Raw genomic sequence first — 121,896 nt, 5'->3', positions numbered from 1 at the left:
GGGTAGGAGAACGTAGATGAAATGCCACCAAAAATATAGTGGGCCCTGGATACGTTTTATAGGGCTGTGTAACAATTGTTTACAGGTTTAGATGAATTCTTCACACTGCACATATCGTCAATGAATGCACCACTTGGCAATGTTAGATGCAGGCCAGACTTTCATATTACACTGTTTGTAAACTTATGCTTAAAGTGAACCTTAACCAGACGGGAAAAAAAAAAGTTTCACTTACCTGGGACTTCTACTAGCCCCTTGTAGACGTCCTGTGCCTGCGCAGTCACTCCCTGAGGCTCCGGTCCCCCGCTGCAGCTGTTTAGTTTTCACCTAACTAGCCAGTTGATGGCCACGTCTTTGATTGTGCTTCCGTTGCAATGGCCGTGCTACGCATGCACAGTACGTGTACATACCTATGCATGCACAGTACGTGTACATACCTACACATGCAAAGTAGGTACTACTGTGCATGTGTAGGACGGCCACGGGAGCACGATCGAAGACAAAACGCACCCAGGGGCTGCGAAGGCGCAGTGGCCATCGACTGCCAGTCAGGGAAAAAGATATAAAGCCCCGGCCGGGGACCGGAGCATCGATGAGTGACTGCGCGGGCACAGGGAATCTACAGGGGTCAGGTAGAAGCCCCAGGTAAGTGAAACTCTGTTTGGTTTAGGTACTTCACTTTAAGTATGTTTGAGATTATTTAACACAAGGACCTGATCAGTAATACAATTCAGGAACCTCAACCCCAATATGTACAGTATAAGCGGTTACCCTGCATTCATACTCATGGTAAACAAGCTGTAGTCTGTGCTGGTCCCTGCTTAATAAACCGATGATCTGACTTGCTTTATCATGTAGACTTTGGTAAATATAAGCTTGTATTTTAGAACCAATGCAAAACTGGTAATGCAAGTACATGGTATTATTGATCAAAACATAAGATAAAATGATCAGTACCCAACAAATATCAGCAGCTGCACAATCTTTGTACACAATTTTATTATGTATGCTAAACACATTACCTAGTTCAGAAAAAAAAAAACAACAGTTCATTTTAAAACCCTGAAGAACATTGCTTCACTGCAACAGGACTCGATATCACAATCAAAAAATTGTTAAAATCTTAATTTATTTTTAACTTTTCTTCTGTTATAATATTTAGTTCAAACCACTTATTTAGCCCCCCCCCCCCAAGTGGATAAAATGTAAAGGGTCTGTAGAACGTCCATCTTGCCAGTGTCAGGATAGTGAGAATCCCGCTGTACAGGAAGTCCGCTCATCCCCATCACAGACTGCACAGGAAATGCTCTGTACGGCCACCGCAGGACGCCTGGCATTAATCCTCATCCTCATCTTCAATAATGAGACGCTTCTTTTTGGCCGGCCGAACATCTTCATGTTCTGAATCAGAAGCTGATCTTGTTGGCTGAATCCCGACCGTCTCCTCCTCTGAACCATAAACAATGCATGTGAAATGTAATCATCAATTGTCATACAGTGGAAATAAACACCACAGTGCGCTAAACCCACCTTGGCTGCCAGTTACTGGCTCCTCATCATCGCTGTCAAGCCGCCGGCTTCTCTTGGTGGCTATGCTTGGCCTGTAATAGAAAAGGAGTTACTTCAAGGCTCCAATTGGGCGATTCTATTCAGCTTAAAGGACAACTATCATGAAAAGGTGTACAATGGAAAATACATACAAAAAAAATGTAAATTTCTCTAAGAATAAAATGTCATCTAAAATTACTTTTTTCCTAGGTTACTGTTACTTACAGTAGCGAGTACAAATCAGACTGATCTTCCAGCTTTTGGACTATTCCATCTCCTCATGGGGTATTCTCAGTCATTTCTTTATTTACAAAAGTACTCACTTAACTCCAATTGCTTAGTTCAACTACCAAACACGTTTGCACAAGAGTAGGAAAGCTGGCTGACCTCTGTACAGATCCTTTCCAGGGAGTGCTTTTATAAAGAATGGGAATATTGAGAATCCTCCACGAGGACACAGACTGGTCTAAAACCTGTCAGCTTTTTACTACCTACTGTAAGTGACAGCAAAATAGAAAAAATAAATTGCTCTGGGAGAAATAAATATTTTATAGGTATTTATTTTAAATGTTAAATTTTCAATGTCTTTATTAAACTAACCCCAAAATGTAACAATGTAAATTATAAAGCAATCAAATACATTTTTGTAAGTTATGATTATCGCTGGAAGCAAATGTTTCAAATTCTGTGTGTAGCTTTGATGGCAGCAGCTTTTCATGTATCCATACAGGCTGTAGGGCTGGTTCACACTCGGGCGCTTTTGAGGAGCACTGTGACAAATGTATGCCTATTGGACCATTCTCTCCGCAACACTTGTGAATTGTATAAGTTGCAAACAAGCCTTTTGGCGGCGATAGTGATGCCATTCTATTTATCTTAAATGAGAATAAAGCACAATTGCCCAAAATGTACAGCACAAAATTAGAATCACTAGGTGATGTGATTGCGTTTTGCAATCCAAGTGTCCACCAGGCCTCAGAGCAGATCTAGAGCATGTTATCATTGCTAAGGTCGTGTAATTGGTCACTTCTATTTCCTGTGAAAGACACATGGATCGTAGGCACATGGGGGTTTATTCATTTAAAACTTTAAAATGTGCAAAAGTTTACAACTGCTTGTATAAGGTTTTATTAACTGACCTGATCAGTGTAATGCTGACAGAGTCAGCTAGTAACATACGTTATCTACAACGTATACATATTGGGTTCAATTCAGTAAGGGCTGTTTGGAAAAAAATAAGGTTGGTAGATTACCGCTTTTGGTATTTCACACATTGGCCTCGATTCATAAAGCATTCCCGCATTCGGAAATGCTGAAAACGGCTCACTTTACCGACCACACAGCAAAATCTGTATTCATAAAGGCTTTTTCCGCATGAAAAGCCGACATTCGCGAGCAGAGTGATAAATCACCGCCTTGCGCGGTGATTATCATAGCAAAAGTAACAAGTAGTCAATTCATAAAGATTAGAGGTAGCGGTATGCGGACGGGTATTACCGCTACCTCTGATGTGGCGAGAAGCGTGCGGAATACAGTGCAGTGAATGGGACAGACCTCCCAAGCAGCTGCAGAGAGAACACCGCACGGAGGGATTCCGCCTGCTTCTCCTGTTTCCGCATGTCTCCCGACAGCCTTACGCCTGCCTACAGCGGAATATCTCCGCACGCCTGTCACATCTAGCTACATTTTTATGAATTACCACCCTGAAGGCGGAAATACCGACAGCGGTGTTTCCCCGCTCGACTTTACCTTACCGACAGCACTTTTATGAATCGAGGCCATTGTGTGTAGCGCAAGTGATGCAGTTTGAGTAATGCCCTCTAATCGTTATGCACGCTGTCAGCGCACTGCAACGTTACTGAACATACCCCATACTACTGGAATGCAGAGAATCTGGAAAAATATAGTCCGGTAGCTCCACTCTTGCCTTCCGTGTGCCACATGGGCACACCTGACTAACCTGCCAAGCAGCTGACTCCAGGACATATCAGAAACTAAGTGCATGTATAATAGAAACTGCTGACATTACCATAGCAGACTAAATGGTGAGTAACCACTAGTTAAGGGATATCCACCTTGCAATGCACTGTGGTATGTTTTTGGAACAACTGGTCAGAAATATGCAATATTACAACCAACAGCTCAGCCATGGCAATGCCTTCTAAATACTGCTAAAAGGTATCTACATTTTACCAGGGTAAACAAATGAATACATTTCAAGGAGTACAGCATGCGTAGCTCTGAATATTTCCTGCATGCCTGACATCGAACAATGTGGTCAGCTGACTGCCTCAGGTGGTAAGTGGGTGCATCTGCAAAGAATCATCCTAAGCTTGCAAAACAAACGTCACAGTCAAAGACTGTCTTTAATTTGGATACTATCTAACCATGTAAATGAAAGACTAACTGCAAAAATACCTTTGGAAGCATTCTGTGCAAGAAACTTTATAGTATTGCGATGGCTGAAAAGCATAGTCTGAATCGCCTGCCATGTCTCATAAAATCCTAGCAGCATGCAGACTATAAATAGTTAAGTACTGGCTTAGGGAAGTTTAAAAAGGAACCCAAGGTGTGAGACCTATGGAAGCTGCCATATTTATTTCCCTTTTAAGAGACTCTGAAGTCTCATAAAATTCACGTTTTTATTTTAAAAATCTCTTTAACATTTACCCGGAGGCAGCGATCCAAGCTGATGAACTAAATCCCCCCCAAACTCCCAGGGCACATTGCAGGGAGCGCTACCGTGATAGGCGGAGCTTTTGGCTGCAGCTCTGCCTCTACACGCGTCCATCAGCGTGGATCGCCGCCTCTGCCCGCTCCTCTCTGTCTTCCTTCACTAAGAGGTGCGGGGGAGATAGAAGCGCATGGAGGCAGAGCTGCAGCTGAAAGCTCTAATTCCCGGGGCAGCAAAATCAACTACCAAGAAAGTCGTGGATTTTGCAGGGGGAATGTAGTTAGCGTGCAGCCACGGGGGATGCAACGTTTTAGTTAGGGCAGTTATGTTAAAGTGATTTTTAAAATAAAAATGTAAATTTCATGAGACTTCAGAGTCTCTAAACCATGCCAGTTGCCTGGCACTCTGCTGATCTTTCTGGTCAGTAGGGTCTAAATCACATACCTGAAACAAGCATGCAGCTAATCTTGTCAGATTTGTGAATAACATCTGATCTACATGCTTATTCAGGGTCTATAGCTTAAAGTATTAGAGGACAAGGATCAGCAGGACAGCCAGTGCATTATTTAAAAGGAAACAAACATGTCAGCTTCCATATCATTCTCACCTTGGGTCCCCAATATTTAAGTGCGGGGAGAAAAAATGATTTTAACTTACCTAGGGCTTCTTGCAGCCCCCTGGAGTCATCCTGTGCCCACAATGTCGTCCTGATTCCCTCCGGCCAGCAGCTGTGACCCCCGCAAAGCTGGCCTGTCTCTAGCTACTGCACATGCACAGCCCAAGCTGCGCGCACCCTGGTCGCGCTTTTGTGGCCAGAAGCGCTCTGCACATGCGCAGTAGTGATTTATGCTTTTTTTCCAGAATGAAATATTCCTTTAAGGCACTTTTCACACTTACCGAATTGTAGCGCGTTGCAGTACTCCATCGTCACAGCAGCCATTAGTCTCTTTGAGACTGGCCACACTACCTGTGGTGCAGCGCAACAGAAGTGCTTCCAACGGTGCAGAAGCGACCCAGACTCTGCAGTGCATTGCTGAGCGGTACTGCCCGACGCACAAATGCTTTTGAGTCAATGCACCAATTAGTAAAAATTCAGTTATGCACTTGCTGTCCAGCATGAAGCCCATCACTGAGCAGAGCTATGCAAATCACTTTATCGACGCACTCTGATACAGGGTGATCTAAACATGAAATGTGTTATGATTGCCCTTCGGCAGGCTCCAATGCCGCACGAAAAATTGCACCGAACCATGTGTGAAACCAGCCTAAAAGATTGCATGGCTATCCCCTCTTACACCACTTACACATGTTAATAACCCACTTTTGTAGCAATAATGACCAAGTACCTTTTTGCAGAATCCTAAATACTGAGTGCTCCTCTCAACAACTACTTTAGATGAGGCCACAAAGTGTCTTTATTTACCTTTCTTGGCCTATCACATGTTAGCTGTATAATGTGTCAGAATACTTTCTTATGGTCCCTAGGTAAACTAGCCAAAATTAGGCTTTCATCAGAACAGTGTGGTAAAATGATCACATTCTAGACTTCTGCTTCCCCTACCTGTTATCTTGTGTGTCTGTCTCAGAGGTTGTGCTGTGAGGAGTCTGCTCAGGTTCCTGAATGCCTGAAAAGTGAACAGGGGTAAATACAAAACACTTTGTATCTCAGGTGACTAAACAATATAATAAAAGCAATTGTAGCTTTGTTTTCCAAAACTACAGATACACATCTCTCATACATGAAGTCTTCAATCCTAGTATCAATTACTTCACTGGTTAACTTTAGCAGATGAAGCCTGTTAACGCTAAAGTCATGAAATTGTGTTAGTGAGGGTCATGCACGAAAGTCTTCACTGTTCATCTTCATTTCCACATTTTTAGAGAGTATGCTCCCAACAAGCGAGAAGAGATGTGGTCTAGACTATGTGCAATATATTGTTGGCCAGCAGCAGGAAAAGTCATATATAATACCTTTTTTTAATCCTCTGAGTACCTAGCACATAGGGATGTTTGATCACTGGGTGGGAAGCAGTATGGGGCCGTCCGTCCTTGGAAACACTCGGGGACACGAGTGCTCCCTTTACAGGGGGACAGCTTTGCTTTCAAGAGACTAAAAATTTTCAGCCTTATTTCTTGTATCCTGTAAGTTCCTATACCTGTTCTAATGTGGTCTGGATTACTGCAGCCTTTTCTAGTTGCACTGTCTCTGTAATATATCTAATCTTTTTTTTTTTTGTCAAGCCAGGGAGGAATGTGCTGCCTTTGCTGTGATAGGGAGAAGTTATGCACGCCCCCTCCAGGCTCTGTGTGCTTTGTTTACTACTCACAGACAGAGCTCTCTGAGGGAGAAGGAAGCTGCCTGTCTCATGCCGAGTACTGTGAGAATTCCAGACTGGAGTGCAGATAATTATGTAATAAAAACTTGTAGTATACTGTAACATGAGATATATACAAACATCACTTCCTGGTTAGCGGCCATGTTTTTTGTTTGTAAATACTGCCTAAAACTGGCGAGGATCGCGGCAGGGAGCTGCAGAAACAGTAAAGAGGGGCCCAGGAGAACATAATGAATAAAATGGTATGCTTTTAATTGTAAGAGTTTGAGAGTACAGATTCTCTTTAAGTCTGGAGATGTCCCATGCCAGAGACACGCTGACTGCAGCGACAAGGTGATATCTATCAGCTGATCCCGTAAAACGTAGGATCAGCAATCTAGATACCAACTAGCTATTCAAAGAAGAAGCATAGAGGCACTCTGTGCCCTTTACACCGCTTTATTCCTTCAGTAGGGCATCAAAATACAACAGTTCAAGCAAAGTTAGTGCCTTTGCACTTCTCCTGCGTAGCTGGCCGCAACGGATGTCAGTGACGGGACCAGGTTCCCAAAGCTGCAGGCAGCAGAGGGCGGCAGCGGCGTGGGATGGATCGGAGCAGATAGGGCTGGAGGAAGCCCCAAGTATGTATAAAATCTTTTTAATTTGTCAGTTCCGAGTCCCTTTAAGGGCACAGTGAGCAGCATGTGATCATGGCAAGCACCACCAGTACTGACCACTCTCCTGCCTACATCTGGTGCTTTTACCAACTTGTTTGCACTATACGCAATTACTTTTTGCAAGATTATTCCATTAGTTTTGTTTAAAGGGAAGTTTATTAAGTAATTTCCACTTACCTGGGGCTTCCTCCAGCCCGTGGCAGGCAGGAGGTGCCCTCGCCGCCCCTCCGCAGGCTCCCGGTGGTCTCCGGTGCCCGACCCGACCTGGCCAGGCCGGCGGCCAGGTCGGGCTCTTCTGCGCTCCATTTCCTGGCACTTCTGCGTCCCACGCCGGCGCGCTGACGTCAGCGGACGTCCGCCGGGGACGTCCAATGACGTCAGCGCGCCGGCGTGGGACGCAGAAGTGCCAGGAAATGGAGCGCAGAAGAGCCCGACCTGGCCGCTGGCCTGGTCGGGCACCGGAGACCACCGGGAGCCTGCGGAGCGGCGGCGAGGGCACCTCCTGCCTGCCACGGGCTGGAGGAAGCCCCCGGTAAGTGGAAATTTATTTTTATTTTTTTTAATCCCCTCCCTGAACCTTCCCTTTAAAGGGGGAACTGAAGTAAGAGGTATACAGAGGCTGCCATATTTATTTCCTTTTAATCAATACCAGTTGCCTGGCAGCCCTGCTGGTCTATTTCTCTGCAGTAGTATCTGAATAACACCAGAAACAAGCATGCAGCTAGTCTTGTCAGATCTGACTTTAAAGTCTGAAACACATGATCTGCTGCATGCTTGTTCAGGGGCTATGGCTAATAGTATTAGAGGCAGAGGATCAACAGGGCTGCCAGGCAACTGGTATTGCTTAAAAGGAAATAAACATGGCAGCCTCCATATACCTCTCTCTTCAGTTCCCCTTTAATGAACCAAAAGCTACAAATAATATAAAACAGTAAACAAAGCTATCAGCAGTGAAAACTGCCCAGTGTACTGATCATTTGAGAATCAAAAAACATCTGTTAATGTCAGTAAGTAACAAAAACCTTCATCCACTTCTGCTTGCTCTTCATCATCACTGTCCACTGGCCGCCTCTTCTTTTTAACTTTTATTCTACAGGAGAAAAGCAATTTTAACAAGGTATCACACATAACTAAGTAAATTATAGTGTACAGTCCTGGCCAAAAGTTTTGAGAATGGCACAAATACTGTTTTCTTTTTTACCAAGTTTGCTGCTTCAGTATTTTTAGATTTTTGTCAGTTGTTTCTGAGGTGTATTGAAGTATAATTACAAGCTTTGCATGCATTTCAAATGTTTCTATTGACATCAAGTTTATACAAAAAGTCAATCTTTGGAGTGATGACCCTTCTTAAGACCTCTCCAAATCGTCCTGGCATGCTGTCACTCAACTTCTGGCTCAAACCCTGACTAATGGCAACCCATTCTTTCATAATCAATGCTTTGAGTTTGTCAAAATTTGTGGGTTTTCGTTTGTCCACCCAGCTCTTGAGGATTGACTACAAGTTCTCATTAGGAGTAAGTTCTGGGGCGTTTTCTGGCCATGGACCCAAAATGTCAATATTTTGTTCTCTGAGCCATTTAGTTATCACTTCGGCCTTATGGCACAGCGTTCAATCATGATGCAAAATACATTGTTCTACACCGAACTGTTCTTGGATGGTTGGAAGAAGTTGCTGTTGGAAGATGTTTTGGTAGCATACTTTATTCATGCCTGTGTTTTTATGCAAAATTGTGAATGAGCCCACTCGCTTGGATGAGACACAGCCCCACACATGAATGGTCTCAAAATGCTTTACTGTTGGCATGAGACAGGACTGAGGGTAGCACACATCTTTTCTCCTCCGGCCAATAATTTTGCCAGATGCCCCAAATATTTGGAAAACGGGTTTGATCAGAGAAAATTACTTTACCCCAGTTCTTAGCAGTCCAATCTCTTTTTGCAGAATATCAGCCAGTCCTGATGTTTTTTCTCAGAGAGAAGTGGCTTCTTTGCTTCTAGACACCAGGCCATCCTCAAAGTCTTCGCCTCACTGTGCGTACAGATGCACTCACATCTGCCTGCTGTCATTCCTGAGCAAACTCTGTACTAGTGGCACCCCTATCCCACAGTTGAATAATCTTTAGGTCACGGTCCTGGTGCTTGCTAGACTTACCTGGGTGCCTTGATCCTCTATTCACAACGACAACCACTCTCCTTGAAGTTTTTAATGGTCCGAAAAATGGCTGATTTAGGTGAAATCTTAATACTGTAGCAGAAATATCTTTGCCTGTGAAGACCTTTTTATGCAATGCAATGATGACTGCAAGTGTTTCCTTACAGGCAACCATGGTTAACAATGGAAGAACAATGATTTCAAGCATCACCCTCCTTTTCAAACATCCAGTTTGCCATAGTATTTCAGTCAGCATAAGAGAATGATCTCAATCCTTGTACTCGTCAACACTCTTACCTGTGTTAATGAGAACATTACTGAAATGATCTCAGAAGGTCCTTTGGATTCGGTTCATTTTCATGGCAATAAAGGGACTTTGCAATTCATCTGATTACTCTTCATAAAATTCTGCATGGTGGCGTAGTGAAGAACACTCTCGCATTGCAGAGTTCCTGGTTTGAATCCCAGCCAGGGCACTATCTGCATGGAATTTGTTTGTTCTCTGCGTCTGTGTGGATTTCCTCCGGGCACTCCAGTTTGCGCTCACATCCTCAAAACATGCAGATAACTTAATTTGTTTCCCCATAAATTTGCCCTAGGCTACAATGGACATTTGACTATGACTGGGATTAGATTGTTAATCCCTAGGAAGCACAGTAAGTGACAAGATTATGTACTCTGCAAAACCCTGCGCAAGATGTCAGCAGTATATAAATACGAAATTATAATAATCCTGGAGTATATGCAAATTGCAATCATAAAGACTGAAGGAAAAAACTTTGTGGAAACCAGTACTTGTGCCATTCGCTAATATTTGTCCATGAAAGTATAGTCATCTTAAATGCCCAAATACCTTTTAGGTGCTTTTTCAGGATCCTCAGATGGACTGGGTGCCCTTTGCTCAGTTTCTGGTAGCAAGATGCAATACAACAGTTAGGATAGAAAGTTTAAAACAAAAAACAAAAATCAAATATTTCTTTGGCTTGCAATGGAAATTGGCTGTATTGTGTTACTACTGCTACAGAATTGTAGCAATAAGGGCTCTTTCATACAGGAGAGTGAAGGTGGGGAATTCACTGCCTGTCAACTGCTCCCTTGTATCGGCCGTTCGTTAGCCAGCACTCAGTACCAGTGTTAAAGGGCTGGTCCCCCACAGAATCACGTCTGCACACAAATGGCACTCTTGCGATTCCGACAAATATGTATTGTTGAACTTCCCATGTGAAAGAGACCCAAGGAAAGCTCACATTTCTAACGCTGCTTAAAGAGACTCAGAGCCGAGTAAAATAATAGATTTATACATACCTGGGGCTTTCTCCAGCTCCATCCGCATGGCTCGTTCCCACGCTGCCATCCTCCGCCTTCTCCATCACCAATACCGGGTCTTGTTGCTTTGGCGATTCGGGGCCAGTTGATGCAAGCGCAGCACACTCCTTCTGTACTGTGCAGGCGCATGCGTAAGGCAGGGGCTGGCGAGACGGAGAGAGTCCCTGCGCATGTGTTAAACTGGCCGAAGTTATGAGACCCGGTACAGGAGATAGAGAAGGCAGAGGATGGTGGCGTGGGAGCGATCCATGCGGATGGGGCTGGAGGAAGCCCCAGGTATGTATAAATCTATTATATTTACTTGGCTCTGAGTCTTTTAAGTGGGTCCCTATATTCTTCTCTTTGACTACACAGGCTGAATGCCTTTTGGAGCTGTGCAACTTGAAAGCCCAACACCACACAAAACTTTCATTTCAATTGTGGATATAGTGAAAAAGATTTAATCATTTCTGCAATCAGCTTATCTAAACAGGAAGTGGATGGAAGTTCTTATTGTCTTTTTTTGAATAGCACAGCAGGGAGGAGGAAGAAGTAGACTCCCCATCATGGAGCGAGGAGATTTCTCCCTAACTAAGACACATACGTGTGCATTCTTCCCCGTTTGTTAAACTTTACATGTAAATACCCTTGATTATAACCCAAAAAAGACATGCAAGCAGGGTGACTACAGGTGCCATTTTAATCTAGTTACCATTCTGTGCAGTGCCTGTGTTTTTCTTTTTTCGGGCAAGTAAGAGGGCACGCAGGGCTTCAGCTCTCTGCTCTAGGCCTGAAGCCTGGTCACTGTCATCTGCTGGAGCATCGATGGTCTCCTCATGTGGTGCGGGAACCAGAGAACCGGCTGCCTTGCGAAGCTTTTCAGGACTCAACTTCTCTGGAATGCGCCAAAATGATTCCTGGAAGAAGTTTATTGGACAGTAAATTATTTCATGTTGAATGCAGTGCAACAGCTTCATAATATACTGCTTACATCACCAGATTTTGGATTTAGTTTCAACTTAAAGGAGCCAGACCCGCATGGTCATGAAGGAGGTACACATCAGGTTAACACATTCATCCATAAAACTGTTTTTTTTTTTTCTACCTACATAATCCATAAAACAGAAACTAGAACCATTACCTGCTCGTTGGCTGGTGGACGGATTCCAATTTTCTTTAACAGCTTTTGGAAAGTTTTGTTTTCCATAGCATCCTCATTGTCCTCAGTTAAGGGTACTATAGGAATTGACTGAGAGGACCCTAGAAGAAAGTGGCACATTGTTAATTTCAAAGTTGCTTGATAAAATACTCCTCAGGAACAGCTGGTAAAATATACATGCAAAACAGACATCCAGGGAGCTGTCAGATCTGTCCAGGGAAGCAAAATAAATCAAAGTTTATAAATGCATTATTGGTTATGGTTCAAGCTGAACTTTGATCAAGACAGATAAAAACAAGAAACACCAAGAGCCCCAATAGTGTAATATGTACTGGTAAATGGTTACTAGATAGAGTAAATATTAATACTCACAAACCAGGGTTACCATTAGGCAACCACTGTAAAGGCAGGTGGGGAGATTTTTCTGACCCCACTCAGGAATAAGAAGTCGCTCTCTGTAGATGAGAAAAAGGGGGTTCAACCCTCCACCCAGAGTGGACTCAATATTATGCAGGAGAACAGAGGCGCCAAAAGGATAAAAGGAAGCTAAATGAGCTTAAAAACCAAATTCTTGGTAAATAGAGGAGGCAGTGGTGGACTTACCTCTTCCAAGTAGACACACAACGACTGTAGTAAAGACAGTCAATATATTTTATTTATGAACTCCAAATATGCAACGCGTTTCTCAGGTTTGATCCCGCTTCATCAGGCAATAACAACGGAGCAATAGCATATGTGGTCAGTAGAAGAGCCAGGCACCTGTGAACAGGTGCCTGGCTCTTCTACTGACCACATATGCTATTGCTCCGTTGTTATTGCCTGATGAAGCGGGATCAAACCTGAGAAACGCGTTGCATATTTGGAGTTCATAAATAAAATATATTGACTGTCTTTACTACAGTCGTTGTGTGTCTACTTGGAGGAGGTAAGTCCACCACTGCCTCCTCTATTTACCAAGAATTTGGTTTTTAAGCTCATTTAGCTTCCTTTTATCCTTTTGGCGCCTCTGTTCTCCTGCATAATTTTGATCAAGTCAGGGATGCCCCACCTTTCTGGAAAGACAAGGACAATAAAAGTGTATCTGTACAATAGCACCCACCATGTATCCACATTCTGCAACCAATTTTTATCCCAAGTAGAATGCAGAGCCTAAATGCATAAGCGTGGCTGGCATCCCCTAAACTCAGGGCACCCTGCTTCCCTTGACCACTTTGCCAATAATTGAGGCCTGTAAAAATACCCACATTGGACAGGAATTGGGAAACATAGGAATAGTCGTTTAAATATTGTGAAGAGGCATCAGCATTGGAGCAACTGTGCAATGACTAGGCATGTTGGTCTTAAGTCACTATAGTACAGTCGTATATGCACTGGTAACAGCTATTCATGTTATATTTTTCCATGCAAGGCACATTAAATACATATGAAATGTCAGGGCAAACGCAGATTTCTTTTATCAGAGTGTTACAGCCACCAGGCGGAGCAAATCACTTGTTAGCGAGTGCAGCGGCAGATGCCGCGTGGTCTCACTACTGCTTGTCATGATGCTGACAGACTTGTTTTGCCATGAAGAAGGGACCTGCACATCCCGAAACATTGGCTGACTGTCGGTTACTATATTGTCTATAAATGTTTCACGCATTGCTGAATCAAACCACTTTATTTAGCCACTCACCATCCTCCTCTCTATCATCGGCTGTCCTGTTTAAACAGTTCTGAAGCCACACCAATGGACCAGACAAATCTAAAGAGTAGAAGACAAATGTTATAACGAGATAAGTAAAGAACAAAAAAGTGTCACATCATGCTAAGTCACAAGATATAATGCTTTATGATGAAGTGAACTCCTGGATATAGTGCTATGTGCTCTACGTTTGCACGAGTTTCCAACCACATTCCAAAATTATAATAGCAGGTTAGGTAGAGATCACACTTGCATGGAATTTAAATGTATGTGTTTTTAGACACACCATGCACACTTTTTCAAAGCAGCACAAAGGATTAATAGCAAAAAAAAAAAGCACAGACTCCAGAAAACCCCCCAGAAAGCTATAACTTTTTAATGACGTGGCCCCTTGTCTTTTACTAGTTTACCTGCAAAACCTCCTAAACCATTGTAGGGGGGGATTTGAACGTGACTATGGTGGAGACATTTTATTGTGAGCTCTTTTGAGAGACATTAAAGAGACTCCGTAACAAAAATTTCATCCGGTTTTCTTCCATCCTACAAGTTCCAAAATCTATTCTAATGTGCTCTGGCTTACTGCAGCACGTTCTACTATCACAGTCTCTGTAATAAATCAACTTATCTCTCTCTTGTCAGACTTGTCAGCCTGTGTCTGGAAGGCTGCCAAGTTCTTCAGTGTTGTGGTTCTGTGATGCATCTCCCCCCTCCAGGCCCCTCTCTGCACACTGCCTGTTTAGATTAGTGCAGCTTCTCTCTGCTCTATTATCTTCTGCAAGCTGGATAAATCCTCCTCTGAGCTGGCTGGGCTTTCACATACTGAGGAATTACATACAGGCAGAGCTGTCTGCACTCTGCAGGAAGAAACAGCCTGACACTTCAGTGCATGAGAACAGGGGGAAAGAAACACACAAATGATCTCTTGAGATTAAAAAGGAAGGCTGTATACAGCCTGCTTGTGTATGGATGTATTTTCTATGTGTGGACATACTGTACATCAATCTACTTCCTGTTTTGGTGGCCATTTTGTTTGTTTATAAACAAACTTTTTAAAACTGTTTTTAACCACTTTTAATGCGGCGGGGAGCAGCGAAATTGTGACAGAGGGTAATAGGAGATGTCCCCTAACGCACTGGTATGTTTACTTTTGTGCGATTTTAACAATACAGATTCTCTTTAAGTAACACATATTATTCAGTGTATTCTGTAATGTGCTGAAGAAAAATCAGCACTAAATGTATGCATAATAATGATGATCTATGCATCATACTGATAAAATGAATGCTGCCATAAAGGTTGCATCTATTTGACACAGTTCAATACCTGTGTAACCCTAATATTAAACACTCCTCTGCACATGTTGTGGTTAAAGCAAAGCTGAAGTGAAACTAAACTTATGAGATAATTTATTGTAGGTCTAGCACTAATGATAAATAGAACACCGATAACAAAACGGAGTATCATATTTTTTATTTTCAGTTTAATGACTCAATTTTTACAGTCTTCTGCCAAATCTACCTAGTTGACCTGTATAACAAACAGACGTAATGACTGAACTTCCCAGCACTAAAACTTTATCATCTGCCTTTTTCCCTGACCGAGAATAGCCTTTTGCCTTCTATTTACAATTCACAAAACCAGACTAATTTTACCAGCTGCTTGACAAACTAATTTGCACAGATAAGGGACAATATATTATTAGGGCTAGTACTACTGTATATGTACTCAATATAGAAGGCTTCAGATTCACTTACCTTCCTTGTGTAAACTCTGTACAATACTTTGTATTTTCTGATCTACAAAGGTTTCACTTCTCTTGTTTGACATTCCTGTTACAGGGCGAGTTTTGCCAACCTTTGACTTCTCCTCCTCTACTTCACTTTCATCCTCATCCTCCTCTTCTTCCTCATCAGCATCAATGTCTCTTGAATCCACTCCTAGATCACGAAGGAACTCTTCCTCAGACTAAACGCAAGAAAAAGCTTAACTATAACCTATAAGCCTACAGTCTATGAGCAACAAGAACAATGTGCTACAATGCCTAAAGGAATGATTGCTGTCAAAGATGATATCTCTGATAATGTTTTACCCTCCTGCATAAGGGATAGTGTATAGATCCAAGCCTACAACGCTCTTCTCCATTTCCTAGTCATATCCCTTTCTATTCACACCTTAGCAAGTGAAAATATACATTGTTGTCACTTTGGTCATTATTTGCTTTAGTGGAATTTGATCCTCACCAGAACACTTTTGGCCACAAGTTCTAAACTCCTCTAGCTCTAACAATCAGCACTTTGCACGGAAATTGGTGCCTCATGCAGTGATCTTCATACATCTTTATGCAAATAGACTTAAAGGGAAGGTTCACGGTACTAAAAAAAACAAACTGCACTCACCTGGGGCTTCTTCCAGCTCCTGGCAGTCGATCGGTGCCCTCGTAGCAGCTCCTCTCCCTCCCGGCGTCCAGCGGTGAAGAAGCCGACCTCGCCAGGTCAGCTTCCGTGCAATCCACGGCGGGGGGTCACGTGGTGTAGAGACGTCATCGGGTTTCTACTGCGCAGGCGCAGAACTACTGCGCCTGCACAGTAGAGACCCGATGACGTCACGTACATCACGTGACCCGCACCGTGGAACGCACATGACGCCATCCTGGAAGCAGACCTGGCGAGGTCGGCTTCTTCACCGCTGGACGCCCGGAGGGAGAGGATCTGCGCCGAGGGCACCGATCGACTGCCAGGAGCTGGAAGAAGCCCCAGGTGAGTGCAGTTTTTTTTTTTTTTAGTTTTTTTTAGATGCGCGGATCTTCCCTTTAATCACAAGATAAAAGCCCTACAGGTCTAAAACCAAATCTTAATAAATACGATTAAAATAGTTACTACAGCTATTCAAATATGCCCTATATTTCCAATGCCTTTGTAACAATGTGGAGCAGGTCAATATACTAGCACTTTAAAGAGAACCTGTAACAAAAAAAGTCCCCTGGGGGGTACTCACCTCGGTAGGGGGAAGCCTCATGGTCCCAATGAGCCTTCCCCCTCCGCTGTAGCTAGTCCAGCGCTGGCTCCCCTTAAGTGTCCTGGATCCTCCCTCGACAAGACTGAGGGAGTGCTGATTTATTTACCTTTCGGCTTTTATTTACCAGTTGCGGCTTTCCACACGGAGATGGGCGAAAATAGCCGATCTCCATCGGGTCCGCTCTACTGCGCAGGAGACTTGCGCCTGTGCAGTAGAGCGGCCCAACAGCGATCAGCTATTTCCGCCTATCTCCGAGGCGGAGAGCCAATACTGCGCCTGCGCTGGAGCCCGGAAGATAAATATTTACATCCCACCGTTCCGGGAGGATTTTCCCTGCCACCATGGGACCGAGAAGGACGGGGGAAGCCTCAATAGGATCCGGAGGCTTCCCCCACCTGAGGCGAGTATCCCCCAGGGGCGGTTTTTCTCATTACAGGTCTTCTTGAAGGTGTACCTAAGATGAGTTAAAGGAAGAATTGTATATATACCTGGGTCTTCCTCCAGCCCCCTTCAGGCTGATTGGACCGTCGACATCCTCCTCCACCACCTGGATGCCTCGCTATTGGTCCCGGCAATTCTGTCAGTCGGTGCAGGTGCAGACTATGCGCACACGTTCCCCCGTCGCCGATTTCCAGTGACAGGAACACGAGGGGGGATGGCCGGGCATGCACACTACGCCTCGACTGGATGAGACCGATCAGCATAAAGGGGGCCGGAGGAAGTTCCAGGTACATCTCAGGTTCAAGCACTGTTAAAACCGCACAAGAGATTTAGGCGCAGTGGGTGCCTCCATAGATCTTAATAGGAACTACGGCTATTGCTGCGCTCACTGAGTAACTTGGGGGCCATCAAAGAAAAAACAGAGCTCAAATTACTTTTAAAATGCAGTCATTTGGTCGCCATCAATAGCTGGAAGCCGAATTACATCATTCCCCGCTATCCATGGCGGCCTGGAGGGGAAATAGTAATTAACGCTGCTGAGACTTGTGCAGAAGCAGGGTGAGCCGTATATCAGCTGTATCCTGCGCCCACATCTCCCGGCAGCACATTCATAGGTATGCCTCAGGTTTCCTCTAAGCACTTTATTGTTCCCTATTTGAGCAATTCGCTTAAATGCTGGGTACACACAATGCAGTTGCAGTTCCAGTCCAATTGACGGGATCGCACAGATTATTTCCAACATGTCTGATCGGCTCCCAACCAATAACAGGATTGTTTTTTTTAATCGAAAAATCGATCTGATGGGAAAATGGCATTGTGTGTACCAGGGCTGTGGAGTCAGTACAAAAATGTTCGACTCCTCGGTTTATGAAACCACGACTCCAACTCCGGGTAACCAAAATTGCTCAGACTCTGACGCCTTAGTCTAATACTTAACAGGGCTGTGGATTTTGTACAAAAATCATCCGACTCCGCCTCCCACTCCTCAGTTTATGAAATCAACGACTCCAACTCCAAATTGCCCCGACTCCGATTCAAACTCCGACTCCACAGCCCTGGTGTGTACCCAGCATTATTCCTCTGGCTCACAGAGGCATACTGTGGAGTGTTTACACTGTCCTGCTCCACAGACATACAAAAATTCTTATGAGTAAATATAGCAGATCTGTTAATAGCCCTAGTTGCCATTTTAATGGTATTTATTTAAAGTGAAGTTTTAGAGCTTTAAGGCTTTTATGCAGTGATCTCTATACATTGGTACAAAGTCAAAAGTTAGTACCTGGTGCAGGGGTACAGAACAGAAAGGGTGAAGGTGGCCATATACTTTCAGATCACAAAAACAATATCTACCCAATATCAATAGTTTGCTTGTGTAATAGTTTACCCATGTAATGTTCACCACTCAGTATTACTGCAGATTCAGATTTAGTTATACCACCATTGCCAATTGCATGTTGCTGCCACCCACGATACCCCTATGCTTCTGCCGCGTACGTTAAAAAGGGGCGCTGGGAAAAAAGGGCGCCGGGTTTTTAACGATAAGCATGGATAACGTTCAAAAATGTATTGTACTGTATTTCGCTTAAAATTAATGTTTTTTAAAGTTATAAATCATTAAATAATGTGCATGAAATCGGCAATTGTAAAAACGTTAATGTTTCGTTTAAATACTGAAACGTATAATAACGTTAAAAAATTTTTTTTTACTAAGTAACCCTCCCTGTACCTACCCCTAACCCCTAGACCCCCCTGTTGATGCCTAAACCTAAGACCCCCCCTGTTGGTGCCTAAGTAACCCTCCCTGTACCTACCCCTAACCCCTAGACCCCCCTGTTAGTGCCTAAACCTAAGACCCCCCTGTTGGTGCCTAAACCTAAGACCCCCCTGTTGGTGCCTAAACCTAAGACCCCCCTGTTGGTGCCTAAACCTAAGACCCCCCTGTTGGTGCCTAAACCTAAGACCCCCCTGTTGGTGCCTAAACCTAAGACCCCCCTGTTGGTGCCTAAACCTAAGACCCCCCTGTTGGTGCCTAAACCTAAGACCCCCCTGTTGGTGCCTAAACCTAAGACCCCCCTGTTGGTGCCTAAACCTAAGACCCCCCTGTTGGTTTTTTCGTTTAAAAATAATGTAAAAAAAAATGTACTGTTTTTCGTTTAAAAATAATGTTTGAAAAAAAATATTGTACTGTTTTTCGTTTAAAAATAATATTTAAAAATGTATAAATCATTAAATAATGTGTAATCATGAGAAGCAGTAATAAAACATTAAGTCTCCGGGCGCCGCTTTTAAAACGTTATTTTTCACCGGCGCCCTTTTTTCCTATCGGGCGCCCATTAAACGATATTTATTATAGGAGTGAATGGCGGCGCCCGATTTGTCCACTAGCCTCAGGCGCCCGAATTTACTGTTTCCGCTTCTGCCTGCTTGATCACAATATTTTTTTCCCAAGTGAAGTCCAATTGATGATATGAAGGAACAATGATTGGACATCCCTTCATTCCAGATATATTTTCAAGTTATTTGATTTTTAAAATCTAATGTCAAGGTTATCATAAAAATATCAACTAGTATAAGGATACATTTTATCTGTAACAGAATGCATTTTAAAATAAAGCCTTAAAAAAAGTTCTCATAAACGTCCCAAGCAAAAAGTAGAGCAAAACTCCAGTTTAATTAGTATATCACCCCCACACATGGTTAAAAAGGTTGGGAAGGTATTTAGACATTTATGAATTTATGTTAATTTTTTTTATAACAAACGGCATTGATATTTGAGAACTGTTTGCAAACCATGAGAATAAGGATGAGCCCCACAAGGCCAGACATACTATGCCAGCAGATTTGGCCTTCTTCCTCTTCTTATAGAGTTCTTTGCGCTCAGACACTAGGCCCATGCTTATAAGCTTTTCTATAATTCTAGCTTTGGAGCGTTTTGCCGTTATGTTCTTCATGATATTGCCCAGGATATCTGCAAATACAAAATATTAAGTGGAAATGTCAGTCTTAAAAAAAAAAAAAAAAAAAAATCTATCTACTAACTGCACATACATTTTAGGCACATATAAATAAAAAAAAAAACCAAAATCAGACTTCTTCAATCCACAATAATTGCTTAAAATAGGAAAACTGGAATGTGGAACACCAGAAAGCATCACACACTTTTAATAATACCTTTTTAAGAAAAATAAAAATATACCAGTATTTATTATTTAAGTATTTATATAGCGCTGACATATTAAGCATCGCTAAAGAGTATAAACTCAGCCAAGATAAAAAGATTAGTAACCCAATACATAAAGAAAAGAGTTTGCAGAACTTGACCTGTACCAAAGAGCCAGCAAATCACCACCTCAACACATTACAGTAAAACAATTTACTCAAGACTCCTGTCCAGCAATTTTAGTTTAAACCACTACAATCTGCTAAACTGATCTAGCATTTTTTTTAATGTAGCAGCTTTATGGAGCATGTCAGGTTTTGTTTTCTTTAGATATCTGCAGATTGAGGTCATGACCTTGACTCAGTGCAAGTTAAAGGGATACTGGAGGGGGGGTCGGGGGAAAATGAGCTGAACTTACCCGGGGCTTCTAATGGTCCCCCGCAGACATCCTGTGCCCGCGCAGCCGCTCACCGACGCTCCGGCCCCGCCTCCAGTTCACTTCTGGAATTTCTGACTTTAAAGTCAGAAAACCACTGCGCCTGCGTTGCCGTGTCCTCGATCCCGCTGATGTCATCAAGAGCGCACAGCGCAGACCCAGTATGGTCTGTGTCTGCGCTGTACACTCCTGGTGACATCAGCGGGAGCGAGGACACGGCAACGCAGGCGCAGTGGTTTTCTGACTTTAAAGTCAGAAATTCCAGAAGTGAACCGGAGGCGGGGCCGGAGCATTGGGGAGTGGCTGCGCCAACACAGGATGTCTGCGGGGGACCATTAGAAGCCCCGGGTAAGTTCAGCTCATTTTCCCCCGACCCCCCTACAGTATCCCTTTAAAAGTCACCAGTGCGAGTTTAATACAGTGCATGCACACTACAAGCGGTAGTGCTGCATAGTATACAAATGTTCGGATTATTAGTGTGCGATCTTAAATTACGGGTGCTCCTTACTAAATTACAGCTGCTCCTTTCACTTGCAACAAGATACGAAGTATCGTGGTCGGGATTCTTCACAGCTCACAGCAGACTACAGAACCAGCTGTATCTTAGTAAGGAGCGCGCATAATTTAGGATCACACGCTATGCAGCACTACCACGCATAGTGTGCGCTGTGTTTAACTCGCAATGGTGACTTAACTTGCGCAGCTAAATGAATCAAGCCGCACGTGACAAATTGTGTGTGCTACATTGTCCATACACTGACAATTCCATTAAAGTGGACCTGAACTCTTGTATAGGACAGACGGAAAACAGAGAAATGCACTCGGTCAAAGTGTACTTCCTGTTTTGCCACAAGAACAACAAAATCGCTAAATGTAAATGATGCAAAATTGCTAGCCATAAATAAAAATTCAATAGGCAAATGCTGGGAATCGCTACTGCAAATCACTACAAAAAGCGTTCAGAGTTTGCTTAGCGATTTTAGGTGTGAACTAGCCTTGACTCCAAACGGGTTTTATTTTGTACATATTTGGTAACTATAATATTTACATAACCTTTATTAGTGATTTATGCACATGTTAAAGAGTCTAAAGCCTCCTAAAATGCCCCTTTTTTCAGCCATTCTTATTAAGCATTAATCGATTAGCTGAAACGCTGCTATTCCGTGGCAAAACGAGGCTTTTTTTCACCCCCAAATACCGGGGCAAATATCCACGACTTTCAAAGTCGTGGATTTTGCTGCCTGGGGAGGCAGAGCTTTGAGCTGCAGCTCTGTCTCCATTCGTGTCAATCTCCTGCGGCTCTCCGCCTCCTCCTGCCCCTCTCAGTGAAAAAAAGACTGAGAGGAGCGGGAGGAGGCGGAGATCTGCAGGAGATTGATGAGGATGGAGGCAGAGCTGCAGCTCAAAGCTCTGCCTCCAACAGGAAGGAGCCCCGCAATTTGCACCGGGCATTTTGGGGCGATTAAAGCCTTGTCTTGCCCCGGGATAGCGGCGTTTCAGGTAATCTAATAATGCTTAAGAGGACTGGCTGAAAAAAAAAAAAAAAAACTTTGGGGGGGGGGGGGGGGTCTTATTTGTAGAGCTATGCATGCTTACATTTATATGGCCTCTCTTTCATGTGCAGCTGCAGTGAATTCCCTGTGGTCAGCTGTTTCCTTTCACCAGCCAGCTAGCGCTTGGCACAGGTAGCCCCCTCCATCTATGCATTAGGTCTGTCGTCCTCAGATGCGAGAACAGACTTTTTTTCAGACAATTTATTCCATGATATTAAAAGTAATGTTTTATATCTTTACTATGGAATTGTGAATTTTGCACCTACAAAAAAGCCTTTTGGATGAGTGAAGCCTTCTGTTCTCCCATATCCCAGTTTTTCTCATTTAAGCACATAAGACATTTTGTGTAAATAAATGGAGCTCAGACTCCTAACAAAGCATCAGGTTTTGGGATATACTGGACAATGAAACTCACTTGTTGCTTCTGGCATCGCTCAGGAACCTCTGCACTTGAGTTTCTAGATATGCAAACTTACCATAGACAGCCTGACTTGGCTCTGCTCTTCCCTTTTGAATATTCAACTTATTTTATATTAGAGATCACACAACAGAAGGAGCAGATCAGAGACAAAAAGTTAAAAAAAATGCTAAGCACAGAGGAACATAAAGAGTAATTTAGTCCATTCGAATTCACCTTCAAACCAACAAATATTGAATTTACCATCAGTTTCTTGAAATTCTTCAAAAAGTCGCTGAAGCTCCATCTCCTGATCTTCTGTCCAGAGCACAATTCGCGTTCCTTTCCTGGAAAAATTCAGTAAGTCAAAAAATAGTCATTTTTACTTGTAACATGCTTTATGACATCAAACCTGTACAGTCATGAATTACTTCAAATGAATAAAAGCAAACCCGTGCAAAAGTAACAAGGCCCTAAAAAATAAACACCAGCAGAAAAAACACTGCATCTATATATCCTGCTAATCGTCAGATAAATCTATTCTTTATTGGTCACAGATAGAAGTGCCACATTTTCTTAAAGAGACTCAGAGCTTCTCCCCTTCTCACAGATAGAGTGGAATGCAAAAGTTGGGGTAACATTATTAATCGTTAGGATTTTCCTGTATAAATCATTGGTTGTTACGATAAAAAAATGTCAGTTAAATATATCATATGGTACATGGGTCCCCAACCTGGTCCTTGGGCAGATTTCTGGGGGGCCGCGGCTTCTCCCTCTCCCCCCGCGGCCGCCGCTCCTGTTACCTTATGAGCGGGCGGCCGCTTCCTTCCTTATATTCCTCCAGCCGCGGCTCTCCTCTTCGCAGCATGTCGTATTACAGCAGCGCTTCCTGCACGGCTGCTGTAAGGAGTCCAAGGGAGCCGGGACAGCGGTTCCCATAGTAACGGTGATGCGTATCGCCGCTACAGAAAGCCGCTACCCCACCTCCTTCCCTCCTTACAGCAGCCGCGCAGGAAGCGCTGCTGTAATACGACATGCTGCGAAGAGGAGAGCCGCGGCTGGAGGAATATAAGGAAGGAAGCGGACACCCGCTCATAAGGTAACGGGAGCGGCGGCCGCGGGGGGAGGACACCTCTGCTAGCTACACTGGGGCAGCTATACTGGGGTAACTACTGGTTACACTGGGCTAACTGTACTGGGCTAACTGTACTGGCTACACTGGGCTAACTGTACTAGGTATACTGGGCTAACTGTACTTGCTATACTGGGCTAACTATACTTGCTATACTGGGCTAACTATACTTGCTATACTGGGCTAACTATACTTGCTATACTGGGCTAATTGTACTTGCTATACTGGGCTAACTGTACTTGCTATACTGGGGTAACTATACTACCTAACTATACTGAGGCAACTATAGCCCTTATACAGGGGCAACTGTGTTAGCTACCTATACTGGGGGCAACTATACCTAGATACCTACTTACCTATATACTACACTCAAAATCAGGGAAAAGAGGAGGGGCTGCCGCCACCACTAACCCCGCCCCCCTCCCCCCGGGGGGCCCCAGAGAAAAGTTTGGTCGGGATAGTGGGCCCCGGGCTTAAAAAGGTTGGGGACCCCTGATATAGTAGACACACACAGTGATATTTGAGAAGTGAAATGAAGGTTATTGGATTTACAGAAAGTGTGCAATAATTGTTTAAACAAAATTAGGCAGGTGCATAAATTTGGGCACCACAAAAAAAGAAATGAAATCAATATTTAGTAGCTCCTCCTTTTGCAGAAATTAAAGCTTCTAAACGCTTCCTGTAGGTTCCAATGAGAGTCTGGATTATGGTTGAAGGTATTTTGGACCATTCCTCTTTACAAACATCTCTAGTTCATTCAGGTTTGATGGCTTCCGAGAATAGACAATTCTAACTCATACCTCAGATTTTTAATTATATTCAGGTCTGGGGACTGACCTCCGACCTACACTATGCTTCTAAATGTAGGTCAGGGGTCACTGAGCTTACCAAGCCAATTTGAGTTGCAATAATTAGTTCTAAAGGTTTTGGAATCAATAAAATGACAAAACCTTTAGAAATGTATGCACCTGCCTAATTTTATTCAAACAATTATTGCGCATTTTCCGTAAATGCAATAAACTTCATTTCACTTCTCAAGTATCACTGTGTGTGTCTCCTATAGGATATATTTAACTGACATTTTTTTATTGTAACAACCAACGATTTATACAGGAAAATCATGACAATTAACCACTTGAGGACTACAGTCTTTCTAACCCTTAAGGACCAGGCACTTTTTTTCCACTCAGACCACTGCAGCTTTCACGGTTTATTGCTCGCTCATACAACCTACCACCTAAATGAATTTTGGCTCCTTTTCTTGTCACTAATAAAGCTTTCTTTTGGTGCTATTTGATTGCTCCTGCGATTTTTACTTTTTATTATATTCATCAAAAAAGACATGAATTTTGGCAAAAAAATGATTTTTTTAACTTTCTGTGCTGACAATTTTCAAATAAAGTAAAATTTCTGTATACATGCAGCGCGAAAAATGTGGACAAACATGTTTTTGATAAAAAAAAACCCATTCAGTGTATATTTATTGGTTTGGGTAAAAGTTATAGCGTTTACAAACTATGGTGCAAAAAGTGAATTTTCCCATTTTCAAGCACCTCTGACTTTTCTGACCCCCTGTCATGTTTCATGAGGGGCTAGAATTCCAGGATAGTATAAATACCCCCCAAATGACCCCATTTTGGAAAGAAGACATCCCAAAGTATTCACTGAGAGGCATAGTGAGTTCATAGAAGATATTATTTTTTGTCACAAGTAAGCGGAAAATGACACTTTGTGACAAAAAAAAGAAAAAAAAAAAATCCATTTCTTCTAACTTGCGACAAAAAAAAATGAAATCTGCCACGGACTCACCATGCCCCTCTCTGAATACCTTGAAGTGTCTACTTTCCAAAATGGGGTCATTTGTGGGGTGTGTTTACTGTCCTCGCATTTTGGGGGGTGCTAATTTGTAAGCACCCCTGTAAAGCCTAAAAGTGCTCATTGGACTTTGGGCCCCTTAGCGCAGTTAGGCTGCAAAAAAGTGCCACACATGTGGTATTGCCGTACTCAAGAGAAGTAGTAGAATGTGTTTTGGGGTGTATTTTTACACATACCCATGCTGGGTGGGAGAAATCTCTCTGTAAATGACAATTTTTTCATTTTTTTTACACACAATTGTCCATTTACAGAGTTATTTCTCCCACCCAGCATGGGTATGTGTAAAAATACACCCCAAAACACATTGTACTACTTCTCCCGAGTACGGCGATACCACATGTGTGGCACTTTTTTGCACCCTAACTGCGCTAAAGGGCCCAAAGTCCAATGAGTACCTTTAGGATTTCACAAGTCATTTTGCGGAATTTGATTTCCAGACTACTCCTCACGGTTTAGGGCCCCTAAAATGCCAGGGCAGTATAGGAACCCCACAAATGACCCCATTTTAGAAAGAAGACACCCCAAGGTATTCCGTTAGGAGTATGGTGAGTTCATAGAAGATTTTATTTTTTGTCAAAAGTTAGCGGAAAATTGATTTTTATTGTTTTTTTCACAAAGTGTCATTTTCCACTAACTTGTGACAAAAAATAAAATCTTCTATGAACTCACCATACTCCTAACGGAATACCTTGAGGTGTCTTCTTTCTAAAATGGGGTCATTTGTGGGGTTCCTATACTGCCCTGGCATTTTAGGGGCCCTAAACCGTGAGGAGTAGTCTGGAAATCAAATTCCGCAAAATGACCTGTGAAATCCTAAAGGTACTCATTGGACTTTGGGCCCTTTAGCGCAGTTAGGGTGCAAAAAAGTGCCACACATGTGGTATCGCCGTACTCGGGAGAAGTAGTACAATGTGTTTTGGGGTGTATTTTTACACATACCCATGCTGGGTGGGAGAAATAACTCTGTAAATGGACAATTGTGTGTAAAAAAATCAAAAGATTGTCATTTACAGAGGTATTTCTCCCACCCAGCATGGGTATGTGTAAAAATACACCCCAAAACACATTGTACTACTTCTCCCGAGTATGGCAATACCACATGTGTGGCACTTTTTTGCACCCTAACTGCGCTAAAGGGCCCAAAGTCCAATGAGTACCTTTAGGATTTCACAGGTCATTTTGCGAAATTTGATTTCCAGACTACTCCTCACGGTTTAGGGCCCCTAAAATGCCAGTTCAGTATAGGAACCCCACAAATGACCCCATTTTAGAAAGAAGACACCCCAAGGTATTCCGTTTGGAGTATGGTGAGTTCATAGAAGATTTTATTTTTTGTCACAAGTTCGTGGAAAATGACACTTTGTGAAAAAAACAATAAAAATCAATTTTCCGCTAACTTTTGACAAAAAATAAAATCTTCTATGAACTCACCATACTCCTAACGGAATACCTTTGGGTGTCTTCTTTCTAGAATGGGGTCATTTGTGGGGTTACTATACTGCCCTGGCATTTTAGGGGCCCTAAACCGTGAGGAGTAGTCTTGAAACCAAATGTCGCAAAATGACCTGTGAAATCCTAAAGGTACTCATTGGACTTTGGGCCCCTTAGCGTACTTAGGGTGTAAAAAAGTGCCACACATGTGGTACCGCCGTACTCAGGAGAAGTAGTATAATGTGTTTTGGGGTGTATTTTTACACATACCCATGCTAAGTGGGAGAAATATCTCTGTAAATGACAATTGTTTGATTTGTTTTACACACAATTGACCATTTACATAGAAATTTCTCCCACCCAGCATGGGTATGTGTAAAAATACACCCAAAAACACATTATACTACTTTTCCTGAGTACGGCGGTACCACATGTGTGACACTTTTTTGCAGCCTAGGTGCGCTAAGGGGCCCAACGTCCTATTCACGGGTCATTTTGAGGCATTTGTTTTCTAGACTACTCCTCGCGGTTTAGGGCCCCTAAAATGCCAGGGCAGTATAGGAACCCCACAAGTGACCCCATTTTAGAAAGAAGACACCCCAAGGTATTCCGTTAGGTGTATGGCGAGTTCATAGAAGATTTTATTTTTTGTCACAAGTTAGCGGAAAATGACACTTTGTGAAAAAAAACCAATAAAAAATCAATTTCCACTAACTTTTGACAAAAAATAAAATCTTCTATGAACTCGTCATACACCTAACAGAATACCTTGGGGTGTCTTTTTTTCTAAAATGGGGTCACTTGTGGGGTTCCTATACCGCCCTGGCATTTTACGGGCCCAAAACCGTGAGTAGTCTGGAAACCAAATGTCTCAAAATGACTGTTCAGGGGTATAAGCATCTGCAAATTTTGATGACAGGTGGTCTATGAGGGGGCGAATTTTGTGGAACCGGTCATAAGCAGGGTGGCCTTTTAGATGACAGGTTGTATTGGGCCTGATCTGATGGATAGGAGTGCTAGGGGGGTGACAGGAGGTGATTGATGGGTGTCTCAGGGGGTGGTTAGAGGGGAAAATAGATGCAATCAATGCACTGGGGAGGTGATCGGAAGGGGGTCTGAGGGGGATCTGAGGGTTTGGCCGAGTGATCAGGAGCCCACACGGGGCAAATTAGGGCCTGATCTGATGGGTAGGTGTGCTAGGGGGTGACAGGAGGTGATTGATGGGTGTCTCAAGGTGTGATTAGAGGGGGGAATAGATGCAAGCAATGCACTGGCGAGGTGATCAGGGCTGGGGTCTGAGGGCATTCTGAGGGTGTGGGCGGGTGATTGAGTGCCCTAGGGGCAGATAGGGGTCTAATCTGATAGGTAGCAGTGACAGGGGGTGATTGATGGGTAATTAGAGGGTGTTTAGGGTAGAGAACAGATGTGAACACTGCACTTGGGAGGTGATCGGACGTCGGATCTGCGGGCGATCTATTGGTGTGGGTGGGTGTTCAGTTTGCCCGCAAGGGGCAGGTTAGGGTCTGATTGATGGGTGGCAGTGACAGGGGGTGATTGATGGGTGGCAGTGACAGGGGGTGATTGATGGGTGATTGACAGGTGATTGACAGGTGATCAGTGGGTTATTACAGGGAAGGACAGATGTAAATAATGCCCTGGCGAATTGATAAGGGGGGGTCTGAGGGCAATCTGAGCGTGTAGGCGGGTGATTGGGTGCCCGCAAGGGGCAGATTAGGGTCTGATCTGATGGGTAACAGTGACAGGTGGTGATAGGGGGTGATTGATGGGTGATTGATGGGTAATTAGTGAGTGTTTAGAGGAGAGAATAGATGGAAACACTGCGCTTGGGTGGTGATCTGATGTCGGATCTGCGGGCGATCTATTGGTGTGGGTGGGTGATCAGTTTGCCCGCAAGGGGCAGGTTAGGGGCTGATTGTTGGGTGGCAGTGACAGGGGGTGATTGATGGGTGATAGGTGATTGGCAGGTGATTGACAGGTGATCAGTGGGTTATTACATGGAAGGACAGATGTAATTAATGCACTGGTGAATTGATAAGGGGGGGGGGGTCTGAGGGCAATCTGAGCGTGTGGGCGGGTGATTGGGTGCCTGCAAGGGGCAGCTTAGGGTCTGATCTGATAGGTAACAGTGACAGGTGGTGATAGGGGGTGATTGATGGGTAATTAGTGGGTGTTTAGAGAAGATAACAGATGTAAACAATACATTTGGGAGGTAATCTGACGGCGGGTTTGCGGGCGATCTAATGGTGTGGGTGGGAGATCAGATTGCCCGCAAGGGGCAGGTTAGGGGCTGATTGATGGGTGGCAGTGACAGGGGGTGATTGATGGGTGATAGGTGATTGGCAGGTGATTGACAGGTGATCAGTGGGTTATTACAGGGAAGAACAGATGTAATTAATGCACTGGCGAATTGATAAGGGGGGGTCAGAGGGCAATCTGAGCGTGTTGGCGGGTGATTGGGTGCCCGCAAGGGGCAGATTAGGGTCTGATCTGATAGGTAAAAGTGACAGGTGGTGATAGGGGGTGATTGATGGGTGATTGATGGGTAATTAGTGGGTGTTTAGAGGAGAGAATAGATGTAAACAATGGATTTGGGAGGTGATCTGATGTCGGATCTGCGGGCGATCTATTGGTGTGGGTGGGTGATCAGTTTGCCCGCAAGGGGCAGGTTAGGGGCTGATTGTTGGGTGGCAGTGACAGGGGGTGATTGATGGGTGATAGGTGATTGGCAGGTGATTGACAGGTGATCAGTGGGTTATTACATGGAAGGACAGATGTAATTAATGCACTGGTGAATTGATAAGGGGGGGGGGGGGGTCTGAGGGCAATCTGAGCGTGTGGGCGGGTGATTGGGTGCCCGCAAGGGGCAGCTTAGGGTCTGATCTGATAGGTAACAGTGACAGGTGGTGATAGGGGGTGATTGATGGGTAATTAGTGGGTGTTTAGAGAAGATAACAGATGTAAACAATACATTTGGGAGGTAATCTGACGGCGGGTTTGCGGGCGATCTAATGGTGTGGGTGGGAGATCAGATTGCCCGCAAGGGGCAGGTTAGGGGCTGATTGATGGGTGGCAGTGACAGGGGGTGATTGATGGGTGATAGGTGATTGGCAGGTGATTGACAGGTGATCAGTGGGTTATTACAGGGAAGAACAGATGTAATTAATGCACTGGCGAATTGATAAGGGGGGGTCAGAGGGCAATCTGAGCGTGTTGGCGGGTGATTGGGTGCCCGCAAGGGGCAGATTAGGGTCTCATCTGATAGGTAAAAGTGACAGGTGGTGATAGGGGGTGATTGATGGGTGATTGATGGGTAATTAGTGGGTGTTTAGAGGAGAGAATAGATGTAAACAATGGATTTGGGAGGTGATCTGATGTCGGATCTGCGGGCGATCTATTGGTGTGGGTGGGTGATCAGATTGCCCGCAAGGGGCAGGTTAGGGGCTGATTGTTGGGTGGCAGTGACAGGGGGTGATTGATGGGTGATTGATGGGTGATTGACGGGTGATTGACAGGTTATCAGGGAAGATAGATGCATACAGTACACAGGGGGGGGGGGGTCTGGGGGGGGGTGATCAGGAGGGGGCAGGGGGGGATATAAAAAAAAAAATAGCGTTGACAGATAGTGACAGGGAGTGATTGATGGGTTATTAGGGGGGTGATTGGGTGCAAACAGGGGTCTGGGGGGTGGGCAGGGGGGGGTCTGAGGGGTGCTGTGGGCGATCAGTGGGCGGGGGGGGGGCAGATCAGTGTGTTTGGGTGCAGACTAGGGTGGCTGCAGCCTGCCCTGGTGGTCCCTCGGACACTGGGACCACCAGGGCAGGAGGCAGCCTGTATAATACACTTTGTATACATTACAAAGTGTATTATACACTTTGTATGCGGCGATCGCGGGGTTAACATCCCGCCAGCGCTTCCGTACGGCCGGCGGGATGTTACGGCGGGTGGGCGGAGCCAGTTGCCGGGGGAAGCGCGCGTCATCAATGACGCGATCGCTCCCCCGGCATGCCTAAAGGACGCGCTGCCTGAAGGCGTATTGCGGTCCTTTAGGCGTCCACTTTGCCGCCGCCCATGGGCTGTGGGCGGTCGGCAAGTGGTTAACATTGCCCAAACTTTCGCATCCCACTGTAATGGCAGTAGGAAAAGTGAGGATACGGCAAGGGTCAGGCCCACTCCTGGATGGAACATGGCTGAAGGTCATTTTGCTGCCCAAATTCTTCTGAGTAAACAAGATACTTTTCACTTTTTTTTACATTACACATTTCCTATATTTCCAACTAGTAGGCGTGGGGAATGCAGAATCCTGCAGAGTAGGATTTTTTAAGGGTACAAACAACCTAAAGGTATGGCGAAATAAATGCAACCTGAGGACACCTTTCAATCACAATAAAATGTGAAGTAGTAAAATGTGAAAAATACAACCACAAACCCCCCCCAGAAACTTACGGTTCTTTCTTAAACTCAGCTACACTGTGAGCAAGTCCCATCTGCACAAGATGGTTTATGATTTGTTTCCGAGTTCGCAATCCAGGTTTCAAATTTGCCAAGATACTATCCACAACATCAGCATCTGTAAAGCAACATTTTTTGTGTTTTTAATACAATTATGAAACATATGAAAGCTAAAGGATCCAAAATATTTTCAATATGGATTTATGGAATGAGTCACTAAATCAAATCACTGGTGCTTTCTGTGACTTGGGTTGAATTATTTTAACTTTATTTATCAAGGTTCATTTTATGTGCATGCACCCAAGGTCGGTTTAAAAACCGATGGGGCCCGGGGCAAAGGTAACCTGGGGCCCCCATCTCCCTCCACCCAAAAATGTCACCTAACCTGCTGCCCCTGACCTCCCCCTTAACATTACTGTGCTCCCAGGGTTGCACCTCTGGGCCCCCCCATGCTGCCGGAACCCCGACCCCCCCCCCCCCCCCCTAATCTTTCTGCACTATATCTGCGATCGGGACCCCAGCACGATACAAGCATTTGTATTTCACCTGGCTGTCCCGGCTGCTGGGTTGGAGCTGCTTGCCTGTCTTCCTCCCACTGCCTGTGTGATCCGGCACATGCTACACATGACATGATGCGTGGATCAAAAGACACAGGAAGTGGACTGGAGAATGGGCAAGCAGCTCCAACACAGCAGCGAGGTATGCCAGGTGAGATACAAATGCTGCTATTGTGCTCGGGCCCCTAAAGCAGATATAATACAGACTCAGCTCAGACCAATTTTTTTTTTTTTGGGGGGGGGGGGGGGGGGGAGGGGGGTCTGGCGGCGCAACCCCGTGCCACAGTAGTGTTAAGGGGGAGGATGGGGGACCCTAGCAGTGCTTGGGGCCCTGGGGCAATTGCATAATGGAAGCGCAGGCCCTGCATGCACTCAACAAAGTAGCAATGGTGAACATAACAAGAATTGTCAGGAACATAAAAGTGAAAACCTATATCATTTTAAATTTGAAGATGTTTAAAGAGAACCCGAGGTGGGTTTGAAGATTATTATCTGCATACAGCGTCTGGATCTGCCTATACAGCCCAGCATTTGTTGCTATCCCAAACCCCCCTAAGGTCCCCCTGCACTCTGCAATCCCTCATAAATCACAGCCACGCTGCTGACAAACAGCTTGTCAGAGCTGGCTGTGTTTATCTCTATAGTGTCAGTCTGCTGCTCTCCCCGCCTCCTGCAGAACTCCAGTCCCCGCCTGCATCCCTTCCCTCCCTGCTGATTGGAGGGAAGGGACGGGGGCAGGGACCGGAGCTATGCAGGAGGCGGGGGAGCAGCTGAGACTGACACTACAGATGTAAACAAAGCCTCACAGCACGGCTGTGATTTATGAGGGATTGCAGAGTGCAGAGGGACCTTAATGGGGTTTGGGATAGCAACAGAGGCTGAGCTGTATAGGCAGATCCAGCCTCTGTATGCAGATAACATTCTTTAAACACACCTCGGGTTCTCTTTAAAGGAATGTTTGGGGTGGGGTGTTTGAAAACAAGTTGAACTTACCTGGGGTTTCTAATGGTCCCCCGCAGACAGTGCAGTCAGTCTCCGATGCTCCGATCTCTGCCGCTGGTTCACTTCTGGAATTTGCGACTTTAAAAAAAAAAAATCGGAAAACCACTGCGCCATACACTCCCGGTGACGTCAGTGGCAGCAAGGAAGCGGCTCCACAGGCGCAGTGGGTTTGCGGCTTTAAAGTCACAAATTCCAGGAAGTAAACCGGCGGTGGGGCCCGGAGCATCGGTGACTGACTGCACGGGCAGTTGGCGGGGGACCATTAGAAGCCTCAGGTAAGTTCAACTCTTTTTCCCCCCACCCTCCCCCTTACAGCATTCCTTTAACATCCTAGGCATTATGTGGCATTTGTTTTGTTTACAGGGACCAAGATAAAGACCATGGAGCTTTACCTTCAACTTCTTTATACTGTAGGTACAAGGATCGAAGCTCCTCTTCTTCTTCTGGTGTCCATTTAATACGCTTTCGAGTGTTATCACTATGTGGAGTGAACAGTGACTGTTAGTGCATGATATTAGATGCAAAGTGTAGAACTCATACTGTCAGGCCTGCTTCATGCTGCATATTGGCGTCAATGGTGCGATGGCCACACCAGCAAAAACAGGCCTTTGGGGAATACCGAGATACTATGCAGTATTCCCAGTCTGGCAGTCGTTCAAGCAGGAAGTCATGCATGCTTGCGGTCACTTCCAGTTTCAGGTATACGGAAGCATATTGTAACAAATACGCTTCCGCGCATGTGCGCTGCCAACTTTAAAAAAAAAATACATGTGGCCATACACTTACATGACTTCCGGTCGGACGCATATCGGCGCCGTATTGAAGCACGTTAGATAGGGAACTTCTGGCACAGCTTACCACAACATGGGGAGTAGGAACTCCCCCATAGACTTTTATTGCCCAGGGACGTGGTGCAGCAAAATACTGCACCAGTGTAAAAGGACCCTCACCAGTGACTTACCTCTCCCCCTCACCAAGTTTCTGGTAACCCTCTGTCATTTCGCGGACCACAGAAGTATTTTTCCAAAAAAGGAGCTCCACAAAGGCCTTGTTATTTGTTGAGGCAAGTGCAAAGAACTTATTTAGAATATACTTGGCAAATGCTACCAGCTCCTAAAAATAATCAGAAAAGATCAAGCCATCAGAAACTAATCCTACATATAAACAATACCTGGAACAATATTAGTGAAGCAGAAGTAACATGGGGCCCCAGATAAAACAGCAGCTGAACACGGATCAGGGAGTGGAATCCAATGCTACACTTAGCTGTCCAGAGGTATGCTGTAGTAGAGGTTTTGTCTCCATCTCTGACTTTCAATGCAGGATCAACAGCATACATCCAGACATTCAGCTGCAACGTTTGATTCCACTGACTGATCAGTGCTCAGCCGCTGTTTTAAGCAGGGCCCCGTGATACAGCCACTGATTGGTTGAAGGATGAGACTGGAGAGGAGAGCTGAAGGAGTCAAACAAACCAGACACGGCACACAGAGGGAGAGTGGAGACGCAGCTCAAAGGTTGGAGAGTGAGGAACAGATGCTACGAAGATCATCCAAGATGAACACAGTGTGGCAACCAGTGTCATAATGCTGGGACGAGTAAGAGTGATAAAGACACCTATAGAGGTGTACTATGTTATCCATTGCTTATCCAAGGTCTGAAGTGGCAGACTGCAATACCAAGGCAGCCAACAACTGAGGTTGGAGCTCTCAGGTCACACCGAGATCTGCATTGCCAAAGCGGTCTACAGTACATTTTACGACCAGGAGGTCGATAGAGAAGGGGACACTATCTTGGTTCAGAGTTGTGAAACTGGAAGTCTGGTTAGCTGGGAAACATTATTGTATAATCTCTGACAATTGGCATACAAAAAGGCGGCGGTCAAACACCAGGAATCTGTGAGGGACAGAATGGAAGGCAGGACAGGTGCTGTTTTTACTCGGTGGCTGTCCCACTTCTTAGGACAATATGTAGTTTGTCAATGACAGAATCCTGCAAACTTAGCAACAGCTGCTGGGCAAACTAGCGCACATCTGGTGGCTGCTTAAAGCGAACCAGAAGAAAGAGGTGTATCAAAGCTGCAATATTTATTTCCTTTTAAAACATTCTGGCATCTAGAGTCTGAAACACACACACACACACAGACACACAGACACACACACACACAGACAGACACAGACAGACAGACACACACAGACACACACAGACACACACAGACACACACAGACACACACAGACACACACAGACACACACAGACACACACAGACACACACAGACACACACAGACACACACACTTTTAGTCATACACATCTGATCTGCATGACTGTTCAGAGTCTATGGCTAAAAGTATTAGAGGCAGAGGATCAGCAGGACAACCAAGCAATGTGTATTGGTAGGTGAACAGAGGCGCCAGAAGGATAAAAATACATAACATTTTTAAAAAATTGCTGGGAGGAAGTGGTGGACTCGCCTCCGTTAAAGCAGACACCAAGGACTGTAAATATATAGATATACACATTTATTGAAAATACCCCATCTGTGGCATCTTTGGGGTATTTTCAATAAATGTGTATATCTATATATTTACAGTCCTTGGTGTCTGCTTTAACGGAGGCGAGTCCACCACTTCCTCCCAGCAATTTTTTAAAAATGTTATGTACTTTTATCCTTCTGGCGCCTCTGTTCACCTACCAATATATTTGAGTCCACCCCAGGTGGAGGGGTGATCTACCCCCTTTCTTCGTATCTACAGAGAGCGATTTCTTAATCCTGAGTGAGGACAGGTCTAATCTCCTCACCTGCCTAATGAGTGGCTACCTAGGTGGTAACCCGTGTTTGTGAGTATTACTATCTCACTGTTTCATTTATCCAATCAATTTTGACATACTACACCATATTGGGCTCTCGATTTCTCTTCAACTTAAGCAATGTGTATTGTTTAAAATTAAATAAATATGTCAGCCTTCATATCCTTCTCACTTCAGGTTCCCTCTAAGAGAACTGCAATCGGTCTCAGAAAGGTAGCAATAGCAATTAAACTATCTATATGCAGCTTTGAAAATAGCTTGTAATGGGACTAATTTCCCAAGTGCCACGCATGTAGTAATAAAAATAGTAATTAAATAACAGCATGGATATTCCATCCTGAGAAACTGACGGAAAATACTGACAGCAAATGAACTGTGGATTTCCCAGGCATCTTAAAGAAAACCTGTAGCGACAAAAAGTTCCCCTGGTTGGGGGGGGTACTCCCCTCGTTAGGGGGGGAAGCCTTCGGATCCTATAGATGCTTCCCATCCTCCTGTGTCCCAAGGTGGTTCCACTGTGCCCCTCCGAACAGCGGGGATGTAAATATTTACCTTCCAGGTTCCAGCGCAGTATCGTCTCTCTGCTTGGCGGAAATAGCCGATCACTGTTGGGCGGCTCTACTGCGCGGGCGCAAGTCTCCAGTGCCTGCGTAGTAGAGCGGACCCGACGGAGATCAGCTATTTACGCCTATCTCCGTGCTGAGAGAACAGCGCCACCCGTTGGAGCCAGGGAAGGTAAATACATTTAGCTTCTCAGGCTTGTCGAGCCTGGATTACCGGAGACTTCGCTTGAGCCAGCGCTGGATTGCCTGCAGCTACAGCGGAGGGGAAAGCCTCATTGGGACCCTGAGGCTTCCCCCTACCGAGGTAAGTACCCCCCGGCGAACCTTTTTTTTTGTTACAGGTTCTCTTTACTGACTCAGATGCTCTAAGCCAGCGATGATCAACATTGTTACAGCCAGCATGTACCCCATACCACCATATTTTCAGATTGGAATAGCAGGAGTTTTCTCCAGTCATTGATGACATGTAAAGAATCCTTACCTTGTAGGCACTTGCTGCAGGGTCATTAAGGATGCAGTTGAAAACACAGAAAACCGAGAGTTGAAAAAGCAGCCCCTCCATTTTCAGCTCATAAGCAATACGGTGTAACATTTTCACCACACAGTGGTTAGTATGAGCTGTATTGTGCTGATAATTCTTCAGCAGCATTACATAGGTCTTCACCACACTGGAGTTGGCAAATCTGCATGCACAAAATATCAAAAATAAGCAGGATCGTGTCAATTACAAAATAATCAAACACTATTTACAGTTCTGATTATTCAAGGCAGCCAAATGGTAATAATAATTTACAATAATGATTACACTAAACATCCAAGTATCTATGGAACAACCAAACCTGTTGCAAATAACCAAATTAGTGCAGGTGAGTAATAAGGTGCTCCTGCTGTGTGCAGCCAATTACTTATGTAGGAAGAAGGGAAGTATTAGGCAAAAGAATAAAGTGTAATAGTACTGCGCCTAATTATATTGATTGTCAGCAGTAAGTTTGAAATATTGGGGGTTCCCCTCCCCCATAGAGAGTGGGTACAAAGCAAGAGAAGGATATTCAAAGTGCGCTAGTTGTTGTCCTATTACTGACTTATATTGTGACCACAAGAAGGACAATAAGATCGATAGTGAATAAATACTAATGACTTTTATTCAATGATCAATCAACATATATATTCTTCACAAGGCTGCACAAGTTAAAAATGGTCTATCTTACTGGAGTTGATCGCTGTAAATGCAAATGATATGCATACAATTGATATGCATACAAAACTTTTCGCTCAATGGTCAATCAACAGATATTCTACACCAGGCTGCACAAGAAAAAATTGGTCCATCTTACTGCAGTTTAAAATTACTGTAAATACAAATGATAGGTATACAAAGTATGATCAGTAAGAGGTGATTATAAGTCACACTCACATCCACAAGGTACAGTCATACTCACTACATTGAAAAAAATACAGTATTTTTCGGCATATAAGACGCACTTTTTCTTCCCCAAAACAGGGGGGAAAATTGGGTGCGTCTTATATGCCAAATGCACCAAAAAAATTTGCAGAGTGCGCAGGGAAACGCTTACCCATCTTGCCGCCATGCTCCTCTTCCCGTCGCTTCAGCCGCGTTACTCTTCACCTCCTCAGGCGCAGTTCTCAGATGCCACCTACGCCACCAGGTCCTCTGCTCCTGTGAAGGGTGGAAAAATAAAAGCATTAGTGGCATTGTCCCCCTCTCCTGCCGCAATCCGCTCTGCGCTGCCACTCACGAAAAGCCACTGCCCCGTCTGCCGCTATACGCCGGGTGTTCCATCCTCCTGTCCTCCTACTTCCTATTTGCATCACGTGCAGCCGCGTCATGCGTAGCCCCGGCCGCATTGCGCTTGGGCTACGTATGAAGCGACTGCACGTGATGTAAACAGGAAGTAGGAGGACAGGAGGATGGAACACCCGGCATATAGCGGCAGAGGAGGCGGCGGCTTTTCGTGAGTGGCAGCGCTGAGCGGATGGTGGCAGGAGAGGGGGACAATGCCACTAATGCTTTTCTTTTTCCACCCTTCACAGGAGTGGAGGTGGCATCCGAGAACTGCGCCTGAGGAGGTGAAAAGGATCGCGGCTGAAGCGAGGGGAAGAGGAGCGTGGTGGCAGTAACAGGTGTAGTATTGATGTGTCATTGTAGTGCAGCTTAGTGTTAATATAGTACAGTGTAGTGAAGTTGTGTGTTGTGCATTGTAGTGTAGTGAAGGGTATTGCAGTGGTGTGTTGTGTTAGTGCAGTGTACTGTAGCATAGTGTAGTGAAGTGTATTAATGTGTTATGGTAGTGTAGAGTATTGCTGTGTAGCTTAGTTGTTAGGGCAGCAGGGATTAGTGTAGTGTAGATAAAGTAGCTTAGAGGCAAGTTTTAGGGAGTAAAAGGTTCATAAGACACCCTCGCAGTGTAGACGCACCTAGGTTTAGTTTATTTTTTTCCCTTATCTTTGCCCTCTAAACCAAGGTGCGTCTTATATGCCGGAGCGTCTTATTTGCCGAAAAATACGGTAGGTGTCTTCAGAAAAAAAATGTATATATAAAAAAATAGGAGTAAAAATAAGTATTGTTGAGGGTTGATATCTCTTTGATTGTATCCAAATAACTCAGGGAGTCCTGAATCCTAGTGTGTAAAAGTTCATCCAGTATGTGCTGGTATGTTTATAGCTGCAATCCCTGGATCAATAACAGGATTGATGGCTGGGCTGAATAAACAGCAGCACTCTGTGTTCAAATGCTGTCAGTGTAAGGTTTATGGCTGCAGTCCCTGATCAAGTGTCAGGACAGATAGCTGGGTTGAATAGCAACCAGGGTTACTTACTTTAAGAAATTGATGGAACTATTCCCAGACTTTCTCACATTAGAAGATGAGAGAAAAACCTATATCTTACTGGGAGAAGAGGAATCCACAGTGACAATCGCTGCACACTATGTCACAGCATGCCACAGACTGAGAGGAGCATAACAGAACTGTAAACCTAAAAATGTCCTGACTGCTTAGCCATTGTCTCCCTACCCCACCCCTCTTCCATGTTTCCCTTTTCCCCTTGCTTTGGCAATACCTATATGAATCTTGGTCATGCAAATAAAGCTATCCTTGATTTGATTAGCTCAGTGTTCAGATGCTAATCATTGTCACTCCTGTGATTAGCAATAGGGCGAGACCGGCGAAAATAGCCGAATAGATGCAGCTGCAACAGGGGGACTCTGGGATCAGAGCAGACTTCTACTCACAGTTTGCTGGTATTGTAGTGAGGATACTGTCCCAGTGAATGGATTGTGTAAGATCTGCAGTAAAGCCGACGCTAAGTTGGACCCGGCGGGTGGTGCAGCTGGCAGGATGGATGTGACCAGAGCCTTCAGCCCAGCCATCAATCCTGTTCTTGATCCAGGGATTGCAGCTATACACATACCAGCACATGCTGGGCAAACTTTTACACACTATGTTTCAGGACTCCGAGTGATTTGGATACAATCAAAGAGACAGCAACCCTCAACAATACTATCCATTGAATGGTAAATGCATTTGATGCTATTTTTTTTCTGTAGACACCTATTTTTTCACTGCAGTGAGTGTGACTGCAGTGTGGATGTGAGTGTGACTTAATCACCTCTAAAGGATCCTACTTTGTATTCATATTGTTTGTATTTACAGTAATTTTAAACTGCAGTAAGATCGAGCAATTTTAACTTGTGCAGCCTGGTGTAGAACATATCTGTTGATTGATTATTGAAAAAAGTTTTGTATGCATATCAATTGTATGCATATCATTTGTATTTACAGCAATCATCAACTGCAGTAAGATAGATCATTTTAACTTGTGCAGCCTTGTGAAGAATAAACAGTACAGACCAAAAGTTTGGACACCTTCTCATTCAAAGAGTTTTCTTTATTTTCATGACTATGAACATTGTAGATTCAAACTGAAGGAATCCAAACTATGAATTAACACATGTGAAAGTATAGTACATAACCAAAAAGTGTGAAACAACTGAAAATATGTCATATTCTAGGTTCTTCAAAGTAGCCACCTTTTGCTTTGATTACTGCTTTGCACACTCTTGGAATTCTCTTGATGAGCTTCAAGAGGTAGTCACTCGAAATGGTTTTCCAACAGTCTTGAAGGAGTTCTCAGAGGTGCTTAGCACTTGTTGGCCCTTCACTCTGCGGTCCAGCTCACCCCAAACCATCTCGATTGGGTTCAGGTCTGGCGACTGTGGAGGCCAGGTCATCTGGCGCAGCACCCCATCACTCTCCTTCCTGGTCAAATAGCCCTTACACAGCCTGGTGGTGTGTTTGGGGTCATTGTCCTGTTGAAAAATAAATAATGGTCCAACTAAACGCAAACCGGATCGAATAGCGTGCCACAGCAAGATGCTGTGGTAGCCATGCTGGTTCAGTATGCCTTCAATTTTGAATAAATCCCCAACACTGTCACCAGCAAAGCACCCCCACACCATCACACCACCTCCTCCATGCTTCATGGTGGGAACCAGGCATGTAGAGACCATCAGTTCACCTTTTCTGCGTCGCACAAAGACATGGTGGTTGGAACCAAAAATCTCAAATTTGGACTCATCAGACCAAAGCACAGATTTCCACTGGTGTTATGTCCATTCCTTGTGTTATTTAGCCCAAACAAGTCTCTTCTGCTCGTTGCTTGTCCTTAGCAGTGGTTTCCTAGCAGATATTCTAACACGAAGGCCTGATTCACACAGTCTCCTCTTAACAGTTGTTCTAGAGATGTGTCTGCTGCTAGAACTCTGTGTGGCATTGACCTGGTCTCTAATCTGAGCTGCTGTTAACCTGTGATTTCTGAAGCTGGTGACTCGGATGAACTTATCCTCCGCAGCAGAGGTGACTCTTGGTCTTCCTTTCCTGGGGCGGTCCGCATGTGAGCCAGTTTCTTTGTAACGTTTGATGGTTTTTAAGACTGCACTTGGGGACACTTTCAAAGTTTTCCCAATTATTCGGACTGACTGACCTTCATTTCTTAAAGTAATGATGGCCACTCGTTTTTCTTTACTTAGCTGCTTTTTTCTTGCCATAATACAAATTTTAAAAGTCTATTCAGTAGGACTATCAGCTGTGTATCCACCTCACTTCTCCACAACGCAACTGATGGCCCCAACCCCATTTATAAGGCAATAAATCCCACTTATTAAACCTGACAGGGCACACAGGTGAAGTATAAACTATTTCAGGTGACTACCTCTCGCAGCTCATCAAGAGAATGCCAAGAGTGTGCAAAGTAGTAATCAAAGCAAAAGGTGGCTACTTTGAAGAACCTAGAATATGACATATTTTCAGTTGTTTCACACTTTTTGGTTATGTACTATACTTCCACATGTGTTAATTCATAGTTTGGATGCCTTCAGTGTGAATCTACAATGTTCATAGTCACGAAAAATAAGGAAAACTCTTTGAATGAGAAGGTGTGTCCAAACTTTTGGTCTGTACTGTATATGTTTATTGATCATTGAATAAAAGTATTGTATGCATATCATTTGCATTTACAGCAATTGTCAACTACAGTAAGATAGACCATTTTAACTTGTGCAGCCTTTGTGTAGAACATATGCTGATTGATCATTGAATAAAAGTCACTAGTATTCACTATTGATCTGATTGGCCTTCTTGTGGTCACAATATAATTCAGTAACAGGACAACAACTAGCACAGTTTGAACATCCTTCTCTTGGAAACATTAGGCAGTTTGTACTGCAAAAGGGAGAGCTTCCATGTTTGTTAAGAAATGCAATCTTAGGCTACATACACACTTGAGATAAAAGTCTTTGGAAAAGGCAAGCTCATAGACCAATTTTACCCCATTCCATGTAGTATGAGAGCCATACTCTACACAGTCTATTCTATTGAGCTAAACTCCCCATCAGATAAAAACCTTTGCAAGATGCTGCACACAAAGATGCTGTACACATTCAACAGGTCAGTATCTGCAAAAGATTCGTTCCTGCAAAATGCATTCATAGGCTATGATATCTGCAGATCCTCATACACACCTTGTTTAACAGACATTCATCTGCAGATCAGATCCACCAGGATGGATGTTCAGATCTGCAGATGATTGTCAGATATGCAGATGAATGTCTGTTAAACAAGGTGTGTATGAGGATCTGCAGATATCATAGACTATGAATGCATTTTGCAGGAACGGATCTTTTGTAGGAACAGATATTTTGCAGATACTGATCTGTTGAATGTGTACAGCATCTTTGTGTTCAGCATCTTGCAAAGATTTTTATCTGATGGGGAGTTCAGCTCAATAGAATAGACTGTGTAGAGTATGGCTCTCATACTACATGGAAAAATTGGTCTGTGATCTTCCCTTTTCCAAAGACTTATCTCAAGTGTGTATGTAGCCTAAAATGAACCATTGCCACCTATAGAGGGACTAACCAATCAGCTCTTAGAAGAACATTATTAATAGGATGAAAACATGGGAAATACATTCCTTTCTGCTTAACTCCATGGAATTCCAATGCTAGTTACATAACCGGGGTCTTGACATAAGGGCTGTGATTTATTTTCCCTCTACACTGAAGAAGGGTTAGAACCTTTTTGTTTTATTATCTTCACTGAGACTCTCTTATCTCATTTGTCAGTGAATAATAATAAGTCGGAAGCTGAAACGCGGGCTTCTGTGGTGGAGTGAGGGGACTCAGAGGAACAAGAACCCTCTAAGGGATTCAGACCTTTCCACCTCGTAGGTGAGGTTTTTTGTTTTGTTTTTTTGGGTGGTGGAGGAGGGGGGTTAAAGTTTTGGGTGGAGGAAGGGGGGGGGGGTCCTTTAAATACAGACTGAGGAGGAGTATCCAAAGGAAAAGTAGCCCCTATAAGATAAAGCATATTTTTATTTACCATTCAGCCCTCCCTATGAAGCAAAGCTTATGCCCCATATGTCTGCTATAAGCCTTATGGAACAACCGAGTATTTTTTTTTTACAAGCATCTTACCTTTTCATATAGTCCAAGAAGTTAAATTCTTTCTCAGATACTTGCACTGTAGTGAGCTCCTCTTCCACTTCTTCTTCCACCTCTTCCCCTTCCCCTTCTGCATCATCAACTTCCTCCTGAGTGGATCCTGAAAGAAATAAAATCACAGACATACATGTAAAATATATGTTACACCTAACTGACTGTAACTGGGACAGTTCATTGCATAAGCTGAGAACACAAAGCAAAATAAAACATCTATAGGAAGCTGTATCCATTAAGACCAAGCTATAGTGATTTCGGCAATAACTTGACCTGCACGTAATATTTGGAAAGCCGTTATCTGCCACTTACGGGGAAGATCAGCAAAGAAAATTTGCTTTAGCAGTTCCATCTCTTCCTCTGGTGATGATTCAGGAGATCCAAACACATCTCCTTCTGGCCAGACTTCCCTGCAGAAGAAGGGACACAAAGTGAGCACTGCTGAGGACACGAACACTCTCCGGACAGTAAGAAAGGAAATGTAGCGAAAGCTATAACAATTTGCAGCCATTTCACCAGGTTACGCACAAAAGCAAAGAAATTGAATGGTCTGAATAGCTGTCATGGTGGAGCTACGACAGTAATAAACTTAGAGACTCCGAAGCAAATTTTTCTTTGCTATATTTACCTTTAAATTAGCTTCAGAAGTCTCATCAGTGCCAAACCGCCTCATCCCCGCCGAAAAACGAGGGCTGCAGACCCCCCAAATCCCCGGGCAAACATCCACGACCAACTTGGTTGTGGATTGTGCTGCCCTGAGAGGCTGAGCAATGAGCTGTAGCTCTGCCTCTCCTGCTGTCAATCGCTGCCTCTCCCCGCCCCTCTCTGTGATCCGCCGCGATTGACAGAAGAGGCAGAGCTTCAGCAGAGAGCTCAGCCCCTTCCAGGAAGCACCGGCCTTAATCCCAGGAGTTATTAATAGAGCAGCTTTCTGTAAATTAGACACTCAGAAATATCCACACCAATTCATACATTACTCAGTACGCAGTCTTTTCATAGTTTCAGACCACAATAAAAAAAATAAAAATTTTAAGAACTACAAATTTGCCAACTCCACAGGACTTTCACAATGAATGAACTTTAGTTTGTAATTATCTCTGGACAGTAGAACCATAAAAAGCAGTATTTTGACTCCAGAACTAAAATTTGCAACCTATAGTAAGATTTTTTTTTGCCTTGTAGAACGGGTTTATCTCCAGCCTAAACACAGAAAGTTTACCTGGCAGAACGGAGGAGAACAAGACTTTCTGCAGCCTGGCCACCTAAAAGCCCATTCTGAATTCGCACCAAAGCTTCAGTCCTTTGCTCTTCAACAGGGATTTCAGAGGCAGCATCAAAAGGCACAACCTCTTCTGGCAGACCTTCTGAGCTCTGGATGACGTAAAAAAAAAAAAAAAAAAAAATAAGGACAAGCGACACAATCATGACTAAATTAGTCCTAGCAATAAACGGGTGTTACCGTAGTGCAACTCGTTAACTTCTCAGAAAGCGTCTTCCACATTTCCTCCAGCTCTTCTGGACTTTTAGCCTGCTCTCCACTCTTACTGGTGTTCTTCTTCTTTTTCTTCCTTTTAACCCGACGGTTCTTTTTATAAAACGCACACAAAAAAAAGGAACACAAAAGTTTACATACTTGTATCCAGCCCACAGAGGCAATACGTTTTATGTTTTTTCCCCCAGGAATGGATTTTTATTATTGAAAGAATTGCTTCAACAGTACAGCAATATACATTAATTTCATGTAGAAGACCAATACTTTCGCAGGAAACGAAAGCAAAACAAGAAAAAAAAAATGAAACAAAGATCCCAAATACAGAGAAGTGTTTGTAATTTACACAAGTTCCATCGAAGTGAGATTTCAAATGGATCAAAACACACGGTCCAATGTTCCAGAATGGATGAAGGTTGTAGTGAAGGTCCGCAATAGGCCTACCCACACACACACCTAGGCCCCGAGTCAACCGTTTAACAATATAGTTAACAATACCTATATATCACTCAAGATGGATGGCGGACCACATCACCCAAGGGTTCCAGACATCCGAAATCTTATCAGGTTTTACTGAAGAAATAATTTCTTTAAAGGCAGATTGCCTGTCTGGATTCATAATAAGTTGAAATGGGGCCCAAATCAATTATTTCATACTATTACTGATTGACAACACATGTTCTAAACAGGAATTCTGTCTAAAAAGCTTGTTCTTTTTATTACTGCTCAGAAAGCAAGAAAAATATATTCATGGAAAAAGTATAACACAATGACATTTTTTTTTGTCAAAAGACTAATGACTTGTACATGTTAGTGTAAAGTCAGCAAAGATGGCCCAACAAGGTACTCCTCCGTCACACACCATGACATTATCATTCCTTCCCTCTTTAAAGCAACAGAACAGGAAGCTAGTCCGAAAACTAGTGACTTATCTGTACAGCACTCAACCTCGAACTGTTACCCAAGGGATTGAGTGCCAATCCCTGACGGCAACAGTAATTGTGCATGTGTACACAACCCTTTAAAGAGACTCTGTAACAAAATTTTCAGCCTTATTTCTTCTATCCTATAAGTTCCTATACCTGTTCTAATGTGCTCTGTGTTACTGCAGCCTTTTCTAGTTGCACAGTGGCTGTGTTATCTCTGTTATGTGATCTAATCTTCTCTCTTCTGTCGGCTGAGGCTGGAATGTGTGGAATGTGCAGCACTGCTTGTCATTGGCAGAAGCTATACACACCCTCTCCAAGCTCTGTATGAGTCAGAGACTGAGCTACTCTCAAGCCTTTCACACTCTAGTTAGAAGCCATGTCTTTTATTTGTAAACACTGCCTAAAAATGGCAATTACAAGCCAGGATTGCAGCAGGGAGTGGCAGAAACAGCACAGAGGGGCCCAGGAGAACATAATAAATAGAATGGTAATGCTTTTTATTGTAATAATTTTAGAGTACAGATTCTCTTTAAGAACTTGTAATAAGATGAGCCTGTCTGATGTTCTGTAATTCCTTTTCTCAAACCATGCTTAAGAATTCATCGGCAATGCCACCAGATTGTGAAATCACATACTGTGGCATGACCAAAATCAGAGTTACCACATAAGTGAACAACAATACCGTACGTTTGAAAATGGTGGAAGACAAAGGAATGATACAAATTTTCATGGAGATCTTTTATTACGAGCATTTCAGACCAGGACTACTTTTATACACTGTGATTCTGTGGCTTTCTGTAACTATGGGAAATCTTACCTGGACCATTATTGTCCTCTTCCCTTTGCAAAACTTCTCCAACATCTTCAGAAATAAATGCGTCGTTTCCACCAAATCTTTTAAGAATGAACGTGGCTGTTTTGTTTCATCATACTTTCGGTACAGTGCAAGAAATAACTCTCGATACTCCATAATGTAAAAAATATTATCTAAAAAAAAAACCAATAACACAAAGATATTTACAAACACTTCAATGAGAACATAAGAAATAAGACATTTTAAAATGTTATATAGTAATTAGAACCACAGGCATAACTACAAACAATGGTTACCCTCAGAAAAATGACGATGAGACAGCTGACCAAAGTACACTTTAGCAATAGCATAGTCTCTCACTAATATAAGTAGTTCCAATCACAAAGTTTATTAAATAAGATGCACAATTGCCACTCACACAGATGCAGAGCGTACAGAAAAAATCTGTTTGTACAGCATGTCAACTAGGGATGTCCCTGCTTAGGAGAACTCATGGAGAAGCATGTGATCAGTTTGATCAGCTTGAAAAAACACAAAGCGAGCCTGATAGCCCAATATAGTGTAGTACCTTAGTAGCAGATGATAAAGTGTGTAATCAAGCAATGGTTATACTCACAAGTATAGGTTGCCACAAAAGGCAACCACTGGATAGGCAGGTGGGGAGAATTATAACCTGACCCCACTCAGGTATAAGAAGTCGCTCTCTGTAGATAGGAAAACGGGGATACCCCTCCACCAGGGGTGGACTAGTTGATTTGTAGAACAGTATAACAGAGGCGCCAACAAAAGTAAAAGCGATTAAAAACAGTTTAAAAGTGGGAGGTGCTTAGCCAAGATATTGATCCGACTGTGTACCCTCCAAACTATTGCCTGAGGAAGCGGGATAGTGACCTGTGAAATGCGTTGCAAATCTTGGAGCTTTTAAAAAAAGTTACTTTGTATGTGAGTAACGTCCCATTGTCCGTTTTTTTCTACGAGGGAGGCGAGTGCACCAACTTCCCCCGTTTAAACGGTTTTTAAATCGTTTTTACTCTTGCTGGCGCCTCTGTTATACTGTTTTACAAAAAGTTTTATCAGCTGATAGATGTGTAAGATTTTGATTTGCTGTGATGACTTCCTGTTTTACAACATGATCAGCAAATCAGAACCTTACAAGTCTATCAGCTGATCAAACTGATCACATGCCCATGAGTTCTAAGCATTGTCATCCCTAATGTCAACCATACACATAATTAGATATAACAATATCTGTGATGCAGGGATCATGTCACTAATGATGTCACTTCCTGCAGGAAAGTGATTCTAAATTATTCAGTTAGAATGTTTGGGAAAAACACAGATACTCAACACATTTTCCTTGCAGGCTCTTCATCCAACATGTTCCATAGCTTGACTTATGTACAAGTGACTGCCACACAAAAGGGAGGGAATTTGGACCCAGACAGCACCCTTAACTGCTTCTCGCATGCCACAGTAGCTGCTCTGGCTACACTTCTGGTTTCTAAAACGATACAGAAAATAAAGGACAACTTACTCTTAATGACTTTGCTGCTTTCTCGTACTGATTCATCCTTTGAATGGTCCATTTCATTAATAGTAGTAAGAAGTTCTTGATAGGCTTTCAGGGAAAGATGCATTCTGAATTGACAAAAAACATTTACTGTCAAACATCAAAATTTAAATAGGGAGACATCAATACAAGCTTTTTGCTATGGTATAAAAAGAACTTCAGCTCAGTGCTCTGCTATTGACACACCATAAAAAAGATTACACACAGTCCTGGGCAAAATTTGCGTGGCTCGGGCTGAATTCTGTAGACTGCGGGCCGCATTCCTGACATGCATGGCTGCACCTCTCTCTTTCCCTCCTCCCTCCCTGCAGAGTCGCGAGCTGCCAATTAGCGGAGGTTAACTCACCTACATAGCGCTTCCTGGATCGTGTCTCCACAGTAACAGGCAGTAGCATGACACGCATCAAACACGCCAGCGTACCACATGCTGGCAGCTAGCATGTAATACACTGGCGTGTCATGTGATGTCGCTATGTAGGCGAGTTAACCTCCGCTAATCGGCTGCTCGCGACTCTGCAGGGAGGGAGGGGGGAAAGAGGAATCCAGCCGCCTATCTGCAGGCAGGATGTACAGCGCACGCGGGCCGTAGTTTGCCCAGCGCTGCACTAGAACAAACAAAATTCCAAGAGAACCAGTCACAAGTATGCAATAATCTGAATCTCTGGTTAAGAAAGGGACTTAAAGTGTACCTGAGATATTGTTAATGTATGCATTTATATATTTAAAACAACAAGGGTAGTGGATTTATACTATATGTATTTATACTTACCTGGGGCTTCCTCCAGTTCCATGAGGTGTGTGGTTTCCTTGCCGTCCTCTCCATTGTCTTAACTTCACCCCGTAATATGGCCAGTCACGCACCTCTGCACATGCGTGCCCTGGCCGCACATACCCCCTGCTGTGCTCCCATGCCCAGGATCGTTCTGCACGTGCGCAGTAATACTGCATGACTGCAGACCGCTCTGGAAGCATGCATGGCCGAGCACGTGCAGAAGATCGCAGCTGGCCAGATTACCAGGGGAAACCGACAAGACGCCGGAGAGAACGGGGAGGGTATCCACGCAACTCATATGACTGGAGGAAGCCCCAGGTAAGTATAAATACACACATTAAAGAAATCAGAATCAGGTTTGCTTTAAAGAGGAACTTTAACCAAGGCTCAAACTTCATAGCTGGTTATGGTAATTTCTGTGCATCACTAACATTCCAGAGCTCTCGATATGCTATAAAACTAAAAAAAACAGATTACCTGCGAGCCCAGGAGGTAGCCTCTTTTTTGTCTGTCAGCATCATCTCATAATAGTTGGTGAGATTTTGCTCTATGAAGTGGAAAGTCCTTACACTAACTGTTTCGGACACCAGTTCTGGACGAAAACGGAAGATACGATTAAAGGCCATGAAGAAAGCCATAGACCACAAGTAATAGGTTTCGTCATGCTGCTGAGCCTTCTCGCGAATTAGGTGATCCTACAGGAAAGGAATCACAAGAAAATACAGTTAAGTTTGTGACTGAATGAAACAAAAACCAAGAAAAACAAAAACAAACACAGAACATTTATATCGCGCTTTTCTCCTGGCAGACTCAAAGCGCCAGAGCTGCAGCCACTAGGACGCGCTCTATAGGCAGTAGCAGTGTTAGGGAGACTTGCCCAAGGTCTCCTACTAAATAGGTGCTGGCTTACTGAACAGGGAGAGCCGAGATTCGAACCCTGGTCTCCTGTGTCAGAGGCAGAGCCCTTAACCAAACAAACTGTGATTTAGTGGCTGGTTCTGTAATTAAATTTTACAATGCTGATGTGTTTAGTTCACAAGAAAGGGGGCATGAAGTGCAGATCACAGTGAGGGAGAGAGGATAGTAATGAGTGCACACTAATGCTGGCCATACACTACTTGACCGCTGCGCAAATCGGACCGTGATTCTCCTGCAATCAACATTACGATCGACATCACGTGCAATGTCAGCCAAGGAACGGCCATCCCCGATCACTGATAGTAGCCCGGGGGTCAGTTGCGGGGCCATTTGTGGCGTTGATGTGCTCTGGCAATAAACAATTACTAATCCCAATCTGATGTTTGAATGCTAAATTGGGCTACATATTGTATAGTGTATGGCCAGCCCAAGAGAGGAGGGTGCAGAAGTAGGGAAATCTCACCTTCACAATGTACATTAGCCTGTTATAACAGTTCTCCAGGAAATCTATACAAAATTCTTTGAGGAAGAGGCGCACATTAAGGGCAGAGCGACGGCTGCTGTCTCTGTCCTTTGCTTGTAGCTTTCTCTTTGGAACTCTCTTGACCTCCTTTCCAAGATCATGAGTATAATTCTTAAACTGTTACAAAAAAGGGGATACAACGCATTTTACACTATTCAAACCACAACTGCAACTTCCACAACCAGTTCATTTTTATACTTTGGTCTAATCTATATAATATGCAATTTACCAGACTACAGCTTCAGATTTTCAAAACCGAGAGCTTAATTGGGACCCCAAAATATCCTGTGCCTCTACCTGCAAAAGTAGTGTAGGCACAAATACTAAGAGGTGTGTGACGGCCAATCAACTGATCAGGGCCCACTCACATCTCTTCACTTTAAACAAATCTAGATTTATTCAGAATGAATAAGTGTCTGGACGCACCTTTTATCCAACATTATTAATTCCACTATCTAAAATTGGAACTCCATGGATTGGTACTTGAGCAGAGCAATACACCCAGTCCCCAAACCTGATCTATTGGGTTGGCAATGACAATTTCTACAAAAGGTGGAATTGGGTGTAGAGCAGTCTCACCTATCACAAAGCCCCATTATAGTAGGAGGGGGCAAATACGCCACTGTTTGGGATGCTGGCAATCAGCAGACTTTGGAAGCATGTGTAAACTAGCCACATAAATATACACGATTCCTGACAAATACATTTTGATACAGTACAAATGCAAATATTCAACTGGCGTGTGTTAAGAGGCTGAAAAAAATTCCACAATCACAACCTGTTGTTGCCTCCAGTTAAAACACACATGAAGTGGTATGAAATAAAGTTAGATATTTACCTAAGGTAGTGGGAGGCCCCCTCTATACTTATTTGACTTATGCCAGCCGAAAAAGTTTCTTCCAGACTCGCTCCTGGCTGTTAACAAGCGCATCCCGACTGGGCATGCCCGAGTTAGACCTGCACAAGCCCAGTAGAACAAATCCGCTCCTGCACAGCTTTTTTTCCTCTTTTTGTGCATGACCTTATTTGTGCATTCAGAGGCTTCCCACTACCTAGGCAAATATGTACATTTTTTATTTCAAACTACTTCAAGTGTACTTTAAGCAGTGCAATGGCCTCCAGCAAAGAGCTATAACTTATAAACCAAATCATTTAGACAAGACATAGCTTAGCTTTATAGTCACTTACATTGTGAAGTCCCTTATGGTATATTATATCTTTATCTCCAATTGACTTCAACCCCTGAATGATATAAGAGCCGCCAAACCTGGAATGCCTAAGAAGACACATTAAACAAAACTCCAATCAGTAATGGTGTCAGAAATATTCTACCTTTACCATCAAATGGTCATTGTTTTTAGGAGAACTCACTCAAGTAGCAATACATTTTCTAATTAGAAACAATTTGCATTCTTCTGATTTCCAGTGCGTATTAAGTAGTTCTGGTCATTATTAGGAAAAGTATATAACGAGTTTATAACACATGTAACAGTTTGTGTCAAACATATTTAATCTTTATTATCAGGTTGTCATTAGGTAAACTGAAATAGTGTAAGCACTATAATTAGAGAAACATATATGCATATCTTATGGTATATGACTAATGTAACTGTTTGCATTATTATATCATGTGCAGTGTGTGTTTAATAATCCTATTATATCTGGTGTGCTGTGAATTATAATAACCGTATGAACTGCTTATGAACTATAGATACCCTCTCACCTAGTAAGCTAAACTGTTGGTGAACCTTCACCCAGTAAGCTCAAACTCTAGGTGAACTCTGTGAATTCAACTCTCACCTAGAAAGAATGAACTTTAAGTGACCCATTCAACTGTGCATAAACCCTGGAGTCGTAAATTTCAAGTTGGCCCCATCCAAGGCCAACTCCCCCTCACATGTCTGTCTCTTGTGACGACTCTGGAACTCACGTGAGTGAAACTTGGTATGGATACGATGTCCCCTATAAATATAGGTCAAGGCACTGTTCAGATAAGACATTGCCGAGATATGCTGTAAGAGAGGTGGTACGTATCTCTTTTTAATTTATGTACTCCTGATGGCTGAGAAATGTTGCTAGATATTTTTACTATTGCCTTTTTTATAATAACCCTGTTCTATGTGATCTTTGTATATTCTATGTTTATTATTACAAGAATACATTTATTTTAAGATAAAAAGTGATCTTGGTCTGAGACTCATTATTTCATTGGGGATATATGTGATACTAAAAATATATATTGTTGGTATGACTGGTTAAGAACCCATCTGACCGATCTGAGGAGAACTAACGCTTCACTGAGTTAGTATTCTCCATAGTTGGTTACCTATATTATATAGGATCTGGCAATTTTGGCGCCCACGTGATTTATATCCCCTGAAATACTAGAGTACAGTACAATAAAAAAAACTTCTTTCTGTATTAATAGAAAAAAATACAGTTTTTTGTGCACAAACTATAAAAAAGAATCATGGCTACTGCATCTGAGGATATTATAGATCTTACAGCACTAGTAGCAACTATGCCAAAAACAGCACCTACACTAAAAACAGGAGGGCTGCAAAGATTATACGAGGAACTTAGATCACACTATACTGAACTAGACCAAATCGAAGATATTGTTGGATTACAAGGGTTTTTACAAACAACTGTGAATAATGAAATAATATATATACCACTCCGCATAAAATACTCTGAGGAAGAAATCTTAGTTTTTCTTGCATTGCCAAAGCATAACAGGATAGATTTCATTTGTGAAGTGGATGCAGAAGTTCTTAAGGATATATTTGAAAGCAGTATATCAGACTTGCTGCCACCCACTGCTTTAATGGGACCTGTACTTCTGAAAAAGAAATATTCAGATATAGACATCTCATTGTTACAACATGTCCATATACCTATATATGATGAAATTGAGCATTCTACCATGAAAACAGTATATACTTTTATTCGTGGATTGCTGGAAATTAAGTTAACTGCAAATATGAGGATTAATCCTTCAACCCCACTTCTACATGTGCCTCCTGCTACGCAAGCCTTTACACACAGACCTGCTGATGTTTTACCAACGCCTTTGCGGCCAGTCAATCAACCACTCTTAAGACGCAGATTGACACCATCTATGCCAGCCTTGACCCCACAACAGTCTGTACAAAGCTCATGGAACACAGGAGGTGCAATGAGTGATTTGAAAACGAGACTGGATGTATGTCTTAAAATGATGGGGCCACTGCATAATAAAACTCCGAAGGAACTGGGACAAAAAATAGCTTTGCACTCAGGACAGCTTGATTTAATTTCAAGAGACTTGAATATTGTTGACTTTACAATGCTCACACAAATGTTGTTACCACCAGGACTTTTGGGTCCCAATGAGACTTTTTCAAGTTGGGCTGGAGTATCGGCTGCAATTCAAGAACGGGCAAGTGGACAAAGTGGAGTTGTTGACTTATCTACTAAAGCTAAAGAAGTACTAAAGACATCAGGAATCTTATCAGCTGTGGATATCATAGTGGCTAATACTGCAACACCATCACAAGTTCTGGACTTTTTATGTTCAATAATTGAGGACAGCGGGGTGAAAGGAGCTCTCACTATGAGATTGGGCTATGGATTTACTACAGAGGATGTGAAGTTGGCAATAACTAATGTCTGGAGATCATTCCGCATGCCGCTGGTGCCAGAACCTAAACCGGACAAGAACAAACAGATAAAGGAAAACTCCAGACTCAACTCAGAAACCACCACAATCACATCAACTGCAACAGAGAAGAAATCCACCTCGTCAGGCTCATCCCTTCTTCAATAATAGATGGCGTGATGATCGGCGAGGAAGTCCTTCTAATGATTTACAAAGCAACTGGAACAGACAACCGAGAAGGTACCAGACTGAAAGGTTTGATGCCCACCAACCGTCTGACCACTGGCAAAGGAACAATCTAGGACACAGCAAGCCTCAATTCTCAGGAGAGCGACCCCAACAGCAGCGAAATACAGAAAATATAAAGAATAAAAAGCCACAAGCTCCTGAAGACAAGAAGTCTAATAAAAGAATTCAGGAGAACACTACAACTGCTCCTTCCCACATCAAGAATGGACAAAAAGCACCACCTGGAGTTCCAGACAGCACCTGGGCTTGAGTGGAAAAAAGCACTTATTGACACAGGGACTGAAGTTACTATACTTACACGACACTTTTCATCATGGATACCGGATGGTACCTTTGTTTGGCTAACTACGATGCATGGTACTAATGAAAAGCACAAGCAAGGTAAAATAACTGTATTTTTTAAAGGCATAAAACTAGCAAGAACAATCACCGTTTTGTTACTTGAAAAAGATGAATCTGAAGAAGAATATGATCTTATCCTGAAACCTGAAGATGCTTGTCTTTTACCTACATTTCAAAATTCTAGAGACTTGTTCCTATCTAATTTTTCTGAGGACATGATGAAGAATCACAGTCGGGACATTACTGTCTTACTGGATAACTTGGATAGGCATGATGCATTACAGTTATATGCTGAACACAGTGGATTTGACTTGACATGTGAAGAGGTTCCACAACACATCAAAACAGAACCGATACCCCAAAAACAATATCCAATAAAAAAGGGACTTTATGCAGCTGTTAAACAAAATATTGAGCTACAGGTACTACAAGGTATACTTGACAAAAGACCAAGTTCCTATAATAGTCCTTTAACGCCAATATTGAAGCAGAATGGAAAACTGAGATTAGTTATTGATTACAGACATTTGAACCGCTGTACATATGGAATTAGTACACAGAACCTGCATGCAACAGCTACAATTGATACTCTGCCTAGGAAAAAATATAAAGCAGTCCTAGATTTAGCAAATGGCTTCTGGTGTATTCCCTTACATAGAGACTACCGTGAATATACTGCATTTTCTTTTGGAGGATCATCATATGTCTATAATCGTTTACCCCAAGGCCAGAAAAACTCACCAGCGCTCTTTGCGGGCAGATTAACTGAACTCCTGGCTGGGATTAAAGATACAGTTGTCTACATGGACGACATATACTCGACTGCTGATACTACACTTGAACTGTTGAATAATGTGACTTTGATTTGCAAAACTTTGGCTATCAATGGATATGTTATTAACCCTACCAAAAGCAGGATTGGGTACTGCAGTGTGGAATTTTTAGGATTTGAAATCTCCTCAGAAGGGAAAACATTGACTAAAAACTTTCAGCAGAAACTTGTGGACATTGCTAAACCTGAAACTGAAAGAGAGCTGCAATCACTGCTGGGATTATGTAATTTTGTTAGAAGAACTACACCTGTTTTTGCTTCCCTTATCCAACCTTTTTATGAACTTTTGAAAGGCGGATATACAAAAGAGAAGTGGACAGAGGATCACAATAGAAAATTAGCAGAGTTGAAACGAACATTGACAAGCCCAGAAGCTTTAGCATCAAGGAAAGATGATACTGATATGGAAATACACATAATGACAAATAATAATTTCTTCATGGGGAAAATAACTAACAGACATGAGACCCAACCAATCTTATGGTTCTCTAAAGAAATGACGCCTGCTGAGAAGAAATTTGCAAGAACAGAACAAGTACTAGCATGCATACAATATGCACTGGCTAAATATACAGATATAGCTGGAGGAAAAGACATTTTTATTTTTTCATCAATTCCAGAATTACAAGCAGCAACTAAAGCATCAGTAGGTGGCGCTAAAGCTCTACATGTGAGATGGGTGCAATGGGCGAATTCTCTGAATAATGAAAAAATACATTTTGTATACTCTACTCATGAAGACTATTCTGAGCTACCATTATGTGTCACAGAGGAGGTGAATGTGGACAGTTTTGATGTTATTTATTATACAGATGGTTCTGCAAGACACGCTTTAGGGACACAGTCAGCTTATAAAGCAGCAGGAGGATTTATAAAGGGAAGATTTTTACATGGACAATTTGTTGAGGACAGCAGAGAAATAAAATCCTTGGGTGACAATACTGCACAAAATGCTGAACTTAAAGCGATGGAAATGGCAGTGATGGATGCCACACATACCAAAGGGAAGATTCTAATATGCTCAGACTCATACTATGTGATAGAAAGTATACATAATAAGGACACATGGCTGAATAATAATTTCCTAACATGCAAAGGTGTTAAAGTGAAGAACATTGATATCTGGAGGACGATCTTCACTCATATGACAGACAACATGACATTCCTGCACGTGAAAGGACACAGTACAGAGGGCATACATTCACAGGGAAATACTTTGATTGATGAAGGTGTACAAAGCATTACTAGAAGAATGACACTACGATCATCCATGCAAGATTTTGAAAAAGTAATTAAAGGTGAACATGTTAAAGGCTACCCTAGAGACTTTGATTATGTTAAAGATAAAGATGCACTAAATCTCCTAGTGGGTACAGATGAAGGCATTAAGACATGTCCACCACCGGACCACAGAGATGAGATACTGCTGAAATGCCATACCTCTAATACTCCACATCTGAATGTACAAACAATGAACAAAATGTTGTTGTCTTACTGGTGGCCCGGAATAAAACAAGATGTTAATAGGACTGTCCGATCATGTTTAACATGCCAAAAAGTCACAACCCAATACAAGAAGAAAGGTTATGTCGGCAGACTTGAAATTGGAAAAAATAATTTGTCTCTACTGTATGCTGATCATATAGGGCCCTTAGAACCTATTAGAGGCTTTTCCTATGTTCTTACAGTTGTGGACTCTAAAAGTAGATATCTTTTTGCATTTCCACAAAAGAGATTAACAGGAGAAAAGACAAGTGAATTACTTTCACAGCTATGGTCCATAGTACCCTTTAAGAAACTTGTAACTGATAATGGTCCAGCATTCTCTAACAAAATGTTACGTGATTTATCCTCTAAACTAGGATTTACTCTTGAACATTCTGTTCCCAATGCACCAGAAACTAATGGTATGATTGAAAGATTCAATGCTGAACTCAAGAAGACTTTACAAAAAATGAAATTAGAAGAGAATTCTGATTGGTTAAGCCTTCTGCCAAGAGCAATACAATACATTAACACTAGACTAACTAGTACAAAAGATACTTCTAGTTTTGATAGTCTTTTTTTAGAGCAATATCTCAGCCATCAGGATGTACATAACCACCTCTCTTTTACTTTAGGTCTTGCTAAAAGTGACCTTTTACCTCCAGTCGGATCATCTGTACTTGTAAAAAATTTACACAAGACAGCACTTGAGCCAGCCTGGACCGGACCTTTTTCTGTGATTGAGCACATTGAAAACAAGGCTGTTATTGTGACAGACTCTTCTGGAAAAAGAAGAACTGTATTTTTTGAACATGTCAAGCCATTTGCCTCATAGCAAACTCCTGGATGTTATCTTTACTACAGATGTGAACACTTCTACCCAACTGAACAAGGACTTTCCAGGTGATAATTCAGAGATTTTTGCTTCAGCCTCTTTACGTACATGTACTATTGAGCTGCCAGAGACTAACATGCATAATACTGGTAAGAAATCATTCTTACGAAGAGTTCTCTGGTTAACCAACCCTCTTGACAAGTACTTTTTGAAGCTACTAATATACTGGCTGTGGCTATGGTTTGGACTGATTATAATTTTTGGAATACATGTCTTCTCGCCAATACATGGAGAATACAAAATAAGTACAGCTGACAATCCAAAATCACAAGGTATCTTACACAGGAAACTGCGCTCTACAAGAAATCTCGCTTTTGTGAAAAGTCCTGCTGTGATTTATGACAGAGTAGCTAAACCTCTGCACTCAACTCCGGAGGAGATAGTACAAAAAATGACGCTGCGATTCAACACAGAAGCACTTTTTCCTGCTTCCAGTGAAAATAAAATCAGCATTTTACCAAGTGTGTTGCAAATACTTGAGAACTTGAAACGTACAGCTATAGACAGGACTCAGACATCATGGAATAAAGAGGACTATTTCATGTCATGGTGTGATAAAGAATATGGGACACTTTACCTTTCCAAACAGGATAAACCATTTGATTTAGGAGAGGACTTGCCAATCCAAATTTGTGCAAAAAATTGGAGAGATGGTACCCCTGGATTATTTCCATGGCAACAACATAATGTGTGGCCCAAAATTACAGACTCTTTTGTGCCTTTGGTCCTTTTTGATTCCTGCCAACTAGATTTATCCTGCCCTATACTTCCACCTAATGGTTCTGCTGCTGTTCTACTACTTAATAAGACTCTGCACAAGACTAACTCTGCAGAACTACCATGGATTGAATTATACTGTAGATATCCATATCTTATGCAACACCTAAGTCCTATACTCCCTTATGCTATATGTGACAACTTTACCACTGAGGCTCTTCGATTTAATACAGTCAGAACCTCTATTAAATGGCCCAAGACTATGACTTGTCTGGAACCTTGTGATAATACAACTCAGCTCTGCAAAATGAATTTGATTGGTGCAACTGAAAGCCAATGGTTAAATCAACCCAATGCGTGTAGAAGAAGACAATGGTTCCCACAAGAAGGTGGCATATGCACAGGTACCTTATATAGAGACTATTCTAGTGCTACTGTACTTCCATTATCAACAGTTTGTAAACATAATTTTAATGGGACTTTTACAATCAAACAAGGTGAAAAGGTAAAGTCACTTATGAATAACCTCTTGCAACAGACTTTGTTACATTTAAAGATTGTTGATAATGATGTTCTACCTACTTTGCCTACTCCAATTCAGACTACAAGAAAACCAGTTCTTTTGAAACCACTGCTGGATATGGTTTCATCCGGGGGAAAAGGTCTTCCTTCGTCTGAATTAGCTGCCACATATATACAAGAACAAACATCCCTGCACCAAGCAATGATCTCTCTTTTTTCACTAGCAGATAAAAATGATATACAGCTAGCTGATGCAATCCTAACTAACAGGAAAGCGCTAGAAGTAACACTGAAAGAATTAATAACTGTCAGGCAAGACATAGAAGAGGAACTTCAAACTCTTATTTTATGGGATAAATTTCAATTAATGCTTAATGATGTTATTAATGGTAGAATACCTTGGCAATTAATTGAGCAAGATACATGGATTTCTGAACTGTCATCCAATACATTAAAACAAGCTTATATGAGACAACATTCTAAGACTTACATAAGGCAAGTGAAACTAGTAAAAACAATGGGAGATAGGTTCTCCGCTGGTCTTGCATATACATGTATAATTGATATGGACATTGTTATTCCAGTTCCGAATATATTTTATGAACATTGCTGGGAAATAATTACACCACCACTCTACAACCTCAAGGAAAGAGTTAAGTTCCAACTACAAGTTGATGCCAGCCACGTCTGTCTAAAGGACCTTGAGCCAGAATGGATTCTCACAGGAGAATGTACTTCTACAGACACACTGAGTTGTATGAAAGCTACATTAATTAGCCATTCGTGCCTCAAGGATGAAACTTGCGGAACACAAATCATTCCAACACACAACATTGCAGAAATGCAACATAGACTATACAATGGAACTTACTTAGTCTTAATTGGGGAGGCAGCCTGTGGATTAGAAGCAGGTGTCACATATCTAGTTAACAGTTCCTTTAATTCAGTTTGTGATAAAATTCACCTTTTGCCCATTTCTAGAGAAGAAGAAATAATGTTGGACTTGAGCCAATTTGTACCCCATGTCCTCCACAAAGATATAAAGCCGATCTATACTCTGCTAGCAAATTTACAGAGAAACCAGATTCTTCTGAGCAATCTAACAGAAGCAGCTGTGCTAGAGAGCATTAATTTAAGAAGACTAACCTCACTCACAGGAGCTCAGTTGGCCCAAGTAGAAAGGTTGATCCGTGAGACTACTGCCCTACCTGAAGTACTACAACCTTTAGCTAATGGACTTTTGACACTTGCTACAAGTATTGGTACTGCAGTTACAGACGGTGCTTCAGGAATAGGATCATTTCTGCGTGGGTTATTTTCAATTGGGACTCCAATATTGCTAATCATAATAATTATATGCGTGGTTATTCTCTTCAGAAAATAATGGCAACATACACCCTTAAGCCCTGCAATACTATGGAAGGCTGGGATGAATTTGTGCCTGATGCTTTCAACAACTGGATCTCTTGCAATGCAGGACTCGAACCAGTCTTAGAGAAAATGCAGTACTGGACACTCAAGATTGCAGTTGATTGGAAGGTGGATGCACTTCTAGGAAAACCTAATGAAGTTGCCTTATACCGTTTTGGAATTAAACACAATCACTGTGGAACCATGCTCTGGGATAATCCTTGCCTTCCTACTCCTACTGCAAGTTCATGTTATGCCCAAAGGAATGGAAATCCATATGAACAATACATCAAGGAACACTGGATGCAATGCAAACCATATGAGTGGTATGAGCCAATATTCCCAGCTGTTTCCGTACTTTCATTTGGAGAACCAAGACAGCCTGATCCTACAACTTATAACATGCTACAAGAACTTTCGTCCACACCTGGAGATAATACTGTGGAAATGATAGAACTGACCAATGACCAGGGAGACTACAGGATGAGACAGTTCAACCTGGTTACTATCCGTCAAGCAAGAAACATTTCCAATGCATCCCAAGAAGAAACCCAAGGGATTATACCTACTCCAACACTACCCATTACTGTTGCAAATAATGATCCTTGTTTCAACCTGAGTGACGGATTATCGTTTGAAGAAGAAGAGGAGGAGATCGATCGTCTTCTTATCTCACCTATCACTCCGATAAGTATTGACTTTTATGTCAACATGCTTAACAGTGTATGGTTTGAACAGTTCGAAGAGACTGAACAAAATGACCATACCAATGTATATACTACTGAGGAGTGATATATAAGATGACCCAATGACTCCCTGAAGGCGGGGTGTCAAACATATTTAATCTTTATTATCAGGTTGTCATTAGGTAAACTGAAATAGTGTAAGCACTATAATTAGAGAAACATATATGCATATCTTATGGTATATGACTAATGTAACTGTTTGCATTATTATATCATGTGCAGTGTGTGTTTAATAATCCTATTATATCTGGTGTGCTGTGAATTATAATAACCGTATGAACTGCTTATGAACTATAGATACCCTCTCACCTAGTAAGCTAAACTGTTGGTGAACCTTCACCCAGTAAGCTCAAACTCTAGGTGAACTCTGTGAATTCAACTCTCACCTAGAAAGAATGAACTTTAAGTGACCCATTCAACTGTGCATAAACCCTGGAGTCGTAAATTTCAAGTTGGCCCCATCCAAGGCCAACTCCCCCTCACATGTCTGTCTCTTGTGACGACTCTGGAACTCACGTGAGTGAAACTTGGTATGGATACGATGTCCCCTATAAATATAGGTCAAGGCACTGTTCAGATAAGACATTGCCGAGATATGCTGTAAGAGAGGTGGTACGTATCTCTTTTTAATTTATGTACTCCTGATGGCTGAGAAATGTTGCTAGATATTTTTACTATTGCCTTTTTTATAATAACCCTGTTCTATGTGATCTTTGTATATTCTATGTTTATTATTACAAGAATACATTTTTTTTAAGATAAAAAGTGATCTTGGTCTGAGACTCATTATTTCATTGGGGATATATGTGATACTAAAAATATATATTGTTGGTATGACTGGTTAAGAACCCATCTGACCGATCTGAGGAGAACTAACGCTTCACTGAGTTAGTATTCTCCATAGTTGGTTACCTATATTATATAGGATCTGGCATTTGCATTGTTGTAAGACTCAGGAATGCACTTGTTTTCTTGAACTCACGTAACTTGTAGTCTAGACCTGGTACATCTTGTATCCCGCATACTGTGTTTGCTACAAACCAAGGTAAAGTACATCTACAGCTGGGAAGCACGTGTCTTCCCAGTGTAGACGTCTGACACTCACGTGAATCTCATACAGCAAGAGAGAGAAGTATTTTATTCCCTGTTGATTTTGCTCGTTTGCCTTCTGACCAAGAAATGACCAGTCTATAACTATAATGGTAAGTTTATTGTAGCTGTGAAAGACAGAACAACAACAAAAGAACACTTTAAACCTCGTGCACTAAAGTCAGAGATTGATGCACATTGTTAGAAGTGAAATACATTTTTGAACCCCTATCAAAATTTCAGGCTCCCAGGTTTCTTCCCTGTATGCAGGTAACGAGCTGAGATTAGAAACACCCTCTGCAGAATCAGAATCATTTTATTTCGCCAAATACAGCATAGCTATATTCGGAATTATTTGTGGTACACATGGCATAGACATAGTACAAGAAGACAAGACGCACAGCAAAAACAATTTAGAACTACGTTAATTGCATTAATGGTATAGGTCTGACCCTTACTAGTAACAGTCCCGGGTCATCAGTTAGTGTTTTTCTACCTGCCGGGCAGGAGCAGTCCAATAAAATACTAATAGTAGTAGTAATAATAGTAGTAATAATAATAATAATGATGGCCCTCATACAGACCCTGGGCAGTTGAGAACAAGGGCGAGCAGCGGCGGGAGCTGACTGAGAGACCCTGCAAGGGAGTGCGTCTAATCCCAGCTTGATACAGAATCTGTTACAGGACAGCCGTCAACAGAATCAGATTTCAAACTAGCCACCATGGCAAAGACCAAAAAGTTGGCCAATGATGTCAGTGACAAGATTGTAGACCTGTAGGAGGCTGGACTGGGCTACAAGACTATTGCCAAGCAGCTTGGTGGGAAGGTGATAACAGATGTTGCAATAATTTGCAAATGGAAAAAACACAAAATAGCTGTCAATCTCCCTTGAGCTGGGGCTTCATGCAAGATTTCACATTGAGAAGCAACGATCCTGAGAATAGTGACAAAGTAGCCCAGAACCTTTTTTGCCGGACAAATAATAAGTCGGCTCTCACCTTGTGCCACGTTGAAACACTCTACTTTTTTTCTCTGCCATTTCTCTCTGCCGAAGGATGTCCAAATGTTTCACATCTGTATCTTTTTCTGCTGTGGAGCGAACCTGACCAGCAGCAGCCAAATTTTCCGCGCTCTGGCCAGCAAAAAGAAAAACAAAAAAACTGTTTTCATGTTTCAAGGAATTGTGGATGAATGTCGAAGACAAGTCAATACTTCTATGTTTAGCTTTACCTTACTCATGCCCTTGGCTATCATTATTTTGGCTGCCAGTAACTTCATGTAAGGCTAATCAGGAGTCAAGGTCTACTGATTTACCCAACAAAACAGTCAAATATCTCCCTAGCTCATTTAGCCAATCTTATAATTGGCGAGAGTGTGAGTGAAGTTGTCTTTTGGACCACTGAAAAAGTAATTCAAAGACTAATTTTACTGACTAAGGTGGTGAGGTGAGCAGAAACATCTGGTCTCCCAGAGAATACTGGGGAGAAGGCTAAGTGATATCATAGCCTAAGTTAAACCTCACTAACTGGGCAGTTACCTGCCAATATACCATAATATATAGATATAGGAAGTGTTTGTGATGCTGAAATCAGGAGAACTGACCTAAAATTGGGTCATAGGCCAGATAGACAATGTCTACTTGTGTTCTCTTAAAGAAAAACTCCAGTGAAAATTATGTAATAAAAAAGTGCTTTATTTTACAATGATTATGTATAAATGATTTAGTCAGTGTTTGCCCGTTGTAAAATCTTTCCTCTCCCTGATTTACATTCTGCCATTTATCACATGGTGACATTTTTACTGCTGGCAGGTGATGTCGTTGGAAGTACCTGCTGTTTGCTTTTTTTGGCAGATGGAAATAGCTGTAAACAGTTATTTCCCACAATGCAACGAGGTTCACAGACCGGAAACTGCCAGGAAAATGGTTCTCAGTCTCCTGTGGGAGGGGCTTCACCACAATATCAGCCATACAGAGCCCCCTGGTAATCCGTTTGTGAGAAAGAATAGATTTCTCATGTAAAAGGGGGTATCAGCTACTGATTGGGATGAAGTTCAATTCTTGGTCACTGTTTCTCTAAGTTTTCTAATTTCCACTCTGATAGATAATGCCAATTTATTTATAGGAGTGTGTATAACAGTTATGTTGTCTAATTCAGAGAGCAGCCGAGGCCCTTTGCTGGGACTCACCTGGTCTCGGAACATGAGCGACACAGTTTCCAGGACATGCATGCTCCACTGCTGCTCTGTTTCTGAGCTGGCTAAAAACTTCACAAGGTCATCCATCCCACTCATGTGGATTGCCCACAGCACTTTATCATGAACGCTGGCATCATCATCAACGCTCTACAAGAGAGAACATGGCTTATGTGGCGACTTAGGGACAACAAACCACAGAGATATACCAACATTGGCACATTTTCCTAAAAGCTGTAGTCCAAAACAATTCACAGTAATAGTTATTTGAGAAATGTGTTACCATGAAACAAGCTTGTTGGAAGACTATAGAAAAACACTTCCCACCAGTAACAAAATAAAAACAATGCACCTGCCCCATAGAGGCTGGGAAAGATAGCAAACCACATATGTACCCTGGAAACATATCAGTGTTCTGCTGCATGTCTGCATTTTAAGCAAAGGTAACTATGTTTTGAGAGCTACTCTAAATCAGCTTTGTATTTTAGAACAAAGGCATAAGACGCTTATTCGATGCTAGCCTTTTCTTTACCAAGTTTTAATAAAGGACTCCAGTCACAAGCAGGTATGTAAAAATAGTTTTGAATAACAAGTCTGTATTGCATCAGTGTAATAGAGAACCCACAAGCTGCCCCCCTTTCTTTTCATGCTGTTCCCAGTGCTCACACTCTTCATCACCAACATCACTAATATGCAGGCAATCGCATGCTCAATCATGCCAACCAGGGCTAGTACTAGCTACAATGGGGCCCTGGGTAAAAATTACATGGGCCCCCCAACCCATGAAGTGACCTGGCTCACGTACATGCTGCCAACTCACAGACAAGAGTTGGCCAGCAGGGATGAGAAAGAACAAACTGATGGAGGAGTGTGCCAGCTGGACAGGCGGGTTTGCTCTGCTGCCAATACTCTATAGGAACCATCAGCCAGCTCTGGGGCCTTGGGAAATTGCCTAGTTAACCCCATGTATGTGCCAGCCCTGATGTCATCACAAGCATTATCCAAGAGGGTTGGCCAGGATCTTGATGCTCTTACACAAGAGAACAAAACAGATTTAAGCATTTCCACGTCAGTGTAAAGACAAGGGGAGAAGCAAAGAAAATTAGATTAATGGCCAGAAATCGCCCATTTTCAATGAAAACATTTCCCCCTCAAGTTCCATTCTGGAATTGGACATATATCATAAACAATGGTGTTTCAATTTCACTTTAAAGTGGAATAAAAATCTGACATAACATTCAAGTAAAATGTGCTTTACTACTTTTTATTACCCATTCAGTTACATACTTACTTTTGTGCACAAGTAATATTGCCTGTTTACATATTACAAGGTCCCAAAGTACAGTTTTGTCTGTTCTGAAAGCTGCCATTGCATTGTATTCATAGATTGTAATATAAATACAGCAGCTATGTATGTGATACATTTCTCATCTCTGTCTGCTTGTCAGCTTTGTGTAGTTCAGTTTCAGATGTCGCTAGCGGTTACTAATTATCCCTGGTTTACATTCATCTGTTGATACAATATTATGTCATATCACAAGCTAAAAGTTCGGATCACATGCTTACACTGCAGAATGAAAAAATGAGTTTAAAGAGACACTGAAGCGAAAAAAAAAAAATTATGATATAATGAATTAGTTGTGTAGTGCGGATAATTACTAGAAGATTAGTAGCAAAGAGAATATTCTCATATTTTTATTTTCAGTTATATAGTGTTTTTTCTAACATTGCATCATTCCCTAATATGTGCAGTTTACACAACACTCAGTATTCTAAATGTTTTTACAGAGCAGTCTGTGAACTATTGACCTCTCCTCTGGCAGAGAAAAAGAAAATCCTTGCGTGACAGCTCAGATAACACCATTCAGAACTCAGAGCTCTCTGCTACTTTTCAAAGTCCTAGAGCTCAATGGCTTTTCTGCATAGATAACAACTGGAGTCTTAACTCTTCCTGTACTGGAAACTATATTAGACTTATGTCTCTGCTCCTAATGTTTTATTTCTGAGCTGTACTACACATACAAATAATCATTTTTTTCACTTCAGTGTCTAACTGTTTGAATGCTGTTCAGCTTATCTTTTTATTTTTTGCTGGTAGTTAGTTTAAGGCTGTAAATAATCTTTTAGAGCAAAGAAGAAATGCTGAGTTTCAGACCACTTTAATACCAATAAGTAAATTTTACTGTATAGAATGTATTGCTCATTGCATTGCTTCAAAATTCAATAGTACCAATCACACAGTTTATTTGATATATATTGCCATTGGAAGGGTGTGTGCTTTGAAATAACCCATACTGCCAGCTTTGAGCAATTAGTGTAAGGTTACAATGCTTTTACAAGTTTTCTGTAAGGAAATATGTATCTTAACCACTTCCGGATTCCGGGTGGTTTGGCTGATCTGTGCTGCGGGGGCTCTTCAGCCCGCAGCATAGATCAGAAATCATGCAGGGCGATCAGACTTCCCCCCCTTTTTCCCCCACTAGGGGGATGTCCTGCTGGGGGGTCTGATCGCCGCTGCGCTGCTGCGCCTAGCGGGGGGGGGGGGGGCTCCTCAAAGCCCCCCTCCGCAGCACTAGTCCTCCCTCTGCCTCCTTCCCTCCCTCTCCCGTCCCCTGTGTGCGGCGCAGGACGGAAAGCCGTCCTGCGCCGGATAGGATAGGCTTTAGCCTATCAGATGCCGGCGATCCCCGGCCAATCAGAGGCCGGGGAACGCCGATCTCCTCTACGGCGCTGCTGCACAGCAGCGCCGTATATATGTAAACACCGGGGAAGATCTTCCCCGCGTGTTTACATTTACCCTGCGAGCCGCGATCAGGGGCTCGCAGGGTGTTCACGTAGACACCCTCTGTGAACTGACATGGAACGGTTTCCATGCAATCCACTTCAGGATTCAGGGGCGTAGTTAAGCGTACGCAGAATCCTGAAGTGGTTAATGGTAGTATATGTAACAGAATCCTTGATCACGTTTCCCATTTGGGATTTTCTCCTGCCTTTCTCTCATGTCCATCATCTTTGAGGTTTCATTGTCCTTTCTTACATGATTCTCGCCAATTTCCCCACATTTAAATCTGGATAATTTTTCAGTGTATTGTAATCAATAAGCTGCATCTGAATTCCTGTGAGGTCTGCATGGCACAGCTATAGAGATTCAGATGTGCTCTTTCATCACAGCCAAGTGCCAGCATTGCGTCTTGCAGAAGCATGCCGACAGAGTGGAAACAGGGCCTAGGTCTAGGCTTCTATGTGACGGTTCTGACTTAAAGAGAACCCGAGGTGGGGTTCTTACAACGCAATCCCCATACAGAGGCTGGGTCTGCCTATAGAGCCCAACCTCTATTGCTATTTAGCTTCCCCAAACCCCCCCCCTGCGCGCTGAGACCCCATTAATCACAGCCGCGCTGTGCGGGCTAGGTTTACCTCACTAATGTCAGTCTCCACTCTGCCCCGCCTCCTGAATCGCTCCGGTGCCCGCCCGCGTCCCTTCCCTTCAATCAGCGGGGAGGGAAGGGACGTGGGTGGGGGAGAGCGGAGACTGCCAGAGAGATAAACACAGCCCGCTGCGACACGCTGCGCGGCTGTGTTTTATGGGGTCTCACAGCGCGCAGGGGGGCTTTGGAGGAAGCTAAATAGCAACAGAGGCTGGGCTCTATAGGCAGACCCAGCCTCTGTATGGGGATTGAGTTGTAAGAACCCCGCCTCGGGTTGACTCTGTAACAAAATTGTGAGCCTTATTTCTTCTATCCTATAAGTTCCTATACTTGTTCTAATGTGGTCTGGATTACTGCAGCCTTTTCTAGTTGAACTGTCTCTGTAATATATCTAATAATTTCTTTGTCGAACCATGGAGGAATGGGCAGCCTCTGTTGTAATGAATAATACAAGTTATTCACGCCCTTTCCAGGCTCCGTGTTTATTACTCAGACAGCATCTCTGTGTATATGTATGTATATATATATATATATATATATATATATATATATATATATATATATATATATATATATATATATATATATATATATATATATATATATATATATATATATATATATATATACATACATACATACACATATACACACACACATACGTGTGTGTGTGTGTGTGTGTGTGTGTGTGTGTGTGTAGTTATTTGGGTTGAAAAAAGACATCCGTCCATTTAGTTCAGCCAGAGTTCAATTTGTGATGTTTACATCTGGTACCTATCATTGCTGAACTAGTTAGCCTTAATTTTATCACCTGAGTTAGGCAACAAATATCTAAAGCTCGCCATACAAACATCAGTTTTGATCACCAAAATGGGCCCCACCAACCTCCTTTGTGCTGCAGGGTACGGAGCCTCTACTGAGGTCTACTCTGGATTTGAAGGAAAGGTTTCTGGATAATGCATGTGGTTGTTGAGAGTTAGCAACAGCACTGTCCTGCAGATTCGTATGAGGTGTGTATTGGGAGAAGTATGGGCTTTGCACGCTATTCCTTTAAGTCCAGTATTGAGTTCAGCAGATGCAGGGTTAATTGGCTCACCTGTATCAATTGCAGGTCCATCTAATCTGACTGAGCTGGAGCTGTTTTGCAGAGAATAGGCAAGAATTTCAGTCTCTAGATGTGCAAAGCTGGTAGAGACATACCCTAAAAGACTGGCAGCTGTAATTGCAGCAAAAGGTGGTTCTACAAAGTATTGACTCAGAGGGCTGAATAATTACGCACACCCCACTTTGCAGTTTTTTGTTTTTTAAATGTTTGGAATCATGTATGATTTTTGTTCCACTTCTCACATGCACACCACTTTGTATTGGTCTTTCACGTGCAATTCCAATTAAATTGATTCATGTTTGTGGCAGTAATATGACAAAATGAGAAAAACTTCAAGGGGGCCAAATACTTTTGCAAACCACTGTACATACATGCATCACTTCCTGGTTAGCGGCCATGTTTGATTGTAAACACTGCCTAAAACTGGAGATTACAAGCCAGGATCGCGTCGGGGAGCAGCAGAAACGGCAAAGAGGGATCCAGGAGATCACAGTGACTCGATTGGTATGTTTTTTTATTGTACAAATAGGACAGTACAGATTCTCTTTAACCTGCTTGTAATATACCTTGGGTACTTATGCAAACATTGTCTAAAACCGCTGGATGCTTGGAATACCTTTTCCTCTTCTGGGTCAGCGGGCACATGGAGAATGTTTCTCACTAACAAAAGAATCCTTTCAATTAACAAGTTATGCTCTTCTTCACGCTGCTCCCAGTCCTAGAAAATGAAATTAAGGAAATAAATAATGGAACATTTAAAACCTAGATTGTATGTGTGTGTCTGTCCGCCTTGCTTGTGACTTCAGCACTATTCATGGTAGCTTGATAAAGTGCTTTCTTATCACTTCAGTGTTAATTTCTGAAGAAGTGGAACTTCATCCTTTAATAAAATCCCTATACAGTATACTGGAAGTGACAGTATCTCCTAATGAGCTGGTCATTTCTGCACAAGGTTTTCTGCCATGGTAAGCTGACATCTCTGTATTCAGCCTGAATTTGTGTTCATTTTGTAAGAGGAAGGTGTATGATAAGCAACATCACTACCATTCCTGCCTTGTAACTTTAGGGTCCTGGATTTAAACTGCATAAAGTGCACTAAAACAGAAGACTGATGTAAAGGATTCCACTACTACAACTAGACTGTCACTTTTCCGTGGAGTGAGTACCCCCCGAAATCCCCTCCGTGCAGCCGGGGATCTCTTCCTGATTGAGGCAGGGCTAACCGCCACAGCCCTGCCCCACGCACGTCTGTCAGCGCGTATCGACGCCTCTCCCCCGCCCCTCTCAGTCTTCCTTCACTGAGAGGGGCGGGGGAGAGGCGGCGATGCGCCGCTGATAGACGCGACTGGAGGCAGGGCTGCAGCCATTAGCCCTGCCTCTAGGAGCAGCAAAATCTACAACCAATTTGGTCGTTGATTTTGCGGGGGGGTTGGGGGTGAAGGGACCCCCGTTTAGCCGCGGGATAGCGGCGTTTTAGCAGGGGCACACGTGCCCCTGCTAACTATGAGCTCTGAAGCGAGATTTATTCTCACTTCAGTGTCTCTTTAAAATCATAAAACAGATGTAACAGACATAAAACAGCTCTTACCATCTGTAGCAAATCGTACAGCTTTTCACTTAGTACTACAAAGAGTCTCTCATTTGCAAAAGCCTAGGAAAGAAAAAAATTAGGAAAGTTCAGCTGATAATTTTACACCTCAGTTCCCGAACATAGCATTAAAGGAACACTTTGGTGGAAAATTGTAAAATGCATTTGAATAAAATGTACATTTATCTCAGAGTAAAATGAACTATAAATTGCTTTTCTCCTATGCTTGGCAGATATGGATTAAGCGCTCATCAATCTCTACCAAAGCATGAAGCCCACCACCGGGCACCCGTGAGGGAGAGAACTTACCTGACTGATGTGGCCACTATTAGATTGTTCAATGCTCGCTCTGGGCACTGTGTTCCTTTAGCCCTTGTCTTTTTATCACCTGCTTGTTCCAGCTCAAATAAGCTCTGTCCCCTTAAGGGGAACTCGAGGTGAGAGGGATATACAAAAATTCGGACTGGTTTCCCTACTCACTTGCACAATATTTTGGTATATGGACTACATAACCGGTTTTCAGTAAAGTCTTTTGAAGGTAGAGAAAACCCAAGAAACGCCCGCGAGGAGATGGACTTGTCCAAAACCTGTCAGATTTTTTTCAACCTATCGCAAGTGACAGTGACATAGGGAAAAATACATGTATACTGCATCTCACTCTAGGCATACAAAAGCATTCTACATTTTAAAATTGCTATTGATCGTGGTCCTGCAAAGAAGCCGTGGCTTCAAAACCAGTTGCTTTATTAGAAAGTCATAACACTAAACAGATAGCACATGCATAAGGCAGAAGTAGTGTGGGCTAGCCTGGTCATTTTAATGCCAAAACCAATGTGGTTTTTTTGTGTGTACAATCTATTCCTGGTCAGAATCTGTAATGGCTCTTATGCCCATCAAATGAATACACACAGGAATTGCTCTAGCCAGAGAAAAAAACCTAGAGTAGAAGAAGACAATTTGAAAGAGTACTGAAAACCAAACTTCAATCCTTAGGCCCCTTTCCCACTGGCGCATTGCGTAGGCCTATTTTGCTGCAGGCCAACGCTAGTGCGAGTCTATGGGGCATTTCATATCTGTGCGGAAGTCCTCAATGTGCCGCTCAGTTAACACTGGCGCAAAAGCGCATTGGTGGTCAGTTTGCATGACGAACCAGAAGTCATGTAAGTTGAGATGCGTCATTCAATTGCACCGCACCATGGGTTGGCAGTGTGAAACCGTCCTTAAGGTCTCTACACATTAAATTAATGCTACGCTTAATGCTCATTGGGCGATCGTTAGAGTGACAATTCAGAGCGCTCTACAGACAAGCTGCTTAGACATAGCCAAGCAACATGCACTGTTCAGTGAAGAAAGGAGGAGGGACTAAGGGCAGTATACAATTTGGCAGTGCCCTGTGGCACTGATAAACTAGGGGAATGTATAAGTATAAATATTTAGTGGATCTGCAGTCAAATTAGCAAATACATAATTAGCATATTTATCATTTATTTTAACAAAATATAATGCTTTATTTTTTGCTCCTGCTTTCACTACACACAGTTTCTATACGCACTACAATATTTTCTGGAGATTTAAATATTGATATAAGATCACTATCCCTTGCTTTTACTTTTCATGAAATATGAACAGTAGTTAGGCAGTGTTCTGACGTATCCGTGTGAATTCCACATGTGATGAACCGGGGTTTTTTCACATCTACGAGTCTGCATATTTGAATTTTGTGGGGATTTCGCACTTCCTCTGTGATTTGGCATTTTTGTGCATTTTATGCAAGTTTTTGCTATATGCCAATGGTATTCATGTACATAAGAATGTCTTTAAAGAGAGCCCAAGGTGGGGACACAAAGTAACAAGTTACTTTCACTTTCGTGACCTCTGGGGTCACAACGCTGGAAGGAGAGCAAGATGCTCTCCCAGCATGCAGGGAGGCGGGGGAGCGGCAGGGGGCGTAGCCAGGGAGAGACAGCTAATTGGCAGCAGTGGAAAGCCTGCAGGAAAATCCCCGTAGGAATTTTGAGTAGAAAATCCCTCTCCTCCTTTCCCCTCGAGATAACCACCTCGGGTTCTCTTCAACTTCAAATATGGATGCGATTTTTTTTTCGCAAAACAACTGAGGTTTCTGTGTGTCCAATAAGTTACATTAAATGAGTCGCATATAGAAAACAAAAAACAATATTGTAGCAATTAAAATGATGTAGAAAAATCAAGGAAAAAACCCAAGAAAAATAAAACTGAAAGTCAAATGCGATGCCATTGAAATACACTAACATGTTCCTTCACAACACGTGTCAGACGCAAGCCCGGAGGACACATGTGGCCCTTGAGAGCTTCAAAAGTACATCATTGCAGTAAAAGAACCACAGTACACTGCCTTCCCATCCAAAGGAGAAAGCTGGTGTCAATGTTTCTGTTATATATTGTTATTTTGAGGTGGGGTGCAGCAACAATCCACAGGACCCCCTCTTGGGATCCAAACTCCCTTGAGTGGCTGGTAAAACACACACACACACCCCTTCCCCTCCCCCCCCACCCTCTTTCCACATAGCAGAGTAGCGCAGCAGAGCAGTATAATATTTACCTGCTCCAGTGATGCATTTGGTCTCTTCCGTTCTTCCCAGCAAATTTACACTCTATACATCCATACCTCCAGCTTCCGATCACATGACATGCATTCACCGCCAGAGGTATGCAGCATAGAGCTGATAGGAGGATTAGAGGAGACCTGAAGCAGCACTACGCTACTCTGCAGAAGGGGGAGAAGCGGGCCCCCCATGATCGCTATAGTTACGCCACTTCTTTTGACACTGTTCAATAAATGTTTAATCTTAATAAACAATTTGGCTTACGACTGACTAGGTTTTCGATTTTGGCCCCTTATGTGATTGAGTTTGACACCCCTGCTTCTCACAAAAGGATCCAACTACATAAGCTCACCTCTTTATAAGCTTGCAGAAAAGACACAGTCTGTAAGTAGTGGTGACGGAAGGTGGGATCCTCAGGAACCTTTCCAAAACACAGAAGAGCCGGCTGGGTAAGATTAACCATCAACCTGAAATAATGATAATATGCAAAATAATTCAAATAACTCAATCTTCCATTTTGGGGCGGCAGGACAGAGCAAGAGAGAGAGAGGAATAGACAGGGACACGCACTACCAGAGGCACATGCCCCAGATTTCAACTTCATTGAACTGGGAAGGTAAAGAACCATGCTACCTGCAGAAGAGAACCCCACAAAGGAGATAGCTACCAGGTATGATACAGCATATCAGACAAGATCCAGCATCCTACATGGCTTTACACACAGCACAAAGGAGATAGCTGGCAGGTATGATACAGCATCTCGGACAAGATCCAGCATCCTACATGGCTTTACACACAGCACAAAGGAGATAGCTGCCAGGTATGATACAGCATCTCGGACAAGATCCAGCATCCTACATGGCTTTACACAAAGCTTACCTTGATAAGTTACTAAGATTTATCCTTTAAACAAAGCTGGTGGTGTAAAATCTTACATTATCTGCGTAGAAACAGAACTCTGCTTATATAGTGCCGCCCTCTAAGTGACACAGATGACCAGGCACATTGTCAAATTATCAAACAGTACAGCCACAGGTTTTGATCTAACTAAATTGAATGGGAAGTAACAGATTATTTTTTTGTTTTAACTACTTGAGGTTCCAGAGCAGATTTTGCACCCCCCCCCCAAAAAAAACCCCTGTAAGTTCCTAGATATAGAATCGATGTCCTGCAATGAAAAACACAATGCACACTTTCACAAGTACCCTCTTGTAGAGCCCTGCATGGATCTTTTTTAAGACCCCCAACCCAACCTGCTTTCTGAAGGAACTGCTACCCGCACCCGACACACGAGCCTCCGGAACAGCAGCCCCAGCCGCTTTTCAGCTGTGTAATGCAGCTATGAAGAGGGGGCAGCAGGGAGCTGTTCTAGTTTCCTGTCCAGACGGCTGGGTTGTCTTCTCCTCTTCCTCCATGCGTGGTGGTGCTGCACTCCCGACACCCTCTTCTGGCTTCCTATCGCATACGACACATGATCATAACCCAGAGGATGACAGCATTGCAGCATCGCCCGGTGGTGGGAGAGGGGTAACGGAAGAGTCCTGGAAGAGGGCCAAAACCGGCTACCTCTGCAGAGTTTAGACTAACTTGTGTATGAGGCTTACGGTTGAATAAAAATGTATTAAAAAAGTCAACACTTTGGATATAAATGCGAAAATACACTGGTAAAACCACAGCATTCCAATCTGAGTAATACTCCTTTCAGGATTCCATCAAAGTTCAAGTTACCTTATAACTGCATCAAAGAGCTGTTTTTCATTGTGATGCTGAATGATCAGAGGAATAAGGTCATTTTGCAGGATTTGAGCTGCTCCCAGTTGTTGTCTGATATCTCTCGTCTCATCTTCATGTCGCAAGTAACGGATTAAATCTTTCACACTCTCTGTGGACAAAGCAGACAGGAGAATGAGATATAAGATGAGAAAAAACAGCATTGCTGCATCTATAATTATATTCACAGATGTCAACTTTCTGGCCCCTTTCACACTGGGACGTTTTCATTGCGTTGCCGCAGAGTAACGCGACAGCAATGAAATCCTATGGGGCATTTCATACCTGCCGCGGTGCGATGTGTCGGAAGTTTTGGTTTTGCTGCACCAACAACAGCGCGTTATCAAAGACCACCTGCGGTGCCTGGAAATTATGGAAGTATGGTCCCGCAGATGCAAATGCAAATAAACCAAGGGCCCAAAGGAATCATACACCCGGGGACCCAATATAGCTATTCATAAACGGGATTTAAGAAGCATGCTGACAGCACCACAGTAATATATCTAGATATCAAAGGCATAAGAGCTATAAAAAAAAAAAAAAAAAAACAGAGAGAAGCCTCCAATGCGCATATGGTTTAGAAATATGAAAAAAGGAGAGAGAGACAGATAGGAGAAAATACGAGAATATGCCAACGGAAGAGTCTATGCAGAGCCCAGGTGCCCTCCAAGAGTGAAATATAACGCCCAGGGTGAGTAATGAATGATGAGCGAAGTGGTTTGCTACTACAGGGCTGCCAAAAGGTACCACTATCCAGATGTGAGAGATGCCTATCTAGGAGATTCTTTGAATTCGAACCACCCGAACCATGTCCCCCAAAACTGTTCCCGTTTCTCTTGCATAGCAGCGGTCAAATCTTCCATTTTCCTCTATCCAATCTATTTCCCGAAACCATTCCTGTATAGAGGGCGGGTCAACAGACTTCCACCTTCTGGCTATCAAGATTTTTGCAGCATTTATTAGATGTCTAGCGAGAGTCTTTTTATACCTCCTGATTGACCACTGATTATGATGTAACAGTAAGAAAGCAGGAGAGTCCGGGGATAAAAGTCTGTTAGGATGTGCATTATCTCTCTCACATCTGTCCAAAATGTGAGAATTAGGGTGCCTGTTTCCAGACTACGGCCCATATGCAATTCACTTTTTCTCCTAAGTTTTCTCCTAGGTGACATTTTTAAACTTGTTTAATAAAATGTCTTTTAAGACACTAGCATGCACAAAAATACTCAAAATAATTTTGGCAGTACTTTTTCGTCTACTTTTGGTATTTTTTCAATTACAGAGTGCTGAAAAGTTGTTTTAAACAGAAGGTGAAAAATTATCTCCAAGGAGAAAACTCAGGTGAAAAAATGAATTGCATATGGCCCCATATCTCCAGCATAGAGGTGAGGATGAAGGGAACATTTTATGCAATCTAGAGGGTGTCAGGTACCACCTAGTGAAAATCTTGTAATCTGCTTCCTGGCTCCTAGAAGAGATAGAGGACTTGTGAGCGAAGATGAGTATCTTATGCCACTGCTTATCAGAGAAGGATAAACTCAGATCTCTGACGGATTTATATGATAGCAACGCTTAAAGGGCTGGTACTTTACTGAAATAGCAATCATGAAAAAGGCAAGAACCGCTCAGGTTTTTGACACTCCCTTTTATGTCTCCGCTCTAGTTCCCCAATGTTAGCTAATACCTCCCCAATTTCCTTTTCACGTTCCTTTTTTTCGTCTGGATCCTTCTCTGACAAGGAGCCTCCTGACAAAGCACTTATGGGTTTCCCATATCAAAAAGAGGGGAAGTATCCCCTACTACATTTGTCAGAAAAAAATTCTTGAGTTTTGTGAAAATTGTTTTATCCTCTATAAGGGAGTTGTTAAGGCACCAAGAAGCGGGTCCTCTTCTGTTTTCTCCAAGGGCAAGATCTACTCTAACAGGGGCATGGTCTGAGAGTGACATGTTCCCGATAGAGGGAGCCTCCGATATCGAGAGCAAATTGTGTGAAATGAAGATATAATCGATCCTCGTATAGGTATTGTGAGGAAAGGTGTAGAAAGTGTAATCAATAGGAGGAGGGATTATGCAATCTCCACACATCAACCTGTTGCATTGATCGCGATAAGGATTTGCACTTACGAATCAGTTTATGTGAGAACGGGGATTTTTTTGATGAAGAATCTATTTCTGGATCAAGCAAGAGATTCAGATCTCCGCCTAACATAATACTGCCCTCCGCAAATGAATCTAACTTAGAGAGGAATGCCTGCAGAAACTGTATTTGTTGCGTATTGGGAGCATAGAAAGAACCGATAGTGATTTTCTGGGAGGAGATTATACCTTTAACCACCCTGGCGTCCTATTAAGATCGCCGGGGTGGCTGCGGGAGGGTTTTTTTTATATAAAAAAAAAAAACTATTTCATGCAGCCAACTGAAAGTTGGCTGCATGAAAGCCCACCAGAGGGCGCTCCGGAGGCGTTCTTCTGATCGCCTCCGGCGGCCAAAAGTAACACAGAAGGCCGCAATGAGCGGCCTTCCGTGTTTTGCTTACTTTGTCGCCATGGTGACGAGCGGAGTGACGTCATGGACGTCAGCCGACGTCCTGACGTCAGCCGCCTCCGATCCAGCCCTTAGCGCTGGCCGGAACTATTTGTTCCGGCTGCGCAGGGCTCAGGCGGCTGGGGGGACCCTCTTTCGCCGCTGCTCGCGGCGGATCGCCGCAGAGCGGCGGCGATCAGGCAGCACACGCGGCTGGCAAAGTGCCGGCTGCGTGTGCTGCACTTTATTTCATTAAAATCGGCCCAGCAGGGCCTGAGCGGCACCCTCTGGCGGTAATGGACGAGCTGAGCTCGTCCATACCGCAGATTATATCTACCCTGTGGGTCTTGAAATTGATCAATTAAAGTGAAAGGGGTGTCCCTAGATAGAATGGCGGTCCCCTTGGTTTTGGATTCCTGAGGGATACTATAGAAAGCAGATCTGTAATATTCATTAACCCCCTTGCCGGTCCAATTGCTGCGGCAAATCATGTAGCGGGCCTAGGGCTGAGCAGCGGCAACCCCCCACCCACTCCGAATGGCCTCCGGTGATCAGAGTAAGCAGGAAATCCCGTTCAGAACGGAATTTCCTGCTGGGCTTCCCCGGTCGCCTTGGCGACGGGGCGGGATGACGTCACCGAGGTCATGGACGTCAGAGGGAATCCCGATCCACCCCTCAGCGCTGCCTGGCACTGATTGGCCAGGCTGCGCAAGGGGTCTGGAGGGGGGGGGGGCGGTTAGCGGCGAATCGGCGGCGATCGCAATATCCACGCAGCTAGCAAAGTGCTAGCTGCGTGCAATAAAAAAAAATTATGCAAATCGGCCCAGCGGGGCCTGAGAAATCCTCCTGCGCAGGTTACCCCGAGCTGAGCTCGGGATAACCGGCAAGGAGGTTAAGAAACTTGGGAACAGTAGGGCCCTTAAAGTTTATTTCCTGTAGGCAGACCACATTGGCTCGTTCTTCATGGCACAGGTGCAATAAGGAAGATCTTTTTTCTGGGACGTTTAACCCCCTGGCATTTAGAGAGAGTAATTTAAGTGATTGTTGGAACTCTGATAAATGAGAGGTAGTACCTAGGATGCACCAGCAAATTCCCCCGACACATTATGGAAAAAGAAGCCAGAAATAGAAATGAAAAAGTAGTTTGGAAAGAGATTGTGGCGTGTAAGGGTCCACGCAATACTTGTAGGTAACATGTAAACAGATAATATTGCCTTTACTGATCTGAAACAGATCAGGAATAGATTGAGTCATAACTTCTACAAGGGTTTCACTTGTTCCCCTGTAATTACTTAGCGATTCGCCCTGGAGTAAGGAAGCCCACAACAGAACAGCAGGTGCTTCCCAGTCCCCCGGGTAATCGCATACATACGCAATATCAAACATACTACTTGAAAATCTATATAATAATAGGTAGTATAAGTGTGGCAAGGATAGGAAAAATAATTACCGGTACTTCTAATAACTTGAAGTGGCATAACCTCAATTAACTGGTCTTATGAAACCCACTAGCCCCACCAATAGTCGCTTAGGAAAAATCTTTAAATTTAATCAGTAAAGGGAAATTTTTCCCCATATTTCAGCCTGGGGGAGTTTACAATAATCCTGAGGCTTATCTAGGCCCACGGGGTGTCCCGTGAGTGAGCAGGGTGTCTGGATATAGCCTCATTTCCATTAAGACTTCTCCCAGGGTTCTCATATGAAAAGGACCTGCCTCAGATCATTGTAAAGTGCCAAGGTCTGCAAACCTAGGAAAATAAGACAGTAAGCCAATAAACAAACCAATAAGCCACCCCCCACCTCTCCACCCGAACTAGAACCTCCACCCGCACCCCCAAGCCAACCACCAAGTCCCCATAGGGGGTATAATATCAACAGGTTATTATACTGTGAAGCATATATCACAATATTAGACAGCATTCACGATGGATAGCAAAAATAGGCAGTAGAATGCACTTTAAATGAAGGGGCAGCAGTGGCTCCGTCCTGCCATCCTAAAGAGATGAGGCGCATAGGGAGGGGGCGTGGCAGTCCATCATCCATCGGGGGAGGGGGCAGTCTGATAATAAAGGGAAAAAAAATAATTTATATGATAAAAATAAAGTCTAGCACCATGAGGCAGTAAATGTCCAAAAGGGGCCGGGTAGAAACTCCATTATAAAAAAAAAAAAAAAAAAAAAAACGGGGGAAAAGATTGTGTCCAGGCTAGGAGGGAAACATCTTAAGTCAGATGGACACAGTGTACCACGAGGCAATATGTGGGGGGAAAAAAAAGAAATCAAGAAAATAGCAACCACTCACGAGCCGCTACAGATTAGCGGGGTTTCCTCATCTTCTGTGGGCGATCAGAGTACGCGACGTCAGGGTCCCAATCAGGGAGATCCACAGAGGGTAGTTATAGAGCATCTAGGAAGGGGACAGCTCATTTGGATGGCGTAAAACGCTGGTTGTCGAGCCTATTTGTCCCATCAGCTGGAACAGAAAGCCCCAATGATAGGACACTCCATTCTGTTGCATGAGCTGTGTAAGAGGGCGCAGAGCGCGTCGCTGTGCCAGGGTGGATGGAGCCAGGTCCTGGAAAAGGATTACTGAAGAACCATTACAGTCCAAAAGGTCCTTATCTCGTGTCGCGACCATAATGTCTTCTTTATCCTTGAAGTTGCGCAGCCGGCATATGATATCCCGTGGTTGTTCTTGGGAGGATGGCACAGCCCGGAGGGCTCTATTCGCACGGTCGAACTTGATCTTCTGGTCAGCTGGCCTTTTGAGCACGCCATTAAACAAGGAGCGCAAGGTAGGCAAGATGGCGTCAGCTTGTATGGACTCAGGGAGGCTGCGCACCCATATATTGTTTCGGCGGCCTCTGTTCTGCATATCTTCCATTTGCGCTTGGAGGGTTTGCGTGGAGATCCGTTGTTTCTCACCCGCAGCTTTAAGGGTGTTAATTTCAGCACAGAGTTGTGTATCATTGGATTTTGCGGAGGTCACCCTATCAGACAGGCCTGTTATGTCGGAGCGGATCACCGCTATCTACGCCTTAGTAGATGATACTATCCGCTCTGTCTGTTCGAGGTCCTGCTTTGTAGGGAGGCTTCGCAAGTACCTCCATATATCTTCTAAGTTGCTCATTGCTGCGGGGCCTGATTTAGGCGGGGCAGCGGCATGTGAAGTCAGAGAGGATGGGTCCGCCATCTTGGAGGCCTCAGTGCAGGGAGTAATTTTTTTTTTATATAAAGGGTTACAGGTCTCTGTGAGGGTGTCTGAGGAAGACAATTTCTGGATTTGCCCTTCTTCCCCCTATCCATGCCACTTTGGCCGAAAAGGCAAGTAAATATGGCTATTCAGCAGCTTAAGACAGCATGCGGGCCTGGGAGCTCAGCAGCAGCACGTCTTCACTCCTCCATTGCTGGCTCCCCCCCGCCACAGATATTTTAAACGGGTTTGTGTTCACCTTGCGCAGAAGCATATTTTGTCAATACACTTCCGTGCACTTTGTATTTCCGCCACAGGAAGTCAGCGCTAGAGAGCCTGACTTCCTGCTTGGCTTCCAGCCAGAAGTGAGATTACAGCACATTGCTGTGGTAATCTCTGAAGGCTGTTTTTGATGTTGCAATGCGATCACACGGCAACAAAAACGCTGGTTTCTGGTGTGAAATCGGCCTTATAATTTCTTCAGTCACTTTAATTGTATTTTACAGAGTACATATTGTTTCTGCAACCATGTAATCCTAATCCCTACAAAGCTAACTGAGAAGCCACTTCTCTGCCCACAGCAGCATAAGATGAAGCAGCAGCCTATATGGCCTGAGTTATTGGTCTGCCCCACATGGTCAGACCTCCTTCCATCATTACAGAAGGCTGCTCACTGGTATGTTCATACACAGTCACCAGGCTGTTCCACAGCACCCAGACTGAAGCTTAGGATGTACAGGTCACAGGTGTAATATCCAGAAATGTTTCCACGCATTCTGATTATAATCGTACAGGTGCCCCCTACTCACAAAAGAGTTCTGTTCCAGGACGGTGCAAGTCAAATTTGTCTGTAAATTCAGGCATGTATTATACATACTGGTATGATTTACTATCATCAGACACCCCTGGATTGGGACTCACAGAATACACAATGATTTTGTTGGTTTTCAATGTGCTTTAAAACAACTTACAACAGTTTGTAACATGCAATAACAAATACAGTACATTTTGTACACAAGGACAAGGATGTAGGTATGAGAGGTTTGTAACTAGGGGACTATCTGTACTGACATTTGCTTTTTGAAATAAAATATACCAAAACAGGCAATCAGCTGTCACCTGCTGGACACCATGCCCGTTTTCTTTATTAAAATACATTTTTCTGTTAAACGTTTTAGTTTACACTCACCAAGGCAGTCGGGTTCTTTGTGGTAGACATCTCCCTCTAGGTAGCCCAAGGCACTGCATGTCGCTAACAGTTCACAATTCATCATGTATAAGTCCATATATCTCTTGCCACACACAAATGACCAAATGCTCTTTGCCTAAGTGGAGAGATCCGCATCCAAACAGTGAGTATACAAGATACAGAGAAACTGAACAACACAATTGAAAAATCCAACACAATAAACCATCTCTGACTGATAAGAAAGCAATTAGCTCCAATAGCAAAGGATCAATTTACTTACACAGCAAAGAGCTATGTCTAGTAGAATGATACAACCATTCTGCAGGCTCAGAACGCTCCCAGCTGCCGGGGAGAGATGGAGGAGCGCATTGCGCATGCTAAGACTGGCTGTAGTTACGACACCCGTTACTGAAGAGGGAGAAGACTGAGGATGGCGGTGTGGGAGCGATCCGTGCGTATGGGGCTGGAGGAAGCCCTAGGTATGTATAAAACTGGGGCATATACTCGGCTCTGGTACACTTTAAGAGTACACTATCCAGCTTTACCTGGGATGATCTGTGCCGAAAATGTGTGAAGACCTCGGCCCTTAACCACTTAACGACCAGCTAACGCCCATAGGCGTCAGCAGGTCTTAAGTGGGTTACCATGGAAACGGCCGCTCGCGCGGCCTTTCCATGTCAGTTCACGGAGGGTGTCTCCGTGAACAGCCGGAGAGCCGCCGATCGCGGCTCGCCGGCAAAATGTAAACACGCGGGGAAGAAATCCCCGCTGTTTACATCATACGGCGCTGCTGCGCAGCAGCGCCGTAAGGCAGATCGGCGATCCCCAGCCTCTGATTGGCCGGGGATCGCCGGCATCTGATAGGCGGAAGCCTATCCTTCAATGCGCAGGACGGAACTCCGTCCTGCGCATTACAGAGAGAGGGAGGGAGGGAGGTAAGGAGGCAGAGGGCGGAAATGGCTGCAGAGGGGGGCTTTGAGGAGGCCCCCCCCCCCCGCAAAACGCAGATGGCCGGCGGCGATCAGACCCCCCCCGGCAGGACATCCCCCTAGTGGGGAAAAAAAGGGGGGGGGGGGTAAGTCTGGTCGCCCTGGCTTCAAAGCGATCTGTGCGGTGGGCTGGAGAGCCCACGCAGCACAGATCGGGCCAGCATAGGCTGGTCCTTAAGTGGATATAGGGAAGGTTCAGGGACAATAAAAAAAAAAAAATCCAAATCCACTTACCTGGGGTTTCCTCCAGCCCGTGGCAGGCAGTAGGTGCCCTCGGCGCCACTCCGCAGGCTCCCGGTGGTCTCCGGTGGCCGATCCGACCTGGTCACGCCGGCGCGCTGACGTCATCGGACGTCCTCCGGGCTGTACTGCGCAGTCTCAGAACTACGCTGCACAGTACAGCCCGGAGGACGTCCGATGACATCAGCTCGCCGGCGTGACACGCATAATGGAGCGCAGAAGAAGCCCGACCTGGCCAGGTCGGCCACCGGGAGCCTGTGGAGCGGCGCCGAGGGCACCTCCTGCCTGCCACGGGCTGGAGGAAGCCCCAGGTAAGTGGATTTGGATTTATTTTTTTTTATTGTCCCTGAACCTTCCCTTTAAGGACTGGAGCTCAACATACCTGATCTGGAGGGTAAATGGATAATTGCACTGTGCTGCAGAAGTGCATTTATCCTTTAGGCTTGGTTCAAAGTGGTGCCTTGCGGCATAACGGACACTTTGTAACATGGCTTGCCGTACTACAACGAGCCAAGTATAGAGACATGCACAGTACGCTGGATGTGTTGCGGTATAAAGAGGTGCGGCATCATAGTGCACTGCATTACCACAAAATGTGTACAGTTACATTGAAGCATACTTTTCATTGACATTTGCTCCACAGCATGCGACTCAACATGTGGATAATGTGAGGCACCTCTTTCCGCTGTTACAGGGAATGCAACTCCCACTGTGAACCTCAAAGTTACTCAGTGTTTCAACACAAAACAGAGAAAACCCTTACCGAATATATGCCTCTTTTTGGTTAGAAATCCTGATCTCTGCTGACCAGTCTGCCCTGTAAAGGAAACAAAAAAAATAAAGCAAAAGAACAATGCAGATGCTACTACTACTTATAGAGCAATACTATAATGCTGAACAATCTGGCAGTTTGGTCCAGGTGGGAAAAATCAGTAAGGCCTAGTGCACACCAAAACCGCTAGCAGATCCACAAAACGCTAGCGGTTTTGGGTGCGGATGAGTGAGTTTAGTCCCAGTGCACACCGGGCGGATCTTGATGCGATCCGCCGGGTGTTCACCAGCCACATCCGTGTGGCTAATGTATCTCTATGGGCTGGTGCACACCAGCGGTTTGAGGTTTTAAGCAAACCGCAAACATGCAGCAAGAGGCACGTTTGAGGCTTGGTAAAAACCTCAAACCGCCGGTGTGCACCAGCCCATAGAGATACATTATCCACGCGGATTTTCAGGCGGATTCGGCCGGCGGATCCGCCCGGTGTGCACTGGGCCTAACAAGATCCTACTCTGTGCAGCTCTTTACTCCCACTAGAAGATGCGATTTTATTTTAAGGAAGCCCATGCTTAAAGTGAACCTCCAGACTAAAAATCTACTCAGCAGCACTGAAAAGGCTTGGTGTTTCTTTAATAGTTGCACAGCATTTGAACTTTGTTTTTCTTATCCAAAACTCATTTTTAGCTGCACAGAAGAAAACTGCCCGGGCATTTTTCCCCTGATGTTGTGCAAAGCATGATGGGATTTCTGATATTGTTGTTCTTGTTCTGCTGTTTTGGTCAGGGCTGTGGAGTCGGTCCAAAAATCCACCGACTCCGACTCCTCAGTTTAGGATTCCACCGACTCCGACTCCTCGACTCCGACTCCTCTAATTTGCATATTACAATTTTGTTGATTAAAAGTATGTAACATGAAATTCGTCTCTTAACTGCCAACGCTTAGGAATTTTACAAGACAACTGAAGTGAGAAGGATATGTAGACTACTATATTTATTCCCTTTAGACTAAAACTAGTCCTTGGTAAGAGTACTTATAAAAGGTACAAACCGGAACAAAGAACATCTATCAGGCCCCAGGCAATGTAAGTGTGGGTACATGTAAGAGTGATGTGCAGGTACTCTGCAGGGGAATAAGGAGATTGTAAACAGACAACACCTCTGTGTTCAATGTGCACAGCATTCTCAGTGGATTCCCTGCAGCTCTGTGGGGAGTGCATATGTAGAGTATAGTACTACTGTGTAACAAAGTAAACCTGAGACAGATGAAATTAAAGTTTTATACATACCTGGGGCTTCCTCCAGCCTCCTTCAGGATAATCAGTCCCTCGTTGTCCTCCTCCACCACCTGGATCTTCTGCTATGCGTCCAGGTACTTGAGCCCGTCGGGCGTAGTGCGCATAAACACACTCCGCCGCCAGGAGCATACTACACCTGTGCAGCACTATTGCGCAGGTGCAGAATGTTCCTGGCTGTGGGAGCGGCATGCGGCCGGACTGCGCTGACTGGCTGAATTACCAGGACTCATAGCAGAAGATCCGGGTGGTGGAGGACAGCGAGGGACCGATTAACCTGAAGGGGGCTGGAGGAAGCCCCAGGTATGTATAAAACTTTACTTTTCATCCATCTCAGGTACCCTTTAATTTGTAGTCACCAAACCAAATTTTAACAACATATCAAATTATTTGATTTCATCAGCAAAGGGAGTGCATACATTTGCATAAATCAGCATCGATGCAGAATTATTTCCATCTCGTTGACCATCTCTATTAGTGACACAGCTACACATCAGGCTTTATTCTTACAGCATAGATGTTATTTTGTATATATAAGAGATTCCTGTGTACACATCATATATACAGTCACAATCAGATCTGTATATCTGACCTTAAAAATACGGGGACTGCTTTATTGAAGCAGCACAAGTAACTAATTTTGATTGGTTTATTTCATTTTTGTGGACTAAGCACAGCTATTACTGTATATATACTGTATATATACATTATTTTTAATGACTTTTATCTGAGAAATAGAACATTTTATCATATTTTCTATTTTAATTACAGTTACAAATTCATTAGGAGCCGGAGCATTTTTTCCCGACTCCGACTCCAGGCACCCAAAATTGCCCGACTCCACAGCCCTGGTTTTGGTGCAATTTTTTTTCTTTTTTTCTTTTTTGAATTTGACATTTGAAGCCTAGCGTGTGCAGCTGGGAGGTGTGATCAGGACACAGGGCAGTTGGAACTGTGTCTCATGCTCCCTGTCACCTCCTTTCAACCAAAAAGATGGCTGCCCCCATGAAATCACAAACATTTGCCTGTTCTTTTAAAACCGGGTGGGTAAGAGATTATATTACCTATTTTAATTAATATAGCTAATGTAACTTAATGATAGTATGATGGTTCAGTCTCCTTGCTTATAAAGAACAGCCATTTCAGTGTCAGTTAGTTCTGGATACCACTGACTGGCTGCAAGATGAAATTAAAAGATGTGCAAAAAACAATATTGTGGTCCAGTTCAGAGTGAAACTGCCATTCAATGGTTTTCAAAGCATTTTCAAGCCAGATGTCAGTGGTTATGAGAAAAACCAGAATCCTTGCTCATCACCTCAAGTTGGGCCATTTAAATGAGTTACAAGGGAGGTGCCAAAAGGGGTGTGACCAAAAAACAAAAACCGGCTAACCCCTTGCACGCAAATCAATCATCCAGGTACCAATGCTATCCATACATCCAAGTTCACTTCAAGTCTGGGATCTTCATTACAAAAGAATACATTCAATTGCATAGTCACATATTTGTATTAGTCCTAACTCTGGCCCTATAACATACATATTGCAAGCATGCAAAGACGGCCGCCTCCATACTGTGCATGCACAAGTGTGCCCGAAGACTTCCAAAGCCCACCCACAGTTGAAGAGAGCAGTCTCTGACCAATTGGTCAGTGACTGCTAACGGAGGAGCCAGCGCAGAAGAGCTTCAGGTAATGTATACCTGCGTCGATCGTTCCCGGCTAGCGACGCGCTCCCTACCCGTGGGCGATCGACGGTAATTACCCGCACGGAGCGATCGACGGGACCGATCTATTTTGGGAAGAAATCGATCGAAATTTAGCGTTTAGCATGAACGATTTGACAGCAGATTTGATCCCAGTGATCGAATCTGCTGTCGATCGGCAGGTAATCGGCCTACTGTATGGCCAGCTTAATTGTAGACATACCGGTAGTAAATTAGATATTTGAAATGCTTACAAATTTAGCGCAAAATACATACAACCTGAAATTGGACCAATCAAAATCAGCTGCAATAGCGTTTGATCGGACTGGCCCATTTCTAAGCTGTATGCTGCAAAAAAAAAAAATCTCTAACTGGCGGGTTTAGAAGGTAATAAAACACATTGGCTATCATTCATAAAGCATTTCCGCATGCGGAAATGCTTAAAACAGCTGACTTTACCGACCAGTTAGCAAAGTCAGCATTCATAAAGAATCTTTCCGCATGGAAAAATGACACTACTGAGCAGAGTGATAAATCACCGCCTTGTGCGGTGATTATCGGAACAAATGTGGCAAAATGTTCATTCATAAAGATCACCGCAAGCGGTGTGAGGTCGGAAAGTACCGCTCCCTCTGATGTGGCGATACCAATGTAAGTGAATGGAGACACACAGACCTTCCAGGCAGCTGCAGCAGAGCGGAACACGGAGAAATGTATCAACTCGGCAGCTTCCGTGTCTCCGCAAGCCTACCGCCTGCCTACCACCAGCTTAGTTCGGGGAATCTCCGCACTGCTTCCGCATATGGATACTTTTCTTTGAATGCCCACCCAGAAGTCTAAAAATCCGCCAGCGGTGTTTTCCCGCACTAATTCTCTTTACCGACAGACTGTTCATGAATGATAGCCATAGCTTTTCTACCCTAAAAACTCTGTGTAAATGAGATTTAAATTACAAAAATAGACTCTTACACGGCAAGTTCCAGTGGAAAGAGTTCCATTTTACTATGCTCAACTTTCTGCCATGAAAAAGCACTATGGGGCAAATTCATGAAGCTGCGCTGCTATACATGACAGCAGCGCAAGGTAAATACAGAGTTGCATGCAGTGGTGTAGCTAAGGAGCTATGGGTCCCAGTGCAAGTTTTACATTGTGCCCTCCCAAGCACTCTCTTAATACGGCGCACCAAAACCTGCCAAGGACAACCACAGTGTCAGAGGTGAAAAAAGCGGATTGGGAACAGCTTGTTAATGATTACTACTGTTCAAAGCATCTATAAAAGTCATTATTACCAACACAGGACCAATAAAGAGCTAAACCTGAGGTTGAGGTGGGGCCCTAGGGGGCCCCTCTGGCCCAAGGTCCCTGGTGCGGTTGAGACGTGCAGCCTAGCGTGCCTTCCTTAGTTACGTGCCCCATTTACATAGAAATGCACGCTCCTGGGTGCTGTGAAGTGTAACGACTGGGATACGTCACTAGAGCAGCAGCTGATATGTTAATTAACATAATAACTATGTTAATTAAAGTAGCAGTCACTCTAGTGAACTATCACGGTCACGATAGTTCACAGCACCCAGGAGCGCGTGTTACTAACAGGGGAAGAAAGAGAAAAAGTGATTTGGAAAGAGAAGTGATTTGGAAAGAGAAGTGATTTGGATCAGGGAGAGGAATAAAGACTTGCACTATTTAAACGGCAAAGGTACAACAGTAACAAACTTCATGCCAAAAAAATTGTTAGAAACGCTAGTCACTTCTAATGTGAAGAATATTGAAATTAAATAAAATCATGCAATGGACGTCTGTAATGAATACTGGAAATTAAATGAATACTGATACTGTAAGTAACAAAATCATTTTAGATAAAAACTGCCCTTATGTGAACACGGCAGTCTTCCCACTAGTTGACAGAACTGATCAGCATCCAAAGAAAAAAAAAACCAACAGCGCTAGCAGAACAAGTTATAAAGAACATAAAAAGTTTGTAAGTAGACAAACACGGTTTGTTGCCTGTTCACATAAGTTGTGCTCTACACATTGATCTAAAGACGCCGTGTGTGTGGGTAGGTGAGCAGCTACATACCGCGCACCTCCCGTGCCCTAGCGTCATCCTCCGCCTCTGACAAGTCCGTATCATTAAACAGTTTCGCGCCCTAGGACCCGGATACTGTGTACACGCTGCGCATGCGCAGTATGCCGGGTCGCCTCCTGGCCTGCGTCAGAGGACGCCGATCTGTGTAAAGATACGGAGGTGATTTTCAGAGGCGGAGGGTGACGCCTGGGCACGGGAGGTGTGCGGTATGTAGCTGCTCACCTCCCCACACACACATGGCGTCTTTAGATCAATGTTAAAGTACTTAAAAACATGTAAATCACAGCAATCCGGCGCTCGCGGTGACGTCACCGCCCCGGAGCTATCGGTGGGCCGTTCGTAAAGCGGGCGTACGTAACCCGAGGACTACCTGGTAATCTTTAAAACTCACTGCATGTGAAAAGTCCATCTTAAAGGGAACCAGAGACGCCAGCAAAAAGAAGTTATACATACTTCCTCCAGCCCCATACGCACGGATCGCTCCCACGCCGCCGTCCTCCGCTTCCTGTATCAGCCAGTTCCGGGTCCCGTAGTTTCGGCCAGTCGGCGGCAGCACGCGGCCAACTGTCCGCATTACAGAGGCTCCCGACATACCCTTACGCGTGCGGCTGCATACTGCGCAGCCTCATGCGGAAGGATATGGAGGGAGCCCCTGATCATGCGGACAATTGGCCGCGTCCGCCAGAAGTGACGGAATCCGGTACCGGCGGATCCAGAGGATGGCGGCGTGGGAGCGATCCAGGCTTATGGGGCTGAAAGAAGCCCCAGGTATGTATGAAATCTTTTTTCTTTTTCTATGGCCAGCATCTCTGGTCCCCTTTAACTACTTGATGACCGCCCCCAGCCGATGGGCGGCGGCAAAGTCCGGGCCCAAACGACCGCAATACGCCCATCGTGGCTATGCGGCGATCGCGTCATTCGTGACGCGATCAGCCGCCGGGGACTGGCTCCGCCCCCCGTTCGCTGTAACCCGCCGGCCGTTCCGAAGCGCCGGCGGGTTACTAGCACCCGGATCGCCGCATGTATTTTGTATAATAGGCTTTGTAATGTATGCAAAGCCTATTATACTGGCTGCCTCCTGCCCTGGTGGTCCCAGTGTCCGAGGGACCACCAGGGCAGGCTGCAGCCACCCTAGTCTGCACCCAAGCACACTGATTTCCCCTGCCCCCTGATCGCCCACAGCACCCCTCAGACCTCCCCCTGCCCACCCCACAGACCACTGTTTGCACCCAGTCACCCCCCTAATCACCCATCAATCACTCCCTGTCACTATCTGTCAACGCTATTTTTTTTTTTAGTCCCTAATCTGCCCCCTACTCCCTCCTGATCACCCCCCACCCCTCAGATTCTCCCTAGACCCCCCCCCCCCCCCCCGTGTACTGTATGCATCTATCCCCCCTGATCACCTGTTAATCACCCGTCAGTCACCCCCTGTCACTGCCACCCATCAATCAGCCCCTAACCTGCCCCTTGCGGGCAATCTGATCACCCACCCACACCAATAGATCGCCCGCAGATCCGACATCAGATCACCTCCCAAGTGCAGTGTTTACATCTCTTCTCTCCTCTAAACACCCACTAATTACACATCAATCACCCCCTATCACCACCTGTCACTGTTACCCATCATATAAGACCCTAATCTGCCCCTTGCGGGCACCCAATCACCCGCCCACATGATCAGATTGCCCTCAGACCCCCCCTTATCAATTCGCCAGTGCAATATTTACATCTGTTATTCCCTGTAATATCCCACTGATCACCTGTCAATCACCCATCAATCACCCCCTGTCACTGCCACCCATCAATCACCCCCTGTCACTGCCACCCATCAATCAGCCCCTAACCTGCCCCTTGCGGGCAATCTGATCACCCACCCACACCAATAGATCGCCCGCAGATCCGACATCAGATCACCTCCCAAGTGCAGTGTTTACATCTCTTCTCTCCTCTAAACACCCACTAATTACCCATCAATCACCCATCAATCACCCCCTATCACCACTTGTCACCCATCAGATTAGACCCTAATCTGCCCCTAGGGCACCCAATCACCCGCCCACACCTCAGAACGCCCTCAGACCCCAGCTCTGATCACCTCGCCAGTGCATTGCTTGCATCTATTTCCCCCCTCTAATCACACCTTGAGACACCCATCAATCACCTCCTGTCACCCCCTAGCACACCTACCCATCAGATCAGGCCCTAATTTGCCCCGTGTGGGCTCCTGATCACTCGGCCAAACCCTCAGATCCCCTTCCGATCACCTCCCCAGTGCATTGATTGAATCTATTTTCCCCTCTAACCGCCCCCTGAGACACCCATCAATCACCTCCTGTCACCCCCCTAGCACTCCTACCCATCAGATCAGGCCCAATACATCCTGTCATCTAAGAGGCCACCCTGCTTATGACCGGTTCCACAAAATTTGCCCCCTCATAGACCACCTGTCATCAAAATTTGCAGATGCTTATACCCCTGAACAGTCATTTTGAGAAATTTGGTTTCCAGACTACTCACAGTTTTGGGCCCGTAAAATGCCAGGGCAGTATAGGAACCCCACAAGTGACCCCATTTTAGAAAGAAGACACCCCAAGGTATTCTGTTAGGTGTATGACGAGTTCATAGAAGATTTTATTTTTTGTCAAAAGTTAGCGGAAATTGGATTTTTATTGTTTTTTTCACAAAGTGTCATTTTTCACTAACTTGTGACAAAAAATAAAATCTTCTATGAACTCACCATACCCCTAACGGAATACCTTGGGGTGTCTTCTTTCTAAAATGGGGTCACTTGTGGGGTTGCTATACTGCCCTGGCATTTTAGGGGCCCTAAACCATGAGGAGTAGTCTAGAAAACAAATGCCTCAAAATGACCTGTGAATAGGACGTTGGGCCCCTTAGCGCACCTAGGCTGCAAAAAAGTGTCACACATGTGGTATCGCCATACTCAGGAGAAGTAGTATAATGTGTTTTGTGGTGTATTTTTACACATACCCATGCTGGGTGGGAGAAATCTCTCTGTAAATGGACAATTGTGTGTAAAAAAAATCAAAAATGTGTCATTTACAGAGATATTTCTCCCACCCAGCATGGTTATATGTAAAAATACACCCCAAAACACATTATACTACTTCTTCTGAGTACGGTGATACCACATGTGTGACACTTTTTTGCAGCCTAACTGTGCTAAGGGGCCCAAAGTCCAATGAGTACCTTTAGGATTTCACAGGTCATTTTGAGACATTTGGGTTCTAGACTACTCACGGTTTAGGGCCCCTAAAATGCCAGGGCAGTATAGGAACCCCACAAGTGACCCCATTTTAGAAAGAAGACACCCCAAGGTATACTGTTAGGTGTATGATGAGTTCATAGAAGATTTTATTTTTTGTCACAAGTTAGCGGAAATTGATATGTATTGTTGTTTTTTTTCCACAAAGTGTCATTTTCCGCTAACTTGTGACAAAAAAAAAATCTTCTATGAACTCACCATACTCCTAACGGAATACCTTGGGGTGTCTTCTTTCTAAAATGGGGTCACTTGTGGGGTTCCTATACTGCCCTGGCATTTTAGGGGCCCTAAACCGTGAGGAGTAGTCTAGAATCCAAATGCCTCAAAATGACCTGTGAATAGGACGTTAGGCCCCTTAGCGCACCTAGGTTGCAAAAAAGTGTCACACATGTGGTATCGCCGTACTCAGAAGAAGTAGTATAATGTGTTTTGGGGTGTATTTTTATACATACCCATGCTGGGTGGGAGAAATCTCTCTGTAAATGGACAATTGTGTGTAAAAAAAATCAAATAATTGTCATTTACAGAGATATTTCTCCCACCCAGCATCTGTATGTGTAAAAATACACCTTAAAACACATTATACTACTTCTCCTGAGTACGGCGGTACCACATGTGTGGCACTTTTTTGCACCCTAAGTGCGCTAAGGGGCCCAAAGTCCAATGAGTACCTTTAGGATTTCACAGGTCATTTTGCGACATTTGGTTTCAAGACTACTCCTCACGGTTTAGGGCCACTAAAATGCCAGGGCAGTATAGGAACCCCACAAATGACCCCATTTTAGAAAGAAGATACCCCAAGGTATTCCGTTAGGAGTATGGTGAGTCCATAGAAGATTTTATTTTTTGTCACAAGTTAGCGGAAAATGACACTTTGTGAAAAAAAACAATTAAAATCAATTTCCGCTAACTTGTGACATAAAAAAAATCTTCTATGAACTCACCATACTCCAGCATTCCAGATCGATAAAAATTCAAAAAAAAAAAAAGGGAAATACAATCAATTTTTCAGTTGAATAAAAAAAAAAGAAAAACAACACTTTCGATTTTTGGGGGGAGATCCGATCATATTTATCGAATTACCGTAAAATCGGATCATTTTAATGTATCGTGGGTGGCCATAAAAAGTTTTAAAGAGACTCTGAAGCGAGAATAAATCTTGCTTCAGAGCTCATAGTTAGCAGGGGCACGCTAACGGGGGTCCCTCACCTCACAAATCCCCTCCGAGCAGCCAGGAATCTCTTCCTGGTTGAGGCAGGGCTAACCGACGCAGCCTTGCCCCACGTGTGTCTGTCAGCGCGTATCTCTGCCTCTCCCCCGCTCCTCTCAGTCTTCCTTCACTGAGAGGGGCGGGGGAGAGGCGGCGATGCGCCGCTGATAGACGCGACTAGAGGCAGGGCTGCAGCCGTTAGCCCTGCCTCCAGGAGCAGCAAAATATACGACCAATTTGGTCGTTGATTTTGCGGGGGGGGTTGGGGGTGAAGGGACCCCCGTTTAGCCTAGGGATAGCAGCGTTTTAGCAGGGGCACATGAACTATGAGCTCTGAAGCGAGAATTATTCTCGCTTAAGTGTCTCTTTAAGTGGTGAAGATATGAGTTTTATTCCAAATATAACCTGACCAGAAGTAAGCAAACATCTGTAAGATACAACAGATAGGTGGCTGCCACTAATGTATTCTGCACATTTTATTGAAGTCTTACCTGAAGGTAGTCAGGTTTTGTTTGCTGCTTGCTTTCTCTATCATCAGTAGCTGTTGCCTGATCTCCAACTGTCCACAGGAGCAGCTGTCATCTCAAAGAGGAGAGCAAGTGCTCACAATGAGCTAGGAATAGGAGGGGAGGAAAGGGAGGGCACATCACATAACCTAGCTTATGCAAGCGCTCTGTTTACCCAGAGGCATTCATTAAACTAACCTAGATCTTTACAAGTTGTCTACTTCAGCCAGGCCATGCTGACAAAATCAGGTCAGGCAAAGAAAACAACCTAGGGAAAATGATGTTGTTGGGATACAGCACAGGTAGGGCGGTCCTGGCAAGTCTCCAGCATGTACATTTCAGCAGTTTGGATCAACACTTTACAAACAGGAAAATAGACTGGGGCATACTAACCAGTGCCTGCACGTTTGGACCTGCATTTTCCCATAAAGCAGTTGCTGCCTAAGTAGTTCTCCGATTTGCAAATAATTTCTTTTAATTTGCAACGAGAGCAAGTATTTCTCTATGATAGCTTTGCAAAGTTTAACAGCGTATCTGAGACGCATTCTGTCTCCATTCATTTTGCAGAACTATTTGCTAGTGCTTATCTGTGCACTGTAAATCTGAATGCAAACACACCTACGTCACGTGACAAAAAAAACTTTATTAATCCTGCTTCCAGCATGCTACAATGTTAACATGCTCATCACCTCTTCATTGGCGGCTGCGCACAGGACCACAATTCAGTGGAAGGATTGCCCCTAGATGCTTTGGGCTCCACCACAATCTTTTTTTAATGGAAGTTCTTTCATACATGCTGAGTTACTAGCATCTGTATCTTCATGGCACAGACATCATGATGGCATCATGTAATGAAACGCGGAAAAGCCGCCGCGTGCACTGACAGCAAGGCGGCTGATTCCGCGTCCAGCGCGGCGGTTTGCACACAGCAGCGTGCGTCTGGTGTGGCTGGGTCTGTTAGTTCACACAGATTGAGAAATACGCGCGCGCGCGCTGAGAGGCAGAACCTTTATGACAGCCGAGGAGGGATCAGCTGACCAGGTTGGTCAGCTGAGCTCAGAGCAAGTGACTATTGGTCAATCACTGATGGGTGGCGCCGGAGAGCGCTGCTCTATATATAGTTACTGCTGGGCAGTCTCAGGTTGTCTGCCGTTGCGAACACTTACGTGGAAGCACTCAGACCTTAGTCAGATCCTACAGTGTGTTAGAACCAGGAGGACCTGGGAATTCACACTGAGCCAGATTACTTCTGTTAATAATTGTGTTATACTTCAGACTAGTTCCAGGGTGTCGAGACCACGGACCTCACACCCAAGATTAGGGACTTTGTGTTATCATTCTGTTATACTTCAGACTAGTTCCAGGGTGTCGAGACCACGGACCTCACACCCAAGACTAGGGATACTGTGTACCATCATATTATACTCCAGACTAGTTCCAGGGTGTAGAGACCACGGACCTCACACCCAAGACTAGGCATTGTTTGATATCTGTTATGACCTACTGCTTTTCTGACTATCCCTCTGCTTTCTGATTCGGTACCTACGCATATCTGATTATCTGTTGCCAACCCAGCCTGCCTTTGGATACCGAATCAGCCTTCTGTCTCTGTACCTTGTCTGTCCGTGTGTTGCCGACCTGGCTTGCCCGACCTTGAGAGCTATCTCTCTCCTTAAGAGATAGTCTCCAGACCTGCTAGTGACATCCACCTTTCAGGTGTCACTCACTCACAGGTCCTTCCTACTTTCAGCCTGGGACTCCACCCCTTTGGAGGTCTCAGGCTGCTGGAAGGTTTTTGCACTTCTCAGAAGGCAGTATCGCCCATACTGCCAAAGACCACCTGCTCCTCGGGTGGCCTTACTCAAAGTCATTACTGTTGCACCAAACACTCACACTATATAGGTGTTCAGAGGTTAGTTATACTTGGATTATCGGTGATTCTGCAGATCATCAATAATCGGGTATATATCTGTATTCTTGGTGATACTGCAGATCACCAATAATCAGATACTCTCTGTGTGCTGACACTGATCGTTACACATCAATGGAACATGGTGCTATTAGATGACTGACTGCACGTAGAAAAGGAACAGGACAACACACACCCGTGTTCCAAGCCATAGCAGTGTAACGGATATAGGGGAGAGATTGGGCATATGTGAACTGGAGCGTCAGTTACTTGTGTGGAAACTACATACTGAACACTAATAATAATCCTAACATTTGTATAGCGCTCTTCTCCTGTTGGACTCAAAGCGCTCAAGAGCTGCAGCCACTAAGGATGCGCTCGAAAAGGCCACCCTGCAGTGTTAGGAAATCTTGCTCAATGACTTTTTAGTAATAGGTACTGACCATAGCCAGAATTTGAACCCTGGTCTCCCGTGTCAAAGGCAGAGTCCTTAACCAGTACAGTATCTAGCCACTCACACATTATATGTTGTTTTATATGCCATTTATTCACATGGATGGGAGTGGTGCTGACATCTGTGAGGCTGCACAGGATAGCACTAAGGGCTTGCTTCCACTAATAACGCAGGAGACATTGGCAGCGCTTCCAAACAGAGGCTGCACCCGAATTGACTACCTGCAATAGATGTGCAATAGATGTGCAATGTGGACTAAAATACAACTTGCATTCAAAACAGGTACAGCAAAGGAGGACGTTAGCTTCAGTATAAATAACGTGCACAAATTATTCCCTACTAATCATAAAATGGTATACACATTTCTTCAAACAGACATCAAACCAATGACAGCACTCATAGGCTGAAACTGAATTGTAGACCAACAGAGGCACGCAGAGTCCACAGGGGCTAAATACATGCCTTGAATGCAAATCAGATGCACTAGGAAAAAAATCATGTCTCCTGCTGTACAAAACTCATGTAAGTATACCTATAGCTAGCTGCATCCATGTGCTTCAATGTGCATTCAAATCATAGATTAGGACTAGTACATGATTTGCATCTTATTTGCATTCAAGGCATGCCCCTGTGGGGCTTTGCATGCCTCTGTTGGTCTACAATTCAGTTGCAGCCTATGAGCGCTGTCATTTGTTTGATGTCCACTAATAACGCGTCATACGCCGGAGGGAGGAGCTTGCGATCCCATTCATTATACTGAATGGGATCACAGGCTGAATCGCCCCGAAATGCAGCAAACCATGCGTGACAATTCAGCGGTGAATCGCCACGCGTGAATGCAAACGGCAGACAGTGCAGTCTATGCACTGCTGTCCCTGCGAACGAGTTTCCATGAGCGCGCTATATGGAAACGACCCCTGAGTTTTATCTAGCAACATGGAAAGACACATGATATTCGACAGGTACAGACACAGCTAATGAATGCCTTGGGCATATTCACCATGTAAATAAAATGCTTGTTTAATCTTTTGGGCATAGTGACATTATTATTATTTATATAGCGCCAACGTCCTCCACATCACTTTACAGAGACTATAGTCTTGTCATTAATGCTAGGTACAAACTATGAGATTTTCTGGTCAATTTACTGTGTAGATCGATTATTTCCAATTTGTCCGATCTGCTTTCCGATTGATTTCCAAGCATTTTCCGATAGATTTCCGCTCACTTTAATAGGAAATCGATCGGAAAATGGTCGGAAATCGATCTTAAAAGCAAATCGGACCTGTTGGAAATAATCGAACTGACAGTAAATTGTCCAGAAAATCTCAGTGTGTACCCAGCATAACTGTCTCTCAGAGGAGCTCACAATCTAATCTCTACCATAACATAATGGGGGAATAGATCATGTAACCACCGTTGTTCATTATTTATTCTGCACTGTGTTACACTAGTCCAAGTCCTGTGCAAAAAACACACTGTGTGGCTCCAGAATTATGTAAACAAGGTGGTAGGAGGTGCCCAAAAAGAATAAGATAATTAAAAACAGTTTAAAAGGTTAGGAGTTGCTTATCTAAATGTTGATTTAAAAATATTCACTTTATTTGCGCAACAAAAGACAACATGATTTGGGGGTGTTTGTACTAACTTCTTCAGGTCAATAATGTGCTTTATCCGCAATCCAGACCGCCTTGGAAGGTTGATCATGGACACAATCCTATACAATAAAACCTAACTGTCCCTGCGTCATCAGCATCTTTCCCTGTCTGTCCGTAGATTTTTTGTACTGCGCATGTGAGCAGTACAGAAAGCCGTTGGGACGGGAGGTGCGGCCAGGGCGGCGGGTGCGCGCGCCGGGCGTCGATAATTTCCCTACCTAGAGCCTGTTTTTATACGGGCTTAGGTAGACTAGTTGTTGAATAAAACCTTTGAATGGTGTGTGTTCTAACTTTTATCATAACAATGAGAGTCTGCAGACATGATTGATGTCCATCATTATGTGCACTGTATAACCATTTTCTGAACAAGTACAAAAAAAAAAAACCTAACCAATATTTCTCCTTTATTAATTTCAATAGCAAATAGAGTCATTTTCTGCATGGTATTTTATGTATTTTCATAAATACTTCTGTAAATATAAATTCACGGTCCTTAGGTTTCGGAAGGTTGTTAGGAACTGTGGTTTTCTAGAAGCCCTGTCGTCTACCACTCACAAAGTCACTGAGATACTTATGCTAGTCCATTTTTTCAGCTTCATGGATGTATCGCTCCAGACACATCACAGACCATCTACAGGCAGTGGCGTACCTAGGGCATTTGACACCCGGTGCTAGGTATTGAAAGACACCCCCCCACCCACGGTCCACCACCTGCGGCGCGCTTCGCGCGCCGCGGCGAAAAAATGGGCGTGGCTATGACCGGATGGGGCGGAGCTAATTTAAAAGTGCACCCAAGTTTTAGTCAACCTTTCTCCAGAAAATTCACATCATTGCGCAGCTTTTCTCCAGAAAATACACAAAATGTCAGAAGCTTTCAACATAAAATACACGTAATGCGAGAACATTTCACCAGACATTACACGTTATGTGAGCAGATATTACAAGAAAATACATTCAATCATGTCGGCAGATTTGACCAGAAAAAAATCATTCAATCTTGCGGTAGATTTGACCAGAACATACACAATGTCAGCACCAGATTTCACCACAAAATACACAATATCGGTAGTTAAACTGACCACAAAATACACAATGACGGTAGTTAAACTGACCACAAAATACACAATGACGGTAGTTAAACTGACCACAAAATACACAATGACGGTAGTTAAACTGACCACAAAATACACAATGACGGTAGTTAAACTGACCACAAAATACACAATGTCGGCAGTTAATCTGACCACAAAATACACAATGTCGGTAGCAGATCTGACCACAAAATACACAATATCGGTAGCAGATTTGAGTGTTGGCAAGCTGATAGCCTGGTGGGTAGGTGGTTAAGGGTGAGCAGCCTGATTGCCTAGTGGGTAGGTGGGCAGCCTGCTGGGTAGCAGTGGTGGGTAGGGGGGCAGCAGTGGTGGGTAGGTGGGCAGCCTGCTGAGTAGCCTGGTGGGTAGGTGGGCAGCAGTGGTGGGTAGGTGGGTAGCATGGTGGGTAGCCTGGTGGGTAGGGGGGCAGCAGTGGTGGGTAGGTGGGCAGCCTGCTGGGTAGCAGTGGTGGGTAGGTGGTCAGTCTGCTGGGTAGCAGTGGTGGGTAGGTGGGCAGCAGGGGTGGGTAGGTGGGTAGCCTGGTGGGTAGGTGGGCAGCCTGCTGGGTAGCAGTGGTGGGTAGGTGGGCAGCAGTGGTGGGTAGGTGGGCAGCCTGCTGGGTAGCCTGGTGGGTAGGTGGGCAGCCTGCTGGGTAGCCTGGTGGGTAGGTGGGCAGCAGTGGTGGGTAGGTGGGCAGCAGTGGTGGGTAGGTGGGCAGCAGTGGTGCGTAGGTGGGTAGCAGTGGTGGGTAGGTGGGCAGCAGTGGTGGGTAGCCTGGTGGGTAGATGGGCAGCCTGCTGGATAGCCTGGTGGGTAGGAGGGCAGCAGTGGTGGGTAGGTGGGCTGCAGCGGTGGGTAGGTGGGCAGCAGCGGTGGGTAGGTGGGCAGCAGCGGTGGGTAGGTGGGCAGCAGTGGTGGGTAGCCTGGTGGGTAGGTGGGCAGCCTGCTGGGTAGCCTGGTGGGTAGGTGGGGAGCAGTGGTGGGTAGGTGGGCAGCAGTGGTGGGTAGCCTGGTGGGTAGGTGGGCAGCAGTGGTGGGTAGGTGGGCAGCAGTGGTGGATAGGTGGGCAGCAGTGGTGGGTAGCCTGGTGGGTAGGTGGGCAGCAGTGGTGGATAGGTGGGCAGCAGTGGTGGGTAGGTGGGCAGCAGTGGTGGGTAGCCTGGTGGGTAGGTAGGCAGCAGTGGTGGGTAGATGGGCAGCTTGCTGGGTAGCCTGGTGGGTAGGTGGGCAGCAGTGGTGGGTAGGTGGGCAGCAGTGGTGGGTAGCCTGCTGGGTAGGTGGGCAGCAGTGGTGGGTAGGTGGGCAGCAGTGGTGGGTAGGTGGGCAGCAGCGGTGGGTAGCCTGGTGGGTAGGTGGGCAGCAGCGGTGGGTAGCCTGGTGGGTAGGTGGGCAGCAGTGGTGGGTAGGTGGGCAGCAGCGGTGGGTAGGTGGGCAGCAGCGGTGGGTAGCCTGGTGGGTAGGTGGGCAGCAGTGGTGGGTAGGTGGTGGGCAACAGCGGTGGGTAGGTGGGCAGCAGCGGTGGGTGGCCGGGCCGGTGCACCTGTAAAAGAAAAAAAACCCATTCACTTACCTGCAGATGAAACCTCTCTTCCGAATCCCAGGCAGCCTCCGCAGCTCCTCTTGAATGTCCCGCGCCGTCTCCTGCTGCGTCATCAGTGCAGGGCTACGGGAAAATGGCCACCGAAGCCCGCACTGGAGACAAAAATAGACGGCAAGATGGCGTCGGCGGCCATCTTGCCGTCTATTTTTGTCTCCAGTGCGGGCTTCGGCGGCCATCTTCCCGTAGCCCTGCTCGGGTAAACTGAGGGCGGCTATCAGCCGCCCTGTCAGTGCCCGTTCTGCCCTTGGAGGGGAAGCGCCGAAGGAGGGGACCCAGGTGAGGGAGATGTGGGGGGGTATTTCCCCCCTCCCCGCCGACGCTGCCACCCCTCCTTCAGCGCTGCTTCCCCTCCTGTGTCATCAAGGCTTCTGGGGAGGCCTTGATGACACCCCCCTGGAGCTGACACCCGGAGCGGAGCGCTCCTGGCCGCCCCATGGTAGGGACGCCACTGTCTACAGGTACCTTGGTATGGCAAATCCGCTGAAGACCGGACTATGAGGAGGCAAGAAAGATGGCAACATACAAGTACCACTACAGCATAAGTCATGTCCTGAAAGGGAAACTGAAATGAGAGGAATACAGAGACTGCCATTTTCATTTCCTTATATCAAATCAAAGATAGCTTTATTGGCATGACCAAGATTTATACAGGTATTGCCAAAGCAAGGGGAAAAGGGGGACATGGAAGGGGGTGGGGTAGGGGGACAATGGCTAAGCAGTCTGTGGACATTTTATAAGGAATGGCAGTTGCCTGGCTGACATTCTGCTATTTAGCCTTTAGCTGTTTTGAGTCACAAACGTGCAAAAAGCATGTAGCCAGTGGAGTCAGACCAGAGTTAAAGCATCTGATCTACATACTCATTCTGGGCTGGTGACTTAAAGAAAATCTGTAACGAAAAAACCTCCCCTGGGGGGTACTCACCTCGGGTGGGGGAAGCCTCCGGATCCTATTGAGGCTTTCCCCGTCCTCCTCGGTCCCTCGGCGACAGCGAAAATCCTCCTGGAGCAGCGGCGATGTAAATATTTACCTGCGTGGCTTCAGCGCAGGCGCAGTATCTGCTCTCTGCCCGGAGATAGGCGAAAATAGACGATCTCCGTCAGGGCCGCTCTACTGCGCAAGCACAAGTCTCCTGCGCCTGCGCAGTAGAGCGGACCAGACGGAGATCGGCTATTTTCGCCTATCTCCGTGGGAAGACCCAAAACAGCGCCCCCGCTGGAGCCAGGAAAGGTGAATATTGCACAGCGCGACAAATTGTCGCCTGCGCGTTCCGGTGGTTCCAGAAAGACCGCCGTGTTACACAGAAGGACGGGGGAAGCCTCAATAAGGTCCAGCGGCTTCCACCCAATTGAGGTGAGTACCCCCCAGGGGAACTTTTTTTCAGTACAGGTTTAATTTAAAGTATTACAGAATGAAAAGCTCAGCCTCTGTATTCCTCTTACTTCAGGTTCCCTTGAAGAGCCAACTCAATAGAAATAAAAAGAACACCAACATCAAAACATGCCACGCCCGCAGTGCTGGTACGGCAAGCTGCCTGAAAGAGGATATGGAGGCAATTGATGTGAAGACTTGGAAGCTCCTCACAATGTACAGGGGTGTCCAAGACCATCATATAGAGACTATACACCAGCTGCAAAGAGGGCAAAAATGAGTCTGGCAAAAGTCAAAGCCAACATTCTGAACAAAATCCAAAACATCCATGATACATAGTAACTAAATATGTTGTGATTTGCTGAGAGAATATCTGCTAGGCAGACAATAAAGAAAGCCCAAGTAGAGGGCGTGCCATAACATGACAAGACCCTACTACAGATGCACCACTGACAGGAAACTGTGGAACCTAAGGCCCCGTTCACATCACAAAGGCGGACGGGCACGCACGCGGAACGCAACGCGTACGAACGCACGCCATCCGCGTTTGTGTGCGTTACGTGGCTGATCCCATCACTGAAAAGTGAATGGGACAGCCACGCGTTTTTACAAAAAATGCGTGCAGCATGCGTTCCCAGACCGCACAGGTCCAGAACGCATGCAGTGTGAAGATCAGACATTGCACTCTATGCAATGTCTGATGTCGTGCGTATCTGCCTCCTGCACGCGTTTCCAAAACGCGTCTGGAAACGCGTGCAGTGTGAACGGGGCCTTAACACTGGAAAATCCCATCAGTGGCTAGAAAGAGCTATAGTCAGACAGCAATGAGGCACAGCCTTATAGCAGCACAAGCATACAGGCATGAAGCACCAGATCCATAAAAGGAAGATCTATTGCACTAGACAGGACCCAAGGTATTGGCTATTAGAGATAATCAAAGAGATGCAAATACTTCTGAGTTTTTGCAAACTTTTATGAAAATATATGCAGTTTGAAAATGGACCAATCAATTTAAACACGGGTTTAAAGAGGAACCATAACCAAGGATTGAACTTCCTAATCAATAACTGATACCCCTTTTCCCATGAGAATGTTTTTCCTTTTCTTAAACAGATCATCAGGGGACTCTGTATGGCTGATATTAAAGTGAAACCCCTCCGACAGTGTGATGTCAGCACGTGCTGACATCACACTGTGGGAGCCTTGAGGGAAATGGCTGTTTCCAACTGCCAAAAATGTATCATCTCTTTCAACAGACATCACCTGCTAACAGTAAAGATGTTGCCATGTGATAAATGTCAGAATGTAAATCAGGTAGAGGAAAGATTTTACAACGGGCAAATATTGACTAAATCATTTATAAATAATAATTGTAAAAACTAAGCACTTTTTTTCATTACGTTATTTTCACTGCAGTTCCTCTTTAAAATTGATGGTCCATTTTGAAGCTACATATATTTGCATAACAAAATGCATACATTTGCATCAACCCAGAAGTATTTGCATCTCTACTGGCTATGCAGACATTCCTCAGAGACAGTACAACTGAGTGGCAAGATGTAAAATAGAGGCAGAAATAACATACACTGAACTGCACAACCAAGCAGCTGGTACTGTGACAGCTACATATGTTCAGTGTATGGGCTAAACCCTCCCAGGTCTAGTTGGAAAATGAAAGGTCATGGAAAATAACAGGGTTATGATGCTATGGGACTTCAAGATACAGATAGACAGGCATTGGCCAATAGGCTGGAAATCATGGTAGCAAACTAGGACTAGAAGACAACAGTGATGAGAGATGTAGTGATACCAAGTGGCAGCAACATCAGGATGGAGTATGAGAAACTGGTAAAGGCCCGGAAAGAATTAGAGAGGATGTGGAAAGTTAAAGCAGTTTGAGGAAAATGTACAAAACATGGACTATGTGAATGGGGTTTAAAATCTTTAAATCCATTTTATGTGCACACTAGGCTGTCTTATCTTAGCAGTCCAGAGGCTTCCCATATCTTTTTAAACCCCTCTGTTCCAACCGAGGGTTTTCCTACGGCCCTGTTTCAATTTTTGCCGAAATCAGTCTCCAAAATGGACAGCAGCACCAGTGCTTATGTGAATACGCACCTGTATTCCTCTAGCTTTGGCTATAGGGAATCAAGAGTCTTCTGAAAAAATTCTGTCAGCACCTATGGATACCGCTAGGAGGGCCAGGTGCAGAGTGAGCTTCAGAACTGTAACAGATCACTCACCTCCCTGGGTTCCAGCGGCAGCAGCAGCTCCTCCTCTACTGTCCTTCCAGGGCTCAAATTACGACAAATGATGATCTCAGTTTAGAGATGCAGCACCCCTTGCAGGACAGGAGGAAGACTTGCAGGATGTGGCCGGTTTCCGGAAGGTGAGTAATCTAGGCTCGCTGCACACTTTGCGTAACGGGTGGGGGGGGGCACTACCTGGTGGCCTATACTGAATGGGGAGCACCCATTCAGTATAGCTACCTTTACTGAAAGGAGGGGGGGCCTGGCTAACTATAAAAGGAGGGCACTCTCTACCTATCTATACTTTGGGGACCTCTCTGGCTATCTATACGCGTAAGAGAGGAATCGGCGCGGGAGACTTGGGCGCAGGATACAGCTGGTATATGGCTGATCCTGCTGCTGCACAAGTCCCGGCCGTGCTAAATACTATTCCCCCTCCAGGCCGCCATGGATAGTGGGGGAATGAAATATCTCGGCTTCCAGCAATTGCTGGAAGCCGAATTATTGTATTTTAAAAGTAACCTCAGCTCCGTCTTCTGACGGCACCGAAGTTACGCCCTGTGCACCCAAGTCTCCTGCACTGGATTCACTGTGTTCGATTTATACTGGGGGAGGGGGAATGCTTTATGTCTACCCATTATGGGGGGCACACTGTGACTACCTGCATGTGGTCACTCTCTGGGTGTACACTTTGGCTACCTATACTGAAATCTGTGAAGAATTATACCGCAAACCTGGCTTTTTAAATATGTATGCATTGAGGGTATATTACTATTATTGTTACAAATAAGCTCTTATGCTGGGAATACACAGCTCGATTCTGAGCCATTTAGATGGCTCGAGCGATAATTCCCGACATGTCCGATCTCCCGCATTGAACACAATGGAAAAAGATCAGAAAAACGAGCGGAAGATAAGAGAATCGCCTGCAGAATCGATTAGGGAATAAATCAGGTGGGAGAATCGAGTGGCAAAATCAAGCCGTGTATGCCGAGCATCATAATCAATAGTGTACAATGAGAAAGCGAAAAACAGAACACCTTTATTTCCAAATACAATATTGGCCCCATACATTGTGCCAGGAGCATAATCTAAATGTTGTTATAACCAGGATAAATAAGCAAATACAATTTGTGGGTTTAACTTACAGTTAGCATGGTTTATTGTAAAGCCATAATGGTTGTAAATGGAGAAATTGTGCGTTTTTCAATTTTTTCTCTTCTTTTCCCTTTAAAATGCACTGAAAATAAGGTAATTACTAAACAAAATTATCACACAGCCTAATTTGTCCTGAAAAAAACAATACATAGATTATTTAGATGTGATTAGTAGTAATAAAGTTATTGGCGAATGAATGGGAGCAGTGCGGATATGTGAAAATTTGCTTGGTCCTGAAGTGGTTACTGAATGGCAGTAAGATCAGCAGGATAGACAGGCAACTGCACAGTTTGGAAAATATGGCAGCCTCTATTTGCCTCTTACTCCAGGGTTACATTTACAGATCTTTATACACAGCTCGCAAACATTAGTACATGACCAAACCAATGTAATTTTCACAAAGTGCAATGCACATTAATTTGGTTGTAAATTTGCTATTTAGTATTTTATCCACCTGATTTTCACTAGTATATTATAACAGACCATCAACCTGCTTTTTAGCAGGTATTCCAGAACCATCTAATTCCCTTCTTCATTATGTGGCTACAGCTAAAACAGGCAAACAGTAATGACCGACTTCTTGACATGTGACCTTACATAATTTTTTCTTCAGACAAATGCACAGATTGGTGGAGAAAAGCAAGCTATGAGGCCATTCGCTGCACATATAGAAAATAGGTCAGCAGCTTGTGTCACTGAAACCAGTGTATATTTCATGGTAAGATGATATTTTACATTCACTTTATAAACATGATGCTGTGAGAGCTTAAATGCACTGAAATACAAAACGTCCTCTAAATTGAAGCACACGCCATTTTCTGATTACAGGATTTGTCACAGCTTGCGAGCAAGGAACAAGGCTGTAGGTATAATGGCTATACCCATTCAAAGGTGCCCACTATTGTTACAATCTTGATTGTACAATCTTACCACTTCTATGTAATATGAGGGACTACCTAAAGTATACACTTGCAGTATCAGAATAATTTATTTTGCCAATTATCCCCAAAAGCCAAGAACTGAGGCTGCCATAGTATGGCTTCACCATTTGCATCTGGTATTCCTAAGAAGACATTAAAGAGGGGGGGGGGGGGGGGGCAGAAAGAGGCGAAGGTTCGGCAGCGACAGCCCGGTCCTTCAAGAAAGAAACCGGCGGTGATGGCTGACGCTGATCCGGGTTGCTGGCATCTGCAAGTGCTGGCCAAGGTGTTCCAATTCAAAAGGTGCAGTAGTGTTCATTTCTGTGGTGGGTCCCGACTCCTGAGCAGCATTCGGCAAGGCTGGTCAAGATAATCTGGTTGTCACAGATGCGTCCCGCTGTGGCTTCTGGATTATCGGCTGGCATCCTGGAGGGGCTGAACCAGAGGTGTCCCTGCTGCAGTGGAGCAGCAGCCGACGGATGACAAGAGTAGACATCCAGCAAGGCCAGAGGTGTCCTGATCGGCACAATGTCTTCCGACCTTAGTGGAGCCCTGACCTTCATGATTATATTCACTCCCTTTACCCTTCTACTACACAGATTTAATTAGACTGTACAATCAATATTGTATCATTAGTGGACTCCTGTAGGAGACTGCAGAAGCAATCTAAAGAAGATAGATAGAGCGCTCCATAGTGTAAAACCAACCAACTAACGAGACAGCGGCTCCACAACCCCTAAGACTAACACAAGCAGTGTGAACTGTCTTTAGGAACGCTAGACAATTTTTTTTATTTTTGTGAACACAACCTTTAGGAGACTTACTGCCAGCAAATAGTGCAGCAGTCATCAAAGCAGAGGTTTAAAGAGAACCTGAGGCGGGGTTCTCACAACAAAATCCCCATACAGAGGCTGGCTCTGCCTATCGAGCCCAGCCTCTGTTGCTAATCAGATCCCCCCTAACACCACCCTGCACTCAACCAGACCCCATAAATCACAGCCGCGCTGTGCGGCTGTGTTTACCTTCCTAACGTCAGTCTCGGCGCTCCCCCCGCCTCCTGCAGAGCTCCGGTCCCCGCCCGCGTCCCTCCCCTCCAATCAGCGTGGAGGGAAGGGATGTGGGCGGGGACCAGAGCGATACAGGAGGCGGGGGAGAGCGGAGACTGACGTTAGGAAGCTAAACACAGCCGCTGCTGACACGCTGCGTGTCGGCAGCGTGTCTGAGATTTATGGGGTCTGGCTGAGCGCAGGGGGGATTTAGGGAGGGTCTGATTAGCAACAGAGGCTGGGCTCGATAGGCAGAGCCAGCCTCTGTATGGGGATTTTGTTGTGAGAACCCCACCTCGGGTTCTCTTTAAGATGTGGTACAGAGCACTTTAAAAAGAGGAACTTTACTAACTAAAACTTAAAAGTGATTCAGAGCCTGTTAAAGCAAAAACCACAAACATAAAGGCAACCAGGCAATTGGCATTACTTATGGGGATGAAAATACCCAAATGGCCAACTGAGTCCATCTCTGCCAAGGTCTAACCCCTAAATAGTGTTTTAATAGTGCACACTCCCATCTAACCTTGTAGTAGAGTTGTATAATCTGTTGTCACTGTTTCTTTATGCTGGGCATACATGGTGAGATAATGCGCTGGAATCGAGCCAGCGCGTCACTGCTCGTCCGCGCGTGCTTGCGGATCGATTCTCGCTTGTCCCCGCCGGGCGCTTCTTATCAGCGCTTCGTTTTTTTTTTCTACTGTCCGTCCACGGGGATCGAGCGCGGTATCGATCCGGCAGGGTGATCGGACACGTCGGATATTATAAATCGAGCCATCAACGGCTCGATTGATAATAAAAAACGAGCTGTGTATGCCCAGAATTAGAGGTCCTCTTGTTTTTTAATAATTTTGGGCAATCTAATAACTGTTCCTGATGACAAAGGGGTTCATTTGTGCGCCCCCATACCAGAAGTTTTCTACTAGAGGTATACTATAGCCTAAAACACTAAAAGTACCGCGGTAGACTTCACAGAGACTCCACAATGAAAGATGAATTTCTAGTGAAATAAACTGCTGTTGTGTCCACAAAATCCAATGGGCTGACATATTTATTTACCTTTTAAAGATGCACTCTGCCTGGCTGTCCTGCTGATCCTCTGTCTCTAGTACTTACAGCCAAATACCCTGAACAAGCATTCAGATCACATTTTCTTACCCGAGTTGGACAAGATTAGCTGCACATTTGTTTCATGTGTGTGATCTAGATACTACTGCAGCCAAATACATCATTAGGACTGCCAGGCATCACATGATTAGCATGTGAAGCTTGGTTTAGTGGAGTGCACACGCAGCACACAGAAGACGGAGGTGTCAGCATGCTTCTGAGCCACTTAACTATGCGCCGGCCAGAAGCAAAGAGGGCAGGACATACTGCGTACACAGGGCGCAGTATGTCCAGGGCAAAGGTCACCAAAGTCATGGATATTACAATAACGGGGGCAGACGGAGCGGGACAGGAGTAGCGGCTGGTATGTACTTTTTACCCCCCACACACTGCATCTATCATTTTTACCAGAACCTTTCGTTTCTGGTATCCTTTAAGTAAACATCAAGGGAACCGGCTGAGTAGTTTACTATATCAGGATTGTTAATATATTGTATATTCACAGACGCATGGTCCAGACCTAGTGACTGAGTTCACTATAGCCAGTGGTTTACTATCAGAGTTTACTATAACAAGATTCTACTGTACCAGATGCCTGGCAGTCCTGCTGTTCTTTTGCGCATCATTAAAGTCCCGAATCACAGAGCTGAAACAAGCATGCAGCTAAACTTGTCAGACTTCAGTCATAGCACCTGATTTTCACACTTGTTCAGGGTCTATGGCTAAAAGTACTAGGCTACTTTAACCTGCTGGGCGTTTGAATTATGCGCAGCCTCACGGCTGCGCATGGTTTTTACACCTAAATTTTTTTTTTTAATCATGTAGCTAGCCTAGCGCTAGCTACATGATACCCCCCTCCCAGCCGAATCCCACCCACCCCTCCGATCGCCGCCGGCGCCTATGCCCGTCAGGAAATCCCGTTCTGAACGGAATTTCCTTGAGGGCTTTCCCCGTCGCCATGGCGACGAACGGAATGACGTCATCGACGTTGTGACGTCATAGGGAGTCCCGATCCACCCCTCAGCGCTGCCTGGCACTGATTGGCCAGGCAGCGCACCGGGTCTGAGGGGGGGCCTACTACGCGGCGGATCGGCGGCGATCATAGAAACACGCAGCTAGCAAAGTGCCAGCTGCGTGTTTAAAAAAAAAATTATTCAAATCGGCCCAGCAGGGCCTGAGCGGTGGCCTCCTTCACACAAGAGGCTGAGCTGCGCATTTGCAGAGCAGTTCAGCCTCCCGTCTGCGGCACGCCAGTGCAATTAAAATGCAGCCAAATTGCAGCAGTTTTAACAAGCGTTGACATGCAGTGGCGTTACTGGGCGGCAGAGCATGTCGAGTCTGAGCACGGCTGCAGCAGTGCTCAGATCTCACTCTGTGGGGGAGGGGAGGGGCGTCTGTACAGCGCTGGTACCGGGCGCTAACAAGCGCTTAGCCGGTGCAGGAGAGCAACTGACAGGTGGTGACTTCACCGCTAGTCAGCTGCCCGTGTGAAAGAGCCCTGACATTCACATGTTGCAGTGCACTGTGTCAGACAAGATTATCGCACAGCAAGTGCGATGCAATTATATAGTACTGGTACATCCACATTGGCACGTTAGCAGTGCAGTGAGACGAAAAGCATGCTGTGCAGTGCTGGACAATGTGCAGTGGAACATACTATTTACGTGCTGCATTGTATCACACGCATGATGCAATTTTTCTCCTCATTTGCGATCTTGTTTTACAAGTTGAGCAACACCCCAGTGTGAAACTAGCTCTGTAGTGTGAGTTCTTTCACACTACATCCGTTGCAGCGCAACTGACAAAAATCACATTGCAATGCAATTATATTCCACTAGCACTTATGCCTAATACACACAATGGGCTTGATTCACAAAGCGGTGCTAACCTACTTAGCACGTCTAAAGTCTTTAGACGTGCTAACCAGGGTGCTAAGTAGGTTAGCACCGGATTTCTCAATCAGATCGCGCGCCAACTTTGCGCGCGCAAAGTTTTACGCGCGCAAAGTTTTATGCGCGCTAAGTCCCATAGGCTTTAATGGGCACTTCGCACGGAGCGCCCTGCGCTCTGTGCAGTGCGCGCGTAAAGTTTTGCGCGCGTAAAGTTTTATGCGCATAAAATTTTATGCGCGAAAAGTTTGTTTAGACGTGGTAAGGGGGTTTTCACAGGCGTGCTAACAGTTAGCACCGCTTTGTGAATCAAGCCCAATGAGATTTTCTGACAGATTTCTTGCTAGATCGATTATTTTCAGCATGTCCGATCTGATTTTCTATCGATTTTCCATTCACTTCTATGGAAAATCGATTGTAAATCAGATTGGACATGCTGGAAATCGATCTGGCAAGAAATCTGCCACAAAATCTCATTGTGTGTATTAGCCATTAGACATTGACTAATTTGTATTGCGGAATAACCTACAGCATGCTATGCGTTACCAGACAACGTGCGGGTTAATGGTTGAGGTAAGTTTTCGCCTATGGGCTATACAGGGCCGGATTTGTACTCTTTACCGCCCTAGGCCCACTATCTCCAGCCGTCCCATGATTTCAGTGAGGTTAAAGGAGTCATCAGGGAAAATAATGTAAAATGAGTGCTACTTACCGGGGGCTTCCTCCAGCCCCAAGCTCCCAGCATGTCCCTCGCCGCAGCTCTGCACACAGCCATTCGCCGCAGCTCCCTCCCGGTCCCCGGCGATGACGTCAGAGCGACCTCCAGGTCGCACTGTACTGCGCCTGCACAAGCGGCGCTGTCAATCACCGCCACGTGGGCCGCAGCGGACAGCGCAGGTGCTCCGGCCCACGTGGCAGGTGCATTGCGGTATAACAGGTTGCGGTATTGTAACATACTGCATGCAGTGTGTTACTACTAAATGCTTGCAATCACAGTAACAGTGATGCATGCTTTAAATTGACTATATACTTCACTGTATCCGACACAAGGCTAGCCTAACATGCAGCACCGCTGTCCCGATCTGTTGCATTCCTGCTGTCACAGGAAATGCAAGGCCCACTGTGAATGTGGCCTAAAAGCTAGGCCCTTTGGCAAGCTTGGTTAAGGCTACAAATTTGAGAATAGAATTACTGTGGATTAGGGTTCAGTGACATATGGCTATGTAGTCTGTAATATACTTCAGAAGATGTTAGTGTTATATAAATAAATAATAATAATAATATGGTAGGACATTAGACTATAATTATGGCAGGATTAGATTGTAAGCTCCTCTGAGGACAGTCAGTGACATGACTATGTACTCTGTAAAGCGCTGCAGAACATGTCAGCTCTATATAAATACATAATAATAATATGGTAGGACATTAAACTATGACTATGGTAGGATTAGATTGTGAGCTCCTCTGAGGACAGTCAGTAACATAACGATGTACTCTGTAAAGTGCTGCAGAGGATGTCAGCTCTATATAAATACATAATAATAATAATATGGTAGGACATTAGATATGACTAGGGTAGGATTAGAGTGTGAGCTCCTCTGTGGACAGTCAGTGACATGACTATGTACTCTGTAAAGCGCTGCAGAAGATGTCAGGACTATATAAATATATAATAATAATAATATGGGAGGACATTAGACTATGAGTATGGTAGGATTAGAGTGTGAGCTCCTCTGTGGACAGTCAGTGACATGACTATGTACTCTGTAATGTGCTGCAGAAGATGTCAGGACTATATAAATATATAATAATAATAATAATAATAATATGGGAGGACATTAGACTATGACTAGGGTAGGATTAGAGTGTGAGCTCCTCTGTGGACAAGCAGTGACATGACTATGTACTCTGTAAAATGTGAGGGATTTACAGACTGTAAGATAGAATAGAAAAGAGAGCACTAGATGACAGAGAGGGGAAAGGAAAATAAAGCATGTGATGGGGAGGAAAGTTTAGAGAGAGAAGGAGAAAAAGAATGGCAGTTTTAGCTGTAGAGTTTATGTTGGATATGCAGGGGGAAGAAAACAGTCAATAATCAGCAGCAGCCCCTATCCCTCCTCCTGTAGGTTCTTATCTTTATTGCAGCTGATAGATAGTAGATAACTTTAACGTGCTGCTACTTGCCTGTGATAGCTATTCCCCGTATATACCACTGATAGCAGCTCCTGCAGTGCACATTGAATCTCCTGGCAGAGCCTGTGTGACAAGCAGCCTGGAGAGGAAGGGGGCGTGGCTGCAGAACACACAGCTCCGTACAGAGAGAGAGGAGAGGGGGAGGACTCGGGGAGCGACAGGCTGCAGGCATACACGTCACTGGAAACAGCCTGCAGCATCATCACCTCCCTCTGCCTCATTACAAATCCCCGACCCTGTCCGTGGCCGCCCTCAGCTATGTGTGGCAAACTCAGAAGCAGGGCGGCCGCGGATCGGTCTGGCTGACTGCACAGGACACTCTCCAAAGCACACAGACAGGAATATACTGCAGTCAAGCAGTTTCTACAAGGGTGAAATTCGCCCTTGCTCTTTCAGGCGCCCTAGGCCCCAGCCTATGTTGGCTAGGCTGAAATCCGGCCCTGGGGCTATATGCTTAACCTATTTTGGTTCCTGGACGTAGTTTCTACGTCCAGGAACCATGCGCGCTACCGCGCGCCCCCGCGGCCGATCGTGCACGCGCACTCCCGGCCGCGGATTCGGTAGCCAAGGAATCAATGTATCGGGCTACGGAGCCCGATCATTGATTCCTCTCCCCCGCTGAAAAAGCGACAGCTTCTCTCGGAAGCTGAGCTTTTTCTGGCCGTCTTCTTCCTGATGCGTCACTTTGGGCCCTTTTCCACCTGCAATCGCTAGCGTTCACGCTGAACGCTAGCGATTGCTGAATCGCAAAACCGGCGATTCCCCCGACGTTTGCGGCCGCGATTTTGCTATGCTATGCACTGCATAGCAAAATCGCGGCAATTATCGCTCCGCCGCGCGTTCGCGTTCCCCGCAAAAACGAATCGCGGTAGTGGAAATGACCTACCGCGATTCCCATGTTAAAAAGCAAACCGTAGCGATTGTAAAATCGCTAGCGGTTTGCGTTTTTGCGATTCAGCATCGCAAACGCCGCTAGTGGAAAAGGGCCCAAAGGGCGCGTGCTACGCTTAGAGTGACGTCATGTAAACAAACTCATCTTGTGGCCAAAAAGTAATACTACACCTGAAAAAAAAAAAAACAGAATTAACACACATTTACATTATAAATCTATTGTTTACCTCCCACCCTCCCAAAAGTACCCTAATAAAATTTTTAGTATAAAAAAAAAAAAATTACAATAAAAAAAAAAAAAAAACATGTAAATATTTACCTAAGGGTCTAAACTTTTTAAATATCAATGTAAAGATGAAATATTTCTATATTTTTTTATTTTAAACTTGTAAATAGTGATAGATGCAAAATGGAAAAAATGCACCTTTATTTCCAAATAAAATATTGTCGCCATACATTGTGATAGGGACATAATTTTAACGGTGTAATAACCGGGACATATGGGCATATACAATACGTGAGTTTTAATTATGGAGGCATGTATTATTTTAAAACTATAATGGCTGAAAACTGAGAAATAATGAATTTTTCCATTTTTTTCTTATTCTTCCTGTTAAAATGCATTTACAGTAAAGTGGCTCTTAGCAAAATGTACCCCCCAAAGAAAGCCTAATTGGTGGCGGAAAAAACAAGATATAGATCAGTGCATTGTGATAAGTAGTGATAAAGTTATAGGCTAATGAATGGGAGGTGAACATTTCTCACGTGAAAACGACGGAACCTGAATGGGTTAAAGAGAACCCGAGGTGGGGTTCTTCCATCGCAATCCATATACAGAGGCTGGGTCTGTTTATAGAGCCCAGCCTCTGTTGCTAGTTAGTTCCCTCCAAAGCCCCCCCCTGCGCGCTGTCAGACCCCATAAAACACAGCCGCGCTATGCGGCTGTGTTTACCTCACTACTGTCAGTCTCGGCTGCTCCCCTGCTTGCTGAATCGCTCCGGTCCCCGCCCGCGTCCCTTCCCTCCAATCAGCGGCGAGGGAAGGGACGTGGGTGGGGACCGGAGCGATTCAGGAGACAGGGGAGCGCCGACACTGAAATTAGTGAGCTAAACACAGACGCCTGCCACACGCTGCGTGTCGCCAGCGCGGCTGTGTTTTATGGGGTCTGACAGCGCGCAGGGGGGTTTTGAAAGAAACTAACTAGCAACAGAGGCTGGGCTCTATAGACAGAACCAGCCTCTGTATATGGATTGCGATGGAAGACCCCACCTCGGGTTCTCTTTAACATAGCACTAGGAACGTGCGATGTGACTTGTCCGAATTCAGCACTACGATGTTCAGAAGCAGAACCAGGGCTGTGGAGTCAGTACAAAAATCATCTGACTCCCCAGTTTATGAAACCACCAACTCCAGGTACCCAAAACTGCTCTGACTCCTCAACTAAACAGCCCTGAGCAGAACACATGCATTCCTTCTTCCAGCTTGGAAGGAGTAAGTATCAGAGATAAATGAACTGAACTCTGTTCAGCTTGTTTAGTGCTGCAAACTTGTGTTCGGGTCCCAAACACCATATTGTCGAATTCGAACAACAACACTACGTAGCATATTAGCAAACCATACTAAAAGCATCAACTGGGTGGTAAATGGAAGGTGTAAGAAGGTGTAAGAATGAGCTCTGTAGTACATTTGAGCTTTAATTGGGTAAATCTGTCCCAGCACCAAATTCCACGTGACAGCCTCAGAGAGGACACTGCAGAATGTGACGCTCTGAATAGGCAAGCAGAAATCACGTCTGTTCACTCAGCACCTGTTTATCTCTCTCTGTGCTTTACAGACTTAAATGGAATCCTCCCTGCATGCATCACTGCCACGTGAATGGAAAAAATAAACAACAATCTGCTTCTATCACAGTAGCATTATAAAGCTTAATCTGCAGCGCTTTATAAATACAATAAATAAATAATAAAGCTTAACAAAGTCGTTTAGATAAATAGCCAATCCAGGAGTATAGGGTAATTAGATCAATTTTATGAAGGATGTATCTACACAAAATAAACCATTAAAAACAAATAAAAATCCCCCAATCTGTGTGTCAAAATTAACATAATTATATTTCTGGATTGGCTATGGATGTATCTAAATGAACAACTTTATTTAGCTTTGTAGATTTGCTCTACAGTATGTACATTAACTTATAATCATGACATTTCTTGCTCTCCTATTTTTGGAAGTTAGGAAGCATTATAACTCATCCAGTGAAGTGACCTGTTTCCACATTTAGAGTTATTATTTTGGCCATCATATGAGATATCTTTTTTACATTTTTTTTGAAAGCAGAACTCTTGGCAAAGTGGCAGTTCTAGTGTCATGTGAATAAGGATGTGCTTCTTGTGTTTAAAAGTATAAAGGTGGCCACACATCAGGCGACTTGGCGGCCGGTCGACCACCCGATTAGATTATTATAATCGAATGAAAATCGCTGCTGCCAAGTGCATGCCTGATCGATGATGCAACCATTTCGGGCTGAAATGAATGAATCGGTGGGATATGCTGCAAGATGTCGGGCTGTCATGGTGGTCGGTCAGGTGCACGGTTATAAAGGGAACCTAAACTGAGAAGGGTATGGATTTTTCCTTTTAAAATAATACTTGTTGCCTGACTCTCCTGCTGATCCTGTGTCTCTAATACTTTTAGCCACAGCCCCTGAACAAGCATGCAGATCAGGTGCTCTGACTGAAGTCAGACTGGATTAGCTGCATGCTTGTTTCAGGTGTGTGATTCAGCCACTACTGCAGCTAAAGAGATCAGCAGTCAGTCAGAGATCAGTTAAGGTTCCCTTTAATGGCGAGAGATATTGGGATGAGTGACACATGCAACATAAGCCTGAACACTGTCCCCCCCAATAACCTATGTGCCCCCCCTGGTCTTCTCAAATCCAGCTAAATGTAGTCAAATTGATTGGGTGGGGTTTCATGTTACAGATGGACAATGACTCAAAACATACAGGCAAAGCATCCCAGGAGTTTATTAAAGCAAAGTGGAACATTTTTGAATGGCCAAGTCAGTCACCTGATCTTAATCCAATTAAGCATGCATTTCACTTATTAAATTCTAAACTTCAGACAGAAAGGCCCACACACACAGTACAGGCCTGGCAGAGCATTAAAAAGGAGGAAACCCAGCATCTGGTGATGTCCATGAGTTCAAGACTTCAGGCTGTCATTGCCAGCAAGGGGTTATCAACCAAGTATTAGAAAAGAACATTTAACATTTTATACATGTATACATACACACATTTTATTTATATATATATATATATATATATATATATATATATATATATATATATATATATATATATATATATATATATATATATATATATATATATATATATATATATATATATATATACATACACACACACACACACACACAAACACACACGTACTGTATATACATATATACACATGTGTATACATACATATATACACACATGTGTATAAACACATGTACAGTACAGACCAAAAGTTTGGACACACCTTCTCATTCAAAGAGTTTTCTTTATTTTCATGACTATGAACATTGTAGATTCACACTGAAGGCATCCAAACTATGAATTAACACATGTGGAAGTATAGTACATAACCAAAAAGTGTGAAACAACTGAAAATATGTCATATTCTAGGTTCTTCAAAGCAGCCACCTTTTGCTTTGATTACTGCTTTGCACAGTTCCCAGAGATGCTTAGCACTTGTTGGCCCTTTTGCCTTCACTCTGCGGTCCAGCTCACCCCAAACCAACTTGACTGGGTTCAGGTCTGGTGACTGGAGGCCTGGTCATCTGGCACAGCACTCCATCACTCTCCTTCCTGGTCAAATAGCCCTTACATAGCCTGGAGGTGTATTTGGGGTCATTGTCCTGTTGAAAAATAAATGATGGTCTAACTAAACGCAAACCGGATGGAATAGCATGCTGCTGCAAGATGCTGTGGTAGCCATGCTGGTTCAGTATGCCTTCAATTTTGAATAAATCCCCAACACTGTCACCAGCAAAGCACCCCCACACCATCACACCTCCTCCTCCATGCTTCATGGTGGGAACCAGGCATGTAGAGACCATCCGGCCACCTTTTCTGTGTCGCACAAAGACACGATGGTTGGAACCAAAAATCTCAAATTTGGACTTATCAGACCAAAGCACAGATTTCCACTGGTCTAATGTCCATTCCTTGTGTTGTTTTTTTAGCCCAAACAAGTCTTTTCTGCTTGTTGCCTGTCCTTAGCAGTGGTTTCCTAGCTGCTGTTAACCTGCGATTTCTGAGGCTGGTGACTTGGATGAACTTATCCTCTGCAGCAGAGGTGACTCTTGGTCTTCCTTACCTGGGGCAGTCCGCATGTGAGCCAGTTTCTTTGTAGTGTTTGATGGTTTTTGAGACTGCACTTGGGGACACTTTCAAAGTTTTCCCAATTTGTTAGACTGACTGATCCTCATTTCTTAAAGTAATGATGGCCACTCGTTTTTCTTTACTTAGCTGCTTTTTTTCTTGCCATAATACACATTATAACAGTCTATTCAGTAAGACTATCAGCTGTGTATCCACCTGACTTCTCCACAACGGAACTGATGGTCCCAACCCCATTCATAAGGCAAGAAATCCCACTTATTAAACCTGACAGGGCACACCTGTGAAGTGAAAACCATTTCAGGTGACTACCTCTTGAAGCTCATTAAGAGAAATCCAAGAGTGTGCAAAGCAGTAATCAAAGCAAAAGGTGGCTACTTTGAAGAACCTAGAATATGACATATTTTCAGTTGTTTCACACTTTTTGGGTATGTACTATACGTTCACATGTGTTAATTCATAGTTTGGATGCCTTCAGTGTGAATCTACAATGTTCATAGTCATGAAAATAAAGAAAACTCTTTGAATGAGAAGGTGTCCAAACTTTTGGTCTGTACTGTATATACACATATACATGTATATACATGTATACATGTTGCCGCCTGCACTGACTTCTGCCAGGATTTTGACTACTCTCTGCCTGCCGCCTGCACTGACCTCTGCCTGCCGCCTGCACCGATTTCTGCCTGGATTTTGACTACTCTCTGCCTGCCGCCTGCACCGACCTCTGCCTGGATTTTGACTACTCTCTGCCTGGATTTTGACTACTCTCTGCCTGCCGCCTGCACCGACCTCTGCCTGGATTTTGACTACTCTCTGCCTGCCGCCTGCACCGACCTCTGCCTGGATTTTGACTACTCTCTGCCTGTCTTATTTGTACAGTTTCACAATTTTATAAGTTTATTCATAAATTTAATTCAACAAATTTGTTTTCTAGTCTTTTATTTATATGCAGAATATCTACCAGGCTTTTATTCCGTCATATTTTGGTGAGTTATGACTTAAAGGAAAGGTTCAGGGAGGGTGGGTAAAAAATAAAAATCAAATTCCACTTACCTGTGGCTTCCTCCAGCCCGTGGCAGGCAGGAGGTGCCCTCGCCGCCGCTCCGCAGGCTCCCGGTGGTCTCCGGTGGCCGACCCGACCTGGCCAGGCCGGCTGCCAGGTCGGGCTCTTCTGCGCTCCAAGGTCCGGAACTTCTGCGTCCCACGCCGGCGCTCTGACGTCATCGGACGTCCTCCGGGCTCTACTGCGCATGCGCAGAACTACTGCGCATGCGCAGTAGAGCCCGGAGGACGTCCGATGACGTCAGAGCGCCGGCGTGGGACGCAGAAGTTCCGGGCCTTGGAGCGCAGAAGAGCCTGACCTGGCAGCCGGCCTGGCCAGGTCGGGTCGGCCACCGGAGACCACCGGGAGCCTGCAGAGCGGCGGCGAGGGCACCTCCTGCCTGCCACGGGCTGGAGGAAGCCCCAGGTAAGTGGAATTTGATTTTTATTTTTTACCCACCCTCCATGAACCTTCCCTTTAAAAATTGGAGGCCTAGAATTCTTGTAAAACAATGTGCCGCTTTTGACTCATAATTCCAGACAGAAATGCACTGCGCCAGGGAGGTTAAAGCTGAAAGTCTGCACTTCAAACTGCATCGTAGTGGTTTCATTTAAAATTCATTGTGGTAATGTACAGAACCAAAATTAGAAAAAAAAAGTGGTCTCTGTTCAAATATTTATGGACCTAACTGTATATGAGCATAAATTAAATCTTCACTATAGAAGGAAATAGATATGAAAATGACTTCAATTCACTAAGCATTACCACATTCAGGAAAGCAAAAAAAACAAAAACAAAAAAAACAATTTTACTGAACAGTTTATAGAACAACAATTCAATAATGCAGTTATGGTATTAAAAAGTAAAATGACCAACTAGGGAGGTAAATTACCGATTTGTGCTGTAAACACCTCAATTAATGGCAATCCACATAGATGAGAGCATTCAATAAAACAAGCGAGAGGGTGCTATCAGTACCTAACAATCAGCTTCCGGTAAAATGCACAGGCAAAGGAGACAGCCAATAGGAAGAGCCGCCCAGTCCTACTACACACTTCATTTGATCCCATGTACTGCTGGACAGGACATCAGAAAGTTCAAAAAGAAAAAAAATGCGAGCAGGAGACATTCATAGAGGCTTTTTTGTATCCAAAATACAAAAGAGGAGTGTTGCGCCTGGAGAAATAAATGGATAATTCAGCTGCAATCTCAGTAATAGCGATTTCTCCCACTAGATCGGTTAAATATAGAGATTCTAAGACAGTGATGGCTAACTTTGGCACTTCAGCTGTGACAAAACTACAAATCCTATCATGCCTCTGCCTTCCCGAGTTTTGCTTAGAGCTGGCAGAGTATTGCAATGCCTCATGGGACTTGTAGTTCCACCACAGCTGGAGTGCCAAGGTTAGCCATCACTGTTCTAAGATGTGCTTATAAACTGATAATATAATGTCGGGCACCTTCCCCAAAGCCTTCAAACAGGCCACTGTACTTCCCCTGCTGAAAAAACCCTCACCCATCCCTACCTTCAAATTACCGCCCAATCTCTCTCCTTCCCTTTGCCTCTAAACTCCTTGAACATCTGGTACAGATGCATTACCCAATACTTTAACACCAATTATTTGACTCCCTACAGTCAGGATTCCAGAGGGACCTGCACAACTCAACTGAAACAGCCCTCGCCAAGGTGGTCAATGACCTTACCCTTGGTACTCCTTGACCTTTCCTTGGCATATGATACTGTAGAGACCATCCCCCCCTCCAATCACTACAGTCCAGGGGCATCCATGACCTCGCCTTGGATCTCCTCCTCCCTATCCAATCGCTCCTTCACGACTTCCTTCAATGGCTCCTCCTCAACCCTTGCCCCCTCTCAGTCAGGGTCGCCCGAGGCTCTGTTCTGGGCCCCCTTCTATTCTCAATATACACTTACTTAATTGGCAAACTTATTTCCTCTCTGGGCTTCAAATACCACCTTTATGTCGACAACACTCAGATTTACTGCCATACCCTTGATCTCTCCTCCACCACCATGGACAAGGTCTCCTCATTTCTTTCAACTATTTCCTCCTAGATGTCAGCTAGGTTCCTGAAGCTTATGCTGGACAAAACTGAGCTCCTGATCTTTTCACACCACACTGCTGCACCCCTACTAGATTTCCACCTTGACAACCATTCACCCTACCGCCCAGGCCCATTGCCTGAGAGTCACCCAAGATTCTTAGACTATGCCCTTTCCTTCACCCCCCACACATCCAAAACATCACCAAAGTCTGCAATTTCCACCTCTGTTATGTCTCCAAGATCCTCCCCTTCTTGACCCTGGACATTACCAAGCTGCTCATCCATGCCCTCTTCTCACCACCGATATAGTAAGAATTGCAGCACTGAGCTTGAGAGGACTAGTTTTTAATAGCAAAAGTAAAGGCACTGGTCTAGTTTAGGGGACCCAGCAGGAAACCTCATAGGGAACAGTTCCCCAATCACAACACGCACTGCAGCACAAAGTTTTGTGATTGGCCAAATAGTGTGGTCGTAGTTTAGTACAACCCATCTGAATCCTAACAGTTCGAGAGGCTGCTATCCATCCAATCCTGTTAGTGGAATTACCCTGTGTGGTTTCCTGCTACCGCAGAAGTAAAATTACACTTTTAACTATAGCCATACCTATAATTCAGCAGGGCCAAAGGAGAGCAAACAATAAATGTAATGTACAGTATTAGATGCAGTCTATTCCACAACTGGCCAACTAGTTTGCAAATATAAAGTGATCATTTTCTAAACATCACATTTTCGGAAGTACTTTCCACATTCCTTAGTTATTAGCATATCTGCCTTGCAGTATTTAGCTTTTTATGTTCAATTCACATTGGGTTCATTAACTGTAAGGAATGTATATGTTGGTTGCAAGGCCCTGTACTGAAGCTTCCTCCCATACCTTGTGTA

At 44.3% G+C, this 121,896-nt stretch overlaps 1 protein-coding gene across 4 annotated transcripts; it reads right to left on the bottom strand.

Moving 5' to 3' along the window:
• Window positions 1–1,010: 1,010 nt before the first annotated feature.
• On the bottom strand, window positions 1,011–112,666 carry TIMELESS (timeless circadian regulator). 4 transcript variants are annotated; one of them, XM_068267573.1, is made up of 33 exons: window positions 112,601–112,666; window positions 83,874–83,927; window positions 81,882–82,017; window positions 74,935–75,088; window positions 73,559–73,673; window positions 70,625–70,687; window positions 69,653–69,754; window positions 64,498–64,653; window positions 63,309–63,442; window positions 51,571–51,658; window positions 50,323–50,499; window positions 49,419–49,636; window positions 48,134–48,237; window positions 46,603–46,772; window positions 44,827–44,952; window positions 44,587–44,738; window positions 43,680–43,777; window positions 43,347–43,473; window positions 36,837–37,038; window positions 33,945–34,096; window positions 33,376–33,461; window positions 31,419–31,542; window positions 22,781–22,863; window positions 19,799–19,938; window positions 15,269–15,479; window positions 13,506–13,574; window positions 11,813–11,931; window positions 11,384–11,588; window positions 10,220–10,274; window positions 8,237–8,304; window positions 5,784–5,847; window positions 1,531–1,601; window positions 1,011–1,449 (listed from the first exon to the last, which is right to left on the bottom strand). In XM_068267573.1, the coding sequence occupies exons 3-33, from the start codon at window positions 81,976–81,978 to the stop codon at window positions 1,337–1,339; spliced, it is 3,843 nt and encodes a 1,280-aa protein (XP_068123674.1). In that variant the 5' UTR covers window positions 81,979–82,017; window positions 83,874–83,927; window positions 112,601–112,666; the 3' UTR covers window positions 1,011–1,336. The 4 variants fall into 4 exon arrangements, with proteins under 4 accessions (XP_068123674.1, XP_068123673.1, XP_068123672.1 ...); XM_068267572.1 differs by lacking the exon at window positions 112,601–112,666 and adding an exon at window positions 93,952–94,075; XM_068267571.1 differs by lacking the exon at window positions 112,601–112,666 and adding an exon at window positions 88,953–89,038.
• Window positions 112,667–121,896: the final 9,230 nt, after the last annotated feature.

This window comes from Hyperolius riggenbachi, chromosome 2 (genome assembly GCF_040937935.1).
Source record: "Hyperolius riggenbachi isolate aHypRig1 chromosome 2, aHypRig1.pri, whole genome shotgun sequence".
NCBI lineage: Eukaryota > Metazoa > Chordata > Amphibia > Anura > Hyperoliidae > Hyperolius > Hyperolius riggenbachi.
Note: the sequence above shows the minus strand (reverse complement) of the source record. Positions and strands in the feature narration are given on the sequence as shown.

What these genes read in the sequence shown, in the direction of transcription:
- TIMELESS (XM_068267573.1), bottom strand. Translation starts at nt 81,978, where the DNA reads ATGGACTTATACATGATGAATTGTGAACTGTTAGCGACATGCAGTGCC. An exon ending in ACCATAAGGGACTTCACAAT is followed by an intron (nt 50,500 to 51,570) that starts GTAAGTGACTAT and finishes TTTTTGTAACAG; the next exon opens with TTTAAGAATTATACTCATGA. An exon ending in CACAGGCACTGCACAGAATG is followed by an intron (nt 10,275 to 11,383) that starts GTAACTAGATTA and finishes TCTTGCTACCAG; the next exon opens with AAACTGAGCAAAGGGCACCC.